Source organism: Lemur catta, chromosome 19, assembly GCF_020740605.2.
Source record: "Lemur catta isolate mLemCat1 chromosome 19, mLemCat1.pri, whole genome shotgun sequence".
NCBI classification, from domain to species: domain Eukaryota; kingdom Metazoa; phylum Chordata; class Mammalia; order Primates; family Lemuridae; genus Lemur; species Lemur catta.
In genome coordinates, this window is record NC_059146.1 from 4,214,140 (window position 1) to 4,356,965 (window position 142,826).

At 42.4% G+C, this 142,826-nt stretch overlaps 5 protein-coding genes across 18 annotated transcripts; 2 read left to right on the forward strand and 3 right to left on the reverse strand.

The window, feature by feature from the left end:
- The first annotated feature begins 3,893 nt into the window (after positions 1–3,893).
- On the forward strand, positions 3,894–67,458 carry DCUN1D4 (defective in cullin neddylation 1 domain containing 4). Of its 7 annotated transcripts, none has more exons than XM_045532994.1 (11): positions 4,396–4,438; positions 26,000–26,070; positions 26,257–26,296; positions 30,854–30,968; positions 34,004–34,095; positions 41,571–41,641; positions 45,776–45,867; positions 50,850–50,958; positions 61,761–61,865; positions 63,985–64,087; positions 64,188–67,458. In XM_045532994.1, the coding sequence occupies exons 4-11, from the start codon at positions 30,898–30,900 to the stop codon at positions 64,241–64,243; spliced, it is 699 nt and encodes a 232-aa protein (XP_045388950.1). In that variant the 5' UTR covers positions 4,396–4,438; positions 26,000–26,070; positions 26,257–26,296; positions 30,854–30,897; the 3' UTR covers positions 64,244–67,458. The 7 variants fall into 7 exon arrangements, with proteins under 7 accessions (XP_045388948.1, XP_045388950.1, XP_045388952.1 ...); XM_045532996.1 differs by lacking the exon at positions 4,396–4,438 and adding an exon at positions 4,476–4,488; XM_045532990.1 differs by lacking the exon at positions 4,396–4,438 and adding an exon at positions 5,809–6,163.
- Positions 10,868–11,164, reverse strand: LOC123624827 (HIG1 domain family member 1A, mitochondrial-like). Its single transcript, XM_045532999.1, has one exon. It carries the CDS (start codon positions 11,150–11,152, stop codon positions 10,868–10,870), a length of 285 nt encoding a protein of 94 aa, XP_045388955.1. The 5' UTR covers positions 11,153–11,164.
- Positions 67,459–82,495: 15,037 nt separating the features above from the next.
- On the reverse strand, positions 82,496–84,800 carry LRRC66 (leucine rich repeat containing 66). Its single transcript, XM_045532942.1, is given in 4 exon segments — positions 82,496–83,937; positions 83,985–84,205; positions 84,311–84,686; positions 84,689–84,800. Coding segments are annotated over 4 exon segments (2,151 nt in total).
- Positions 84,801–90,611: 5,811 nt separating this feature from the next.
- On the reverse strand, positions 90,612–100,600 carry SGCB (sarcoglycan beta). Of its 7 annotated transcripts, none has more exons than XM_045533004.1 (6): positions 100,553–100,600; positions 97,309–97,518; positions 95,067–95,252; positions 94,205–94,396; positions 93,749–93,880; positions 90,612–91,080 (listed from the first exon to the last, which is right to left on the reverse strand). In XM_045533004.1, exons 2-6 carry the CDS (start codon positions 97,486–97,488, stop codon positions 90,877–90,879), a joined length of 894 nt encoding a protein of 297 aa, XP_045388960.1. In that variant the 5' UTR covers positions 97,489–97,518; positions 100,553–100,600; the 3' UTR covers positions 90,612–90,876. The 7 variants fall into 7 exon arrangements, with proteins under 7 accessions (XP_045388960.1, XP_045388959.1, XP_045388961.1 ...); XM_045533003.1 differs by lacking the exon at positions 100,553–100,600 and adding an exon at positions 100,441–100,449; XM_045533005.1 differs by lacking the exon at positions 100,553–100,600 and adding an exon at positions 100,385–100,440.
- Positions 100,601–107,471: 6,871 nt separating this feature from the next.
- Positions 107,472–135,953, forward strand: SPATA18 (spermatogenesis associated 18). Of its 2 annotated transcripts, XM_045533008.1 has the most exons (13): positions 107,472–107,808; positions 115,170–115,275; positions 115,423–115,538; positions 116,334–116,446; positions 121,312–121,407; positions 122,965–123,162; positions 125,097–125,394; positions 126,780–126,938; positions 127,776–127,951; positions 128,907–129,030; positions 130,822–130,905; positions 133,264–133,309; positions 133,581–135,953. In XM_045533008.1, the coding sequence occupies exons 1-13, from the start codon at positions 107,722–107,724 to the stop codon at positions 133,586–133,588; spliced, it is 1,611 nt and encodes a 536-aa protein (XP_045388964.1). In that variant the 5' UTR covers positions 107,472–107,721; the 3' UTR covers positions 133,589–135,953. The 2 variants fall into 2 exon arrangements, with proteins under 2 accessions (XP_045388964.1, XP_045388965.1); XM_045533009.1 differs by lacking the exon at positions 121,312–121,407.
- Positions 135,954–142,826: the final 6,873 nt, after the last annotated feature.

The window sequence follows — 142,826 nt, forward strand, 5'->3', positions numbered from 1 at the left end:
TCTATATTATTGTATCCTTATTAATAATCTCTGAGGTATATAGAGGCATATGTTAACCTAATTAAAAAGAGAAGGAACTGAAGCCCAGCACAGGAATATTTTACATAGGGAGTTTCACTACTTAGGGGCACTTTTACTTATGTAGCCTCAGTTATCTTATCTGTAAACTGGGGATAATATTAGTGCCCCATCGGGCTGTTGTGAGGTTAGGTAGAACAGTTTACAAGTACAGCACTATTAGAGTAGTACCTGTCACACAGGCTGCACAAAGAAAAAAGCTGTCATCATTTGGGACAGCACATTTTCAGTAGGCTGAGTTTGGAGAAATAAACCATCCTGCCCTGTGTGGATACGTTTACGATTTTTTTGGTTTGTTTTTATTTCCATATCCTGGAAACCCACTTAGCCTGACTTTTTATAACTAGAGGAGTTCCACAAACTCTCTGACTGTAATCTCAGGCCAAATTAATTCCACTCTGCTGTGTGTTCTTTCTCATTCTCTTGAAATCTTACCAGGGACACATTTATCTGTCTGAGCAGGCCAAACTTTATTCCAACCCCCACGCATGCACGCAGGACAAGCATGCTATAATGGGATCTGCGGAACTGGAGCGAAAGTTTAAAATTTTATTGAGGAAAATAAATTTCTCAATAAATTCCTCTGCTGCTCTTTCTCTCACTAGACTTTTCTATATCCAATTCTAACCTAGGCTTAGGGCATTTCAAAATATATCTGATTAAAATCAATATTGCACAACTAATAAAACAGAAAAATTCCAATTAAATTAGATATTATGAACATGAAGTAACTTACTTTAATATTACCTTAAAGCAGTAACCAGGTGAAATGAAATGGCATAAAGACTGCATCCTCAACTATCCCTACCCATCACAGTCCCAAGACACTCAATTATTAATTTTTTTTCTCCAGAGATTTGAATATAAATGCACAGAAGTATAACATTATTATCTCAGCAAACATCCCCACAGGAATCATATTATTTTGGAATGCTACCATGAGAAAAAAAATTGAAATATTGTATTATATAATGAAAAAAATCCTTACTGAATTTCATGAAAAGGAAGGCAATATTCCAGCTACGAAGTATAGAGTTTGCATTATATCGGTATAACTTCCAAAAGGGAATGGAGAGTAGTTTACCCATCTTTGGAATTTGAAGCTGTAATACTGGACAGTGCGGTGCAGGGGAAAAGACCTGGAGTAGGAGTTGGGAAACCTGAGTTTGATTACTGCTTTGCTACTACCTAGCCGAGTGAGTTGGATTAGACAAACATTTACCTCCTTTGGACCTCAAGTCTCATATTCTTAAAGTGAGGAAGGTGGATCTGATAATTGCTAAGGTTCCGTCTCGATCTAAAATTTCAGGTACAGTCAACATTCAGTTCACTTTAAGTAACGGTTTCCCAGTTCCTACTACTGTATTTGAAAGCACTCTACTAGGTGCTAGAGAAATAAAAATAAATATAACGATCTTCCTCCTGACCTCAAAGGTTTATAATCATATGGATTATTAAAATGACCAGGTAGTATTTGCAGAACATTATGTAGTCATTTTACTATACCTGTTTATTATTCATAGAACATTTGGGGCAGTGAGGCTCATAGACTAAGAATGATTTTGCTTCTCAATCCTCATGCTCTCGCTAGTTCACTATAAAGATCTGGGTAAATTACTCTCTGTGTTTTACTTGAAAATAATCATACTGACCCAACTGAAAGCAATGTTGAGGAATAACAGAGGTTGTACATTCTATAAATTTTTATGAATACCATGTATGTGCCAGGGGAGTGCTGGGAGCTAGGGACGACACAGCTGGCAGGTCCTTCATACAGCTTAGTTATTAGATACATTATTACAAAGGTCGCTGCAAATAAATTAATATAGCAAATGGCTAGCTAAAACAAATTAATTGTGGGCTTATTTTAATCTAGCGGTGTCAAGAAGCAAGCCCTTTTCTGTGCAAAATAACAAGTGTCTCAGCCCTTGAAGTACCATGATAAACAGTAAAAAACAACAACAAAAAAACCCCATACGAATATTACACACAAAAGATCAGAAACTTGTATAAAATGACAAATAATTTATTTCCTAGATGAAGATTAAGCTAAAAACATAAATGGGATAAAGAAAGCAGGAGCAGGCTGCCTGCGCAGGGTAAGGGTGGACAGTCTCATAACTAGATCTGCCCAACAAGGAATCATCTATCTCAGCGTCCAGAGGTACCTACCCCTTACTGCAGGCCGGCTGAGGTACACCATGTTAAAGGTGACCCGTAGGAATGTTCTATGAGAGATTCTTGCCTTGCGAAGGAACCTAAAGTAGATAATAAACAATTTCAGGTACAATTCTGAAATTCTACAATTAGATAAAGTGGTTGAGAAATGTTTGAATGATAAAAATGTGACATAAATAAAATGATAAGGATGTAATTTATTAAAGAGAAATTAGGGATTGTAGTAGGACACAGGGACTGGTTTGTCTGAGCCACTTTCAAATATTTTTGTGTGTGTGTGTGTGTGTGTGTAACATTTATGTTCTGATCTGAAACTTCAATTTCCAGAACCCTGAAATTCAAAAGCCTTGGCTGTAGCAATCTAAAACCAAAGCGACGGGTCGTTTTGTTACCTGTGGTTTGTGGTGTCTTCCATTCTCTGAGGCCGCCCGCTGGGGCAGGGCCTTGGGGTACAGGGAAGTAGTGTCTGTGCAGTGTCGTTGGGGTTGCTGCTGTGGTTGTTGTTGTTGGTGGGTCATCCGTTAGTACCTCGAAATGTTATTCCGTTACCATAATGTGGTGAGTGTGATGACTTGGTTTCAAGCACTGGAAAAACAGGGCAGAACTCAGGAAAATGGTGCGAATTCTTGACTGAGAGGCAGAAGAATTCACCTAAACTAACTCCTCCCTCTGCCAAATAACAGCCAGTTTCGTTTTCTGGACGGCGTCCCCGCGTCAGTGGCTTAGGCTTTCTTAGATAATGCTCGCCGTCTTTCGCGGGATGGTGACCTGCCCCTGGACTTGTCGCCGTGCCAGACTGCCTCCGCAGCTCGGAGCGGGCCCTGGATTTCCGTGTGCTGTTTGGGGCACACAGACGTGTGACAGACAATGCCTGTGGCACTCAGGGCCCCTTTAGCAGCCCATGTGTGACGGAGGGGGGCGAAGCGTGCCGACTGTGCAAAAGAAGTGCATTTCTAAAGTGGGGAGATGATGGGCCGTGGTAGGAGAAACGGGAATTTGCTCCCCGCCAGAGGGTTTGCTAGGAACGAAGACGCGGCAATTCTGCATCCAGCTTCCTGCGGGAGGAAACAGCTGGCAAGAGAAGTCCCCGTCCAAGTTCGGCGCGGGCCGGGCTCCCGCAGAGCCGCTCCGAGGCGTGGGGCGAGCGCAGGGGGACCCGGATGCGCTGCGCCGGGCGCTGGGGATGGGCGGACTTCCCCACCCGGAGCAGCGGAATACAAGCCGCCCCAACTGCGCTTCCCTTCCTCGGTTCTTTGGGGAACACTTCGCGTGCTTTGTTTCAGACGCCGACCCATCTTTCTCGGTTGGTCTCCGGCTCCACCAATCCCGCCCGCCACGGGGCGGGGTTTCAGGGTCAAGGTGGACCAATTCCCCAGCTTCGCCCCTACACGCGCTCTCGGACCCCCGGGGATGACTGACAGCAGCCATATCCAACCGGCTATTCCAGAGCGTGGCCTCGGCCAGGGGCGTTACGGAGACGAGGCCCGAGGACCAATCGCATTGGACTCCAGGGGGCGGGGCCTCCTTGCCAGCTCCAGAAAGGCCCTAGCTGCACTCCTTTTGTCAAATGAGAGATGTGGGGGGGCGGGTTCTCTGCTGTGGCTCAGCCAATGGGGAAGGCGAGCTGGGCGGGCTGGGCGTGTCAGGCGGCGGGTCCTCAGCTCGGAGCCGAGGTGCGGTGAACCGGTGGGGGGACCGCGAGGCGAGCGCGGGAGCCTGGGCGGCGAGCGGGGTGTGAGCTGCCCGAAAATGCACTCGGATGCCGCCGCTGTCAGTGAGTAACGGAGAGCTAGCGGGCCGGGGCTGGGCGGCTGCCAACGATCGCCGCTCGGCTCCCGCAGTCCCCGCCCCACGCCTCCCGTCCCGAAACGCGCCGGGAGCCCCTGCCCGGGAGCCACCCCTTCCCCTCCCGGGGCCGGGGCGGGCGGTGACGCCGCGGGCGGCGCGGGGCGGGGGCGTGGGGGGGAAGGGGCCGGCCTGCGGGGGAGGGCGGAGGTGAGGGGGGTGGGGACTGGCTCCATTTCAGTGTTGGGGGAAGGGGGGGCGGGACGTGCGATGAGGGGCCGGGACTGGAGTGTCCGGGGTGAATGGAGGTGGAGGCGGCGGCGGGCGCCAGCGGGCAGGGCCGGGGGGTGGCACCGGCGGGGAAGAGCGGGAGCGAGCGAGTGAGCGGGGCGCAGGGGTGAGCATTTCCAGGGGGCTGAGCGGTGCGGGCGGCTCTGAGAAAGGCGGGTGAGTGTGAGGGGAGCGCGGGGGCGGGGACAATGGGAAGAAGGGCTGGGTGGCGGGGGTGGGGGGGAACAATGGGGTGGGGGAATGGGGGCAGCGGCCGAGCGGGGCAGGGGGGCAGGCAAGGGGATGAGGGCTGATATAACGGGAGAGCGAGGCGGTGGGAGGGATGGGGGTGTGATGAAATAGTTGGGGAGTCCGGCGGGCGGGAGGGGCGTTGGAATGGTGGGGGTAATAGTGGTGGGAGGGGAAGATGTTGGGTTACCGTGTTGGGACTGTGGGGTGATTGGAAGGAAGAGGAGAGAAGGTGGGGAGGGCTCGGGATGGCAGGCTGGAGGCAGGGGTAGGGAAGATGGGGTGGGGGTGGAGAGCTAGTTGGGGAGAAGGGGAGGCTGGGGTAGAGGCAGGACTGTCATGTCCAGATTCTGCCCGGCGCCGGGCTAGGGGGGTGCGGGACTGTGCGTTTGGGGGAGGTGCTTCCTCCCTCAGGCTAGGCACGGTCCCTGGAGGGGGAGCCCAGCGCTTGGGGGTGCGGGGCGAGGAGGGGGCGGGGCTGAGGTGGAGGACGGGGGAAGTGCCCCAAGGTTGGCGCTGGCCGCGGTTTCCCCCGAGCGGCGGGAAGCGAGGTCAGCGCGGGCGCGGGCGCGGGCTCGAGCTGCGGGACTGGGAGGCAGGGCGGGGGCGCGGGCTGCGGGTTTTCCGCGGCGGGTGCCGGAGGGGTCGGGCCCCGAAGCCCGGGTGGGGGTTTTGCGCAGGGGAGGTGTCGGGGTCCCTGGCAGCCCGTGGGTTTGGCAGTTTGTGACGCAGTTGTCTAATTTCTGGCTTTCAGGTGTGGGGGGTTGGTGCCTCGGGACCTGCTTCCCGGCAGGGAGGGCCGGGCCCGAAGCCCAGCGCGGCGCTTGAGGGGCGCGACTTCTCCCAGACGTGCGGGGAGGGCGGTTTAGGGGTTTCCTTTAGGGTCTGGCTCCAGGCGTCGGTGAGAAGGGGAAAGGCGGTCCCGCGGAATTCTGGGACTTGTAGTCCGAGCCGCGCCGGGCCGCGGTTGGGCTGGGTGCACGTGGGTAACTGTGGAAACGAGTCCCAGCATGCAGCGCGCCCTCGGCGCCTCCCTGCGCGGCTAACTCGTGCTTTATCCCCGGCGACCCGAGTGCGCGCTCGGGGGAGCTGAGTCCCCTCGGACGGGAGCGGTTCGCTGGCCCTTCTCCCTGTGTCGGCGGGAGAGGGAGAGACCAAGCCAAGCACAGTGCTTTTTTTTTTTTTTTTTCACACTTGGATTGTTGATCCCCAAGTTAATAATTTCCCCCTGCATTTGGTGGCCTTGTAGAAGAAATGCTCAGTCTTGAACCATCTCGCACACAGGGTGCGGGAAGACGTTCAAGAGGCAACGCAGTCTAACGCTGCTTTCAGGATGGTGCATTGGTGGTGGCGTCGGTGTATGTAAGCACTAGGTTAAAACAGCGAGTCGTACATAAACACAGCAGCGCAGTGGAGGCAGCTGTGACCCTCGTGAAGAGAATGTAAGCTGTGTGTTGGCATTTCTTGGGCTATCTGGAATGCCCAAGGAGAAGGGGAGTTTTTGAAAAAAGATGGTCTTGGAATGAATTCAGTGATGGAGGTGGCTTAATGGGATTGAGAGTGGAAATTGTTCCATTCATAAAGCCACCACGAAAATGTGAAGGTGAGCAAAGGGGAATATATGATGTCTTCCATTTCCAAAGAAGCTTGGAAAGCAAATGAGACTAGAGGAAAGTGAACTATATAGAAAGTGGAGAGCCTTAAGGGATTTTTTGTTTGCTTGCTTGCTTGTTTGTTTTAGCTGTAATTTAGCTGCAGGCTGTAATTCCTTCTCTCTTTAATATTGGAAACCTTCCTCTCGGTCTGACTGAGACTGATGACTCCCTAAACATCACACCCTTCCCCAGTTCCCCTTATTATTTACAGGGGATGACTCCGAAATTCGTCGTGTAGACGGCTGTAAGATTAACTCAGAGATGATATGAAACTACTGGTAACATAGTCACTAGAAGAATATTATAATGACCCTAATGATAAAAATTTTACCAAGAATTACTAAGATTTAGAAATGATTTGGTATGGTTACAAATATACTGAACTTATATACTTGATTGTTTGGTTCTTTGAATGATATGTGAAAATTTGGGCAATGTGGGATGTTTTTGTGGAAATGATTTATATCTGTCATGTTTTACTTAATGCTTTGGTGAAATATCCAGGAAATCCTTTGTAATATGTAAATATGTACCAAAAGTGCATTTAGTTCTGGAATTTGCTCTTGCAAAGGGTAGTTAAGGTGATGAGGTTGAAAAATACACAAGAGCTGTCGTTGTCTTCAAGATGGCGTTTTTAAAGAAAATGAGAGTCTAGTCATATCTTTCTCTTTTTCTTTTTTTCTATTATATCCCAAAGGACAGGTGCCTTTAAGACACACAACCCCCCTTCCCCCATCCTCTAAAGCCCTAGGCTCCTACACAGTATCAGCTTACATTTTGTGATGTTTTTTAGGTTCCTCTTTGATTTTCGGCCCTTGGGAAGGTCTTTTATTGTGAACTTAGCTATGCATTTAAACAGATGTTTCTTACAAGTACCCAGAATTTTTGACTGTTTTACATTGGGAAGGATTTTTTGGTAATCTTGCCTATAACATTGCCAGAAAAGAAGGCCTACCTCATTTTCTCTACCTTAGAGGACTTCTGTACATTTTACTCTCTTCTTCCTCGGTTACTACCTCCAAGAAGTGCCCCTACTTGGCACTTCATCATATTTTTTTCAAATTTTGTCATTATCCCCTTTTCTATTTTTATCTTAAGTTGCTCCCAGCAGCTCTTATTAGCTTATTGCCTTCTTTCTGGCTGTTATATATAGCCATCTTGGTTATCATCATCTGCTAATTATGGCTAATAATTAATAACTAATCCTGCTAACTCAGCAATATAAAAATCAACCTGTCAGGAACTGACCTCAAGATGATCTGTTATAAAATCAGTTAGGATGCCTGTGGCAAATAACAATACTCAGCTAGAAATGGCTTGAATTTTAGGACTTACTATTGTTGAGTAGCAAGAGGTCTAGAAATAGGTGGTTCTAAAGCTGGCGTAGTAGCTTAATAATGTTATTAAAGATCTAGGCTCTTTGTATATTTTTCTTCCTCTATTATTAGTATTTTGGCTTTTGATACTCAGGCTTATTCCCTCATGTTTACAATATGGTTGCTGCAGCACCAGACATCGTACAAGAAAGAGGGAGGGAAGGAGCATATTTCCTTACAACTCCCTCTTAACAGAGAGCAGCCTTTTCCAGAAGTTCACTTTGGAGACTTATGTTTCAGTGTCATTGGCTCAAACTGACCTCATGCTACTGCTAGTTGTGGGGGAGGCTGAGAAAGTGAAAAGTCCAGCATTTTTCAGCTTCTAAAGCAGGATATGGCCTCTGTGAGGGTGGAAGAAGGGTGGGGAGAGTGCTTTGGGTAGGCAGCATGCAGGTTATAGCCTTGAACCAGATACTTTCACCAACTGTTCTGGCTTTCTCTCAATTGTTTTTTTCTTTTCTTCCTTTCCTTCCCTTCTCTTCCCTTTCCCTTTCCTTTCCTTCTCTTCTCTCTTTTCTCTATCCTTCCCTTTCCCTTTCCCTTCCCTTGATGGGGTCTTGCTCTGTTGCCCCAGCTAGAGCGCAGTGATGTCATCATAGCTCACTGTAACCTCAAATCCCTGGGCTCAAGTGATCCTCCTGCCTCAGCTTCCCTAGTGGCTGGGACTACAGGTGTGCACCATTACATCTGACTAATTTTTCTATTTTTTGTAGAGATGGGGTCTCTCGCTGTGTTGCTCAGACTGGTCGTGAACTCCTTGGCTCAAGCCTCCTGCCTCAGCCTCCCAAAGTGTTAGGATTACAGACGTGAGCCACTGTGCCTGGCCTTGTTGATTTATTTTCTGGCTTATTCTGAAAGAATTGGGTAACTTACTAAATATAGATAAAATCCTGTCAAGAGAAAGAAAATAAATTACATATAGACTTACAGGTGCACAGAAATACTTGACATATTTCATATGTTGGAAATATTTGGCTCTGAGCTTCCTAATAGTCACAACAAAGAGGAAAACAAAACTGATAAATTTTATTCATTTGGTTAATCAAACTTTAGTAATTTTTATAACCCATACTGGAATCCTAGACATTTCTTATCCTCTCTTTACCAGGTCAGAGTTTGCATCTCTTCCCATGGCTGTCCTCTATTTCCACAACCTATTGTCATGTCTGATCCAGCATGTCTTACATTGTTGTAATAGCCAGCAATTCTTTTTTATTTTTATTATTTTTTTTAAAGACAGAGTCTCACTATGTTGCCCAGGCTGGACTAGAACTCCTGGGCTCCAGTGATCCTCCTGCCTCAGCCTCCCAAGTAGCTGGGACTACAGGCCACGCACCGCCGTGCCCAGCTTCAGCTGCCCTCAGTGCTGCTGTCATATAAATTAACTTTACTGTGTTCCCTTTCTAGCAGACTCTCTCCCTCCATTGAATCTCCCAAGTGCTGCTTACTTCTGTTGTTCAGTTTTATGTTAGGTAACAATAGCTGCTTATTTACTTATTTCTCCCCTCCCCAATTCAATTGTTACCCCCTTGAGATCTGGGACCATGATTTACCTAGTGTCTACTTTAGCACCTAGCATGGTGCCTTGCCTAGGTCCTCAAATGTGTATTGAATTGAATTTAAATGGTCAACTATTGAACAGTTAGGGAATTATCTAGAACATTTAATCCTTCTTGCTGCTATTCAGCATGCTTCTGAGTCCTCTTTCATTATCTTTAGATTTTTCTTCAGGGAATGCAAATTTTCACTTATTATTTCTTTCCCTTTTTCTTCCGTCAATGTCAGAAATAAGTATTTCTTTTTAAATACATGCAGATATCAGTTTTGAAGAATGTCTATGACACGGAGAAATTCTCAAGGAGAGAATAAAATGCTGGTGATGTGCTGAGGGAACAGAAGGGATGTTTGCGAACGTGCACGTGTCCATTTCTGGTCTCACGTCAGAGTCCTGAGTGCAGAAGGGTATGGGGTGGGGTTGGCAGGTCTGATGTTAAGGGGGCCGAGGGTGTTTCTCCTTTTTCCTCTTTTTGTTTTATAGCCATATTCTGGTCCTAAGGATTTATTTCTTAATTAACAATATAGTGAGATCGTTGAAAGGCTTTCTTCATTTAGAAAGTAAAATGTGTAAGTTGGAGGTAAAATTTACTGAGTAAAATTTTCTGTAGTGAATCTGACATTAATGCTGAACTTTTTATAGTTGGTCTCCTTGAATTGGTGTTAATAGCTTTTCTAGCTTGTTTTTTTTTTTTATTTTGAAATTTAGGTTAGGAAAAGTACCTTTTTTTTTTTCTACATGTTCACTTTAGTAACAATACATATACCATGTTATCACCATGGAATGTAAGTTCAGATTAGACAAGAGAATTTCACAAGTATAATAAAGCATTCTGTAGTATATCAAGGTTTGTGTATAATGTCTGGCCAAACCAGCTTGCTCATAAATCATTAATCATTCCCATTTTAGGCTGTTTGTTTAGTTTAACATTTCTAATTGTTACAGAGAAAATAAACATAATGCACACACTTTAAAAAGTTCTTCATTTGCCTGTGAATTAATGCTTAAGATACATATTTCTATTTCAAGGTGACATTTAAAAATTAATAATAGCAGCAAAAATATAATTTTGCAGTTACAAAAGAGTAAACTGGCATCCATAAGTAAATTATTCTCATGTTTAAAATTGTGGTTCTGAAAGAAGTACTACTACTCTGCAGCTCTGTTGTAAGCTTTCTAGGTTTGGTTTAAACACATACACATACACTTTTCAGTTGTGAGAGGCTTTACAAATTATATTCCATGTACTTTTTTTATAGAGTTCTAAAAGAGCCAACCAGTCCCCAGATTGAAGTACTCAACCAGTCCACAAGGCAGGCAGAAAAAAGTTAAATTAACTGGGGTAAACGGGACTCCTATGTAACATCCAAAGCATGTGATATTCTGCAGCAAACTGCGAGTATTTCAGGGGTGGCCTACTGTGTTTTCTAGAACTAATTTCATTTAACGGTTTAAGAAGGTGGACATTTTAACATCGTCAAGTACATTTAGGTGACAAGTTCCATTTTGTGTTAACTTGACTCCTGTGAATGACCTCGTTAGTGAACTGGTCACTAGTAATTTGGTTACCAGGCAAATCAAGCCTGCAAGAAAGGAAGCCAATATTCAAAATACTGTATTATTTTCTGAACCCATTCAAATAATTTATTTTTGACAGAGATAAAGTAACCTCAATAACTAAAGCAAGCTACTCCAACAAGTCTAAGACAGTATCTCTTCTTCTAAGGTTTAGATTTTGCCCAGAATTCCCTATACATGGAATAGCCCACACCAAGAGTCATTGCTCCCACAACAAAGCCTTGGGCTGCCACACACATGTGGATCAGGTGAAGGGATATTTTAGTATTGCCCATCCTCTTCAATTTGTATAATCCATGTATGCAACAATTGCTGCAAAGCTTGGCCGTTCCAGTGGGGACAAATGGTGCCTCTTTAGCTTTTCGGGTAAGTTTGGATCCCTGATCTTCATCATATGAAGAAAGAGAAACATCTGTGTCAGTTGGCATAGTGATTGCTTGAAGAATCTTGCAAGAGCGAGAAAACCCCTGGTCCAATCGGCTTTGATCCTAGCCTGCCCTCTGTATTTAACCTCTTGAAAATTCTTTTAAGCAGAACAAAATGTGTTTTAAGAAAAACATTGAAATACATTTTTTTTTAAGACAGAGTCTTGCTCTGTCACCCAGACTGGAGGACAATGGCTTGATCATAGCTCATTGCAGCCTCCAGCTCCTAGGCTCAAGTGATCCTCCTGCCTCAGCCTCTTGAGTGGCTGGGACTACAGGCATGTTCCATCACACTCAGCTAATTTCTTTTTCTTGTTTTTTGTAGAGACAGGGTCTTGCTATGTTACTCAGGCTAGTCTCGAATGCCTGACCTCAGAGATCCTCCTGTCTTGGTCTCCCAAAGTGCTGGGATTACAGGCGTGATCCACTGCACCCAACCCTTGAAGTACATTTTAAATAGAAGTATTTTAATAATCATTGCATGACAGTTTTGGATCTAAGGCTCTTTTTTTCTGTAGTGTTCAGTGTTATAGCACAGTGTCTGCTATTTCAGGTTTGAATTAGAAACCCTGTTAATGAGTTATGTTCAGTCCAGGAAGGTAGGCTTGTAGTTTTGGAAACTAATTAATATACTCCATAAAACAATGATATGAAAAAGACCCCGACTTTCCCTAAATAGCATTACCTGTGGGTATGATTTATTTTAGTTCTGTCTTTGAGGATTTTTTTCTTGTGAATGATTTTTGCTGGCCTGTATCACTAGGATTTGCAGTGACAGGGAGTGATCCATTTGTGTCTGTAGTGGGCATTGTCAGTCTTCTGGGGCCTCGGCTCTTGGTCTGATTGGGGACTTCCTACCTTAGCGGGCAGAGCTACTGGGACACACCCATTTTAGACTGTGGCTCTGAAGCTGGAGCCCATGAGGCCATTGTGGGAGGGGACGGATAGTGGTGGCAGCTGTGCTGTTTCTGGTCCAGTCCAGGCTGTGATGATGATGCAGTCTGCTCGGTGCCCTTAAGCATTGTTATGGCCGATGGGCCTGGTTCTCCTGGTTCTCTGGATTTCCTAGAGGTTCTGTGAACTAATAGCCCTTTTTTTTTTTTTTAAATCACTTTGAATTAGCTAGAGTTGGTTTCTGACACTCGCAAGAATTCTGACACTTCGGCATCCAGATATGTCACTGGTCAAGTGTGTGGTAGGGGCCCTTATGGAGAAGAGCAGTACACACCTTTTCACCTGGCTGCGAGTGAACTCTGTTCAGAGGTGACCCCGAGGCCTGAAGGGGACACAGGTGACATCAGCTGTGGGTCGTGGGAGCTGTGGTCAGGCAGGACTCTGAACCACACACCAGCCTGCCCAGTGGGTCTCAGGTGCTGCTCTGTACAGCTGCCTTTTCCTGCTTACCCCTTTGTCTCTGAAAAGTTGTGATGTGTAAGAGCTAATGTATAACTTGTGCATTCTTTGGGCTCTCACTTGGGAATATTAGCTATGGAAATATTTATGTGGTTTTTTTGTTTTGGTGGAATGTTTATTTTGTTTACCAAAAATTATATCTGATAGTCCTAATGGCTTTTTAGTCGACTTTATTGACATATAATTTACATATTATAAACTTGTATTCATTTTAAGTGTAGTTTGACGGTCGGGGATACTCACCACTATACTAACGAGGACTTCACATTTTAAGTGTAGTTTGTATGTACTGAATTAAGATACGGGACATTTTCATGACCCACAAAGTTCCATCATGACCCCAATAGTCAGTACTGCTCCCTCTACCCCACCAACACAATTTATGTCTTTTAATGTATATCATTTTAGGTCTCCTCCATGTTACTCGATGGTTTGTCATTTTGCTGTTCATGGGAATATTACAGTTTAAAAAGGCATGATAAATCTCTTTTTTACTGAACTATTTTTTACTGAACTATTAAATCTAAAGAAAAACTATCAGTGCTGTATAAATTATAAATCTGATAATTAATACTTTACCATATGGGCTTGTCTTGAGTTAGATGACTTGTTCTGTTGAAAGGTTTTCCAGGGCATGGCTTTTCTGGCTTTTCTGTGGCCCACAAACATGCAATGCTAGGATTTGTTCCACGGATGTGATGTTGTTTAGGTGTTATCTGGGTCAGGTTGGGAGGCAGGATAGCATAGTTGTTAGGTGTGGGCCCCAGAGTCAGAATGTCTGGATTCAAACCGTTGCTCTGCCATCTACTAGCTGTGTGACTGTAGGTGAGTTCCTTAACTACTATTTTTGCACTTCAGAGTCCTCATGCATAAAAACTACCTCCTGCAGGGTGGGGAGTTGTTGAGCCACCAAGCGTGTATTGAGCGCCTACTATGTACCAGGTGTGTTCTTCATCTTTCATGAAGCCTTCATCCTAGTGTGGGGGAGGGGGCAGATCACAGGTACATCACGTAGCATGTCAGATGGAGCGTGTCAGTTCTGTAGGGAAAGCTGAAGCAGGGAAGGGGTGGGCGTAGGCACCCTGTGTGTGGGGGGGTGGTCAGGGAAGGCCTCACTGCAAAGGCTCTAAGTGAGGACCGCCCACTGGGGCTGAGGGCCATTCCAGGCAGAAGGAGCACGCGCGCAGAGGCTCTGAGGGGCAGCAGGCCTGTACCTGAGGGACAGCAAAGAGGCCGTGTGCTTGGAGGAGAGCTGGGGTGGGCAGAGGGAAGAAAGTCACGGGCAAGATGAGAGGTGGTCCCTAGGATTAAAGGAGAGAAAACACACAGTGTTTTTGTTGCTAATGATTACTTGCACAACAGCCAGGAACCCTTGAGAGGAAAAGAGGTTTGTTATAAGAAAGGAGAGAACCCAGTGAGGCGTCCCCATACTCAGCCCTCCAGCAGACGTTTGAGGGGTTTCCTGTTGCCAGGCACTGCTGTCGCAGACAGAGCTGCAGCAGAGTCCCTGTCCTGAGGAGCTTGTATCCATGAGTTCAGTGGTGAAAACAGAGAAGTCATGGATGCTCAAGCATGGGCCAGTGCCTGCTAGGTTAGATGGATGCCTGGGGGTTTAGGCACATGTGGGAAGTCAGTAAGATTAGACTTCAGGGAAGGGTTAGCAGTCGTCACGTGAGTTTAGCTTTGAGGTTTGAAGATGTGAAGAACGGGACCTGTGTGCAAGTGCAGCTGGCACGTGGGGTCGGGGGAGTGTGCCTTCCAAGCAGAGGGGCGGCCTGGGTGGGACAGAGCACTGGTGGGAGGGGGTGTTCGGGCGGCTGGAGTGAAGGGCTGGCAGGACTGAGCAGAAGCACCAGGGAGAGTGTGCGAGTGGCAGGGAAACGAGAGAAGGAGGAAGTCGAGAAGGAGGAAGTCGGGTGGAGCACAGGGAGAAAGGAGGAACCCAGGGGAACGGGGAGGGACTGACGTCTACAGGGAAAATCTTGAGTCTGTTCCAACTGCTTTGCCTGCGTTAGCTCATTGAATCCTCCCAGCAACCCTCTGAAGTAGGTTAAGGACTGCTGTTACGCCAGTTTCACAGATGAGGAAGCTGAGGTGCAGAAGGTTTAACCTTCTCAAGGGCACGCAGCTTGTAAGTGGTGAATGGGGATTCTGACTCAAGCCTTCCAACTCCAGGATCTGGGTGTCCCTCCACTGCCAGTGAAATAATTCTCAACATTTTATTGGTGCTTTTCATTTAATCCTGATAGAAACTCTGCAGGTATAGTTGGAACTCCATTTTTTGTCACTGGCTTGTGAATGATGATGGCAGAGCCAGTTGACGTGATTATATCCATTTAGCTTTTGGTTCTTCTTGGAATAGTCCCAAGAGGATCAGGATCTAGGATTTCTGAATCCCTTCTTTCCCACTTCTCTTCATCTCCTGTCATTTCAGCCAGTTTGCTTGCAATGACAGTGGGCATTTAAAAACTGATTCCAACTGGGCAACTGGAGAATTCTGGCAAAGAAAAGTATTTCAGGCATTTTCTTAACTCACTAATGAACTGATTTTATGTATTTTAATAGACATGTTTAAAAATGCTTCAGAAACACACTTTTTGTATTTTTAATATAGGAGATTTCTAACAACATTGTAGGAAAGCTAGAAAACGTAAAACCTCTTAGTAAAGCTACTAACAGTTTTTATTAACATTTTTGAAATTATTTTTTCCTTTTTTTGTAGTTTAGGGTAAGTTTGAGTATTTTTCCCCTTTAGTATCTCTTTCTATGTATGCAAGTCCCCAAATTAGACCACAGATTACTTGTTCTTAATTATTAAACAGGAAACTGAGGGTGGTTGTACATCCAAGTCCAGTGGCTATTGAGTGAATACTCTCAAAGACTCGCCACCTTGTTATCTATTCTACCCTGTCTGTACTTTTTGCTGTTCTAGATTCAGTCTGTCTCAGTCTCTTCTGTGTTCTAATAATAATAGGGATAAAAATAATCGACCTTGATTGGTGCGTAGTATGGACCAGCCCCCCCCAGGTGCGTGACGTGCACCCTCTCGTTCAGTCCTCCCAGGAGCCTTGTGCAGAGGTCCTGTTACTGCAGCTGTCCAGATGAGACACGGAGGCACCATGAGGCTGGATAACATGTGCAGGGTCACTTGGCTAGGACTGAGTTGGAGCTGGGACTCCAACCTAGGGCTTTCTGTCACCCGAGCTGACTTTCTTTAACCTACATCTGGGCTATTGTAAATTAAGGAGACTAAAGGATGGTTTTTACTCTGAACTACCGAGTGGATCTGTGTTCTTCAGTGGGTAGCACAGACCATTCCTGCTCACCTTTAGTGGGTAGGGGGGACGAGGAGAATCAATCTAGGGTCCTTTTACCTTGTCACATTGGAAATGTAGCCAGACGCGTGTCCTCAAGCGACTGGCTCCTTCGGGATGGCACAGGCGGTGTGGTGGGTGATGGGTGCTAGGTGGCACGCTGCCTCTCTTGGGCGCATGGTGTCTTCTCCCAGCCAGCCCCTTTTGTGGGTCCTGTGAGAGTTAGAAGGAAAAAGCCGGCAGCGATATGCTTGGATGGCTTTAACTTTGGATCTTGTGTTCAATGAAAACGCTGAGTCACCTACAATGCTTCCCTGATCAATTTTCCCCTTTCCATGGCTCCCCCAAAAGGGCTTTTGTGTCTTGTAAATAGCAAATATTTGTTGATGAGGAGAATGAAGTTAACACTTTCCTCACCTGCTGCTTTTGTTTCCTCTTGTTCTCCCATGGCTTTTCAGCTGCATCTTGACCTTTTTCCCCAGGTGCTGGTGGGTAGGTGAATGGGTTAGATTCCTGTCTGGCAGTGCTGAGGTGGTTCCAGGAGTGGATTGGCTACAGGCGGGTCAGGGATTGAGTTGAGGGTGGGGGATAGAACGCTCCTCGCTGGTTGCACATTAGAATCACCTGGGCTGCTTGAGAAAATTGATGCCCCACTCTCATTTTTATTTAATTGGTCTGGATGGGGGCCCCAGCATTGGTGGTGTTCAGGCTCTCCAGGTGATTCTAATAGGCCGCCAGTGGCTTGGTGTAAGTAGCACAGTTAGTGAGCTGGGTTTGGTTTGGGCGGTGGGGGTGAGGGTTCGAGAGCTGCAGCGGGCCTTCCGCAGCCCCTGCGCTGGGTGGAAAGCACAGAGACCGTCCTGCCTGCCTGTGCCCTAGTAGCCAGCACTGGGTGGCTCCTCCTGCGCCAGGCCCTGCTCGAAGCACGGTGCAGCGTTAACTCGTTTAATCCTCACAGTGTCCTTATGAAGTAAGCGCTGTTTTTATCCATTCTTTAGAAAAGCTCCTGCTCTGGCAGCCAAAGGCGTGTAGTATGAAACTGACCCATAAACCTAGCTTTTGAGCTTTCCTAGTTTTGGGGTGTGGAAGACTCACTTCAAATCTTTGTATTTTAGTAATTTAGCCTCAAATGTGAATATATTTGTTTTTACAATTGAAACTAAGACCTGTGCCATCTCATATAGCTAATGACTACCACTGGTATGCAAAGTTGTAAATTGGTATTGTAAATCTTTTAAAAAACACTAGTTTTTATGGTTTCAACAATAAATAGGTTTTACTTTATGGTAGATTTTATATTCCAAGTCATTTTGAGGTAGAACACATTTTTAGTGTAGCCTTTTATTCTCCAAATTGCGTTATGTACTTTTTTTTTAAAATGTACTGTGGTCTTTGAGAGCATGTGTAGATCCGCACTGACTTGTGACCTTGCTTGCCTGCCTCTTCCCATTCTGGCTGCTGGAACCCACCGGGATGCTAAGCAAATCTAGTATCAGTGTTGTAAACGTGCTCGAATCCTGCCGTCCTAAAACCCGAACTCAACACTCCCTCAGACCCACATGCATTTCTGGTCCTCCCTTCACAGCCAGTTTATTGAACAAGTGGTCTTTGCTTGATGTCCGTTTTTTCATCTCCTGCTCTGTCGTCAGCCCACTTCTTTCTGGCCTCAGTTCTGTCATTGCAGTCTGCTCTGAGCTCCTGGGGTAACCTCCATGTTGCTAAACCTAGTGACTATTTTCAAAGCGTTAATTTCCCTATTTACTGGTACCTGGCTTGTGCTACTGTAGATACAGGTGGAGTATCCCATAACAAAAATCTGAAATCCAGAATGCTCCAAAATCTGAAACTTTTTGAGCTCCAACATGACTCTCAAAGGAAATGATCATTGGAGTATTTCTGTTTTTGGATTTTTGGGTTAGGGATGCCCAGTTTGGTAAATATAATGAAAATATTATAAAATCTGAAAAAATTCGAAATCTGAAACACTTCCGGTCCCAAGCATTTGGGATAAGGGATATTCAACCTGTATTGGGATAGAGTGGTGACTAAAGCAAAAGAAAGCCCCTGTCCTCATGGAGCTTGGGCTCTAGGAAGAGTGACAAAGATGGAAAGGAAATATATATAAAATACAATGTCAGGATCATGAAAGACCTCATGCAGTGTGAATCTATTGATACAGAATGTCCAGAATAGACAAAGCTATAGAGACAGAAAGTAGATTAGTAGTTGTCTAGGGCTGGAGGGGTTGAGGGGAGAAGTGGGGAATGACTGCTAATGGGGTGATTAAAATGTTTTGTAATTAGATTGTGGTGAAGGTCGCACAACTACATGAATATACTAAATAAAAACCATTGAATTGTACACATTAAGTGGGTGAAGTCTATAGTATGTGAATTATGTCTCAACAAAACTTAAAAAGTATATCAGGAAGTGGTAAGTGCTATGAAAAAATCTAAACCTGGTGGGGGATGGAGGTACTGCTTTGGGTAGAGAAGTCAGAAGAGACGTTTAAATAGGTCATACACAGCTGTGGGGCCTGTGAACATCAGGGGTCATGGAGGCAGAGGGCGTAGTAAATGCAAAGGCCCGAGGTGGGCATTCACTTGAGCACTCAAGGAAGCATGTGGCTGGAATGGAGTGAGCAAGGATAATGGAATGAGATGATTTAGGTCAGATCATGTTGGGCTTTGTAAGGACTTGAATTTTTTTTTTTTTTTTTTCATGCTGCAGTAACAAATCCAAAGTGGGAGTGATTGAAGTCGGAAGTTGTTACGTGCCCTTTCCAGGTTGTTATGGCGTCTCTGCTCTGCGTCATTCACATTCTCATAGTCAGTCTATCTGGGCTTCTGTTTCTTGAAGGAAGGAAACAAGGCAAACCTAAACGATGGATCTCAACCACAGTGCACCCTTGGCTTTAATAACATATATATTTTTTTCTTTTTTCATATCACTTAGCAAAATTGACTTTTCAGGTGGCTGGGCTATGTGACCCATAGCTTGGAGCATTCGCTGTTGAATCTCAGAATGCATAACCCCACACTGCAGGATCATGTTCTTGTTCTGTCCCAGAGGCATTTAAAATGAGCACTGGTTTTGATAACCTTTACCTTTGTCCGGTTTCATTTTGCTTTTTTGGCAATAAAATGGTCATTATTTTGCCCTCTCCCTAGCCTTTACAGGTTTATTTCATTTTCATTGACATCAAACAGTATTTATTAAGTGGATAGTGCTATATTTAAAACTTTTGTACCTGAGAACATTGCTCACTGATTGGTAGCTAGAGTTTAGCTAATACTGAAATACTTTTATTAATCTTTAGTGACCAGATGAATGAAGTGTATTTCAAATAGAAATAACATTGGTGTATCTTTTCTGCATCATTTTTTCTCTTAAAAAAGTTGGTAGATTATTTTAGATTTAGCCAGTTTTAGTATCTTTTTCTTTAATATGAAATTACTTTAAGTTTGTGTGCTTGATTATTATCAACTTTGGGCAGGAAATACTGCTGCTTTTTTCTCTTTATGGAATGTGAAGATAGATTGGCGTTTTTGCTCTGACTAGAAATAAGCTAGAGTGGAAGAAGTAGCCCTGGATTGGGCATTAGAAGATGTGTTATTTCCAGGTTGACTACAGCTGGCTGTCTAACCCTGCTTGATGAGAATCAGACAAAAGGGCATGAAGCATGGAGCTCCTCGCTCGCTCCTCTCCCACGGGCCATCCTGTTGGTTCTCCTCACAGTACAATTACATTTTATATAGAGGTTGGTTCTAAAGTCCCTGTGTAAAGTGAAAATGACCTGTGTTAAAAATACCGTTGGAAATACTTGCAGAAGATACCCCATTGGAGATTGTCTCAGATAAATCCAGCACAGCCAGTTCCTTCCTCCAGTGTTGGAACAAATTGCTGGCTCTTCAGTTGTGCACCAGTTGAAGCAGCTGGCTTGCATTTAGGGACCATGTTTTATGAAAAATACATCTCTTTAAATACTGTACTCATACAGTGTTGTGAGATGCACAAAATGTGATTGGCATATGGAAACTCAGACCAACTGACTGACTATTGTGTCCTGTCTTGTGCTCATTAAGTAGAAGGGGGGAGGGAAGTTACCAGGACAACCGAAATTTCTTTTCTTCTTGGTCCTTCTCTCTTTTTTTTTCTTGGCCAAATGAATAAAGTTGAATTTGTGGGAGTTAAACGTCTATTTTCTGCGACTCCACTGTACTTAGTTAGGATCTTTCCTCTCCACTCGTGCAGCCACTGTCTGACTTAAGGCCCTAATTATTTAGAGACCCTAAATGGCCACTCAGAATCCAGATTACCCATCATCCATGCTGCACGTTTGTCCTAGAGTGGTCTTTCTAGATGACTCTCCTGATCAGAACACTTCAGTGGCACCTGGACTCCCAGGAGGGCTTCTCAAACTTCCCCACCAGTGTTTTGCTGTGCAGAGGTGGGTGGATTAGGGACTCTTGGACTGGGGAGCGTAGCTTAGTGTGGTGAAATTTTTTTAAAGTCTTTTGCTGTAATCATGTTTGTTTTTGTGTAAAACTGTTGTAGGTGAATTACCATTGAGTAGAATTGATGCTGCTTGAGTGTGCCATGTTTATCTGTTACATTTGCATATCCCCTGGTGGCCCAGTTGGAAATATAAGTCCTTAGGAGATTAAATCCAAACTCTGAAGCAGGATTCACAGGTTCTTCATTTTCTGACCTTTGCTTTCCTTTTGTCTTCTCATTTGCCATGACACTTCTCACGTCTGAAGGTCACTTAAAACGCCCTGAACATACAGAATTTAAGTCTTGGTGCCTTTGTGCCTGCATTCATTCATTCATCGACTATTTATTGAGCACCTAATATGTGCCAGGTACTGTTCTAGATATTAGGGATACAGCAATGGACAAGACTAAGTCTGGGCCTTCATAGACCCTACATTCCAGTGGGAGAGCAAGATGACAAATACAAGGTGATAAAGAGTGAAGAAAGGGTCCTGTTTGTTTGTCTGGCAAGGTTCTGTAAAAAGGTGATTTTTAAGAAATTAACAAACATATATATTTGTGGGGTACAGTATGGTATTTCAATGCATGTCATGTATATATTGTTGAATGATCAAATCAGGCTAATTAACATCCATCAAAGGAGGTGATATTTAAATGGCAACCTGATGAAGTGTGAGAGCAAGCCATGTTGTTATTAGCTGGAGAGGGCTCAAGGTAAAGAGAACAGCACATGCAAAGGCCCTGAGGTAGGAGTGTTAGTAAAAACGGCAGGAAGCTCGCTGTGGCTGAGCACAATGAGCAAGGGGAAGATGGGAAGGAGATGAGATTGGAGAGACGGGTGGAAGCAGAGTGTGCAGGGCCTTAAGCCCGTAATAAGGAGTTTTCTTTTGCCTTGAACACCACCCTTTCCGTCTTTAACTGCTGGGTGAAGTTGGAATTAATTTGTTCCACATGCTAGTTAGTTGTGCTTCTATTTACTAAATCATTACTTCTCTGTTGGTTTAAAATGCCATTTTATCATGTTATGTTTGTGTATTTATACATAGCTACATGTTTATTAATTCTGTCATCGATTTATCTTGTTGCACACATACCATACTGTTACAATTACTGTGTCTTTATGTACCTGGCCTTGTCAAACTGTGGCTTATAAGCCAAATCTAGCCCCTTACTATAAAAAATTTAGTTTTTATAAATAAGGCTTTATTGGAAAGCAACCACACTTATTTATGCATTGTTTGTGGCTGCTTTTGCGCTACAATGGCAATGTAGTTGCAACAGAGATTGTATGGCCCAGAAAGCTAGAAATATTTATAGTCTGTCCCGTCACAGAGTTTACCATCCTCTGCTTTGTACTATGTATTGATATCTGATGGGGCAAGTTCTTCCTCATTCTTCTTTTTCAATAGTTTTTGGCAAGTCTAGCACATTTATTCTTCCAGATGAATTTTAGAACAGTCTGCCAAGCTTGCCTGACTTCCTTCCTCTTCCCTACCTTTCTTTTGGGGTAGAGAACTGGGGGACAGGCAAAATGAGAATTTGATTGCATTTATTTGTAGTTTAGTGAAGGGAGAAGTGATTGCTTTACAAGGGTGGTTCTTTGCATCCCAGAAATATAATATCTCTACATATATGTCTTTCAGTAAACTTTTATTTTTTCTTTTGTATCTTATGTAATGAAGTTTATTCTTATATGTATTATTGCGTTTTTTTGCTATTATAGTTGAAATCTTCTCCCAGTTATATTTTACAAGTGACTAAAAATTGATGGTATTAAGCAAAGCTTTTGCTTTTTAAGAATTTAAATTCTGTTTTTGACCCTGTTAGAGTAAACTATTAGGACAGTTAGCTTTTAAATTTGATTCTTTTGGTTGACAATCATTGTCTGAACTTGCCAATAATTGTTTCATTCCTAATATTTATGTGTTTGCTTATAATTTGGGGTTCTATGCCTAGGGTAGTTTGGGGAAATGGACTTTGGGGAGTTTGGGGAATGCCCCTTCAGTGGTGTTCACTTTTTTCTTTCATATTGCATAGGTCGTAGCAAATAGTAGTTAAAACAAACAAACAAAAAACCCAGACAAGTTTATGCTCAGTCAGCATTTGTTGATAGTTTTAGGAATATCCAGAAGAGAATTTAGGCAGGCCGTTTATTAAGCAGACTGTGCCTTTTTGCAGAGCTGATTGTTGCTTTTAATACAGAATATAGTTTCCGTGTCACACAGGAGAGTCACACTCAGTCACCACTTTACTGTGGAGAGCCATTTAATCAGGGAATACCGCCGACTTAACCTAGCATTTATCCTTTGGAGTTGAAAATGAGCAGGAGGAGATTTTTATGAATCAGTTAGTGCTTTCCGAAATACGTTCTTCGTAAAGCATTTGATCTTTACCCTTAACATCTATGCCTTAAGGATGTGAAATCTATTTTAGATTTCAAGGTCTGTTACTTGCCCTTAGCACTGAACAGAGGAACCATAAATCCAATATATGTTAACCTCTGTGAACTTATTTTTTAATGCAATTTTTGTCTCCCCCCCAACCCCGAATTCATGTCTTCTCCGTAGTTTCTTATATTGGTGAAATGAAAGAGAAATTATTCCTGCTACTGGTTTCATTTCTTTCTTTTTCCTTTTATTGGGTGAAGCGATGATGGTAGGGGTGTGGTGGTAGGGGTTGGATGTAGAAATGGATAATTTCTGACATGTGATTTGTGAAATGAACCTTTGTATTCTCATTGCATTTGGTAAAGTGAAACCTCATATATAGAAGCTGGTCTTGAACACACCTGTATTTTTTCTCAGTGTGCTGAGATTACCTGCAATCATTACGAACACCACTTCTTAGTGTATGAGCATAGCAATGCCATCATAGGCTGTACAGGTGTACCAGGCCACATGCGTCAATTGCAGAGGGAGCTCTGACTTTAGGGTCTTTGATGTGGAACTAGAGTTGGACCTAGGGAGAGTTAGAGACTGTTTTAAATGGCCGTGTGGCATGGAAAATGGTATAAGCAAATATAGTAGGAACTGATGTCATTTAATGAGCACTTATGTTCCAGGCATTGTAATGGGTGTCTGACACATCTGGGCATTGGATCCTATTTTCAGCCTTACCAAGAACATTATGAAGGAGAATTTCTTGTCCTTATTTTACAGATGAGGACATTGAGATTTAGGTTAAATAACTGGGATTTAGGTTAAATAACTGGCAGACCTGAAATTTGAACCAGCTGTTAGACTGCACAGCCAGGTTGTACAGCAGAGTGGTATTTTCGACAGAGACAGAGTGTGTGTGTGCGCACACGTGTGCACGCTCTGACTCCGGTGGGAGTAGGGAAAGCAGCGGGCAGGGTATGGGGGTGGGAGGAAGGGTTTGGTGAGAGAAGTTGGGAAGTAGGGTTTGGGCCCGGCCCGTTTCAGCTCGAGGGCAGCTTGTGTTTTTTATCTTTCTACTTCTGTATTCACATAAAGGAGGAGAAAGATTTAACAGTTTGAGTTCATTTAGATTCTCTTATGTGAATTTGACAGTTGATTTAACAGGGTGGTGAAATGACAAAAGTGTGGCATGGTAGAAGAGACCTTGCTGCGTGAGTGACTTTGGCAAGCCTCCTACTCTGCCATGCTGTGTGGCCTCCGTGAAAAGAGAATCTGGAGCCTACAGTTTTCTCAGTGTTTGTTTTGGTTTTTGGGGGGCCCAGGAGTTAAACTTATATTTCAAGGTGATAATGGAATGTAACATTTGTCTTCCTATTTCTAAGTTGAGAGAGTGAAAAAAGGGAGTTATGGCTTGGTGTAGTAGAAGGATGGAGGTGCGGGAGTTGGATGTTTAAGCTCCTCACAGCCTCGTGCTGGTCCTGAGAGGGCTGTTGCTTCTGGTGTTAGACACCCCATCCATGTTTATTACATATGAACATAAGTAAACAAGTACACAATACACATACGTACACTCACACCCTCCAAATGCTTTTCTAAACCTTTTCTGTGCAATTGAATTAATTAAGATGGAAAATCCAGGTTCTGCGGCACATTGTGCCATCATGTACCTTAAGCTTGGCTAGACTGTTCAGATGCCAACCAGTTAACATGTATCTATACCGGAGGCCCATTTAGAGCTTGGGGCCCTGCTCTGGCTATCTCTCAGCCAAAAACGCTGGTTCTTTGGACTGTTCTAGATGGCTGTTACTGTGGTGTGAGGCCATTGGGTGCCACCAGGCAGGTGGGAGCAATACGCAGCGCAGGTGTACCTGTATGGCCTGCTGCTCCCCATGGCTGCATGTGGATGTCAGGGGCTGTAGTCCTGCAACCCCTCTGCCCTGCAGGCCTGCTCAGAGCTGGATTTCCAACAAGCCTTAGAGGATGAAGTAAAGCTGTCTAACTGTGGGCAGGGTCAGCTTGCTTTCAGGATTCAGAGTAGCAGCCCAGAGGGTCCAGCCCCAGCAATACAGCTTATGTTGTAGCACCCGCTCTTTGGGTCTGGTCTTTGGATCTGATGCATGTCCCAAATAAAATATTCCGGTGAAGAGTGCTTTTTTCCTCCTCCTCCTTTTTGTAAATGAGAATGGCATAACTTGGAGAGTTAGAGTATCTTTTCAGGGTTCTCCTCATCCTAAGCTTTGCTTTATGACAGGAAAGAAAAGAAACTAATGTAATCCTGGTATGTTATGAAAATACTTCTGTTGATGTTTATTCAAATGTGAAATTATTCGTAAACTTTCAACTTGTATTTATATATCTTAATATATATGCAAGCATAAACTTTATAAAAACATTTAAAATTAGAGATTAAAAGTGTACCAGGTTAACTTACAGTTTTATATTGTGCAGGATGCTAAAATGGAGCAACCTCATTTGTCTTTTGTATGTGACTTAGTGTCTAATTCCGGAATGATTAGAGATGATGTGTGGATTCACCCGTTGATGTGTAGTGTTTCTTTAGGAGTATGATTTCTGCTTCTGTTTCTGGTTCTGTGGCAAACTTTAATACTGCATTGCTTGCATGTAACTCTATCAACTGTATCATTGGCTCTGGTCTCTCCGACTTGGAGGTTGCAAGATAGGATAGTTCTTTGATTTGTTTGTTTAATGGGAGAGGGAGGGGCTTAGATTTTGTTTTTAACTTTCTCTGTTGCATAAGTCACAACAAAATAAATATATTATCAGGTACTAAACCTTGAGGTGGTTTTCTGTCATTTTCTTGCCAGGAACTTGCTTATTGTACCAATAATTCTGGGGAAGGGGAGGGAAAAGTGGACATGTTACCTTGAGACCTGTCTCTACTTGTGTGATTTGTTTAATTTGCTAACATTATTGATATTTTTCTATTAAGTTCAAGTTCACTGCTGGCAGGATTTTACAACTATTGGATTATTTGTTTTACCTTGGAGTTCACATGAAAATTTCATGAACTGTTAACATTTGGATGGGAATTTAACTTTATTGTCCAGATTTATTTCTAGGGGATAGGTCAGTAATTGCATGTTGTTTTTTATTTAGTAAGTATCAAATTAATTGAGGTATTATTCAATTGTGTCTAAACATTTATCTTCACTTCTGAGCTTTTTTTTCAAGTCTTTTTGCAGCATTGGAAATAAATGACACTGAATTTTCTCCTTTTTCTTTCAAAGACTTTCAGCTGAACTCTCATCTCTCAACACTGGCAAATATTCATAAGATCTACCACACCCTTAATAAGCTAGTAAGTCAATCTTTTAAAGACAAAATTACCAACTATTTGAAGTAGTTATTTTGTGTAACTGTATTTGATAAAAATTTAGATTAAAAAATCAGATATTAAGATACCAGTTGCTTTTGAAAATACTGAATTTTAAAACTTGATGTATGGCATGTGTTTTCTTGGTAATAATGAACATATTTCTTGCAGAATCTAACAGAAGACGTTGGCCAAGACGATCACCAAACAGGTATCTGTAAATCTAACACAACTTAACTTTAAATAAACTTCTTGATACGAAACTGTGAAAGAAAAAAATCTAGTCACGAATGCTCTGTTTTGTTATATAATAATACACTCCATTAGCAAGTTGTGACTTGGTTGAGGTGGTTTTTCAGAGTGTAGTGAGGGCAGCGTGTTATAGCTCCTTCCCAGTAGGGAATCTTTTCTGGGACTCTGGTTTATGACAGAGCACTTTAACCCCTTTAAAGGGGCTATGGATTTTCTCTAATGGTTTCAAGATATCATTTTTTTCTCTAGTAAAATATTTAAATTTATACTAAAAAGGTGCTACAGTAATGCAGTTTGAAAGGTATTCCACAAATATTCAATGGAGCTGAAAAATGATTTGATAGGGGTGTGTGTGTGTGTGGTCTGGGTCCTGAGGATTTATAAATGGGAAAATTGAAACTTGATTATTGTAAATTATTCTCTAGCCCTGTGGTTTTCAAAATTTAGCTAGCTTCGTAATCACTTGGGGGTAGGGGTGGCTTTTTTAAAACACAGATTGCTAGGCTCCACCCCTAGAGTTTCTTATTCTGTCGATTTGGGGTGGAGCCCCAGAGTTTGCATTTCTAAAAAGCTCCATGTGATGCTGATGGAACTGCTCTGGAGACTACTTTGAGAACCATTGCTCTTAACTGCTAGTAATTGTAAAGTTTGGAAACTCAGATTTGATCTGTAGTTATTCAACTTCCAGCAAAAACTATTAAAATACACTTTAAATTTTTTGAAAATGACCATAGTAGTATGTGAATCCATGTTTGTGTTAGTCTTTTCAGGCTGCTATAACAAAATACCTTAGACTGGGTAATTTATAAATAACAGAAATTAAAAAAAAATTTCAATAGATTTAGGGGGTACAAGTAGTTTTTTATTACACGGATTATTTGTATCGTAGTAAAGTCAGGGCCTTTAGTGTACCTGGCACCTGAATGGTATATATCATACCCTATCAGTAATTTTGGATACTTTTTACTCCTCTCCCACCCTACCCCCTTCTGAGTCTCCAATGTCCATGACACCTGCAGTCCCCAACGCAGGTTCCCAGCCCACCTGTTAGGAACCAGGCTGCAGAGCAGGAGGTGAGCAGCGGGCAAAACTTCCTCTGGTTCGTCTGTATTTACTGCCGCTCCGCATAGCTTCCCTGCCATTCCCCCCCCTCCCCCGGGTCCGTGGAAAACCTGTCTTGCATGAAACTGGTCCCTGGTGCCACTGCATTGTACCACTCTGTGTGACTTGTATACCCATTGTTTAACTCCCACTTATAAGTGAGTACATGTGGTATTTTTCTGTTCTTGGAATACTTCACTTAGGATAAGGGCTTTCAGTGCCATCCAAGTTGCTGCAAATAACATTATTTCATGCTTTTTTATGGTTGAGTGGTAGTACTCTAGGATGGATATGTACGCGCGCGCGCGCGCGCGTGTGTGTATGTATAACACACCACATTTTCTTTATCCATTCATCAATTGATGAGCACTTAAGTTGATTCCATGTCTTTGCAGTTGTGAATTGTGCTATGATAAACATATGAGTACATGTGTCTTTTTGGTATGATGACTTCTATTCCTTTGGATTAATATCCAGTAGTGGGATAGCTGGATTGAATGGTAGTTCTACTTGATTGAATGGTAGGTCTACTTTTAGTTCTTTGAGGAATCTCCATACTGTTTTCCATAGAGGTTGTACTAATTTACATTCCCACCAACATTGTATAAGTATTCTCTTTTCACCACATCTACACCAACATCTATTGTGTTTTGACTTTTTGGGGGGTGTTGAGGAGAGGGGTCAGAGTCTTGCTCTGTCTCCTGGGCTAGAGTGCTGTGGCATCAGCCTAGCTCACAGCAACCTCAGACTCCTGGGCTCAAGCAGTCCTCCTGCCTCAGCCTCCCGAGTAGCTAGGACTATAGATGTATACCACCACGCCTGAGTAATTTTTTCTATTTTTAGTAGAGACGGGTTCTTGTTCTTGCTTAGGCTGGTCTTGAAATCCTGACCTCAAGCAATCCAACTCCTGCCTTGATCCTCCTGCCTTGACTTCCCAGAGTGCTAGGATTACTGGTGTGAGTCGCTTGGGTCGCTGCAATTCTTTGGACCTTTTAGTATGCTTTCACGTTTGTGATTGGGATGCTGTTTTTCAGGGAAGATGAATAGGGTGTGGGGTGGTAGGCAGCATTCTCTCTGGCTCTCTGTCTTCCAGTTGTCACTGCAATTGCAGGGAGAGAGACAGGGGTGCCTTGTGTCACTGAAGAACCCTCTATTCCCACCCTTGGAAGGACACAGTGTGGCTGGGCCTCCAGGAAAGGTGGCTGAGGGTCCTCGGTTTACACCTGCTCGGGCTCTGGTTCTGTGCTGAAGGAGCAAGCAGGGCCTTGAGGTTGCATGCCGTCCAGTACCAGGCTCTGGGTAGGAGCCTCGTTTAGGCTGTGCTCCTGATTTATAATAAAGAGGGTGCTTTTCACTGGTGTGTTCCCTGAAGCACATCACTCTAGGAACTTAGCAGCCGAAATATGGGCTGGGATTTAGATTCCAGCCCTTATCATTGCTGTTAGCAAGGTTGTGACTATTGGCTAGTGACAGCTCCCTGTCTTCAGAGCAGGTGATGAGCCGTCCACATTCACTGTGTCCACTTCCTCGCGTCACATCCCTCCCCAGCGCACTGTCTGGCCTCCACTTCTGCCAATCCATCGCCACCGTGCTCTACTGCTAAGGGTGGTGTGTGCCTCCACTCCTTACCTGAGTTGACCTCTGGGCTGTCGTTGAACACACTCTTCCTGAAGCACTCTCTCTGCCTTTGACCTCCAGGACATTACACTCTCCTGGGTTTTCTCCCTGCCCAGGTTTTTACGTTCTTAGCCACTTGACACTCCCCAGTGCTGTGTCCTTAGTTCTGTGCTTCTCACTTCCCGATGGTGGCTGAGAGCTGGGGCTCTGCTGCGGGGCTGCTTGGATTCACACTCAGCTCCACACACTGCTTTCCAGGTGTTGCTTCGCCTCTCTGTCTGCTTCGAATTCCTTGTTTGTAAAAATGAGGATGCCAGCAATGCCTACATGCCAGAGTTGTGTCGTGAGAGGTCGGGGAGCGTGGGGGCCGGCATGAGCTGGGTGTGCACACGTCCGTTGTGCTGCTCAGAACCTGTTTCTGTGAATCACCAACCTAAATGCAGCACCTAGCACCTAAGCACTTGTTGAATGGATGTTTTTTCCTCATAAAAATCTTAGGAGGTAGACGTCACAGTTCTTATTCTTCAGATGATGAAAGAGAGACCCCAAGTAGGTTAGTGATTGAACCACGTAGTTAGGTGAAGAGCTGGAACTTGCTCATTGACTCTGAGTGCAGATCCTTCCAGCCCCAGCGCCTTGTGCTCTCCTGTCCCACTGTCCCCCTGTCCCCTGTCCCCCTGAGGGCCCAGGCCCTTCAACCAGAGGCTGAGGCAGGGAGAAAAGACGGGCCCAGGATTCACCACTTCTTACTTTGAGACCTTGGAAGATCACTTGAATGCCTAAGCCTTAGTTCTTCCCATCTGTTAAGTACAGATAATTATCTTTGCCTTGTCTGTTGTTCAGGGTTATTGTGGGAACCAAATTACATAATATCTGATGGCACTTGTGCCAAGATGGCGTATTTTAATTGTCTTATAATTGTCTTGTAATTTATAATAGTTTAAGACAGTCAAGTGAGACTACCTGGGTTTAAATCTCAGTTTTACCACTTACCTAACCTCTCTCTGCCTCTGTTTTCTTATCTGCGTAAGGCAATTGAGATTATTTCTTCCTCGGCTTGCTGTGAGCTTACGTGAGTTAGTACGTGCAAGTGTTCAGAACAGGGCCTGGCTCACAGTAAGGTCTCAATAAATGCTTGATGATGTTGTTATTATAGTCTGTTGTTACTACATTTTAATGTCTTTTACCAAGTGAAAGTACGCTTCCTGACTGGAAATGGCAGAATCTTCTTCAAGTGGCAGAAACAAAAGAAAATTACTGTGGAAATTTTGTTCAAGGTCATATCAGACTTCTGCTCCAAAAATCCAAATCCTGCTTTTTTTTTTTTTTTTTTTTTAAACCACATATCCCTTGAAGCTTAAGAGTGTTGGGACTGATGTGCTTATATGATTTTAGAGTCAAGGTCACTGGCTGAGCTGCCCTTGCCTCACAAAGTACAGAAATGAGGTAGCAGTGCAATTCCTTTTGGAGGGCATGGACATGTAAGAGAAGCAGAAAGCTTAGATGATTTATATTAGTGTTTTTGGAGAGTAAATTGAAATTGTGATAACTTCTATTTTTGGTGGGATTTGGGTTGGTGGGAAGTATTATTTGTGTGTCATTGCTAGGTTTATTTCCTGACTACAACATTTTTTCAAAGAGGAACTAAAAACCATTTTCTGTTTTTATAGCATTTACAGATAACGGCTAAGCCTTTTACAATACAAGCCATGAAAATCTGTAATTTAGCAATAATATTCTTTGGAAGTGTTACAATGTGGTATACCTTAATTTTGTGCTGTTTGCGTTTGTTTTGTAGGAAGTCTGCGGTCTTGCACCTCTTCAGACTGCTTTAGTAAAGTGATGCCACCAAGGAAAAAGAGAAGACCTGCCTCTGGAGATGATTTATCTGCCAAGAAAAGTAGACATGATAGGTATGGCCCAGGGACAGTAGATGAAAATCAATGACACGTGTGTCGAAGATGCACGTTTCTGCCTGATCCAGTGTGGGTCTTCTAAGCGTGCAGATGCCAACTGGAATATTGTTTTGGTTCTGCCAGGTGATCTTTCAAAGTGTAGTTATTTAATGATACTTATTTTATGTCTGGGTTTATAGAACATAAAAATAAATTAGGTAATTTGAGTTCTTAAAAATCAAAGTTTTATCTTAATCCATTGATCCACCAAAACTGGGGTAGAGTTGATTTTTTTCTTCCCTTTAAAAGCCTTGCTGTCTGCGCCTGTTCCGCAGAATTGGTCTCTGTTCTTTAAGAAGGTCTCACTCGCTCACCTGAGCCGCAGGGCTGGAGAGAGCTGCCTGCCCTGCTCCACACCTGCCCAGAGTACCAGCTGAGCTGAGGTTATCCTCAGAGGAGTGAGAATTTGATAGAAACTGTGAAAAACAAGACTGTTGAAACCACTTCTCTTTCAGATGAGTGAACTGTTAATTTTGATAACTCCAAAAGCCTGTTAGATTTATTTTAGGCATCTTTGTTTCACCCTGATTTTAAGTGCTGTACTTTTACTTCCTTTTTTTTTTTTTTTTTTTTTTTTTTAGACAATAGTGAACAGATATCATAGTCTGATCTTTCCCGCCTTTTTCTGTCTTTCCCATTCTGGCTCTGTGGGTCATTTCACTAATGGCCCTGAATTTTCACGTCTATAAATCCGGGGGTTTAGATGAGATTTTCTGTTGCTTTCTTGCTGTAATTCTTCATATACTACAACTCAGTTGGAGGGATAGAGAGATGGACTCTAAAAATGTCAACATAATGTCACTGTTTATATCTCAAATGAATATTATCTGAAAGAAGGTAGTAGTGATTTAGAAGATAATCACCAGCAGTCTTTAGGCCAGTGATTTTTCAACTTTAAGAGGCCAAGTTGCTTGATACTTTCTGGGTGGTGTGAATGTTATTATCAGGAAGTTGTCAAATTGTAATAACCACATAGCATTTTGTGACTACATAGCACTTACTGTTTTTTCACCACAGTCTAATATAATTTACTATGAGAAAGCCAGACTAAGAACTGGCAGTCAAATTGTAGTTTGAGTTTCATTCTTGTTTTTATGTTTTTTCAACAACTTTATTTACATACTATAAGGTTCGTCCATTTTAAGCGTACAGTTCAGTGATTTTTATGAAGTTAACTGAGTTGTTCAAACTGTCTCTACAAACCAGTTTTAAAACATTCTCATCATCCCACTCAGATCCCTGATGCCCGATCGGTCATTCTCTGTTCCCACTCCCAGCCCCAGGCAACCACCAATCCACTCTGTCTCTACAGGTTGGCCTTTTATGGACATTTCATATAAATGGTCTTTGTGTCTTGCTTTTTTCACTTAGCCTGATGTTTTTGCGGCTCATCATGTAATAGCATATATGTCAGTATTTTGCACCTTTCATTTGTGAATGATAGTCCATTGTATGGTCTTGGTCCTTTTTTTTATGTAGAGTATTTTTAAATTCAAATATTTTAGTGTCACACATAGTTCTCCAGGCTATGGACCAATTACGGGCTTTGAGCTGAGATAGAAATGTCTAAGCCCAGGATTGGAGCATATCGGTTTGAACCCTTGGCCAGTATCCACCTTTGTTTTCAGGTGGTAAGGCTACCTTTTACGGAAGAAATACAAAACTGGTGGTTAGCAGTTTGAGTCATTTAGCACCCTACAACCATGTTCTTTTTTTGGTGTTCTAACCCAGAGTCTCTAATCAGAGGTATATACTGATAATCTGGTGAATGTCTAGGTCATGAATAAGTGTTTGGTAAAAAAGAGTTAAACAGCTGACCCTCGAACAACACAGGTTTGAACTGTGAAGTTCCACTTACATGCGGGCTTTTCTCCAACCAAAATGTGGATCGAAAATCTGGTCTTGGTGAGGTGCTGACTTTGTGTGCATGCGGCTCCTAAGGGCCAACTGGGGGACTTGAACGTGAGTGGATTTGAGTACAGGAGCGTTCTAGAACCAGTCCCCCGAGTATACTGAGGGATGACTGTATATGATTTATGTTAGATCTTATATACTGTATAAATAAAAACTGTATTTATTAACTGCTTATATACATAACTGGGTAATTTATATATAAATAAGGGATATAAAAATGTGTATACTCAGGTTTTGTATCCAAATCATTATTTTAAAGTTACTGTATCTCTGCTCCCCGTGTGGGGAGCATCTCCGTGCTCAGCCCCTGGTTATGATGAAATAAGGAGTTCTGTGGACCGTCACAGACTGGCAGGAGGAGGCCTCTGTGCTCCGACTTGCTTCTGCAGCTTATGCTGGGTGTGTCCACAAGGCTAGAGTTAGACGATAAAGCAGAAGCTGGGTTCTCTTTACTTCTCTCTCCTGAGGTTTTTAAGGTTACACTAATCAAGAAACCATCCAAGGGACTTTCTCTCATCAACCTTACACCTGAGTTGATTTTCTTCCTGGAAGCTTGGACATGATTTGATGCTTCTTTTTATTTGCTTAATGGTCTCTTGAGTTGTCTGATATTGACAGATTCTTCCTTAGATTGTGCTCTGTGACCAACCTAACTTGTAAGACACAAAAGTCAGGAGAACTTAATGGAGAGACACGAGTGATTTTTAGGATCATTAATTGGAGAGTACACCTGAGATGTTTCTTGCTGTATTACACTATCGTTTTGTAGTGAGTTCTGGCTAGTGAGGTAGAAGGGAGTATATCAAGTACCTGTTCTATTCAGTTTTTACTGATTATTTGTTAATCAGAGAAAAACTTGTATTAAGTGCTTGTCATTTAATTCTATATTATGGGTGACTGTGTTTAAACACTGTAGTTATAAAAGCTGAAGCCTTCAAATGTGGGAAATAAAATGTTTAAAATATACTTAAAATACTGATTGAATGGATGTCTCGTTTGGATAAAAGAGTAAAAATTATCTGCTGCTTAAAAGAACTCAGTATCTTTAAATAACTCAAAACTGCTTCTTCAATTTCTAGCATGTATAGAAAATATGATTCAACTAGAATAAAGACTGAAGAAGAAGGCTTTTCAAGTAAGAGGTGCTTAGAATGGTTCTATGAATATGCAGGTAGGTGATCATTTATGTCATCTAAAATTAATCCTTATAACATAAGTAATACCTTAGAGGAGATTAAAGAATTTAGAAAATGTGTGCTTTTCAAATTTGGGGTGTGTGTGTGTGTATGTCCCTGTTGGAGAGAGGGGGGAGGGAGGGACATAGTTGAAACAAATCACTAAATGTCCTATTTATAGCCAGCAGCTAAGCCAAGAATTCAGAACGCTAGAAGGGAACTGAAAAGATGAAATGCACTTGGGAGAAATACTTTGGATTGCTAAGAAACCTATTTAGAATGCTGATAATGGGTGATTATTTGGTTTAAGCACAGAAGTTAAAATAGCTTTGCTGCTTTGAACCCTTATGTAGTGCAGTGGATATTTCTTTATATTAAGTGTCTCTTGTTTGGAAAGATCATTTGGCAGAAAATGTTTGTTTTGTCATTTAAAATGTCTTAAATTTAGTCTCCATTTTGCAACTTACTATAATTGGTTGGATAATATAATACTGCAGTCTAGGACTTGTTATTGTGGCTGTGTATGGTGTAAAAAGAGAAAAAAATTTTCAGACAAGTTTGAGCTGAAGGCTCTTTCATGTTTCTTCTTCCCCCCCTTATTTCAGGCCCTTTCATAACCTATCAACTTGACTTTCCAACAACCTTCAAACCAACTTTCTTGTCATCAGTCTCTGCTCCAGACCAGGTTCCATGTGCCCCTGTTGTCTTACTTTAAAAAAAAAAAATAAACAGAACAGATCATGTGTGTTATTCCCTAATAATCTCTCCCCCTTCCTCTACTAAAAAAATCCCTGCTACCTACAGGATAAAAAACAACTAACTCACCGTCCTTTTGCCTGGAATGCTTCTCTCCACTTCTCCATCTGACATGCTCTGTACATCTTTAACTCCTTAATTAGCTCAGTAGCCTTCTTTATACTCCCATAGGATAGTGCTCATAACTTGTTTTGATCCCCTTTTATTGGTATCATAACGAGGCTTTCCCCGTATGGGCTGTTTGTGCCCTGCCCCCACCCTACCCTTTTCTGATAAGATCCTTGTCCCTTTTGGCCACAGAGATTGGTCCAGGCTGCTGGCAGGTACCTCAGGCCAGGCCAGTGGGACAGATCTTTCAGGGATTTTCAGACTGATGCAGTCCTTATTCCTATAGTTCTTCTTTAGGTTTCTGTGAGCTACTCCAATATCTTTCTAGTGAATTCTTCGTTGCTTTAATTAGTTTGAGCTGGATTTTGTTCACAGACTGTGGACACTAGTGCGAACACTTATATGGTATTAGAATTTATCTGTTTTCATGTTTATTGCCTTAGAACATGAATCTCTTGGAAACCTTTTGTATTCCTAGTAAAAGGGATTGGCCCTTTACCAGGTGTTTAGTAAATGGATACTGAATGAATGAAGTTTTCTCACATTTGTATCACTTTGATTATGAAGATCACTTGTTTTCCTATATTGATTCACATTTATTGTTGTGAAAATGTATTATAAAGAAGAAATTTTAAGCAAAGAAAAGGTACACTTAATCCCACCATCACAGCATAGCTATTCGGATTTTTTTGCGTGCCTTCCTTTATAAGCAAACATAAATTTTTCCATGGTATAAGCCACACTTCTGTTTTCTTTAAAAAGAAAGCAAGGCACAATTTTTCTTCTTCTTTGCTGTTCTCTGACTGCAGAAAGGTGACATTTTGGGAATAAAGATTAAGCCACATTATTTAGGTTCCTTGGAATCCCTGCTGAGTGGTTCCTTATAATTCCTCCCTTTAAGAAGTTTGTGAGCAGGTGGCTATCCTATTTTTATACCTCCCCTTTGGTTGTGTCCCCCCCCATCCCACCCCTGCTTGTCCTATATCTCATCAGTAGGAAAAATGGCTCGACATTCAGGAGTAACTGAAAGCTCTTGTTGGCACCTATTTTCACTTTGAATACCCCAACCACATGAAGCAAAACTCTAGGTCAGTGTTCCTCAAGAAAAATGAATTGTGAGAAGAACTGGGGTGACGGGTGACAGGTGGTGGTGGAGGACGAGTCTGTGGGAGAGGCTGTGGGGCCCCAGGCCCCCAGGCACTAGCATGAGAAGGGCTTTAACACCCAGGCTGTGTTCATTTTCCGTAGAGAGAGCCAGCTGGTTTGGGCTAAGGATAAACGCTGACTCCCTCACTTTAATCTGGTGTGGAGTGGAGGGGTGGCAGGGCCCTGGTGGTGCAGTGGTTTCACATGGATGGACCTTCAGTGCTTTCCAGAATTCTCATTTCCACTTTGTACCTTGCCCCCTCCGCTTTCCATGGCTCCTGCAGTCTGAGCCCAGCTCCTCCAAGTTCCTGCCTGGCTGTTAACCCCAACCCTCCTTTGTACATTCTAGGATGCAGCTTCTCACCTTTTAAATCCCTATCAGCTCAGTTGCTGACTCCCAGAAATGTAATACATAACACCGCCCTCATTAGGGGCTCCTCCTCCTGCACTCTGTAGTTACGGGCTTGCCTTTTGTTCCTTGGTGCTGTAGCTCTCTGTGACTGAAGAAAGGACTGGCTGGGGTGGGTGGGGTTGGGGGAAACAGTGTGTAGTCCTCTCCCTGAAACTGGAGTCTCATTTCTTTTCATTAGAATGAAAATAACCAGTCAACATAAATAATTTGTCTGATAACCTCCACTTTCTGAAATATGTCTAAGAATAAGGAATTAAGCCAAATACACACTGCCGACACTGATTTTACAGGGTTACACTAAAGCTCACATCCATAAGTTGTAATAGTTCTACAAGCCCTGGCTTGAGACCTTTAGTCTGTATTTCGAATTAAATTCTATGGCAGAATTGTTTTTTGGTGTACCAAAAACCGAGGCAGGCATGTACAGTTGCAAAAAGTGACAGTGTTCTGACAGCTAAGGAAGAGATGTTAAAAACTACTAAGGTGACCACGTGGGCCCCATTTGCCTCAGTGATGCAATGTGCTGTAATTATGGAAGCCAGTGTGAGGGCCTTGGGCTGTCATCATGAAAAGGTCAAATATGTTTAGTTTAGGGGTCCCTGCTTAAGGTGGCAGGGAAAGTGGGGCGACCACGTTTTTCTAAATCGTTAGTGTATCTGCCTTTCCAGATGTACTTGGAGTATTTCGTCACCTAGGCCATTTTATAGCTTATTATTTTAGATAAAATTTTTTTAAAACCACACCTCTCAAACCCCACTTCAAGCCCACTTTGTGTTAGCCGGCAGTGTGGGGTATTTGTTAGCTTATTTGATAGAGGTTATTACCTTAATTCTACAGGTGAATCCATAAATGCCACAGGTAAATCCACTGTATTTTAGTGTAAAATACAGCCAAAATCATCATGTACCATATGATTACAACTAGATTTAAATGTGTGCATGGGAAAGATAATGAGTTTAAAAGAAAACATTAGGTGGCAGGATTATGGGTAGCTTTTAAATAATGTTCATTGGCAAACTATATTTTAACATATTTTGAATAAAATATGTTGCTTTTGACAGAATCATGCCATTGCAAATCATACTCTAAAATTTTGCTCTTTTAAAACATGTAGACATATGTATATGTAAGTAATGTAATGACACTGCATAAAATTGGGAAAAAAGAAAAAACATGGCCAATTTACATAGCCACTGCACAGTGTACCTCAGCAGACCTTTGTTGAAGACTCACTACGTGCCAGGCTCTAGGGTACAGTCGGCAGAAGCACCGTGCTCAGGGTTCATTTTCCAGTGTGGCACACAGGCGAGTAAAGGGAGAGTCACCATCTTTGTAATGAATGTGGACAGAGGGGCCTGGCCGGGTTGGAGCGAGCCTGAAGGAGAGCTGGCGGGAGACGCCCGAGCCGTGTGCAAAGGAAAGGGATGCAGGCAGCTTGGAAGGCTCAGGAACAGGTCGCAGGGAAAGAGCTTTTTAAAATTCAAAGCAAAGAGAGAGGAATTTTAGAAGAATTATATACAATTTTTCCCCAGTGCTATGTGCAACCACCTCCCAACAGTCATCTCAATAGATGCCAAAAAAGCATCTGTTCCTAGAAACAGAACCTTTTAGCAAAATAGGATGAATATTTCCTTATCAGAATAATTATTCTGTAATTTCACAGCCTAAATATTTGACAGTAGTGGAATGATGGAAAGAACTGTGATATATAAACATGCACATGCTCGTACGTATAGTGGAGTAATGTAAAATGTATTAGCTGACAAGAATCAGGTAGATGTATAGGTGCTGTCACAGGAAGATTGCCAGACACAGTCTGTGGAGAGAACAAGGTGTAGAATTGCAGGTACAGCATCAACCCACGTTTGTAGATAAACAAATTTAAAAGCTGCATTTCGGTGTATATTTGCCCATACGTAAATACATAGCAAAAAGATCCAGGAGGATACATGCCTAACTGGTAAAGAAAGGGAGAAGGAAGCTTTCTTTTTTTTTGCTTTAGTTTACTCTATATCTTCTCCATTTGAATTATTAATATTTACCATGTGAATGGGTTTATATGTAGTGTGTGTAATAAATACATGAGTGCACACATGTGGATATATGCACTCTCAAACCCAAAGCTGGCGAAATATCAAATTATTAAATGCTAAATGTATTTCCATTTGAGTCAAAAATGAGATAAGAATGCCCACTCTCATTATTCTTACTTGCTGCTGTTTTGGAAGTAAAAGTAGCCACTGCTATTAGACAAAAGGAAGAAACGGGGCATGAATACTGGGAAGGAAGAGACAAAAAGGATCGTTCATTGAAGATGATGTGATTAAATTATTGCCTGGAAAGCAAAGAGAACTGCCTGGGCAAACTTAGAAATGCCAAATAAATGTGAATATATTCTCCGTAGAATGCGATAGATCGCTTATTTGGGGAAGAGGACATGAAGAAGCTCTTTCATAAATGGTTGTCTCTGGGCAGTAGGGAGGAGTTAGGGGGAAAACTTTGCTTTTTAAACATTTACATTTTTTACTTCCAAGTGAAACTTTATATCATGTTCATATATTAATGTACAGAAAAACCTGAAATTAGATAAACTTTTATCTGATTTTTCTCCCAGTAATCAAGATAAGAAAATTAGGAATATATAGAAAAATATAAAATGGGAAAAAAAGAAAATCTCAGAAAAAGGTAATAGATTTGAATATATGAAGCAAAACATTTTTAAACAAAATAGCACATTTGTGATTAAAAGGAAAATAATGGCATGGAAAAAAGTATTTGCTTTGGCCAGATTATGAGGAAGGGCCTGACTTTGGGCTTTAGAGGAGCCAAGGATTTGCAGGGGAGAAGTGACATAAGACTTTTACGGCAGGAGCTCCAGGCGATTTTAATGTTCCTCCTTTATCAGAGCAACCACCATTGTCGTCCAGTTATTGCTGTGTGTTGAAGTTACTGCTGTGCTTTGTCTCCCTTCATGGAGGGCAGGGACCATGCCTTACTCATCTTTGTACCCCAAGCAGCTACCACAGGGCATAGCTCCAGGACATGCCTAGTAAATGTTATCTGAATGAAACTGAGACAATGTTGAGATGGTGGATTGCTGGGCTTGGTGACGTGCTGAGGCTAGAGGCTATGGGGGGGACGGTGGGTAGGTGATTCCTGTATGCTGGTATTCATTCATTCATTTATTCATTCATTCAGTGAACTTTTATTGGGCAACTACTCTATGCCAGGTAGCATACTGAGCTTGTAAGAAGAGTAAAATAGCTCTTGAGCTTATGAAAACAGATGAGCTGGGATTTTCAACTCAGTGAGCTACATGTACGAGAACTGTTCCTAGCATTGCATGTGGTCACAGGGGACTGCCTGACCCGGCCTCTGCAGGTGGGGAGATTGGGAGGACCGCCTGTCTGGTCTCAGTCTTAAAGGCTGAACGAGTTCACAGGGAAATGGGGGAGAGAGGAGAGAGGGGATGAGAGGAAGATGGGCTGAGGTGCAGCAGAGTGGTATGCTGTTGGGTGTGTCAGGATGTGGTAGGTGTTTCTGGACCTTAATTTTTATTCATTCTGCAATATCTACTCATTTATTTCTGAGAAATTTGTTTTAGAGGTAGAAAGATATAGGACCAAAGAGGAAGGGAGGCGCTAGAGCATAGAGAACCTTATTTGGACTTTTTCTTTAGGCAGCTGGGAGCCATCGAAGGATGTTAAGCCAGCTGGGATTTGTGTTTGAGATGGACCCGTTAGGTGGCTGTGTGCAGGATGGGTCAGGGAGGGCTCTGGATTGGGAGATCCTCAGGAGACTGCTGTAGTAGTCGAGAGAATGAAGCCTGAACCAGGGCAGTGCAGGAGAGGTGCAATGAAGAAATACTGACTGGGTGTGAAATCAGGTGTGGAGGAAGTGAGGGGAATACAGGGTGATGCCCAGGTTCCTGCTTCTGGGGATGCTGCCAGTTGAGACAGCAGGCTCGGTGTGAGAGATGTTTGGCTCAGTTTTCGTGAGGTGGTGTTTGAAAATGAGAAACACAGGAGGAGTAGGTTTGGGGCAGAGGACGAGTTCAGTTATGGAAGTGAACAGGAGGTGGGGCTGCTGGATGGTGATGTGGCAGGTAGCCCAAAAGGAATGGGGAGAGTGTGGGCTGGAAAGAGACCTGGTAGGGCCTGAAACCTCCAGTATGGTGGAATTTCCTAGGGAGAGTGTGTAGAATGGATGAGAGGAGGCTTAAGGTTGCCACTTTGCACATCAAATTTAACAAGTTGGGAGAAGCAAAGAAACCCATAAAGAAGCTAAAAGAGGGAGAGGAAGGAGGAAAACCAGATTAGAGAGGGTGCTTTCAGAAGCTGTGGGAAGAAACAGTTTTGTAAAGAACTGCTTCAAATTTTCAGATATCACAGAGGTCAAATAAGATTAAATGTGTCTGTTGGATTTAACAGTTAGTGGGTTATTGGAGACCTTGGCAAACGGAGTTTCAGTGGAGAGCTAGGAGCAGGAAAAAAACAAATTGCAGTGGTTGCAGGATGAATGGGAGCTACAGTAGGGTTGGAACATGGGGACACTACTTTCCAGAAGAAACAGAGCTAACTCTAGAGTGGAAAAGGGGGCCTAACTGCCTTTATCAAGAACAGAACCACTGCTTGATGTTTTCCTGTGTAAAGTAAGCACATTAATTCCCAGTTAATTTTATGGAGAATATTATGTGGTTCTTTGCTATATTTCCAAAAATTATTATATGTATTAAAATTATTATCCAAATAAGAGTAGAGTGTTAAGCTACTTTTAAAGACCAGGAATTGAACTCAGGTAGCTTTATATATGTACCATATTCCAAAGATTAAAAGACATCATGTTAAATTGATTTAAATGATTATACAAAGTGGAATCCTTTAAAGATATAACTGAAATTCTAGAATGTTTTTCAGTTTATACTTGGATTTTTTTTCTTCCAAAAGGAGTTACGGCCTTTAAGTCTCATTTGATGACAGTATAATGTATTATAATGGTAGTAGTATATCTGACTGCATACTCAGATTTATATAAAATTGTATTTTGCAGGTACTGATGATGTTGTAGGTCCTGAAGGCATGGAGAAATTTTGTGAAGACATTGGTGTTGAACCCGAAAATGTAAGTCTAGCTTACAGAGTTGGGTAAATCAGTTAGTTATTTTTCTTACTCTAATCTTTGTCCCTTGGTAAATAAAGCAATAATAAAAAAAGTAATGGTATGTTAGTTTTTATGAGGCAGCATAAGAAGTAAGTTCCAATTCTAGTTTGATTTGTAAGCAGATTTTTTTCTTGTAAGTGATATGGTATAACTATAGCCATTTTTTTCTCTCGTTTAATTCCTCGTTTCTAAAAGGTACATAATTAAGTAATTAAGCTAGGTGTTTAAAAAGGACTGTGGGCACATAGACCCATAACAATAGATAAACTGGGGGACCATGCTTTGTGCTGTGTGTTTCTGTCCCTCTCCCTGGTTGTTTCAGCCCCATGGAGAGTCAGTCCAGGACTTTGAACAGTTGTTCATGAGGATTTTGAGTAGGTTGTAATTATCAAGAATTTTTCACAGATCTTTTACTTCCTGATTTTAGCTTAGAAAGTGATTGCTTTTTAGTGTAAAAGCCCTAAGTATTTCCTTTTAAAAATTAGAGTTATTTTATATGCTTAATTATTTTTGCCTAATTCACAGCATGTTATTGTTAAATATTTTTTTCTTGATCCCACATCATCTCCCTTACACTAAAAATGAAAAATTATGCTCAGACACATGCGCTGGCTCATTAACTATGCAGTTTAATATTACATTAGCCTCCAATTTAACAAATATGTCCTAAATATTAAATGAATTTATGATCTGGAAGAGATCTCAAGAGATCATCAGCTTCATTCAAACTGTTTCCAAGACATCTGGTGCCCATTCATATGTGTCATGCTTTGAAAGAAAATTAGGAATTGAGACTTCACATGTTTTCTTAAAACTTTTTTTACCCTTACCATTTCTGTGCCTGTGTTGTCCACCACCCCAGTTATTACCTGTTTTGCCAGTAATGCTTTAAATTTTCTAAAGAGCCTTTGGAATGTCTTTCACTCATTACATGGATTTTTGTCTTGTGGTTTTTTACTTTAATGTGTTCCAGTTCAGGTATTAATATTTTGATAATTGCTCAACTTGGTGCAAAGGTTTGGAGACATCTGGGACCATTGTATTTTGCCCCACCAAGTCCATGGACTGGGCCACAGACGTAGGAAAAGACCATTTTCACTGACTTTAAGAAGGATGTTTTCTGATGGGAGCCCAGCCAAGCTTGGCAGAGTGTTTTCTGAACAGCTTAATCAGAGGGGAAGTGAGTTGGGCTTGAGAGTGGCTCTAGAGGGTCTACCCAGAAGACGGTAATCAGCCTGTGATCAGATAAGCAGGCAGCAGGGCCCAGGCCCCAGTGGGAGTGAGAAGATCGGGAGACAAAGGTCAGGCTGCAGGTATGTGAGGGATTAGCCGAGCATTTACTCTCAGAGGCAGACAGGGCTGCGGGGAGGGGAGCGCTGATGTGGATTCTTCCTGAAAAAGAAAGGGAGGCACAGCTCCGCAAAGGCCTCTCCCCCAAGCACCCGAACTCAATGAAAGATAGCTATTATTGTCATTCTTTTTTGGGCAGTTATGAGACCTTTAGAACTCTATTTTTGTAGGAGTAGAAGTAGTCTCAAAATGGTGAATCATGTTGAAGACTAAAAGGCCAATTCAGAATATTATTCCAAGTATTTATTACTGAATGTACTTCATTCAGTTCCAAGGTGCCACCAGTAGAAGTTGTATTATTTTATATCATCACTAAGAAAGAAAAAATGTTGCTAAATGAATTCTGATGCGCCTTCAATTGTGGATGCATTCCAGTTTCAGAGATATTAGCATTTGAAAAACGAGCGGTGATGTTTTAAAGCCTTGTCTGCATTGATGAGTAAGCACCTTAAAAGTATTTAAAACCCTCCTCACCTTGCCTGATATTTTTAGCTTGTGGAATTTAAGCAGGCTTCTGAAATTCAAGTCTACTTTTATTTCCCAAGATACGTGCAAAATTCTTTAAGTACTTAGCTTCCTTATTAGTTAAGAAAGTCTGTTTTGTGTAAAATTTCCTATAGCAACTATCTGCTTCGGCTCTTTAACCATGTTTCAAGCTAAGTGTTTATGTGGAATTTTTAACCTTTCTAACAGAAGGTTGAGTAGAGATGTAGTTTAAGAACATACCTAGTTTGCATTAGAAGATGTGGGTTCATTCACCTAGGTAAATTGATACAGGAGTCAGAAATCCAAGAAACCTGAGGAATTAGGAGAAAATCCACTGATGTATGAATAATTTGAAGAACATGTAACCCCTTCTTTTTGGGAAATTCTTCTTAGTAGCCCATTGGTCTCTAAGTCACCATTTTTAACGTGTTTAACAATCATTTTAATCTTTTTAACAATCATTACTAATCAGTTCTAGTAATATACCTAGTAGTCTAAATTTTTTTTAAATCTAAAAAACCTAGTGACTTTAAAAAAAATTTGTGTGATGAAAGATCCTGGAAATTTAGAAGGTTTTCATGGAAGTTAATTTCTAAAGTGGAAAACGCATAAAGTTTTCACTAATGAAAACTTTTCATTAATCTTCTAGATATAAATTTGACAAAGCTAGAGATTTTTAGTCTGCAAACTAGCTTATTGGCAAACAGATAAAAGAGCAAATCTGAATCTCCTAAATGCTCTTGTTCTGGAGTTATTAATGTATATGTTGGCTCTCGAAAGCTAATTAAATCATTGGAGACTGATTAAAAATGATTTCTAAATGACTTCTTACCTAATATTTCATGTTTTATATTATCATGGTTCCTTTTACCACCACCACCACCATCTGACCCTGTTTGCCTCATGGATGGTGGTTTGATGGTTTGTAGATAGTTCTTCCAGGTAGCTGAAATGAAGCCCTAGGCTCTATGTAAAGAGATCAAATTAACTGCCAAATGTGGAGTATCCTTAGTCCTTGGCCAACTATATTACAGAAACAAGTAGTTCCACCCATTGCCTGTTTCCAGTAACAACAAATGGGGAGATATCAACAGTGTCTACCTGATCCCTCACTTGGGACTTGGGTGTCCCTTGTGTGTGAATATGACTGTCCAGAGCTAACCAGCCTTGCAGAGTGGCAGGATAGTCCTAAGAAGGCCCTGTCCCTCTTCTTTACCTTTTTAGGACTGACATACTTTCCTTTTTAGTTGTTCCTCGCCTTTACTTAGGTTTTTGAGGTAGATAAGAGGGAAGGCTTCTTGCCCCTATGATGGATGGCCTCAGCTCTGTCCCTATGCAGCATTTCAGATAGCTTGAAGGTGGAGGCACTTTGAAATGTAATTTTGTCTCTACACCATCAGGCATTTGTTAGAATTCATCATCAGTTCTTTGTGCCATCTTTTCTCTAAAATAGCTAAGTGAAAAAGTGATAAGCAGTGGTGTAGACCAGAGTCGTCACAGTCCCTGATAACTACAGAGTTTCAGAAAATTCACAAAAGCAGGAGTGGCACCAGGAGACTGCCCCCCACTGAGCAGTGACTGGGCCGGGCACAGTGCTGTTGAGCCACTTTAAAATCATTTTCCCCTCGTGTATCTAGTTGACTTCACAAACATTAATGTGTCCACCTTTTCATGTTCCAACACACCGTTCTGCTTCTTTCTGCTTCACTGAATCAGTCTTGGAGATTGTTCCGTATTTGCATAGATAGCTCTACTTACTCATCTTAATGGTGTCATAATATTCCTTTTTGTGGAATGTGTTCAGCAAAGAAATAATTAATGAGTCCATTATTGGTGGGCATTTGGTTGTTTTCAACCTTTTGCTGCTACAAATAGTACTGCAGTAAATATTGTTGAATACATACATCTTTGAGTATGTATTCATCTTGAGTGTGTATATGCAGGGTAACTTTCCATAGGTGGAACTGCTGGGTCAATAACTGGTTTTAGTTTTGATAGATACCGTACAGTTGCCCTCTGGAGTGGTTTAATGACTTTACACTTCTACTGTCATGCATCATGAGAGTACAAGTTTCTCCACACCCTTGTCAGGAGACTATATTATCAGACTTTTTCGATGTTTGCCAAACTAGAAATAATTTCTGAAGTTACTTTGCTCATATTTCAGTGACTAAACTACTGTGAACAGAAGCATTGGGCAAAATCTTAATGTATTTAATTGCTGAGATTTGATTTGTCTTTTTTTTTTTTTTTTAACAGGTAGTTATGCTTGTCCTAGCTTGGAAATTGGATGCACAAAACATGGGTTATTTTACTCTACAGGAATGGTTAAAAGGAATGACTTCTCTACAGTAAGTCCTGAGGCTGCACTAGTGGGGTCCCCGTTCCCCCGAGGTGGGTCCCTCCCCCCCGGGGCCACAGGAGGTGGTTCAGTGAGGGGAAGGGGATCAGGGGTCTGGCCACACTTGCCCAGTGGCCAAAGATATGAAGACCAAGACCCATTTTGAGGACTGTGATGGGTGAATTTTAGCATTTAAAGTTTTTATATTGTGCGTGCGTGTGTGTGTGTGTGTGTGTGTGTGTGTGTGTTAGCATTCTTCTAGGGCAGCTCTGTCCAATAGAACTAGACCAGCCTTTTCTCATACATGTGAGCTGCATGTGTAATTTAAGATTTTCTAATAGCCACATGAAAAAAGTAGAAACGCATAAAATGTTTTAATATATTTTATTTAACCCCAAATATCATTTCAACATGTAATCAATATTTTTTAAAAATGAGGTATTTTACATTTATGGTCCATCTTAGTTTACATTAGCCATGTTTCAAGTGCTCATCAGTCACGTGTGCCTAGTGGCTGCTGTCTTGGACAGTGCAAGTTTAGAACTTGAAAGGCAAAGGCTTAGCATCTGGTTTATAGACAGTGAGAAAAAGCTGAGTAAAGTATAATTTAAAAGTGAAAATACTGGACATCTTCTCTTTTATGTATTCTGACTTTGACTTTGGGCAAAATTGAAACTTCATTACACTAGTGATAAAAAAAATAAAGATTCTGTTTGTGTTACTTGGTTCACAATAGAAAACCAGGGGTTTTATGTATTGGCTTTGGGCTTGTGTACATACGCATGTGTGCGTGCGTGTGCGCACACGTGTTGTGTTTGCTATGAGTTTCATTCTAGAAAACAAACAGTTTCTGTCTCATGCCTTGGAAGATGCAGGTGAGATGCACAGCGTGCGGCTTGCACCTGGGCACTCAGCACTTGCTCAGTCTCCTTGATGCTGCCTGGAGGCGCTGTGTGCCCAGCCTCCCTGGGGCTGTCCGTCTGGAACCAGTGGTGTGTGGGAGTATTGAAGTTACGGCAGCAGCTGGGGGAACATCCGACTCCATGCTCCCTAGATCGTTCTCAGCCGGAGAAGACACAGCTCCTGTTTTGACTGTTTTATTTATTGCCTTATTCTAACATGTGGCTTTGAGGTCACCTCTGTTGAATTAGTCTAATGGTGGGAGTGTTTAAGCTTAAAAAGAAGTGAGTTAGAACTGTAGCTAACTTTGTGTAAAACTGATGATGGGCTGGAAAAATACCTTCGGGCTAAGTGAAGGAACGAAGGCTGTTTCCCGGGCAATAGGGTAAAGTTACCCCTGAGTTTATAACCTTTGGGGTTACTGTTCTGATATCTGTCACTTCTGAACCTGTTACAGCAGCAAACTGAAATAAATGATCTTACATTGTATGCATATTTTGTTTTGGGAAATGGTGCTCTTAGAAGGGTGACATTGTCACTCTATGACTTCCATGAGTTTTATTATACCTGGTACACAGAAAAGCATGGGGATACTTGGGTTGAAGATGTGGCTGTATTCTAAAAAGTCTCAGGCTAGTGGCTTTTACTTCCCATGCCTGTTCACAGGCTCTGTGAGAACCGAGTTCCTCTGAAGATGTTCTCGTTGAGTAGCCACTAGATGGCAACCTATGGTCTGGACAGGGTGACTCGGAGGCCTTCTGCCCTAATGGCGATTAGTCCAGAGGCTCTGCGGGGACAAGGTCCCCTGTAAAGGAGGTTAAACTCTTTTATTGACAATATTAGCTCTAACCCCAGGCAATCATTCTTAATGGGTACATGAAGTAGAAATACTACTTTGTGCATTTCACGTTTAAAACACAAGAACTGTTCATTTCTTGCACGTTAGCCATGATCTCTGAGCTTCTTTAAGACAAAGGAACATCTTTTTGCCAGGGTGGCTGGGCTGTTCCCAGGCATGCTACAGAACTTCACATTTCATCTTGCAGCTCTGCCCAAAGACTTGCAGCTTATTTATTTTAACTATATAGTAGTTATCTAAATGAGTGGTTCCTGCTCCTGAATCTATTAAAACAAACAACTTCTCTTCTTTCTCTCATTGAACAGGACTAAACTAAGCTGTCAGTCAAAATCTGTCCAATTTCCTGTTGCTTTGGTCCTTGACCTACTTTTCCAGGGAAGAGCAGGGATCTGGGCCTTACACTTTGGGGTTAGCTAGTTTCCCTTCTCTTTGACCCTCCCCTATTATAATGATTATTTATGTACACACCATTGAAAACTCAAACCCTCTAGTAGAGTAGCCAATGTCAGCCAAGCCCTGCCTCCCAGACACACTCCTGCTCCTGTCTCGTGGGTCCTTCTGTCTCCATCGCCCCTCGTGTGGGTTCTGGCGCTAGATTTCTAACTAGGAGCTCAGTATCTCTTCTTTTCCTTCCCCAAATCCTGCTCCACAGAGATCCAGAGTGAGCATCTCAAGGTGCAAGCCTGAGCATGGTCTCTCTCATGGTGGGAGGTGGCTTCCATTGTTTCTAGGATTGAATTTTGAAAACCCTCACTGTGGACCACAAAAGCCCTTTATGTGCTGACCCTACCTCTCAGCCTCATCTTGTGCCTCTTTCCCTCTTACTCTGTCCCCTCCACGTACAATGGTTTTCCTTTAGTCCTTTGTACTTGTCATACTCCCTTCTGCCACTGGGCCTTTGCACATGCTGTTCCTGATATCTGGAGAGCCCTTCCCATCTCTCCAAAAGCATCTAATTCCTGCTTATCTTTCAGCTTTCGGCTTATGTGTCAGTCCCTTGAAGAAGTCTTTTCTGACTTCTAAAACAGTTTTAATGTTTTTTATTTTCCAACGTAAGAAAAAAAGAAAAGGCATTCTAAATTGTTCTGTTCCATAGAAATTAAACATTTACTCTAATTTTTGGCTCTTAGATAGTTTATCATCTTGATGGGTCACAGGGACTTACTTGTAGTTAGCTACAGAAAAGGAGCTTTCACAAATTTATTGCTAAGAATAGATTAGTGTGTTTCATTATGAACCATGGTTTATATAATTTGTAAAGTATTTATGTTGATAATACTTGGTATATATATTATCTATACTTAATAGTAGATAAAAGCTCTATAGAGAAATACAAAGATACATATTTAGCGTTGAAAAGCTTTAATATTGCTAGTGAAAATGGTGACTCTTGATTTTCGTGTTTAAGAGGTAGATATTGCAAGCAGAAAGTTAATTTGTAAAAAATAACCAATTAAATGTATTTCCTTATGAAAAGTAAACACCATGTCACTTACTGGTAAAAATAGGTTATCATCACCAAGGCTCATGGAGAAACGGCTGATTTCAAGTCTGGAGTAGGGAAAGAACAAGGTGAGCTGGAACATCTTGTGCCAGAAAGTAAGGAAGTGCTCAGAAACTAGTGGGACATGACAGAAGGACACTAGAGCCAGCTTTACGGGGGCACTGCCCAAAGATAGTAACAGAGTGTAATGTACAGAATTAAATGTAAAAAATCCTAAGTCTGGAAAACAAGAAAAGTGGCACATGGAGCTCTTCTTTATAGAAGAATGATAGCCAACAAATGTAGAAGGAATGATAGGATTAGAAAATCACCGTCTTGCATCTTCAGATGTGATAATTGATTCAGGCAGATATCACCAATGGATACTAAAGCCATTGTGTGTTGAAAACGGGGGAGTACATCCCCCTTGTGGGACCTGTGAGGATCCTGCCGACATGGCCACAGAAATTACACTCAGGCATGTGCGATTGAAGGATTTATTATGCTCAGGTCCTTGAGTGGGAGGCCTATGGCGCCATGCAGGGGGCCGTGTGGGAGACGCTCCCAGGGAGCTGGCTCCACCAAGCAGGTAGGGAGCTGGGAGAGAGGACCCGGGGCAGGTGCCTTCACTGGGGGTCGAGGGACGTACATGAGCATAAGGCGTTAGGGGTTTCATTGGTGTGTTTATGCTTTTTTTTGTTTGTTTTTTTGTTTTTTATAACTCTTGGTCCCCAACCTTTTTGGCAAACATTGGTGTGTTTGAATGTCACTTGGTCATAGTCAGTGGAGGGCAAGAAGGGGGCCTTGTGGCAGGGGCTAGCCTTGTCACACTGTCCACCTGGTCTCCTGGGCAGGGTTTTCACAGCTTGCTTGTGAGAATGTTGGGACATCAGGGAGATAGGAAGTTTTAAAAAGTGTACACGTTGAGTGACAGGATGTTGAGGAACAGGACATTCACGGTCTCAAGATAGCATCGCACAGATTACTTATTAATACTCTTTCAAAAGAGAGGAAAGTGCTTTTAAACAGAGAATCTGGTGGGCACCACCTTAACCATAGGAATCAACTTAGTGTCACAAACAAGGGGACAGACTGACGTGGGGAGCCTCCTACCAGGGCACACTGGGAAGGGCACTGTAGCGTTCTTGTCTGAAGTGTTTGACCTAAATATAATCATGGGGAAATTATCTGACAAAATGACATTCTACAAAACAACTGGTCAAGTCTCTTAAAAAACGACATTGTCAAGAAAGAAAAAGGCCAGGCAGTCTTCTAGAGACTAAGGAGCTATGACAGCTCAGAGCAGTGTGTGATCTTTGATCGGATCCTGGGTTGAAAATTGCAGCTATAAAGGAAATTTGGGGGATAATTGGGAAATTTGTGTGTGAATCGTATATTGGCTAAGAAGGTTAACCTTGATTCGGTATTGAGAGTGGTGATGGTATTGAAGTGTTTAGGGCTGAAGTGTCAATATGTTTGCAGCTTTCAAAGAATGGGGGCAACGTGCATGTGTGTGTGGGATAGTGTGCAAATGCGGAAGAAGGTTCATTGCTGAATCCAGGGGATACGTGGTTGGGTACTTAGTATTCTTTCAACTTTTCTGTACATTTAAGATTTTTTTTAAGTGTAGAAAAAATAGGTATCAACTTAAGGGTTTTTATTCTTTCCTCTGGTATTATGTTATATTACTGTCCCAATTTTAAAAAAAAAAAAACTCAGGTCATAATTTGCCTTTATTCTGTTTTTCTAGATGTGATACAACAGAAAAACTCAGAAATACTTTGGATTACTTAAGATCATTATTAAATGATTCTACAAACTTTAAACTTATTTACAGATATGCGTTTGACTTTGCACGGGTGAGTTTTCTGGAGTCTATCCAGATGTTTCCCTCTCCTCCCTCCCCTTTTTTTATTGCCTTTTGAGGTTTGTTTTTACATACTACAGCAAAGAACTTGAATAATTTACTCCCAGGATGCTAGTTAGTATTTCTTTCTACATGTGTGCTTTTTAAAACTAAGTTTGGTTCCGGGCAAAAAGCTCTAGTGGCACACCTTTCCTGGCTCCTGCGATTGGCTTGGAGTCTTTTATGCCTAGGCATGTTAAAGACACTGTCTTAAATGTCTCTTAGATAACCTTGGAAAAGTTTTTCCCTCTCACAGAACAACAAACCTTCGTCTGTTGAGTTTATTCTAGAATAAGCTAATCTTATCTAATTCAGCTTCAGCTTCACTTGGGGTGCTATTATTGTATTTGGGAATCATGTGACTTTCAAACCTAAGCTAACTGTAATGAACATTAGTGAAACATAATTTTCTAATCATCATTTAGAAAAGCGGTTATCCTGTTTGTCACATAGTGAGTTAAGTCCAGGTCTGTGAGAGTGATTCCATTACAGTGAAATGGCAGTCTTACTTTTCAGCCTGGTCACCTTAGGTAGTGAATTCTGAAGTACTGGTTGGCATTATATTAATTCAGAAACATTCCACAGCCCATACAATTATAGTTTATTGTAGAGTGATGTTTTCTAATAGGTCTGTGTGTTTAGTCGGTTCAGGTGACTAGGCTTTCTTGATTGATTGCATTTTTTAAAATAATTTTTTTCAAAGCAGAAAACTTGATGACAAATGATTCTTTTTTCCTTACTACCATACTGATTTTTTTCACTTTTTATTCTCTTTGGTGTTCTGCCAGTTTAGCACCAAAGGTTTATTCAGTGGTGAATTTTGATGCATCTGCAATAGCATTTAGTTCTCCAAGGTGCCCTCATTCCTGCATTTTTCCATTATGCAATTTTCTAATAAAATCAAAACATGCATAGAAACTTATGGATATTAGAAATGATAATGTAAAATTCAGATCAGTGTTTAACTAAGTGGCACTCTTTGTAATTGTGTATGCAAGTTATTTGCCAGATGTTTGTGGAATAGATGCACAGTTGCTAGGACTAAATAGTTTGTCACATGAGAGTCCCCACTTCAAGCCAGCTGTTTCTTATAATCTAGGTAGTTCATTTAGAGGCATCATACCTTCTCCACCAAAATCAACTCTGTTTTCTAACTTCCTTGTTGAGGGGTCAAGGTTCTCCCAGATATCTGCTGTACTTTAGATCCAGGTTCCATTTTACTTCTCCCTGGCTTCCGTCCTGTTCTGTGTCAGTCACCATGGCCCCTCTCACGAGGGCTCCTTCGGTTGCCTTTCTCGATGCCTCTGCCACAGCCTTACCCGTTGAGGTCCTTGTGACTCTTCCAGTAGCCTCGTCTCCACATTCTTTCACTTTTCATCCAGAACTCACATCAGCAGGGCGGCACTCTTCTTCTTCCAGCCCTGTCACTCGGCCTCCTTCCTGCTCTCCAACCCTCAGCACCTTCCCTGTGCCTGTGTCAACGTAGCGCTTCCCAGTGCACACAGGACAGTTCTCACAGCAGCCCTGGGGTCAGCCAGGGGGGTTCAGTCTGCTTCACAGAGGAAGAGGGGGGCTTCAGAGAAGTGGAAATTTGACCGTGGTCACACTGTTCATAGACAGTAGATCTGGGACTCAAACTGGGGTTTCCTTACTCCAGGTCTCGTCTGTGGGTTACGCCAGGCCCTCACAGTCAAGTCCCAAGCTTCCCCACACGAGGCCCGTGCTGTGGTGAAACTTCGTGAGCTGTTGCTCACTGAGCCTGCTTCCTGGCCTGTGGACCTTTCTGCCTTTGGTCGTGCCGGGCGCTGCCTGGAGCCCCTGTCTGTGCTCCCACAGCTCTGGCCCACAGGGAGACTTCCTGCACGCAGCGCCTCGGTCATCCTGCACTTGCAGGCCTTGATGTTTGCTCTGCTTGGCTTTGGAACTTGCGCACAGGCCTTAATTTTTCCTGGAAGATTGAAGGACTCTGTGTTTTCTTTCTTTGTACACCTAGTAACAGCCAGCACAGTTCTTTGCTTTTAAGGAATCTCAATAAATACTGGTGGATTAGCCCTTGTATGTAATGATGAATAGCAACCACCCATATTTAATCATTATTTAATTACCAGATAGATTCAGTTCAGCTAAAATATGCTGTAAGATGAATTTGTCAATTAATCCTTTTTTGCTTTCCTGTGTTTACCTGTATCTCACATTTTGAGATGTTGTATTTTCATTTGCATTCAGTTAAAAGTATTTTCCAGTTTCCTTTGTGATTTTTTTTTTTTACCAATCGATTTCTCAGAAGCTTGTTGTTTATTTTCCAAGCATTTAGGATTTTCCAGAAAACCTTCCTATTATTAATATCCAGTTTAGTACTGTTACGGTCAGAGAATGTAACCTGTATAATTTTAATCTATTTGATGTATAGTCTAGATTATGATCTATTATGAATGTTTGATGTGTACTTGAGAAGAATGGATGCTCTGCTGTTGTTCAGTGGAGTGTTCTGTGTCAGGTCAAGTTGGTTGATAGTGTTGTGCAGGTCTTGTGTATCCTTATTGACTGCTGTCCTCTTGTTCTATCAATTACTGAGAGAAGAATTAACTAATTATTTCTCCTCTCACTCCTGTCATTTTTTTGCTTCATGTTTTTTGAAGCTCTGATACTAGGTTTAGACATACTAAGTATTGTTATCTCCTCTTGATGAATTGACCCTTTGCCATTATGAAATGCCTCTCTTTATTTCGGGTAATATTGTGTGAAGTCCACTTTGTCAGATACAAATATAGCCACTCCAACTTTCTTTTGATTAAAGACTACATTATAGGTTTCTTCCCGTCCTTGTACTTTTAACCTATTTGTTTCTTTATATTTAAAGTGAATTTCTTATAGATAGCATACAGTTGGGTCTAACAATATCTGTCTTAATTGGAATGCCAAAGATACTCATATTTAATGTAATTATTGGTATGGTTAAGTTCATATCTTCTGTCTTCCTATTTTTTCCTTTATTATTCCATCTGGTTTTTTGTTCCTTTTTTTCCTCTTTTCATGCCTTCTTTTGTGGATTTTTTTTTTTTTACATGATTCCATTTTATTTCCACTATTGTCTTACTAGATGTATCTTCATTTATTTTTTCTAGTGGTTGCTCTAGTCTAGACTTCACGTCTTTAAATTTCACAATCCATCTTCAAATAATGTTCACTTCATGTATAATGCAAGACTCTTTACAACAGTGTGCTTCCATTTTGCCCTCCCATGTTTTATGCTGTTGTCAAACGTTTTATTTACTTAGGCTATAAATCTCACAATATGTTATCATTTTTGCTTTAAATAGGCAAAAATGTCTGTTATATAATAGTTACTCAAATATATACCATTTCTGTTCTCATTATTTCTTTTATATAGATCCACATTTCTACCTGGTATCATTTTCCTTCTGTCTAAAAAACTTTAACATTTCTCATAGTGTACAGAGCTGTTGGTGTTGAATTCTCTAAGCTTTTCTTTTGCCTTCAACTTAGTATGATACTTCTGGATGAGAAATTCTAGGTTGACACTCTGTTCTTTCAGTACCTCAGTGATGTCTCTCCATTGTCTTACGTTATGATAGCTTTAAGTCTGGTGTCATTCTTATCTTTACTTCTTTGAACATAATGTCTGTTTTGTTTTGTTTTCTGACAGCTTTTATTCTCTTTTCACTGCCTTTTAGCAAGTTGATTATGATGTCCCTTGGCATAATTTTCCTTATGTTTATTCTGGTTGGGGTTTTTTGATCTGTGGGTTTATAGTTTATATTAAATTAGGAAATCTTTTAGCTGTTATTTTTTCAAATATTTTTTCTGTTCTCCCTTTGCTCTCTTTATGGGATTATGGTTATACCTATGTTAGATTGCTTGGTACTTTCCCACAAGCCACTGAATACCATGTTCATTTTTTTCACTTTCTGTCCTGTTTCATGTTGAATAATTTTTATTACTATGTCTTCCAACAGTGATCTTTACTTTTGCAGTGTCTAGACTGTTGTTAATCCCAACCAGCATATTTTTCATTTCAGATACTTTATTTTCTATAAGTCCCATTTGGGTCTTTTTATATCTTCCATTTCTCTCCTCATCATGACAATGTTTTCTTCTACCTCACTGAACATATAGAACATGTCAATAGTAGTCTTTTGGTTCCACCATCTCTGTCATTTTGGGATCTGTTTGTATTGATTTTTCTCTTGGGAATGGATCAGTTTCCCACCTTCTTTGCATTCCTAGTAGTTTTTTTTATTGGAGCTGGATATTTTGAATTTTATGTTGCTGGTTACTGGGTTTTGTTGTATTCCTTTAAATAGTGTTGAATTTTTTTTTCTGGTCCATAGTTTGATCCTTTGGAAGGGCTGGTCCAGAGCTGCCTTTATTCTAGGCTGTCCACTAGTAGGGCGGTATCCTTTTTGAGCTTCTACCCAATGCCCTGTGTGTTATAAGATCTTTCTATGCTGGCTGGTAGGAATACAAACTGTTCCCAGCCATATGCACACCCTAGGAATTTCTGTTTGCTTATTTGCAGTGGCTCCTCTCAGCTCAGATAGTTTCATCTCATAATAAATTTTATTATATAAACAAATATTGTTTTATGGCTTCTTTTAAATAAAACAGCCATTTCTCCTTGGTTCCTTTTTTTTTTTTTTTTTTTTTAAGAAGGACCTAATGAGAACAAGAAGATGAAGAGAATGAGCTAAAAGACTGACTATAGGAATCTTTCACTGATTCTGAGAAACGTTAGTGAACACCAGTCCATTCGGTCTTCCTGTTCTCGGTGGTAGAGGCTGGCTCTCGCTCTCCGGGAAGGGGTGTGGGGTGGAGGGAGGCCCCGACGAGCAGCCGCACCCAGGCCAGGGCAGGGACTGAGGCTTTGCAGTGCAGCCGTTCTCCACGGCACTGGGGCGTTTTCCTAGCATTGCAGTCCTGCCTTGGTGCAGAAAGGGACAGGCTTCGAGTGAGAAGTTTAAGAGGAGCCTTGGTGGGGTGATCGAGGTGAACCAGGTGGAATCGGGATGGAAGTGAGGTTAGGAGAAGCTACTTGAGTGGGGGAGAAAAGGAGGCCTCCCGGTGAGGTGGAACAAGGGACGAGTGAGAGTGACAGGAGAAAATGGGAGGTTTCTCTACAGGGGGTGGAGGGGACTTGCTTTTTCACCCTTTGAAATAAAACCTTAAAGAAATCGAATGGAGGGTCTTGTGGAGGCAAAAGACACAGTGGGAATCCCTTTCACTGTGATGTAATCTCATGACAGATTAGTTTGGTACAAGATCAAAACCAGTTAGTACCTCCAGCTGCTGCTCACTTGCCCAGCAGTAGGTACCAACTGCTTTTTTTTTATTTCAGCATATTATGGGGGTACAAATGTTTAGGTTACATATATCACCTTTGCCCCATCCAAGTCAGAGTTTGAAGCGTGTCCATCCCCCAGATGGTGTGCACTGCACCCATTAGGTGTGAATATACCCATCCCCTCCGCCCCCTCCCACCTGCCCGACACTCGATGAATGTTACTACTGTATGTGCACGTAAGTGTTGATCAGTTAATACCAATTTGATGGTGATTGCTTTTATTTACTGTTTCTGAGAATGTGTTTCAGGGAGCCGGTCACACAAATGAAAGCTAACACATCTCAGTGAGACAGCAGCTAAACTAGAAACGATTATGGATGTTACTCATAGAATTTGCTAAGGAAAATTTGCTAGGGCTTGTGTTGAACAACCTGTTATCAGAGAATTCCTCATAAGATTTAACCTAAATGTACTGTGGTCATTTGGATTCACTTCCTCTTTTAGTTTGAGTCAGTTTTCCACTTGTTAGTCAATGCATTTGTCCAGTTTCCTCTCCACACAGTTTCTCCAGCGTGTGCACGCAGTGAGCACACACATGCTCTCACTCCCCTGTTTACTCTTCCCTCATATTTCACATATGTTATTGTGAATTAGACAGAAAACAGCACAGAGGCCTGAGTGAGGGCAAGAATGTGGACAATCTTACATAGTCATCTAAGCCCAGGTCCACTGGTCCACTACCCTGAAAATCTTGTCAGTTTTTTTTTTTGTAAACAGAATCTCACTCTGTTGCCCGGGCTAGAGTGCAGTGGTGTCATCACAGCTCACTGCAACCTCAAACTCCTGGGTTTAAGTGATCCTCCTCCGCCTCGGCCTCTCAGGGTGTTAGGATTACACGCGTGAGCCACTGCGCCCAGCCTATAAATCTTGTTAGTTTTATCTTTAAGATTCCTCTTTGGTTTTTGCTGAGCCACACAGATTTGCTCAGCAGTTATTTTAAAGCTAATTGGCTTTTATGTATGTGTCTCGTAATAGCGGCAGTCTGGTGTGCGGTGAAGAGCTCAGGCCTGGAGTCCACTTCCTAGTTCAAGTCCAAGCTCTACCATTTATTGACTGTTACTTAACTCCCTGTGCCTCAGTTTCCTTACTGTAGATTGGGATTACAATAGCACTTATCTCAATAGTGTTGTTGTACTAAATTCATGTAAGTATAAGGCACTTAGAATAATTAGTAGCTTGGAGTAAGTTCTCAGTAAAAGTTAACCATAGAATTAGAAATGTTTACTGAATTCTTCTTCACTGGCATTACTTAGCTGTCTGCAAACATCAAGTTTCAAATAATGACTTATTTTCTGAGAGTAGTGCTTATAGTAATAGAATCTGATTTGTACCAAACAAAGTAATAAGGAAAGACTGTGCCTGTTGGCAGATTTTTTTTCTTTGGTTTTAGAGGAAGCGTCAAGAATTGAACTTAACTAATTGCCTTGCAAATATTGTTATCCGTCAAGTAATGTTGGCTCAGTTCTAACATTTAGCGTAATTAAACTCCCATTCAAACAACTGATTTGCTATATTTTCAGTTTTATAAACTGAGCCACAGTATTTAAGACTTGAATTCTTTAGTGCCATCTGTTTTTACCTTTTGTTGACTTAGGTAGCTGTGTGAAGGACAGCTTGTTTTTACATCTTTCGATTTCACATACCAATTTCTGACTTGGTCTTCACCATTTATGTTTGGAATCATGATTGTTTATATATTGTTTCTTGACTCCAACTAGTCTCTCTTGAAACTCTTGTAGATTTTTTTTTCCTGCTGAAGAATTTTTTTCTTTATAATTTTAATAATTCAAGGTTCTTCTTTTCACATAAAAGTCGCAAACTATTAAAATTTGATGAAAATTGGAAATCGATCATCTGAAACAGGAGCCTCTGACATAGCACATCTGGATACCTAGATGTTTAACACATTAACTGCCATGTGAGTTGTGTTTAACTCACGCTAGTTTTGAGCCTGGGGCCTCGTGAAGCTTATATAACTCACACTTCTCTTTACCTTCAGCCAAGTGAACTATTTTGCAAGTTGCATATAACTCACACATAAAAAACAATAAAAAATAACAAATTTTTCATTAAATTAGACAGGATCGTTTTGTTTTTGAAGTTTTTATTTTCTTAATAAAACACTGTGGCCCTAAGGAAAAAAATTTTTTTCTAGTGTGGCAGTCAATGTATTAAAGATTTATTTTTGTAATATCAGTTTTACATTCACATATTTACAATTAAGTCTTTATTTTGTTTCAGTTATAGTGTAAGTCATTTGTGCCACCTAAGGGAAAAAATGCTTAATTGTCACATCTTACAGGAGGACCTATACTGAAACAGTATTATATAAGCAAAGTCACTATTTCTTTTTTCTATTAGATGTCCAAGTCAGACCTTAATAAAATTTTATTACTTCTTAGAATATTCAGAGTAGGATTGTTTGGTTTTGCTGCTGTACTATTAGAGAGCTGATACCATTCTATAACTGCTGTTTTTAATCTATACTTGGGAAGGCAACAAGGTAGAGTCTAGTTCTATATTGTGGGAGGGTGGGTACATCTTTGGTGTATAGAACCTGTTTACTTCCTGTTTTTATTTGAAAAATGACACAAAAAATTTTTTATTTATCTTAGAAAATTAAAGTTTATGAAATACATATGTACATATTTTGGGTCAAGAGGTGGGTAGGGAGAAAAGTTTTCATTTTCTTCTCCTTTAACTTTGATGGGCCTTCTGGGGACGCTGAGTGGCTCTTGGCAGGCTGTCTCAAGGTGCTTTCTGCTTAGATTCTGACCTTGGGATGCAGAAATCTAGTGGTCTGCCTCTTGTTCCTTGGTGCCACATGAGCAGAGGGTCACAGGATTGGTGTTGACAGCGTACTATTTTAATTTCTTGTAAAGAGCTTTTGGATGTCTTTACTCCTTGAATTTGTTAAGGTGATTATTTTTTTAAATGTCCATAATGTCGATGCCTTATAGCATCCTGGGATATTCATTTCACTTTTAATTGGAACCCCTTTGCCAAGAATGCCATTTGGATCATTGTCATCAGAGAACCCCCTGGGAGTGCCTCCATTTTGATATGTAGTAGGTGTTTGCCGTGGGATCTCTGGACTGTGTTGTTCCCATGATTCTGAGTGTTTCTAGTTAGGGTCATATTTGCACTTAGCTGCAAGTCCACCCCGAGGCAATGTTGGTTATCAGCGAGATGCCACTGTTCAGACTGTGAGTGCATCCATAATATCTTTCTCTTGTTTGCTAGGCAGAAGATGGTGTTAGTGATTGCGAGCTGCTGGCTGGCACCCTTGCAGAGCAGGCGTAAGTGAGTGCTGTTCAGCTTCCCGGTCCTGTGAGTCTGATGCCTTTCCTCCATGTTTTGGCATCACTGCCAAACATATGCATTGAAATCCTTCATGATCACCAGTTTGTCAGATGATTATATTGTTGCAAAGAGTCTGTCCAGGTCCTTTGTATCTTTTTTTCTTTTTTGTCACCTTAGTGTATGTCCATTGTGATGGGGATATAGGCACTGATGGTGGTGGAAGAAGGCACATACACGTCACAGCAAGACTAGAGATTTTGGGTTTAGTGAATGATTACAAACTCTGCAAAAGGAAAACTTTTCTAGAGCGCCAGTGGCGTCAGCCCAGTGCTGCATGAGCTGTTGTGCGGCAAATGGACTTTGGCCCGGTCCTGTGGTGCCACGTGTGTTTCTCAACAGTTTACTCGTTTTTCTTGTGGATTGCTTCATAGTACGGTGTGCTATTGCCATCTGCCACACCTGTGTCACAGGGGAAGAGGAAGTTTTCGATTTGCTTTCACAGTGCATCGCAGAAGTGTAAGCCCTTAAAACGCAACAAACCAGTAGGTTTGGCTGATAAAAGGCAGGGACTCTCTAGAGCACCTTTTCTACCATCCTCTTCTCCACTGGGAGTGAGGACTGCAGCCCTAGGCAGGACAACATGCGTGGCCAAGGCACAGGCAGAGAACGTTGTGGAAAGGAGACCCTACCTGTTTGCGTAGAGCTGTGCAATTGGGATACCCCTGCCATCGGCAGACTTAAGTTGTGTGACTTCTGAAAGAGAAGGGTGACACAGAGCCATCTGACCTGTTCTATTCATGACTAGCACTTATACTTCACGACTGGGACCAAAAGATCTGTTGTACATCTTCTTTAAGCAGCATCTTTCTGTATCTTCATCTACCTTGTTTGCTATTGTTGAGTGAGGCCCTTATATCATCCTTGAATTTGAACATTTAGATTGCACTCCACTGGGAGAGCAGGCACTTTTTTCCCTTTGTAGAGTAGTACTTTTGCACATTTCCACTGTAGTTAAGTTACCACGTGGAGGCTAGTTTTGGATATGTAAGGCTGTGGTCCCCAACCCCTGGGCCGTGGACTGGTGCCAGTCCGTGGTCTGTTAGGAACCCGGCTGCAGCTGCTGGCGTCGCTGCCGAGCTCCGCCGCCCCTGCCCCCACCGCCCAGGTGGTGGAAAAGTTGTCTTCCATGAAACCAGTCCCTGCTGCCAAAAGATTGGGGACCACTGCTGTAAGATACACTTATAGTCCCTGGCCCTCTGTTCCTTTCCGTAGAAACTGCCCACTTGTAGTTCTGGAATGGAAGCAGATAAAGATGGGAATGAGAAAGTAGGATCTTAGTTGCAAATGTAAGTGGAATGAGCTTAATCTGTCCATATTTGGGTTTATGTGCTGTTTATTGGTTTCCTTTTGAAATGTTATCTTTCAGTTGGTTACTAGTTAGGGGCATTCTGCTAGGAGATTCACATCTCAGAAACCCAAGGTAAGAAGGACTACTGTGTAGATAGAACTGCTTTCCTCCAAAGTGGGTGGATGAATATATCCTCTGATTTGGAGAGAATCTCCAGAGCCCCAACATTTATTATGAGCTGAACTTCATTCCAGCATGTTTAGGTATAAGAAAAAAATTTATTAATGACATCAAATTGTTGGAAAAATCATTTTTATTAAGGAACCTGATTCCTAAGCATGAGAGTCAAACCCTTTAAACTTTAGTTAAGTTATGGGCTTTAGGGTCAACAATTATGATTTTGATAATTATCAAAAATGTCAAGCAAGTAATTGAGTTATAGATTTATATTTATCCCATGAAATGATTATAGATACTACATAACTGATTTTGCATTAGGGTGATCATTCGAGTGACATGAATCTTTCTCACAATGAGTTTATATATTACCGAAATGACCAAGCCTTCCGTTTTATCTGACGTCCTCCCTTCCCCACCCCCCCAGTCTCGACTCAGGGTTTTTATGGTGTGTGATAAATGAGCTGTTTACTAATTTGTTGTTGAAGTAAAATACCAAATTTGGATTGCTGGAATTTATTATTTGGGGGCATCTGGCTCATCTTTGTTTTTGTTTGTTAAACAGGAGAAGGACCAGCGCAGCCTAGACATAAACACTGCCAAGTGCATGTTGGGACTGTTATTAGGAAAAATCTGGCCCCTTTTTCCAGTTTTTCACCAATTCTTAGAGGTACCAAATTGTTGTTTTATGAAATGTGTGTTTGCTTGCTTAGAACTACCAAATATACTTTATTTAACCATTTTATGTACTTTTTTGTTTGTTGTACTTTTCTGCCTGTAGGAATTTTGGTGACATAATTGCTATCAGTCAGCAGCTACCTGTCTTCTTGGAGTGCATCTGTGTATACGTTTAATGTTGTGTTGCATCATTCCACATTCCAAATGCATCAGAACAGCCACAGCTCTGTCCTTTCCTCTCCTTTCTTCCCATTTTAAAAGCTTCACTCTTGTTTAGATTTCCTGCTCTTTATAACAATAGAAAAATAAGATTTACTTTCTTTTGACTTTAGATGAATTTCTACTTTTATTAAGCAAAGGTTAAAAAACAGCCATCTGCCTTCTTACTAAAACGTGTTTGTAATCTACTTAGTTACAATCTACTTTGCTTATCTACTCTTATCTCTAAGTAACATGAGTACCTTAGATCAATCTAAGTATTAGGCAAACTGACGATATCCCTTTCAGTTTAAATGGTTTTCAGGTCTATATCAGAAACAATCCAACTTCACTCCATCATTGTTGGTTGTTTGCTTTAAGTATTGATGATCAGGAATTTTGAGCTGGTTATTAGGAGCTGGTTTTGTTGAAATGTCATCCTGCAGGGCCTGGTATATCTGGGATGTAAGTTTGACTTGCTTGGGTTGTCATGTATGGCATCCTCCTTGCCCTCCCGCCCCAAACCCCTTTAAAGAAAATGTCCTTTGCTTGCAAGGACAAGGATGTTGGGTCTTTGAGGAAATCCTGGACCTCACCCTGACTCCAGCTTCACTCTTGAAATAATCTTTCTCACAGCTTACTTTCTGTAATAGTCCAGAAAAACTTACATGATTCTTTGAGGACTGCTTTTAAAAATTCTTTTAACATTACTAACAGGGACTCCTCGAGAAAGTTATAAAAACTAGTTTCAATATAAGAAGTGTTTGTTTACCTGATAATCTGTATCTACATTTGATCTGTTCTGATTGCCCTGGTAACCCCATGGGGTAAGTTAGCACTATTTGGAAAATAAATGGAAGTAGTTCCCTGTTCTCTGAGAATGTAGCAGGACTTGCACTTGAATGTAAAGAGTTCTTACACTTGAAAGACCTGGCCATGAGGAAATTCGACATTGCACGATTCTAGGCGCATCAGCTGTTTCAAGACTGGCCTTTTGCTTTTCGTTGCTTAGAAAGTCAGACTTGTAGTTTTGTTCCCTCTCTTATATTAGTTTGCAGTTTTCTTTCAAAAGGAGATAGTAATCCTTCCATTTCAACTTTCCTTGTGTTTGCATCCTCAAAACCATTGGCTCAACTCTCTTTGCTTTTTATGCACTTGTATTGTTTTACTATGTTCCCAATTTTAGTGGTGAGGATTTAAAAGTTGTTGGTTCTGGATTTTATCTTTATATCTTTATACAAGGATACCATATTTTCAGATATATATACGATATATTTCTTATCTAAGAGGAATAGATAAACTACTTCACAGCTATTCTAGTTTCTTTTATGATCAGATTCAAGTTGTGAATTATGAGAACGGCAATTTTCTTCAGTGATAAGAGCACCTAGGTTTGAGACCACTTGCAGCACTTAGCGGTTCTTGTGGCGTGACCTGCTCCTGCATGTGCTCTATGATGACAGCTTGGCCGTGGCAGTGCTGATTATGTCAGGATCATTAAAGGGAGCTCCTCTTTAGTTAGCACTTACTTTGTGCCAAGCACTGCATGAAGTGCTTTACATAAATTATGTAAATTATCTCTTTTGATCCTTACGTCTCCCCATTTTATATAAAAGGTATTATCCGCGTTTTATGTAAAAGGACTTTGGCAGTCTAGAAGCTTCACTTCTGGGGATATAAAATCATGTTTCTTTGATGCGCTTGCCATTTTGTGTTGAGTTGTAATGAAAATTGTCATCTTAAATTCTACTCTTGCTCTCCCTCACCATCCTCCTAGACTGGTGCTTAACACAGCTCAAATGGAAAGAGTTAACCTTACGTGAACTGTATTTAGTTGATTCATACAGCAGTTGAAGCCGTTGCATTTGTTCATTTTAAGTGTCAGTAATTCATATTACTTTTCCCTCCATCAGCAATCAAAATACAAAGTTATTAATAAAGACCAGTGGTGCAATGTCCTAGAGTTTAGCAGAACAATTAATCTTGACCTCAGCAACTACGACGAAGACGGAGCGTGTAAGTACTGGCACCACTCTTGCCCCATCGTGCGCGTTTGTCCGTGTCCCCGTCTGGAAAAGCCTCCGAGCCACGCTGTTTTCTCTCTCCCTCTCTCCAGGGCCGGTTTTGTTGGACGAGTTTGTGGAGTGGTATAAAGACAAACAGATGTCCTAGGACTGTGTGCACAGCAGCGAGAGAGTCACTGTTACCACAGTTATGTCACCCATTAGCCATAAATTGCTGTTTGTACCCAAGCGCATGCTGCTTTTCTTGCACTGTCTCCCTTTTGCAGGGACGCGTGGTGTTTGCTGTTGAATGGGCCAGCTCTGCTTGCTGTGTAGCACTGTTCTCTTGGAAGGCTGCTTTGCAGTTCGTATTTACACTACAGATTGGTGAATTTGCCAACGTCCTCACTGTGATTACGTGTATATTGCTGTTTAAATTTTGTATATGTGTATAAAAAGAAAAAGCTTCACCTAGAGATTATTTCTTCAAAAACGTATTGTAAAAATAATTTTGTGGCATATTTCTAGTCCCTTTTTTCAAAGGAACCAATTATCCTCTATTTGGTCTCAACTGTAGCATTTCAGCAAATAAGACAAAACAACTGTTACCTGAGTAAACATTGCCAGAATTAACCTTACTGTCTGAGAGGCCAACTTTTGAAAGGAGGTGGGAGTCTTAACTTTTCAGAGGCAAATGCCAAATATAATTTGGTTTACTCAACAATATTAGCATTTTAAAATGACGAAAATTATAATTATCTGAACATATAGACATATAACATGCCACAAATCATTTCTACCATGCAAGGTATAGTTTTTTGTTTTTTACTATTAAAACTACAGTAGCTTGAATATAGGTACAAATGAACAAATTCAAATTGCACCTTCTTTTAAAAATGGGGTTTAAATGCCTGTAAACATTCTTTACTGGTTTCTCTTTTTCTTTTTTCCCTTTTGCATTCTTCTAGCCAGTGTTGGGTCCGCTGGTACTCTCATGCCACTCTACATAGAATCGTTTTGCCGCCTCGTGGACACCTTGTGGTTTGCTGGCAGTTGATAAATGCAGAGCACTTTTAGTTGCGGCTTGAATTTTTAGTTCAGCTTTTCTGGTGTCTGATTTCTAGTTTTCTGAAAAAAGAACCATACTACAAGTGAGAGGTGTTTCGTTTTGTTCTGTTTTGTTTTCCTTGTTCGTTTCTGTCACGCTGGGCTTTTTCTGGCAGCATGTCCATTGCAGGCAGTGGACGCGTAACCACCAGCACCGAGGTGACCCAGTTCTTGCTAGGACCTGTCTTGGAGGGGCCACTTGTCATTACCCGAGTCGTTTGTACAGAAGGGGGATAGCCATTGTTTATGTGGATGAGGAAACGAGTAAGCAGGATGGTGTTTTTAGGTTTATATTTTATGTCTTTTTTCTTTTTTGGCCTTACCCTTCTTGAGGAGATGTAGACATAACTTGTTTTCACCCCAACTACCTGGTGCTATTGAATGATACTAATTCAGTCCCTAAAGTTCTGTGAAAACACAACCGTCTAATGATTTGACCAAGTAAACAGCTAATGGTGCATTTGAATGAGTGGGTGCTGTAGTTGTCAGCAAGACCCTTGACTGAGCATGTGATGACTGGAAGAAGTTTGGATTTTTTGGAAATCTGGCCAAGAAATCTTTTAGATGACATGTGAACCTTAAATGGCATTAAATGAGTAAAGCACACAGGCAATGCTACTCTTGACCACTGTTACGGTTTCTTTGCAGACAGTGTTCAGATTTTCATATTATTTTTCCCTAACTGAACCACCAAAGACAGAAATGTTGTATGTATATACAGTGTGTGTGCATGTACAAAATCATGATATGGCAGAATGCAACTACTTTTCTTTCCTACCAAATAGAAAGATTTGGTTTGCTGTGAAATAAACCGGAAGTTTTAAAAACTCTGTAGTGATTAAGCATACTTAACCATTCCTTGTTTGTAGACTGACTTTTAACCTTACCAAGTGATGCCAGTTTGCATAAATTAATATCTGAAAAGACTAGAAGGCGTTGATGGCAAGCAGCAGCTAGCGTTGCAGTGGTGCCGGCCGCAGGCAGCTTTGGATCTGCGGAGAATGATTCGTTTTTAAAAGTACCCCCATAAAGTTAAAAAATCACACCTTAAGGGCAATGGTTTTAAATTTGATCAACTATAGTTTTGTTTAAAGTAAATATAAATCATAGATAAAATTATTTTAAATGTTATGTTAGAATCTAGAAAATTTTTTCAACACTAAGCACAGTTAATCCTCATATGAAAGAATAGTTACAAGGGGGAGATGTTACATTTCATCCATAGTGAACATTCTGATGACAGGAGAAAAACTCAAGTAAAAGCTATTTCATGGTGTGTGATATGAAAGTAAGTATTCCAAAGGGATAATCTTGCATATTTAGAAAATTCCAAATAATCCTTCAACTGCCTTGAAAAATGAACCTCTCTCTGTGACTACTGATGGCAGATTGCTTGCCCTTGGTTTTCTTGATTTTATGGAGTTGTTTTTAAGGGGAGAAAAAAGGGTTGGATTGAATAATAAGATATATTTTCTTAAGAATTTCCCTCAGTTACACAAAACCATCTTCGACACCTTATCTACTGGCTAATGTTAAGTAAATTAGGATGCCTTCTTCTGGTTTTTCTTCAGTACCGAAGTCTACACCTTTTCTCTCCATTGTGTTTTGAACTCCGCATTGCAATACTCTGTCATAATGGAATACAACTTTTAGATATTTACTGCTGCGGTAGGTCAGAAGTTTCATTATTTGGTTTGCCACAAATGTCCACTGTAATATTACGTGCACCTTTTCTGAAGCATGAACTCTGAATTACGTTTTTATAAATCTGACTAGACAAACCTCTAGATTCTGATTTAACAACAGATTTCTTTTGCCTCTCAGTCTCTATTTGAACAGTGCTTTTGAAGTTTATACAGAAAGCTTTAAAAGTTAGTTTGTGCCCTTGGTTTTTGTTCTTACAACTGCTAAAATACCTCTGTAAGCCTTACCCTTTATTCTTTCAAATGTTGTATAATAAATGTATAGAATTCATTGACCAACTAAAATGTTGGGTGTCTGTAAATGAGACCAAAATGTGGGTTGCTTTTTTTCATAAAATAATTTCTATCGGGGGTTACTGTTAAGTGAACAACAGCTAACCTATAACTGTGAATGCTTCGTGTCGTCAGTATTTGCATTACATTCATGGAAGTGTGCAAGTCCTGTGACTCCCAGCTTAACTAAAGTAATGTCATGCCACCTACCTTGAGTACAGCAAACTGGTTTTAGGTTTTAATGGAATTGATGTAAAATGATAATCCCATAAATAAAAAGTATTTGTGTTTGGTTTCAGAACTGATTTGTAAAGTCTTTCTTCTCTTGTCTGGCTTTCTCTTCAGAAACATTTAAAGTACTTTTTGTTTGTTTGTTTGTTTGTTTTGTTTTTTCTCCAACTTTTTCTACTGAAAATTTTCAAGGCTACAGGAAAAAAAATGCAAGAATAATATAATGAACACCCTTACACCTATCACTTAGATTTCCCAGTTGCTAATATTCTGCCACATCTGCCCCACTCTGTGTGTGTGTGTACTTCTTGCTCTCTAGATACACTTTTTTGCTGAATGATTTGAGAGGAAATTACATTATGACACTTCACACCTGGTATCTGAGAATATGGACATTCTCCTATAACCACAAGGAGCACACTCAAGTTTAACAGTGATACAACACTCGTATATTATCTAATATACAGCTCAGGTTAAAATCTCCCCATTTGTACCAGTAATAGTCTTGAGAGCTATTTTTAATCCAGGGATACGCATTTCATTTAGTTGTCATACTTTAGTCTCTTTCTCGAACACTTCCAGCTACAATATTATAAATGTTTTGATTAAAGATAGTGCAAACACTCCTCAGCCAAATAGTGATTTTTAAAATTTTACTACTATGTGTTGTGTATTCTAAACATTGAGCTAATAATTGAGTGCTTACCGTGCACCAAGAACCAGGCAGAAATGACCATTTTTACCACCCCCAGGGCTACCACCTGTAGTCTGTAAGTAGGTATCAGCCTGGCTGCAGCTCTCTAAAGCTGTCTTGTGCTAGAGTGTGAGCCTCCTGAGAGCAGGACCTCTGGCGCTTCATGCATGGCCAGAAAACACGTGTGGGAGGAAGCAAGTAACAGAGTTCCCTCTCTGGGCAAAGAAGTGTCAGGACCTAAGAAGCGTCATATGAAGATTAGAAAATCCAGGAAGAGCTGGTGCTGACTTTATGATTTTTAGAAGCTTGAAAGCAAGAGAGGAAGTAGAAAACAAGATTCCTAAGAAACAGAGTCCAGAAACCAGGTGCACACTATTTAAATTGGTGAGGTAGATGGTTCTTTTAACTGTGATTTGGGCCAAAAACTGAGGATCAAACCAAGAAAATCTCTATTCTCCCAGACACCCAGAAAGAGAGGGGACAGTAGGTGGAGGGAGGTAAAGGACAAAGCTTATTCTCAAATTGACAAAAAGGAGTGGGACATGGCAAACTTTAGCGGGCAGTAGAAAATCAAGACACACGTTACCCAGTGATGGAAGAGTGCATTCTGCTGGACAATACTGGCAGCACATGTGCAGTAACAGGACATGAAGTGAAAGTTCTCCAGCAGTGGAATTGGAACAAGGTTGACCAGGGAGGGAAGAAATCACTGATGCCTGCTCAAGACGAACCCAGTTGGTGTGCATTGCAGTCATACCTAGGAAGGAGGAAAGTTACAGGAAGGTCTCTCTAAAGGACATCTTTAAGCCCTTTGAAATAATGGAATGGAGAAAAAAATGAAAACTATTATCCACAGGAAAAAATGGAAGGTGATCAGGTCCACCCCAGGGCTGCAGAAGTGAGGAGGAAAATTGCCTCTTTCTGGACAGCAGTTTTTTTGGTTTGTTTGAATCTACATGAAGGCAGGACATGGTTTTTCCATGGCTGCTGTTGCATGTGTTGTATCAGACAGAAATGGCTCATATCTCCAGATCCTTGTGTGTAGCGTCACTTCTATTCAGAAGATTAGAGAAAAGCGTTCACAATTCCTTTAGAAAAGAATTGCCTTTGGAACTTTGTTACAGCTAGAAAGGGGGAGAAAAAAAACAATCATGTGAGGAAATAACACATCAAGCTTTCTGGCCCTCACTGCCTTTCCAAGCTTGTGAGGCAGAAGATAATCCAAAATATGGCATGTTCACCACTTTTGGCACATTCAGCAGAAAAATGTTTAGTTTTTCCCCTGCCTGAATTTGTTTCTTGCATGTATCTCCAATTGCCTTAACAAAAAATAAAATCATCCCCTGTATAGAAGTACTCGCTTAGAAATCATGGTGAGTGAGTAGGCTATGCTGAGAATAATGGGAACTAAAGAACAAAAATTGACTATGGTAATTAAGTGGAAATTTTTTTAAAACATCATTTAAAATGTAAAATCTCTTCTCCAGAGGAAATGTATTCGGTCCTTTGAAAGAAGTTCCTTTGCAATCACTCTCTGCAGAATACGGATCGTGAAGAATTCTGGTTATGAGAAAGTAAGCTGCAGAGGGTTTTTTGTTTGTTTTTTTCCTCTGATACTTTCCAGTAGAGACATCTTAGAATTGCCTAAATTTGAATATCTGAAATGACAAACCAGTGTTCTCTAGAAATCTTAGGATAAATGTGATGATAAAGAGAGCCGCAGCTGTACTCCTTACCAGTGAACTAAGAGTCTCTGAAGTTTTAGGTCAACTCTTGATAGTGTATTGAAAGCCCCTGCGTCATCTTTGTCTCTACTCGCTATTTGTCTTTGCTTCGTTACCTGTGGTGGCGCCTACATATTCCATTGTGAGAGCAGGGCTTGGGCAAGGCTTGTAATCCTATCACAGATGCTCCCAAAATTGTTGAATAAAGTAAGAGATGCCTTTTAGGCGGCCTGTTTTGCATGTCTCAGAGTGCTCATACATCCTTCAAGTCCTGTTTCTTCTACCTCCAGGTTGATTTTCAGATTCTCAGTGTATCATTGTCTGTATCAACAAACTTTAACCGTGCTTTAGGCGGAATCTCTGTGTCAAACTGATAACAAGGTTAAAGTTTATAAGAGTGCACCGAGGGGACTGGAGTATTAGAAAATCAACAGACTGAAGACTTAGGAAGGACCTCTGAATACGTGGTCTTAATGCCCATGGAGGTGAATGACATCAGCTGCTTATAAATGTTAGACCAGTAAGACACGGGCTGGGTTAGAGCCGAGAGTTCCTTTCAGAGAGTAGGGTATTACGGGGATAGATCAGGAATTGGTGTAGGGCCATCCTCGGGTGCCATATGCAAACTCATGGATCTTGCTTGGCAAGTTGGTGCTCCAGAGCCTGGGTGTCAGCAAGCTGGGATGGGTTTCAGGGATGTAGTCAAGAAGGCCATCGTTTAGCTCCTTTCAGAAGAGAAGGCAGCCAGCCAGCGTGTGTCACACTGATCTCTTAAACACCTTTCAACACTCATGTGAAGTAGGTGGAGGAAACTGAAGTGCAGAGAGTTAAGTAACTGGTCTAAAGCCACAAAGCTAGAAAGTTGGGAAGCTGAGATTAAAACTCAGATCTGTCTACACCCCAGCAATTTGCTGGGGAGGCCACAAGATGTAAACAGAAGTCTGCTAGGAGCTAGGAAGGTTGAGGTACGTGAGCTTTGTGTGCTGCTTGGCTCCTCCAAGGTCTCCTGGTGCCCCTTGGCAGGAAATCCCCTGTCCCCACCCCCAGGACCTGGCAGCCACCGATTTGTTTTCCTTTCTTTTTTCCTTTCCTTTCCTTTTTCCTCTCTCCTTTCCTCTCCTCTCCTTTCCTCTTTCCTTTCCCAGGATGTCACATAGATGAAATCCTACAGTATGTGGGCCTTTGTTTTTGGCTTCTTTCACTTACAGTGCTTCTGAGATTTAGCCGTGCACATTGGTTCATTCCTTCTTATCACTGGGCAGGGTTCCATTGTGTGGTGGGCCACAGAATGTTGATGGACATTTGGGTTGTTTCCAGTTTGGGGCCATTGTGAATAAAGCTGCTATAAACGTTCACATCTAGATCTTTTTGTGGACATACGTTTTTATTTCTCTTGGGTATTTTGGGATTGAGTGGAATTGCTGGGCCATAACGTGTATGTTTAACTTTGCGAGAAATTGCCAAACTGCTTTTCAAAGCCACTGTGCTGCTGGCATCCTGCCAGCAAGGTGTGAGCCTTCTAGGGGCCCCCCACATCCTCGTCAACATTTAGTATCGTCCGTGTTTTAAATTTCAGTTTTAAAAACTTTAGCCATTCTAATGCATACGTCCTGGATGCTTTCCTACTTACAAAATATCAAATACCGTATATATCAAGTATATGGTTAATTAACCCAAGGCTGGTAAATTCATTTATGGTTTGAGCAAACTCAATTTTCTGTGATAAACATATTCTGCAGATTAAGTAAATAAGTGCAGTATCCTTTAACATGCTTTGCAAGGTCTGTGGTGACACGTTTCCTGGCTTATGGTTACGTTACGTACAGTCTGTTTCTTCAGAGGGTAGTAGTTGAGTATTTTGGGATGTTTCTTGCTCCTTGGTAATGCTGTGGAGAACTATAGTTTGATAACTAGAGATTGCCCATATAGATTTCAGTTTGAGTATTTCATAGTCACTTGTCTGGTCACCTTTGTTCACTGTGCACCTGTGGTCACCAGAGTGTAATTACTCTCTAACCATCTCTTCCTTGAGAAACAGCTTGAGATATACCTATATATCTATATAGATAGATAAAATGCAAATTATATCAATGCAATTATTTCCTCTCCAGTGTTGGATAACTTCCTTTTTATTTTGAACCAAAGGTAGATCTGTTTTGAGAGGCTTATAGTCATATTCCAGTTTACAAAATTCTTTTTACATACAGTCCTTCATCTGAGTCACACACCCACTCCACGAGGTAGGTTTTATTTTCGTTTAACAAATGAAAATAGATCACAGAATTTCAGTGACTTACTCAGATTCACACTTAGTAATCGAAAGGGGCATGACTAGAACCTGCGTGTTCTAACTCTAAATCCCATCCCAGCCTGCCTCGTGCTTGAGCTGCTCTGCGCTGCATTTAGTGCGGAAAGGCACGGGCCACGTCACATGCTGAAGGGCAAGTGAGGACGGCTGAGCGTAGCCCTGACATCATGCAAGTTGCCCTTGGCTCCACCAGGCCCGCCCTGCCCTGTAAGAGCCAGGCAATCCCCACTGCTGCTCTGGGGAGACGGGAAAGAAAGGGAACATGGCTCACAGGAGCAGGGCGAAGGCACAAAGCAGCCCCAGTGCAGTCTGGCCAAGCCGTCTGGGAGCCAGCACGCAAATCCCAACAGCCGAGCACCAGCAGGCAGGAAAGCAGAAGGCGGGTCCTGGGGGTGCTTAGCGTTTGCCAAGCACACGATCACTGAATACTGTGTGCCAGGCACGGTGTTAGGGGCTAGGAGTTGGGGTCCCCCCTCTTGAGCTCAGACTCTTGGAGATCTGTGAACCATTGTGCCCTGTTCAGTCAAGCTTAGGCATTCAGAGAGTGCTGCAGGGGCAAGATGATGGATTGTATTAGGATTCTCCAGAGTTACAGAACCATAGGGATGCGTGTGTGTGTGTGCGTACGTGTGTGTGTATTTGTTTATGTCTGTTTTACATATATACGAGGGGTGGATTTATTAAGGAATTAGCTCATGCAGTCATGGAGGCTGAGCAGTTGTAAACTCTGTAGTCGGCAAACTGGAGACCCAGGAGAGTTGATACGTAGTTCCAGTCTGAGGCTGAGAGCCTGAGAACCAGGAGAGCCAACAGGTACAGTTCCAGTCCAACAGCCAGCAGACTCAAGACCCGAAAACAGCTGATGTCTCAGTCTGAGTGTGATGGCTGAAAAAGACACGTTCCGGCTCAAGCAGCCAGGTAAGAGGAGTCCCCTCTTCCCTTTTTTGTCCTATTCAAGTCTTCAGTTGAGTGGATGTAGGGAGTGCAGTCTACTTCACAGCCGCTCTCGACCTGTCAGAGCTGAGGCTGCAGGGCAGGCAACTGGCTTGACATCTCAGCAAAGACAGGCACCCCCGGGGAGGGCTGTGCCTTGAGCACGTGCTTGTCCAGGGCAGAGGCTGCTAGATGCCATGTGAGTTGGTAAAAAGAATTCACCTAAAATATTTAATGAACTGCCAAAGGCAGAGTGTGAGCTCGCATAATAATATAGAAACCTGGGAAGCCACAGACTTTGCACCCATTTGCAGGAACTCACTAGGTTCACAGGGAAGACCGGGGCAGGGAGAGGATGGTTTGCATCATGGCCAGGGAGCACTGAGTGCAGGAGTCTCGTCTGTCACAGCCAGCCTGCCCTTTGGCCACCGCCTCTCCCAGCAGGGTCCAGAACCAGTCTCGGAGGACTCCGTGCAGAGAGTTTCTTCCGTGGAACAGGGAAGATCCCTTTTCTGTCCACGATGCCTGGCCCACAGGCTCGCTGTTGGTGAGAGAAGGATGTGAAGTAACGGAACGGAGAGGTTGGAACCTGCCCCCTCTGGCCTTGGGGGAGGTGATAAGAGGAGGCAAGAGGGGAGGAGTGACACGTCCTTTCCCAGTACAGAGGTAGCCACTGGGGTAGAGGAGACCAGGAACCACGGACGGCATCGTTAGGGTTCTGGGAGCACAACCACCTTGGATGCTCCCCACCCACCAGCCGGGGGCCTCACAGCCAGGAGACCCCACGGTTTGGAGACCCAGCGCGGCCGGGACAGGGAGGACTGGCAGCTAGCTGTCCAGGCTGCCCTCTGCTCCACTGTGCTGTGGCTCAGCCCTAGATGATCCCAGTGACCCAGAAGCGGGTGGACGGGACCTCATTTACAGGCCTCCCCAGATTCCTTTGGGCACGTGCTCCTGGGCCCACCATGGGGCTGCTGCCTGCCTCGGGGACCCTTTCCATCTCTGCCTTTCTTTTCTCCCTGTAGGCAGCTTGGGGGCCATAGCTGTGGCTACGTGGCCAGCTCAGCCAGGAGGGTCCTGGCCTGAGTGTACAGCTGGCCCCAGGCGATGCCATTGACCTTGGCCCCGACTGCCTGCTCCGTGGCCCCGTGGGAGCTATTGCAGCTGAAGCCAGAGCCCACGGTGTTCAAGTTCAGGTGCAGCACACCTCAACAGGGATCTGGCTTGCCTCAGTGCTGCCCGGAGGGGCAGGGAACACAGCCAAGAGTTCTGCCGTCTCCTTGTCCGTGCATCCCCCGCCCTGCTGTGGTCACCTTCTCCTGTCACGCTGGCTTCCCCGGGTTGTCCCTCCTGGCTTCCAGGCTTCACTGCGGACCGTTTTTCTAGGGCTCAGGCAGACGTGGAGCTTAGTCAGGGGTTTGCCTGGGGACCTCGTCAGAGAGGATTATAGTGATGGGGCCCCGGTGGCCTCAGGGCAGGGCTCTAGGGACAGGAGTGGGGGAAAGTGACAGACCTCAGGGTCACAGTGCTGCGGGAGCCAGGGTCGGGCGGGAGGTTACCTGGACGAAGCCAGGGTAGGTGACAGCCGATTTCAACCAGAGAATGACAATAAAGTGAGTGGCCACTGGGCAGTGCAGAGACACCTCCTGCAAAGCCAAATCTGAGGACCTCCACCTCTCAAAGCCTCAGAGGCAGAGTGTGGCCCTCACATACTCAGATGCCACCAGAGCCAAAGAACGAACAGTAGACAAAGTCAGAGAGGTGAGTCACTCCGGTGAGACTGCGTACACCAGTCCTGATAGAAAGTTCAGTTGACTTTCGACAGATTACAATTTTAAATAGAAAGGAGGCAATTTCCATTGGAAGAGACGTAAATCCTCATTTTTCATTGGCAAGTCTTAAGTTCTTCCTGCCATGGGGTGGGCGGGGCCCGGGAAGAACATCCGTTAGAGATGAAAGGAAGAAATGGCATTTGCTCTGCAAGTCTGTGCCTTGTGAGCAGTTTTACAGCCCTGCTGTGACTCACTGGGGTGGCAGGAGGGACCCTGCCGTGGGCCGAGATTACAGACTCGAGGGCACTGGGAGAGGCCCAGGACGGGCAGACAGCAGGCTTGAGCATGGCTGGCAACTAACTTTGCGACTGGAAGGGAATTCTTTCCTTCTCTTTAAATGTGGCCCTTCGGCCAGATCCGTGACTCCAAGGCAGGTGTTGCAAACGGCAGATACACAGGGGGGCCGGGCACACGAGGTAAATAGGTGAAGGGACTGGATGGGAGCCTGGTCCCTTTGCCCCGTATCAACAGGGCAGCCGCTGCCCAGCTCCTGCAGGAGAGAAAGTCTGCTGTCCGGATATCAGAGCACATTGACGGCGGGCTTCCTACTGTTCGGAAAACAGATGATCTCATCTGAAGCTCACAGTAACCCTGCATGGGTGGTGCTGTTTTTCAGATGGGGAAAATAACTCGCGTTACCCCCAGTCCTAGGCACAGCGGGGTTAAGTAAGTTGACGGAGGTGACTCTAGTAGAAAGTGGCAGCGCTGGGATCTGCCCCAGGCCGGATGGCTGCAGCACAGGCTTAACACCAGCATCACAGTGCTGATTTTTCACGGCTAGTCAGAAATTGAGATTAAAAATTTAAATCTTGCAATTAACAAATTCCAAATTAAAAAAGAAATGCTCTGCGAGCTAAAGAAAAACAAAGCGTGGGCCAGATAGGGCCTCTGGGCTGCCAGCTTGTGTTTGGCATTCCAAGAGAGTGAGTTACGAGGTATCCTTGTGGTTTTTCCCCCTCTTGTTCATACCAGAGTTTAAACTTGCGGATTTTCCTCCAGTGGAGTCAGGTTGGGCACCTAGACGCTTTTTCAGATAATGCTTCCATTGCTCAAAATATTTTCAGAATTCCTCTTTTGGAATTGCCTTCAGAAAGATTTACAAATCAGTTATATTATTTTGTAGCCCTATCTCGACTTTTTTGGGGGAAAACTAGCATTTCCCTGCATGATTCCAATCATCTTCACCAGATGTGGCTCTGAGTCACTTTTAGTTATTTTCAGAAATCAGACCCATTCCGAATGCATGGCTATCTACTGCCCGGGGAATCTTTCAAAAGAATGAGTTCCAAAATCATTAAAATCCATTTGTAGCCTTTAAGATAACATTTAAAGGGGCACACCAATTCATCACTTCATGTGCTTATTGGTTCAAAAACCAGCCACTAATAAGGCTTCCTCTCATTAATTTCACCTAGGTTGGATGTTCTGAGCAGAGCTATGATATTGTCTCTTGTAAATTCTGCCATATGAAATCTATCTATCTATCTATCTATCTATCTATCTATCTATCTATCTATTTAAATTATTTAAATGGAAAAAAGTCTAATGAAGAATGTAAAATATGGCCCGTTGAACAGACGTCTGATCTCAGCTCACGGGCCGCCTTACTGGGAGTGGGTGGGTGAGGCTGGGTCTACCCCACAGCCTCTGGTATGTACTCAGTGTCCATCCTAGATTAGAGCTGGTGGAATTGGCAGTTTGTTTTCTGTCTTTATTGCATCAATGATAGAATCAATTCATTTTCTCTCTTTTTGTTTTTTAAACACATTCTCTTCTGGCCCCAGGCAGACATTAGTGCATTTACTACTGCTCTTTCTTGCTCAATAGCTTTCTGGACTTGGATTTCATGACCTGAAATTTCCTTTTAACTGCAAGGACTGATGTAACAATGTCAACTTTTAATTTTACCATGTAAGGATGTTTAAAAAAAATACTGTCTGTAATGGCCACTGTTTGATAAAAGAAAGGAGATTTTAACTTTAAAAAAAGTAAGAAAAGACACAATCCCAGAAGAAAGGACAATGGAATAATGTTATCTTTTCAAAAAACACTCTACATAATCCCATCCGTTAGGATGGCTACCATTTGAAAACTAGAAAATAACGAGTGTTGGTGAGGATGTGGTGAAACCAGCACTCTTGTGCACCGTTCGCGAGAATGCAGAATGGTACAGCTGCCCTGCAGTATGGTGGTTCCTCAAAAAATTAAAATAGAATTATCACATGATCCAGCCATTCTGCTTCTAGGTATATTCCCAAAAGACTCGAAAGCAGGGACTTGAACAGCTATTTGTACACGCGCGTTCATAGCGGCGTTGTTCACGGTAGCTGACAGGTGGAAGCAGCCCAAGCGTACACGGACCGATGAACAGACAAGCAGAACATGGTCTGTCCACACAATGGAATATTACTCAGCCTTAAAAAGGAAAGGAGCTCTGACATATGCTACAACATGGACAAACTTGGAGAACATTAGACTAAGTGAAATAAGCAGTCACAAAGTGACAAATACTGCGTGATTCCATTTGTATGTGGTACCTAGAATGGTCAAGTTCACAGAGACAAGAAGTAGCACGGTGGTTGGCAGGGGCCGGGGAGGGAAGAACGGGGAGCTGTTTGCAGGATGAAAGATGGTGGAGATCCACTGCACAGCAGTGTCAATATGCTTAACACGACTGAACTGCACACTTAAAAATGGTTAGGATGGAAGTTTTTATGTTACGTGTATTTCACAATTAAAAATAAAAAAATAAAATGAAGCCATCATTTTCCTTTTTAAAAGAAAATATATAACGCTGAGTGTATTTCTTGCCTCTCTCACCTCAGCAGGTTGGTAAAACCTTCCTCAGAAAGGGCGTTGATCCTCTTGTCTGTTTGGGAACCACTGGGCCAGGAGGGTTGGTGCCAGGTTCTAGGCTAGAAACAGGAGAAGTGAAGCATCCCCGCTTCCACCAGCAAGGGAGTTTACCTGCGTCAGGCCGCTCTGTGGGGGCAGTCTTGGTGTGTCCCCCAGGTGGTAGAAGCCTGCCCGTCCCTGTCTTCCTCAACTTATGCAACGATTTGGAAGTCCAGGCACTGACCAGTTGAACGGATGCATGCCAAGTTCCGGAGCCGACCCCCTGCTGCTGCTGTCCCCTACCTTTGACGGGGGACCTTCAGGGGGTGAGGACAAGCTGTTGAATGCTAGCTGCACAGAAGTGTTCCAGTCTCTCCTACAACCAGTAGGATCACACTGGTGAATACCAGCTCAATACCAGTCTGTCCTTTAGGTTCCTAATAAAATTCTTCCTGAAAATTTCTAAACCCTGCTGCACTGAACTTAAGGGACCAGGAGATTTGTCTGTACCTGGAGCAAGTTAGCTCGGAGAAGCAAAGTGGCCCAGTCAGGGTTAGGGCTTTGGAGAGGGAAGGAGGGACACAGAGCATTCAGCCTAGCTGGAAAATCAGGGCAGAGCCAGGTGCGCTGCGGTGAGGACGTGGGCAGAGAGGGAAAGTTGGAAGAAGTAAGTGGGAAAACACCTCTCCCTTCCCTCTTTCCAAGGGCGCGTGCGCAACCCTCGCATAAATACTTAACCTTGCACACTTTATAAGTAAGGGCAGTTAAGAGTTTCCTCTTCCTCCCACCACTCTGCCGGAGCGCACACCAAATCACAAACCCCAGGAATCCTTACCGTCTCCTTTCAAAAATACAATTACAGATGCATTTCTTTTCACCAAAGCATATAAAAGTTGGTTCAAAGCGGTCGTCTTCCTTCCAGTAGTGAAAATTGTCAGAAAGCCAGTACTTGGTAGCTCCCTCTTGCTTGAAATTTTAAGAAAATGTTTTAAGTGAAAAAAAAAAAGTTAGATTGAAACTCGGGAATAGTAAACATACTTCTAATTTTTTCAGTCTTTTGGAACATGGGGATGCTTCCAAAGAAATCGCCTAAAGTCATGAGTAGAGGAGATGGAATGCATTGTTCTTCTGTCGTTTCTGAAATCAACTAGCCTGGGACCTCACGCCCATCAGTAATATGTGTGTCCTTCCAATATAGTGTGTTAAAAAGCGCTGTTTCTATTTGGCTTATCTGGAGTCAAAATTTATTTGTTCAATCAACAAATGTTGGCGGAACACCTGTTGGTGTACCAGGCACTGTCCCCCGCCCAGGTGTGCTGTAGTGATCCAGACAAAGAAGATTTTTGCCTTTATTGGGAAGACAGACAACACACAAGCAAATGCTTCCATAAACAATGATTTGATGGGAAGTCTCTGGGAGGATAGAACTTCTTGAAAAGGGCAGCCTCCTTGTGCCCGCGGAGTTCTACAGTTTCATGGTTGCCGCTTCGGGACTTGCTGAGATTTGGGGATTCTCATTTGTTCTTGTAAAATAAGCAATGAGGCAGAGGTTCCAAGCTAGCTGTGTTTCAGTGGAGAATGACAAAAGGTGATCTATGCCTTCACTTCTGGGTCAGGGTTCACAATTTTTTAAAGAAAACATTTCGTTTCTTAAAAATGGTAATCTTATTCACATACAAGTGAGTGTGCATTTGCATTCCTTCCGGTGTGTTGAATTTTGCTTACGTATTGCAGTTTATAACATTACGTACTCAAAGATAAAATTTCCACATGCTTTCATCTGTAGAGTTAGACTGTTCTAAGTGGTTAGGCCTTCATAACTAAATGTAAATAGAATCTGGTTCATGAATGTGCAAATTGATTTTTCCTCTACTGACCCACGTAGAGCCGTAGCCCATTACATTTGGGTAGTTTTGAATGCAATTTAACATTTATTATTTAGATATGTAGTCTAAACAACACATTGGCGTTTCTTCTGCATAAATCCATAAATTATTTTAAAATATGGACAGAGGTGTAGCATGCACACTCCCCACCTCTCTAGGCTCTCAGTCCTACTCCCTCTCCTCTGCCCCATTTTTCCAAAACATGCAGTTGGTCTCCTGGACATCACGTTTGTGCTTCTGGTGTAGGAAGTTTCTCTTGGTGAGCCCTTCCCACTAGATTCTCTGCCCTCTCCCTCACACCCCACGCTCGTCCTGCGGCTTGCACAGCATTTTGCACATTAGAGACGTTCGGTTGAATTGAGTGGTAAATACAAGAGCATTCCCATGGACGAGTGCATACAATTTAGCAAGCCAAAGTAGTGCTTGTGGTATTTTTCAATGTGCTTATGGTATTTTAAATGGAATTAACTGAAAGTAATTCCTTCCAGGTTGCTGAGTCAGCCAAAGTAAAAGCGGCTGCATTTTGAAGCCTTCAAGTCCAGGGTAGGTGGAGAGGTATGCGTGTGAGCGGCCTGGCTGCTGCGGGTGGAATGGGCACCATGGAAGTTTCTCCTTTGAAACTCTCCAAGCTTGTACATAATCTGCTCTCCCTACGAGTAACTCTTTGCTTCTGTACAAGGAAACACTTTTGCAGTATTTTGTTTTGTCCTGTTTTATTTTGTTTTTCCTTGGCAACTACCCGCAGGACTTGACGTTCTGGGTCCCCACCCCACCCCCCATTTGGGTGTGAGTGAATTTCCATTTTGACTGTTTTGGAAATCATTGCCTAGGTTTTGACAGAAGCACTTTTGTAGGCACGGGTGGTATGTGCTTAATGCTTCATGCAGAACATACCGTCTGATCCCTTCTCTGCCGCAGCAAATATAGCTCAGAAATATTTGCTTTCTCCCCCACTTGCTGGAGCTGCAGAACCTCTCTGTACATTGCATGAAAGATTTTTCAGTTCATTTTATTTGAATATTGAAATAGAATTGCTGGAGAAAATACAGCTCACCCAATGGAAGCTGAATTTCAGATAAACAATGAAAAATACTTTAATATAAAGAGGTCCCAAATATTGCATGGGACATACTTACATACTTAAGAAAGTATTTGTTGCTTATCTGAAATGCAAACTCAACTGGGCATCCTGTATTTTTACTGGCTAAATCTGGCAGCCCTAATGAACCTCACAGTTTCAGCCAGCAGTGCTGGGTGGTATTCTCCTTCCGTGGTGGGAGACTTTTGACAGAGCGTGCTGGGTTGAGGCTGTCTTTAGCAGGAACAGTTTCAGAGCAAGTACACTCCAGCTGCTTTTTTTTAAAAAAGGAACCTGAGGGACATTTTTGTTGTTATTGCTCTTGTGAATGCAGGGGAGCCCTCCTGCCTGGCACAAGGCGCACCCAGGTGAACCTGAGGGAAAGGCCCGTGTGGGAAAGGCGTGGTGTGGAATGGAAGTATGGGCACCCGAGGGAGTGCTGGAGGGAGGAGGGCATGGGAGCCCTGGTGTTTGAGGCTGGCTCTGCAGAGCCCATCTCAGACTGCGGGCGGAGGAAGACGCAGCTCGTACTGGGGGAAAAAGCACGAGGCTCAACCCAGCCGCAAAGTCCCCTCCACTGTCATGGTGCGGGGAGCAGTTAGGATGTCAGAGATGGCATTTGCTGCCACGGGCAGCTGCTTCTCTTGGAAAAGAGTGTGTCTGCAAGACGCCGTGACATTCTGGAAAGGATGTTTTCTAGCTCTGCTGCGTGGCGGGGCTTCCCTAACCAGTGAGCAGGGCCGCAGAAGGCAGACAGCCGGAGTGAAAGACGTAAGGATAAAGATTGTCCTCACTGATGGGAAGAAACAGAATTCTGCTTGGGAACAAGAACTAGCGGGGTGGCCTTAGCCACATAAATTTACTAATCTGTGCTTTCATTTCCTCATCTGCAGAATAGGTGAGTCTGAATGGTGGGCTTTTCCAGGTCTGATTTCATTATTTAACTGGAAACTGCTCCAAATTGGAATAATACTTCCCTGCTGTCAGTTCCGTTACCTACATTAGCGATAAGAACGGACAGAATGACAAATCTGAAAAAAAGAATAGGTGGGGGTAAGGATTTGTTATTCTCTGCATAATTCTCAACGTTATTTCTCATCTTCCAGCACCAGAAGCTCATTTCTCAGTTGCTGAGGGGCGTGTGGACGGCATTCAGGGAATGTGAGAAGCAGTAATGAATTGATGCTGAGGCAACAGAAAAATGTATCTATAGCAATTTTGCTATCTTTTACAGAAAACATCAACTCTTTTCTTGAAAGTTGGTTTTTAATTTACATTTCATTCTAGAAAACCATCCTTCTCTTTTAACATAACTTATTAAAAGTATTTAGTTGCTCTAAATTCTTTCAATTTTGCAGTTTCATGATCAACTTCCAAAAAGTTGTGCTAGTGTTAGTGCTGAATTCATCAAAATCTGTTAAGCATTTCCATGGAAGTGCTTCAATATGTACTAAAAGTGTCACTTGAATTCCTTTGATTATCAGGTTGGACGTTCTTGTCTTTGTCATGGTTTAGCTGTTCTTCACAGAGGGAGCCAACCCCATCAGATTGTTCTGGGTCTGCATTTGGGAATGAAAGGTAGAACCATCTTTCTCTAAGCGCAACAGGTTCTCCTCTGAATAGTCACCCCAGTCTCTGTCACTGAAGTGCTCTTGTGCTCTTAGGGAACTTGTTTCATTTGGAAGCTCTTGTAATAATGGTGCATGGTTCTTGGAACCGTCTTCAAAATATCCCCCTCCTCCTCGTTCACTCTGAAGAGCAGGTTCATCACCATAGGATTGGAACAATTGTGTTTGCCTTATAACCATTCTGGAATCTCAGTCCTCAAGTGGACATACAAACCCATCATCTGCATCAGTTTCCATCCCGTTGGAATTCGTGTCATCTCCTTCAGGATCTTGTTGTGAAGGTCTTACGTTTTCCCCTGTAGTGACCTCGAAAGGAATCTCTCTTTGGGCTGTGTCTACTCCTTGCACGAAAGGTCTTTTTGTACAGACGTCTGAGTCTCTTTCATAGCGGGTGTCCTTACCAGGATCTGAGCGAACGTCTGCAGAGTGCGGTGGCATCTGTGGCACGATGTTCACATTTGAAAATTCTAAGTCTTTAAGAGAGTAAAGCCATTTTGTTTCCTGGGATTGAGGCACTATGTCATAGTCATAAACATACATGCCCGGAATCGCATCCCCTATAGGACTGATCTCCAGTGATCTGGGCAAGGGTGATGGATCTTCAAATTTATTGATGTCAGAGGCATTTTCCAGATGAGTCTTGCACAAACCAGAGTCTGGACCAGAAACAGGAGGTTTTTCAAACTGATCTTCCTGATTCTCACATCTCCCTAGAATATTTTGGGAGGTGATATTGTCCCCAAGACTCGCTAGTGACATCACGTTGTCCCTGCTTGCCCCTGAGCTCTGGTCCTGCAGGGGCTCCCTGGCCTCACAGCTGTCCTCGCCGAGCGCCTGGCCTTCAGTCCCGTCCCTCGCACCCTCTGAACTCGCTGAACTCAGAGTGAACAAGGAGCCTTCGTCGTCGCTCTCCAGCTCGGGCCGAGTGTCGGAAGGAGCAGGTTTGTGCACTGGCTCCTGGTTAGCAGGAGTGACATCCAGGCCGCTGCCCCAGGTTGGAGGAAGGGCCAGTGGGTCGCTGTGCCCCGGGTCGCTGCGGGTGACCGCTCTGCAGGAGGCTGGAAGCTCTTCCTCCAGCCCTTGCTGCGCTGCGCCCCGCAAATCATGGGGAGCGCTCCCCGGTGTCTCCTTGGAAAACCCCATCGGCCAGCTGGCACTTCCCCGAGGTGACTGCTCGGTGTCCCCTCTCTCCTTGCTCTCTCCTGGCCTCTGTGCTTTTAGATGTGTTCGCATTCCCCAGCCAGCAGCTGCCACTGTCCTTGAGAGTGAGGGGTCGCAGTCGGCGTCCCTGGGGCCGGAGCCCAAGACATCTGGAGACGTGCCAGCCACCGGCGAGACACCCCCTGGAGGCTCCCCGAGAGGCTGTTCTCGGGCCACAGCGTCGTAGTCCAATTCCCCACGAAAATCATTCCTGTAGATGTGGCCCTGCGCCGCCGAAGCTGGTTCACGGTCCCCGGTGTGGGGACGTGGGCGGGGCAGCGAGCGGGCCGCGCCGTTCCCGTTCCCGGGAGGCGCGTTGTCACCCGCGCTTCCTGCCCGGGTGTCGCCCCCGCTGTGTCCCCAGCTGCCCGTCTCCGCGCCGCCCCCGCCCGGAGCCCCACCAGGAACGGCGGCCGCGTGCGGGCCTGGCGCTGCCGCCCGGAGCCGGCCCGGGTTCTCGTGGGGGCGCGGGGCGAGCCGGGGCGCCTGCGGCAGCGACCCTGGGCCCACAGTCCGTCCAGACAGGGCCGCGAGGAAGCCCCCAGGCAGAAAGCCGCGGGGAACGTGGCGACCACCGACAGGCAGATGGCCAGGGCGAGGCTCCCGGCAGCGTCCTCCTCCCGGTCCGCGGCGCGCACGTCCCGTCGGAGCCGCCCCGGGCGACAGGGATTCTTAGAAGCTCCTGTGAGTCCTGTCAGCCTCTATCTAGCCACGCCTTGACGTGCGCATCGCATAATGGTGAGTGGTTTTAAATTTCTATCTATCTAGTTATTAATTCATCCGTTCTTTCTCTTCTGATGCCACCTGCGAGCCTGCGGCTCCGGGCACATTGACACGTGGCTGTCAGGGCCGGTCTGCTGCTCGCAGGCCCGGGATTCTGGATGTTTCCTAGGCTTCCTGCCCGTCCGCTGCCCGGGCAGATCCAACGAGATGGAGTGGATGGCATTGTCGCTGAGGTTTAGTACTTCCAAAGTGCGCAAATACGCCTGCGGGCTTAAGGTTATTTTCGATATGAGATGGTTACTGAGGTCCAGATGTTTTATTTTCCATTCTTCCTTCGTGTGAGACTGTAAGAGAACTCTAAAGAAACTGAGACTTGCATCCACTGTGGCTGCTATCTGTGACATGTCCACAGGTATGTCATGCTTTCCGGTAAAAGAACAATTTGTCAGAAGATACTCCATTGGCACTCACAATTGAATAAAATACTGCTTTTTCTTGATGGATTTGTCATCGTTCCAGTAAAATAAAGACCTATAACGATGGCAATAACTCTAAAACAGAGGATTTTCATAATGCCTGGCAAAAGGAAAATGAATCGACTTATTCAAAATAACACATAATAACTAAAGGAAATAAGAAGCAGAAAATTTAATTTTCAATTTAAGATTTAGGAAAGTTATCTTGCCTTGATTGCCAATTTAAGTGAATGTTTGATTTCTTAGAAATCGGGGCATTAAAATGTAGCTACCAAAATGGTATAGCTATAGTATAAAATTAAAATTACGACACATTTTAAAGAAAGGACTCCCCTGATTTTTCAGAAAATATAAATTCACTTAGGCCTCACCTCTGCATTGGCTTGTCCAGTATCGTTGACACTGTAGTCTGCTTTGGAGTGAAACCTTACCAAGGCTGAAGACTTCTCTGCTTCTTTGCTCGTCGTTAGTACTGAACAAAGTCTATTATGCTTATCTATGACATTGTACTCAGCCATGTGGTTTATTACGTGAATGACATCGTTTACACTGAACTGTGAACCTCCCATAACTATGAGTAGAAAGTTCAACTCACAAAAGAGACTCTTGATTTTTTTTTTTTACGGCTAGAACTATAAGCTTTCTGGCTTCTTCGACTTTTCAAGTCATTTTGAAATCATGTAGATATATACAATGTACAATGTGTTATGAAAAGGATGTTCTGCCTCAGAACCATGAAGATGTACTAAGATATAGAAATATCAAGTCTCTTTTTCTCCAAAAATTCTTGGGAAGCAGCTGAAAGTTTTAAAAGTATATACAAATTACAGTGGCTGAATGTATTACAAAGATAAATTTAAAAGAAAAGTAAATGGGTAATGTTTGTGATTTGTTTTAATTACACTAAATTTCTTTTAAAAACCAGCATTGTACAAATAATCACATTATTCAATATATGTTTACCGCAAATTGTCCCTTCCTTTCTGTTCTAGTGACACCCATTGTAGTTTTCATCACTGCAGTCTGAAATGCTTGAATGGCCTAATTGCTCTTCCTGCCTCTGCCTCTTGACTTTCCTTCTTTTTGATTGATCCTAGGTGATTCCAAAGGATTATTTTCCCGTAATCCAATTTTCCTCATATCATTCCTTCATTCAAAATCTTCAATGGCTCCTTATTGCCTCTAGCTCAAATCTCTCAGGTTGGCCCACAAAGCCTTGTCTTATCTAGATAAAATTATGACCTAGTATGATGAGTGCATGTGGAGCAACTGCAAGATGAGGTTTGTGCAAAGAACCATATATGTATATCTCATGCTGAAATTAGCTTTTAGTTCATTCTTTATTCTGAGCTCAATGCCTTTTCCTCTTCTAAACCCAAATCCTACATATCCTTCTAGATTTACCTCAAATCCTATGGCCAGAGGCCCTTTTTCCTGCTTTAGCCTCTATTTTTGTTTTTATGTTTACAGAAATCTTTCAGTAAATATTTACCGAATGAATAAATGCATGTTACTACCATTCACTTTGATAGACTGTCAGGGCTGTCCTGCATTGCTATTGCTTTACTCTCTGTCTGTGTTGAACTCCCAGAAAGGTAACATGTTTCGTATTTTTAATAGTCTGCAGTGTGTCACTGGGCTATGCTGTTTGTGTGAATGAACACAGGAAGTGAATGAAATTCACAAATTAATTTTTAAACCTTTGTTTCATACAAGGTCAATTCTCCCGTATTTTGAAGGGCATCTAAATTCAGGTACACATGGCCATGAACTGCAAAGGTGCCCTAAGGCTTGGGGGAGTGATTTATTTTTATAGCATGCCTCTTATGCAGAAGTTGAATTAATTTGCCCAGTCAGAAAGATATTTCTGCATTCAAAGCTGCAATCATTATATCTACAATTGTACACCAAGCTAAGGTAACAACATCAGCAACAAAAAATACAGTCACCATTCACTGGCACATTACTTTGCAGTATTGAAGAGAGAGAGGTGGTTGAAAAATACTTTTTCATAAAGATTTTTATTGCCTTGGTTCTTTTTAAGTTGAAGAGATTTATACACTAATAGATTTGAGTTCAGAACAGCTAGAGAAGGATCATCTTATATCTTAAAGTGAAAGGTATTAATTTGTTAAAAAAAAGAATTATTTATACTACATACACATTTATATGTATTAGGTAAGGAACCACTGAGAATTCCAGAAAAAGTTGCTGAGGAAACCGGAAACGATTACAAAAACATAAACCTTTAAATGGACATAGTCAGGCTGAAGTATGAGGAAGCAGTTAGAAATGCCAGGGGTGTGTGCGTGCATGTGAAAGAGATAGGGAGAAAGCAGCAGGAAAAAACCAGGAATAGAAAGGAAATGAAGAGTTCACTCATACATAAAAGAGAAGGTGGCAAAACTGAAGGAAATTTTTGGTGGTAAGATGTGGAGAGTAACATTGCTTCTAAGACATACCTTAAGATCCTAGGTAATTTTCAAACGGGTCTATATCGGGATCAAGCCAGGTGAGGATTTAAGACCTCAGCCTTTTGAGGCTCCACCCATCCTGCCATCAAAGGTGCTCAGCGGCAAGCCTTAGTCACCCTTTCGTCTCCAGGCTCTGGCCTCCTGCCATGGGAGTGTGCTCGTTCCCTGGGACCCTGGGGCAGAGCCAGACTGGAGAGAGGCCTTCTGCAATGCACAGAGGGTAGGACCTTCCAGACGGGGAATGCACACCTCTCTAACTTTGAGTTCTAGGATTCCAGGGAGATTACATAAATAACTGATATTGTTGCACTTTCAAGCCATAATTAAATCCATTGTGTTTGCATGATTAAGTAGAACCCTGTTAAGATATAACCATTAAAAAAAGAACAGCAAACAATTTACAGAATTTTTATTGTAAACAAAAGTAGTTATTACACATAGAATTAACTGAAACTCAAGTCAGCTGTCTGAAACAGATTTACGGGTTTATTTTTGTTTTTTTTTGTTTTTGTTTTTTTTTTTGAGACAGAGTCTCACTTTGTTGCCCGGGCTAGAGTGAGTGCCGTGGCATCAGCCTAGCTCACAGCAACCTCAGACTCCTGGGCTTAAGCGATCCTACTGCCTCAGCCTCCCTAGTAGCTGGGACTACAGGCATGAGCCACCATGCCCGGCTAATTTTTTTGTATATATATTTTTTTAGTTGGCCAGATAATTTCTTTCTATTTTTAGTAGAGACGGGGTCTCACTCTTGCTCAGGCTGGTCTCGAACTCCTGACCTCGAGCGATCCACCCGCCTCGGCCTCCCAGAGCTAGGATTACAGGCGTGAGCCACCGCGCCCGGCCACGGGTTTATTTTTGTATGGCATGATCTGTAATCTTTGCCCCCTCAACACTTTGTAAAAGATTAATAAATTTATCAGCATTTCAATGCTCTCTTCTTTGTCAAGTTTAGCACCGTAACATTCTCACCTCCTTAAAAAAACATTCATTCAAAACTAGGTAGAACTTCTACCTTGCAGCATCAAAACTATCACATGAAATTTATTTTGTTTTTTCACAATGCTAAAAGAATACAAATAAGTATATTTTAAAATATTTCAGACTATGCATAGGCAGTCCTTGTTTTGTGTTGTTTTACATGTTTCCTATAGCTGCCCATCAGACAGTCTCTAAAAAACCTTGCGTTTATTTCATGTGTCCCCCTTGTCATTGCAACCCGCCGCTAGAATCTTGTGGTTATTGCAACAAGCATGCATCTGCACCCCCTCGCGGGGTCCCATCTTTGTCAGTCACCTGCCCTATCAGTGCTCAGTGCGGAGATGAACACAGCGGGAGGAGGCAAAGGTAGCACTTCAGGTTCTAGAAAAGCGCCCTCTGGTGGCGACAAGGAGTAGTTGAAGCTTTACTGGGACTCAAAACAGGTCACAGGTAAAATGGGTGGCTTGTTCTTGTTCTGCTTCCCAGCGAATCTTCCAGATCGACATTGCAGTAAAAAAGCAAGGACTACCTGTAAAGTATCCTAAAATGCTACATCTGTTAACAGTCAGTTTTATAAAAACAGGAAAATATCCTCTCATGTCAAAAGCACTTAATGGCGATGTATCAAAAACACAAGTACCTCTCAAAGAGGAGTAAAAGTAGATTATTTCCATGAATTAAATTCCATAAATAATACTTTGTAATATAGTGTTCTGTCTCTTTTGTACCAATATTTATTTAAAGAAACTCTGAAAAAATCTAAATAGAGTAGACAAGTAATGAATGTACAGTTTAACAATATACTGAGCATCGGAATGAAAATTCCAGCAATTTTTTTCTGAATATCATTCAGATATTAAGTGATATTGAATATATCCAAATGGGCTCAAATATCACTACAACGATTAATAACAACACTCTGAAGTTATAAATCTCGCTCTCTTTTCATTTAAAAACTGCATTCAGCGTTAGGTCGTCAGTCAATCTTTATTTCAGCGTACTTTAATGACTGTGTGATCTCTAAGGTATTTGGTTTTTCTCTCAGAGAGAGCTGTGACTATACTGAATACAAATTGTTTTTTCTATTGATTGTCTTGTCTACACAGTTCAGAGTGACCCTGACAGAATGATGTCACACTGGAATACAGGGTGGGGCCCGGGATACGGCTCTATTGCCTGTTTTACAGCCAATTACTTAGGGGTTCCTGTCCCTTTCAAATCAAATATAAAATACAGGAAAAATCAACTGGCTTGAGGCTGTAAATAATTACAGTGAGATAGCAATATTAGGAGCAAAGATAAATTCTTACATTACTTAAAAATCCCTCACATCACCTGTGTCAGCACTCTCTAGTCCAGGGCTTCCCGACCTATTTTCCAGGCGTGGCACACGTTAAAAAGGGTAATATTTGTGGCACCTGCTGCAGTAAACCCACCAGGCCGTCCCCGGCCTGCAGCCTGTCTGGGCCTGTGGCCTCCCCACTTTCCACTGCGTTGCCCCAGGGCTGAGGGGGTAAGTATCTTGGCACCCCCGTTTACCATGTGGGTGCCCCAGTGTGCCAAGGGCCATCATCTGGGAAACCGGGGTGACTCACAAGTAGCCCAATTTGTGAGCTCTCTGTAGTATAAAATTTTGGAATTGGCTTAAGATAGTTTAAACTCTGACAGTGATTTTTTTTGTCTGACATGAGATTTACTTTTAACTAGAGTAAGCATACTTGTTTTGTTTAATTCTTATCTTCTTAGGTAAGTTTAAATTAATCTTTATGCATCTTTCTAGAGTTTTAAATAATTGAAAAGTCAATGCAGATAATGAAAAGAACATGGCATGTGGAATCAGGTGTCATGAATTCATTCTAGGTTTCAATCGCACCTGAATTCCAAGCCCAACTCTGCTACTTACTATGTGATGCTGGACAAGTTTCTTAACTTTTCTGATGTCAGTTTCTTTATGGGTAAAACTGGAATAAGAACATCTACTTACAGAGTTGTGCTGAGAATTAGAGACATTAAACATGCCACACCTAGGACAATGCCTAGCATGTATCAGATGCTCAATGAATGACAGCTATCATTATTACTTAAAAGTTAAAGCTGAGATTGTATTTTAGTTTCTACCACATTGTGAACACTTAATATTTATCATTATTTCAAGTAAACATTCTATTACAGGGTATTTTCTTCCTAGTGCAAAACTAGGAAACCATAGTTTTGATCTCACATACGTAAAGTTGTTTAATAACTTCACTTGCTTGTGAAAATATGGCTCAAAGTTAATGCACTAGAAATCGGTGTGTTTCCTTTTAGGAGCCGAGAGGCAGAGCATGAAGCCCTGGTGGTGTACCTTGTGACATCTTACGTGGGTCTATCCCCATTAGAGTCACCAAAAGCTTCCTTATGGTGAGTCTGAACAGTGCGTCAGCCCTTTATCCTTTAGAAAAGGGACAGTGGAAGTTTAAAAACACTTATTTTGATTTTATTCACTTCTCACAATTGTTTTAGAGAACAGTCATTTGTAGATCAGTGCTACTTAATAAATGTGTTAGACTTTAGGCTCTCGGAACATTTTAAATATGGAGACTACATAACAGATACAGTCGTGCTCTGCAGTTCAAATAATTACAATGAGTTATCGCGAACTCTGTAAAAATAATGATTTACATGCACACTCGTACAAAAAGGTGAAGATACAAACATGTTGATGACCTCTGGGGTTCTTCTAATGCGTGTTCCCACAGGGGTTGTCGGATGTCTGGCAGCCCATGTTCTGGCCGGTTACTTGCACTTTGAAGAGCGTGCCGTCGGCACACACGCAGAGCTTGTAGCGCACCCAGTCCCCGGGGCCCGGCTGGTCTCCGCCGGAGGAACTGGGTAGGCGGGTGGTGCTGACCATCACAGTCCCATTGAGGATGATACTGTTTTCCTGTTAGGAGAATAACAATATGCTTTACTTCCCTCCATGAATGAGTATACAACAAAGTCAATTAAAAAAACTCAGTGGAATATTAATAATAAAAGAAGGCAGTAAGAAAGAGTAAAGTCATGAGCAAAATAACAGCAAAAACAAACAACAGAATTAATATCAACAGTCACCTAGTGATCCTTAGCTTACTTAATCCATAATGTATGTCAGTAAACTTGTAACAATTTATTTCTCAATTGGTAGTTAAAATTAAGTCAAAATTCCTAAGTACATAATAAAGCTGATCTTCATAAACTCACAGATCATTTTAAGTCCTAAGAGAATTATAACAAAGTTGCTGATTGATAAGTTTATGATGATGAGAAGGAAAAGACTTTTTCTCCTAGAGGGAATTAATTTTAATTTCCAGTGTTTTTGTGGCACCATAAATGCAGATTCAAACCATATAATTTTGAAGACCAGGCACTCGAAGGAAACTAGACGTTCTTTACTTCAAACCCGATGTTTCAGAAACATTCTTGTAGGTCCTTAAAATCGTTTCTTTTTAGGGACTCCTAACCCTCTCTTTCCCTTCCCTCCCCCCTTCTCTCCCTTTCTTCCTTTCATTCACTCAACAAATAAGAATTAGGTGCTTCCTATGTGCCAGGCACGATTCTAGGGGCTGAGGACACAGCAGTAAATAAAATAGGCAAAGTCCAAGTTCCCCCTGAGTTGACATTTCAATGGAGTAGAGGCAGACAGCAAACAATTGAATAAGTGAAACACAGGACATCGGATGGGATCAGTGCCAGGAGGAAAAATAAAGCAGGGTGAGCAGAGAGCCCAGGCAGGGATTCTGCTGCGCCAGTGAGAGGGATGAGGTGAGGGAGTGGGCTGGGGAGGTGGCTGGGGAGGGCACTCCAAGCAGAGGAAATGGTGCACGCAAAGGCCCCAAGGTAAAGATGTCCCTGGTGTTCTAGGGACAGTTAGGAGGCCGGTGTGGACAAAGCACAGAGGATGAGAAGGTAAGTAGGCAGTTGGATATGTGAATCTTAGTTTAAGGGAAAGGTTAAAACGGGAATTCCAAATTTTGGACTTATCAGCTTATCAAGGGCATTTAAAGCAAAGAAAGAAAGTTGGTTATGAAGTAATGGAAATGACCAATGGATTGTGTAGTGCTCGTAGATGGGATAAAAATACAGTAATTCTTAAGGGGCTAGTTTTCAAAGTTTGTTCCAATGCTGCCATCTTGTGCTCATTTAATTTTACTTTCTTTAAATTGTTTCCAAGTAGCTTTTTTCAAAAAAAGCACTTTAATTGATAAAATTCTTTATAATGATTAGCTGATACACTTTAAAAGCAACCACTAATATTAATTATAAAGCTAATTATCTTTTTAAAACTGGCTTCTTTTGCTTAACTCTGTATCAGTGGAATAACTGATATGTATATATGTATATTTCAAAATATTTCAATATTGTCATATTAACAACAAGGTGGAATGGGACAAGAATTTGCAAGTAGAAAAATTAAAGGGTTTAGGTAACTTGCTAGTGGTCTGTATACAAATCTCACATCTCTTGCATCTTTGACTTTCTAGTAGAGAGAACAACAGTCTTTCTGTGGCCATTCTTCAATACAGTTCTCTTAGAAGAATGGTTTCCTACCACAATACATGTAAAAACTACTCAGTATTGTGATTGAGTTTCTGGCAAGAATCATATTCTGTGTTCATCTTTATTTAGAGATGGGATTACGTGCTTTGGGGGGTGGGGAAAGCTGTTTATGAAAGTGAAGCAACTAATTTTTTAAAGTTTATTTTTTTAAGAACTGTGAAATTGACTTTTCTAAAAAAGGAAAGAATTATATATAAGTCCTTAGGTTTAAGTTTATGTTTGTCATGTAATGCTTGGTAAGACCAATTTAATTAGCTTTAAACAGGATATTGTAGGTGCCCAAAGGCATTTGGAATAAATATGCTTGGACCAGAATTGTGAGCCAATAAAAAGTTTTTAGACTTGTGGCTCCCTTACTGAATATATAATACCCGTTAAAGTTCAGATATAATCTGTGAAGCACAAAGAAAACTTCACTTTCAAAGCCACAATAAAGGCAAAAGTCATTTTCCTTTATAATTAATAACAAATTAAAAGTATATTCTTAATAAAAATATCTAAATAAAATACATTTTATATATTTGCTAATTGCTTTTTTCACATCAATAGATATGAAACTCAGGAAGGAATATAAAAATCTTTAATTAAAAACAACAACTTCAGGGCATGGATCTTTACTTTGATTTTCCAGAACTCTCTTTTAGAGGCTTTTTTTTTTTTTAAGCCTTCTAAAATAATACAAGTGATCATTATACCAAAAAAAAAAATTTTAGAAAATACATGCTAACAGAAGTAAAACTAAAATGAAATCATCTGTTATCTGCTATCCCTAGCTAAATATTGTTGATATTATAACATATCCTTCCAGATTTTTATATACATATGTTCTGAAAAATAAAAATGACATATTTCACAAATTATCTTGTAACTTTCTTTCACAATCCATTTTGAACTTCTGTCCATGTCAAAAAATATACAACTAGATCAGTTTTAATGATTGCATGCTACTCCACACATGAATTTATGTATCTAAGAATCTAGGAATCCTCTTAAACTCTTCAAGAAATACTCACAGCCTTTAACTCCATATTACTGCCCACGTGAAACTCAATGGTTTTGCCCATGATGAACACTCCTTCATTTCCACGCACAATAGCGCGCCCATCGACTTTTATATTTAAATCACTGGTAGCATTGCTGGTAATCTGAAAATTAAAAAAAAAATACTGAAAAGACATTCTAAATTAATGTGAAAATTATTATCAAAGAGAGAGAAATAGGAGTTTCCATCATGAGCTATGGAAGGCATGGTGTTTTCATTCATGTTTTATAGAAGTAGAAATTGAGATAAACAGAGATGACTTGACAATGATCACACAAGCTAGTTAATGACAGATCTAGAACTAATTCCTTCCAGCATTCTGGAATATATCCTTTCATACCACTATGAAATAGCAAAACTCTCCCCCCACTTGGTAGCTTTAGACAGTAATTCTCTCCATTAGTAAAACAAAGAAAATAAATCATACCCTTTCAGTAGATGCTTTTTGAACATTCAAACTTTTCACTCCACTTGGCAAATGAAACTCATGAGTTTCATAGTCTGTGCTGAACAAGACATTTTGAGTTCTGGGGTCAAAAAACTGCATACCAATGTCACTTGTAATAGAGGTTTTGTTCTTTTCTACACTGAGTTTTGTTGTCCCTTGCTGAAAAACAATCTTCAGAAAAACACTTTATTGTGAATATGTTTTCAAAGAATACTGCAACCAAAATTCATTAAGAACATTATAAAGAACATTATAAAACACTATTTTAAAAAACTACAATAATAAGCTAACTTGAAATACTTTATTTGCTTTTAATTATTTATTTGCTTATGCTGCTCTGCACAAATAAATGGGTATAAGGGAACACAGTTCAAGGCCTGAGATGGGCAGTGGTGGTGGTAAGAATATCTCTGTGAGGTTTTATTCAGTCCAAAACCCATGCTATGGCAGCCTGTTGGCATGGGCTGCCACTGACTAGACTGGCATATTCTCTTCCAGATTCCCCCCAAATACAGGGTAGGTGTTTTTTTAATTGCTTCCTTGTATGGACGAGAAAAGAATAACCTATATATTCTTATATTAATTACATCTGTCATAGAAAATGCTACCATTGAACAAAATCTAGAATATTAAGAAAGTATCTAACTTTAATAGGTTATAAAACTCACAGTATTATTAAACATTTAATATTTGTGAATGTATTTTAAAAACATTCATAAATATATTAATTTTCTCTAAAGGGAAATATCTATTTCCAATAATCGACTCTAGTTTTTGCATAGAATTTTTCTCTAATGCTCCTTTCCATTCACACGGTATTTCAGCTAATGTGGTCACTTACAGGCTGGTTGTTGCCAGTGATTACCAAATTTTCATTTCGCCTTCCTCCTACTGTGCTCTTATAAAGAGGGTGTATAACTCCCATGTCAGATACTTGCTTAAATCGGAGCAGACCACTGTCATGAAACTCCATGCTGTCACAGCCATTTGGTCCAATGCGAATCACAGCCCAGATAACAAGTGTTATCTGAAAAAGAACACAAACCCACTGTTAATAAGCTGCATACATTTAACATAATGGGAAAACAAATGGAAAATATCATTGCCAAAACATTAAAGACCTCCTAAAATGTTTAATCAGTGAGATGAACGTATCAGATGGTTTTCCACCTATAAACAAAACCAGTTTTATTTTTGTCAAGGTATGACATGCAAATAGCTAAAAGTCAAAATGTGCTAAAAGGTCTATAATAAAAAAAGGACAGTCTCTTATTTTTTCTATGCTTTCCATATCTCATTCCCAGGGACAACCACTTTCAACAATTTTAGGTATTTTGTTTAGAATTTATCACCGTATTTCCAAATAATATACATATACTATCATTTCTTCATTCACCAATTTTAGGTTTTATCTGCTAATTTCCTATTTTAGCAAGTAAGAATTTTTAGCTCATTTATACCTCTTTTCTCTCCCAACTCCAATCTCAAGTTTTGGTTAAATTCATGTTCAGTATCTTCAGTATTAGGACCATGTAAATATTGTTCACTGCTAAACCAAATACTGTACCACGATGGCAGTTCCTTTCCTGTACTTTGTCTCTCTCTGAGTTTAATATATATATATACTTTTTTTAGTTTGCTTAGTTTCTTTGAAAATCTAACTAAATCTCAGATCCTCCAACACTTCTGTAAAATCTCTCAGTAAAATGTTCTATGAGTCCTAACCTCAAGCAGAAAGAACCGTCTCTGGTCCAGTGTGTCAAGAGACACCAGTTTTGTGTGGGGTTAGGAGAGGTGGGTGTCTAACTGCTGGCAGGAAGGGATATCACTGCTCCTTATATAGATTTTTCAAACAAGTTCTCTGTTTTTGGTTCCTGCCTCACTCCTGCTTTTCAAGATATTCCTGAAGTTTTTCAGGATTTGGCAACCCACTCCCCAACACACACACACAAGCAGTTTCTCCTTGTGATAAATTATTTGCCATTCTTCCTCCTACTTTTTGTCTTCATGTATTATGGTTTAGGATTTCAGTTGCTTCCCATTTTCTTCCACGATATTTCCGTTTCTTGACATTGTCACTTTGGGATGAGCTTTTTAGACAAGAGGATAAAAATGTCCCTATTCTTTCATCTTGACCAGATGTCTCCAATAAAATAAATTATAAGATAAAACGTATTCAGAATTTGTGTTCCAAGGAAAGCTATTTATAGTACCTACTATGAAATGTGTAATACCAGCTCATTCTAAGTGAAGAATTAGACACAAATCCTTTGCATGCACATAAAATACAAAAGGACTGGCTTGAGGGCATTAGAAGTTGAAAATAAAAAAAGAATCACTTTAAAACTGCTGCAGATCATGTTCATGATCAGTGTTAGGTGTATCAATTATCACTTTCTCTGAAAATACCCATCCACACACATGCCAGACTATTTCAAATTTAACCCTCAGATAGTTACAACCTCAAATTAAAAGGCCTTCTTCTTTAAGAAAGCAAATATTAACATCTTTGGAAAAGGCAACTTCTCAGGTCCTCAGCACCTGAGTGTGAACCAGCTTGCATTCCTTGAAAACTGGGACTCAGGACTAACACCCAAGATACAGCCCTTTACTGCCATCAAAGGGTTTACAATTTTAAAATTTAGCTGAAGAGGCAACACTAAAAATGTAGGGAAAATTAAATGAAAACAAAAGATTTTATTTTTTAGGAGAGGGGAAAGCAATAAAATCATCTTGGCAAAGTTCTCTTCTATTGAGTTGATTCTACCCTTATTGAGAGCCTCATCATGCTCTACCGACTGAGCTAGTGGGAGACTCCCAACTCTACCCTTCTTAAAAGTTAAGTCCATTAAAGGGAAGAATCCATGAACAATTGTTTCCAAATGAAATTAATATATGCAAATATTAGCATACTAGGTTTTTAATATATATTCATTAAAACTCAGTACGAGAGAAAACGTGCAGAAAAGGAGAAAATAAGAGAGTCCCAAAAGAAATTACGGAAACAAAGTCCATGATTTCACTGGAAAACAAATGAAAAATGCCTCATGGTAATTAAAAAGTATTCTGTACCGTATACTCACAATTAAATTAATGACAGCTAGGATAAATAAGAGGATAATCACACAGATGGCTAAATTGCCCTTTCTTCCTCTCAATCCCGTTTTATGGAGACGATCTTCATCAATTGGAATGTATCCGGCTTTAAAGTTACTATTGTGCTCTTTGTTAACATTCCTTCTCTCGACAGCCTTCTCACGCATGGACTTCTTTACAGGACCATTGGAACTTTGCTAAAGACAAAACACAGCATAATGGAACAAGCATACCCTCCTCTTTTTGATGCATTTATTTATTAAGTGCAAATTCGTACCTAAAGAAAGCTGAATTGGTTACTGATATATTTTCCACTAATAGCCTGCAAGTCACACTGAATTGCAGGCTTCCAGTAAGGACATGACTGTGCTTAGAGAGTTAATATAGATAGAACCTTTAGTGTAACTAACTGATAACATATTTTCCCTCTCTGCTTTCAATAGTCCTACTGTCGATAAAGTGTGCAGCTCACTTCTGGGCAGTGTTGTCATAGATATCCTATAGTAGGTAAGCTTGTTTTTATTAATAATTTACCAATTTGTTTACTCTCCATATCTGTGGGTTCTGCATCCAGGGATTCAACCACTGCAGATCGAAAATATTTGAAAAAAAATTGGACGACTACCTCTATACTCATCATGTACAGACTTCTTTCCCTTGTCATTATTCCCTAAACAATACAGTACAACTGTTTACATAGCATTTACATTGTATTAGGTATTAGAAGTAATCTAGAGATGATTTAAAGTACGGAAGGATGTGCACAGGTTGTATACAGATACTACACCATTTTATAGAAGGGACTTGAACATCCGTGGATTTTCATATTTGTGAGGGGCGGGTCCTGAAACCAATCTCCTACGGATACTGAGGGACAACTGTGTGTGTGTGTGTGTGTGTGTGTGTGTGTGTGTGTGTGTGTGTATTCATTTACATGAAGAGAGCTTGGAACCACATGGAGACTTTAAGTACAAGTCATCTCTGGGGGGACTAATTTTGGCAGCTTTACGTGGACGGTGAGGAGGACAGGTACAGGAATGAAAGAAAAAAATGAGTGAGAGATGTGGTTCGGGGCCAGTAAACGACATAAGTACCATGGCAAGAACGATGGACTTTATCCTGACAGCAACGGGGAACTACTGAAGATTTAAAATAGGTTTGTGATACAATCAGATTTGCATTGTGTCAAAATCACACCAAAAAGAGATGAACTGGAACTGACAGCCTAGAGATGAAGTTATCAAGAGCAGGTTTCTCTGAGTGCAATTCAGGGCCTGATTGAGTTTGCGCGTTGGAGATGAAGACTGGGGAGAAATGTTATGAGGTGGAACTGTCAGAGACTTGATGACTGGTTGGATGTGAGTGTGACCCAGAGGGGTCTAAGATGACTCCCAAGCAGGACCAGTATATACTTTGTGGGGTCAAAGGGAAAAAGATGTGGGGCACCCTGTTCAGATATCAAGCTCAGGACAACAAAGCACTAAACCAAGTGTGGTTTCTTCTGAGCTCCCTTAAGCCAGCCCTGCTCCTAAGTTTCTGGCTAGGCTAACCAAGTGAATGGATGGGTGTAATCCTCTTAACAGTGACTATGACGCAGTCCAATTTTCCATTTATGGAAAATTCCGTTAAATTCAGGGCTGGAGACATAAAAGCATAAATTTGAAGTGGAGATTGAGGAATGGATCAGATTGCCCAGATTTTGTGCAAAGCAAAAACAGAACCTCAAGAGTATCAATAGGTATGATATAGACGGAAAAAGAATCATCTAAAACAGAAGCTGATAAACTAGGAGGGGACTCAGGAAGGCCAAGGAATGATATTAACCTCAACAACTCCAAGCTTTGTCGCCTTTCAGTTTCACTCATTCTTTTACATTTTATTTTACTGTTACAAATCTGCACCTTGCCTATTGTCTTGAGCTGATTTTTCTGCATTTATCTGGCTGTTTGACTTTAAGCCCCTCGAAGGCAGATTTTACACCTTTTATTTTTTCATGCCCTCCAGTGACATAGATCTAATAGGTGTCCAACAGTTGATTATCTAAGAAAATCTTTCCAAAAGTCAAACAGAACGTTTACAACTTTACTAATTTTTTTCAACAATGTTGAAGAATGAGATTTTTTTCAAGAGAAACTATCATATCATAGGTTTTTAAAAGAAAACAACAGTTAAGGAGAAAAAGTGGCTGTGAAAATTATTTTTATTATAATACATCACCCTAACAATTATATATATACATGTGTGTAAACATATTTACACGCATATGTGCACGTATATATATGCATGTATATATAGCTTGATTTGGGGGAGAAAAGGTCTTTTAAACCATTCTAAGTTCCAAGTTTACAATGCAGGTTAGGAAATCACCAGTTTTATACTGGTGGCTAAATCTCCAAAAACCAAAGTGGGAGGGGGAAACCTGGGATGTCTGCGTACTGGGGACGGCAGAAACAAGGAGTGGCCGCAAGCTGACTCCAGGCAACAGCTGACCATTTCTTGGCTGGGGTCAGGGGAGCCTCCTGGCTGGGGCTGAGGTTATTTTTATCTGCATCTTCGCTGGCAGCTGAGCAGGGCACGTCCCTGGCACGTCCCAGCGCAGGCTCCGGGCTGGCACGGCCGCCTCCTAGCCCCTCTGGACGGAGACCCTGCTCCCCGGGCTGGGGGACGGCCAGGCCAGGCAGAGGGCCGCTGCTGGCTCCCGCTCTCAGGCCGGGGAGCTCCGGCCCGGGGTCCCGCCCGGCCTTCGCCGGCATCCTCGGCTGCGGACGGCTCCTCCCGCCCCGCCCCGCCCCGCGGAGCCTGGCCTCCCCCGCTCCTCCAGCCCCGGGCTGTGGCGGGGCTCACAGACCTGCTCGGCCGTCGCCGCCGCCGCTGCCGCCATCGTCCCGCGCCCGCCGCCGCCACCGCCGCCGCGCCGCCCGCCTCTGCCCGACCCTACCCGACCCTACCCGCCCCGACCCGCGCGCTGCGCCTGCGCCCTGGCGGGCAGGAGACCGCCGCGCTTACCCTTCCCCCGCCGCGCTGCGCCTGCGCCCTGGCGGGGCAGGAGACCGCCGCGCTTACCCTTCCCCCGCAGCACTGCGCCTGCGCCCTGGCGGGCAGGGGACCGCCGCGCTTACCCTTCCCCCGCCGCGCTGCGCCTGCGCCCTGGCGGGCAGGGGACCGCCGCGCTTACCCTTCCCCCGCCGCACAGCGCCTGCGCCCTGGCGGGCAGGGGACCACCGCGCTCACCTTTCTCCCGCGCGCGCCTGCAGCGCAGGGAGGTTCCGAGCCCCGGGTGGGCCGGCTCGGGCTCCTCCGCCGGCTCTGCACCCAGGCTCGTGGCCTCGGGGCGCGTTGTACCGCCAGGCGCTGGAAAGGGCCTGATGGGTGTTCGTCCCCCAAAAGGGCGCCCTTGGAAACAGTTCGCCTCTGCCTTCGCCTCCGCTCCCGGTCGCGAGGGCTGGTGCCTCGCAGAGCCGCCTCGGGTAGGGCCGGACGGGGCGATACCGAGGGTCCACGTGCAGGAGGACCGGGGAGGCGACGACGTGGACAGAGTTAACAAGTTGCCAAGTAGACGACTGAAATCTTGAAAACTGAGAGTCCTCGAGGAGGACATTGAATCTCTTCAGGGCTGCTTTTTGCCCGGAGGACCCATGAAGTCTGACGTTTTTCCCTTTGGTATTAGGGGGTGGATTTTGCCTTTACTATTGGGGATAATGTTGACGAGGCATATCCTTGGGAACGTGATTTGACATTGACCGCGCACCGGGAAGCCACCCAAATGTGCAAGTAACTTGAGTACACACTTGTCGATATAATCCAATAATCCTTTTAGCTGAAAAAAACAATGCAGTGAATTTAGTAGCAGCCAAGGTGCAAGAACTGTTGCTCTGGCAGCTGGATCACTTCCAGGCAGCACCGTTGGGCCCTAGGGCCACCGACCTCGGCAGGAAGCACCAAAGAGACACGCTGGTGAGGCTTCCTTTTTCTAGGAACTAGGTCAGTTTTGCTTTTTGATGAGCTGAGCGGTTATTTCGCTGTTCTGCCTACTTTCTTTCCATCAGAGGATTTCTATGAAGTATAAATTAGATAACCTGTCACACAAGGAAATCTCTTGTAATCTTTTCCCTTCTCTTCCCTGACTTTAGCTAATGTCAGTACCTAGCTGATCATCATCTCTCTCTGTATTTCCTTTTTTCCCAAATGCTGGAACCACTGGACTCACATCTTTAGGGTCATTCCTCCCTCAGTCTCTAGGACAAACCTGCATCTTAGGCAGGAAGACTATAAGTTATAGCCCAATGCCGTGGGAGTCAGCACTAAGTTTCTGCTAATTGTCTGTCTCTGGTTGGGTTTATCAAATCAGGTAACTGGGCTTTTGAGTGATCCTGAGTTCCTGTGTCCAGATCTGGTAATGTAGCCCTTCTTTCCTACACTTTGCCTCTTTTTCCTCTGCTGGGGAAGTCCTCTTTTTCTCTGGCAAGTACACTCTTACTCATCCCCCAAGAATATCCAAATGTTCCATCTTCTCTAAAGGCTCCAGAGATTCCCACAGGTCTGTCCCTAACCGCTGCTCCTAACCTTTTGTAGCACTTCAGATTGTGTTGTATTTCATCTCATCTACCTGCTGACTTAATCTAAAAGATGGTGTGTTCTATCTAGTAGGTAGATGTCTCACTCATACTTTTATCTTCAATATCCAGCCCAATAATGAAACTTAATAAATGTCTTAGAAATCTGCCTGATAGCCCAGTTTCTAAGAGCAGAAGCCCTGCCTTGATTTTGCCAACCTCTCTCCCACTTAGATGGTGAGATATCTGATCACTGATTTTCCTGGAACCAAATACACCTTTGGCTATCTGAAAATCAGCCAACAGCTACCAGAAGCTAAGAGAGAGGCATGGAATAGATTTTCTCTTAGAACCTTCAGAAGGAACCAGTCCTGCTTCCTGAATTCTAGCCTCCAGAACTGTAGGAGAGTCTCATGCTGTCCCAGGTCTCTCTGCTGAGGTGCTTAAGGGTCTCCTGCAAGGTGGCCGTATTCACTGTACCACTGCAATAGCTTAATATGTCCTGAGCTCCCTCCTCCAATGGCTATTTTCACAGAACTATGATTTTGCCATTGCATTTTGTTCACAGAGCTGAAAAGACTGAGGGCAAAGATGCCTTCTTTTTTGAACAAACTATGATGGAAACCTGCGTTGAGATAGGAAGAATATTTTATGGCCCTCCAAAATCACACTATGTCTACCTTGGTTTTTTTCCCTTCTAATCTGTATTTGTTGCAAATGTTCTATAGTTTATTTAGGTGCTAAGGTGATAAGTTGTGATATATTAATATTTTCTTCTTGTTTTTGTACTTTAATCAACAGTGGGCATGAAATAATTGTCCCAAAAAATCCTGAGCTGGTACTCAGAGTTCATTGGTATGACACAGGAAACAGCATCTGTGCTTCTGCCCAGTGGGGGAGGCTGCCTTCAGCTCGGATCCCAACCAATTTGTTTTTTTCTCCAATGGGTGTTTTTAAAAAATCTTTTCCTTTCACTCAATAGGGCAGAGAACAAAATGAAGCTCCTGAATGGAGAACACAGAGCACTCAGGTTAGAGAACACTAAGTGTCCAAAGAAGTGTTTTGTTATCTGCAAGAACAAAGTACCTGTGAGTACAAAAGGCCTTGGCAACACCACTGATAAACACCGTAAAGGTAACTTTATGCAAGCAGGACAGCGGAGGCTAAAAGATTTTCTTCAAATTGTAATACAGGCCCCGATTCAAAGAAACAAGATCCTAACAGAGACAGCAGTAAGACAAGAATAGCACGGCACACCCAGGAGAGGATGAGGGGGGCTTGGAAAAGTATTCGAGCCAGAACACAGACTGTTCTTACAGCCGCACTAGAGAAGGGTTTGCAACTATCCATAGTGAGAAAGACTGGAAATGAAGATGAAGATCCCACTGTATATCTTTGTAGCTTATTGGATGTATTTATATTTGGTTTAGCACGACCTTCATACACATAGCTCTCACTTCACTGAGTGGATTCAGTTAATCTTTTGTTGGCTTCTTAAAATCCCAAATTAAAAATTTCTCCAGCTGATGGACATAGGTAAAATTCAGAGTAGACAAAATTGAGGATTTTCAAAAAGCTATTCCATCTAGATGTTTGGCACATTAGACTTCTTCAGAACAAATGGCTCCTGGCTGGGTGGTAGAATTATGACACCATAAAAACAACCAACTGGCTGTTAATTTTTGACCTTCCACCTCAATGGGATTATGACATCAGATATAAAGCAGCCAGTCATGTCCTTTCCTTTCCTTTTCTCTTTTCCTTCCTCCCCACTCCTTCTTTCTTTACTTCTTTCTCACATCCAGTTGTGCTGAGGATATAAAACTAAATAAACCTCTCTCCTTTCCCTCAAGAAAGAAGCCTCACAAGCTTATATAGGAAGCAAATAAATATAATACAGTGTGATAATTTTAACAATATGAACATGTCCAGAAGTTAAAGAGAGAAAACATAAAGGATAGAGTGATACGCTCTGAGGTCTTGTGGTGGGGGTGGGAGTGGGGGGCGGTGTTAAGAAAAGTTTGTCAGTTGGAGCTGGGTTCAAATTTATCAAAAGTACGACTGTAGAGAAATTCCTTGTTTATTTACTGGGAGTTAGAAATAGCAGTTATTCCAGCAAACGTACAGAATAAATTGCAAAAACAGTGCTCAACTTTTGGTGATTGGCTAATGCTGTCAGAATCAAGGTTTGACCCAAACTGAACTGTGAGCCAGAAATTGGAACAAAGGGTGAGATTTGCTCAATTCTGAACCTAACCAGTACGGTAGATAAAACAGCATGAAAGAGTGTCGACTGCAGGAGATCTAGTGTTCATCTAGTCCATGCTCTTCATTTTATAGATGAAAAAAATGTGGCTCAGAGTGATTAAAGACTTACATAAAGTCAGGAGAATTTACTATTTGGCAGAATATGAGATAAAGCAACAGTGTCCATGTACCATGTTTATTGTTTTTTGAACTTCTCCAAAAATTGCCTAGTTGATAATGTCCTAAACTAATCCAACTGGGGCAAAATTTGAGCACCAAAATATTCCCCAAGTAGAATCTGTAATTATCTGACATTTTCTTTCACATGCAAAAAAAAAAAAAAGCAGGCTTATCAGCTTTTAAAATAGAATATCAACTATGTTGACTACATGCTTGTAATGTAAAGCCCAGGGACTCCTTAATCAGCAAAGTAAACTATTTGCACTGCAGGCTCTTACTCTCTTAAACTGCTATTCGGTACCCATCGGAAGCTCTGCAGAGGGGACCATCATTCAGGTCCCCACTTACGAAGATATCCACTTATTCCTATAGGTATGGAAGTTCTAAGCTTGTATAAAGTAACATTGCCTGGGAACTAAAACAATAGGGTGTGAATTACTTGGCCTGTTCTTTGATGACATATTCTGGTCTTACTCCTGTGGCATTGATCAAAGGTGGCTTCAAGAAACAATCATATCAACATTGTTTCTATATTTTCTGAAAAAAAGAAAAAGTTATTAAAGACCTTTCATCTAGGTTGTTCTATACTTTTTGAAAAAGGATAAACATATTTTAGAATTGGTACCAGGAAAATGTGTTTCCTTAAAAAATCTGGTATTTGTACTTTAGAAATCAAATAATCATAATCATAAAACTCATTTTCCTTTCCTCTTTGGCTTCCACTAAGCCCAGAAATAAATGTAAAATGAGGCTCAATCTTAGTTCATAGGCATAAATTTGGGCATATTTGCTTTTTCCCTTACAAATATTTATAATCTAACAATGGTATTTTCTTCAAGTCTTTTATTGTAAGCCATCTCAGATACTCTTTTGGAAGTAGTAGGGGATAAATAATAAATACATGAAACATTTGCTTTGTTTGGAGTCATTGAGTGGAAGATCTATGCTTATTTGTTATCAATAAACACCAGTTCCTGCTATGCGCAACACATCCTCCTCAATTCTAGGGAAACCAAGCTGTACATGAAATGACTGCAGGCCTACAGGTCTTGACTCTAGTTGTGGGGCTAGAGCATATGTAGAGATAAATAATATCAGGTGGCATATTCTAAGATGATTTCAAAGATCCATTCTATCCTAAGACTATAAGTCTAATTATTAAATTAGTAATATTGACCTTTAGCGAAAGCATATTATGTTTTGAGTCAGCTGCTTAAATATTGATATTTTGGCTAACATTTTTTTGAGGGTGGCAAAGTTTTTGGGTAACTGTTTTTGGTAACTTTTTTCTGTATAAATTTTTATGAAACGATTCATGCTCATGGCAGAAATTTGGAAAATCAGAAAAGTATAAAGGAGCAATTAAAATCACCCATAATCATACCTTGAGTTCATATTGTATAATTTAACACTATATGTAATTTATTGTTCAGCTTTTCCCCCTTAACATTATATAATGAAAATTCCTAGACACTATATATTCTTCAATAACAAGATTTTTATTGTAAAACATTTCATTGAATGATTTGCTCAATCATTACCCTATTGTTGGAAATTTAGATTGTTTCCAACCTAGTTTTTTTTATTAAATACTGTGACCTATATTCCTAATAATAATGATCATAGCATTTATAGAGCACTTGCCAAGCATTGTGCTACTTTACATCAATTATCTTAGTCTCATAGTAATCCTATGAAGAATTATTATCCTTCTTTTACATATGACGAAGCCAAGGATTAGAGGCTAATTAAGGTGCCCACAGAAAGGAAAAAGGATTTAACCTCTAGTTTGTCTGATAAAAGCAAATGTTCCAATTTATTTTTTATATGAATAAGTAAATAGGACTCTTCAAAGATTCCAATTGTCTATTGAAATATGCAATTATTAGCTCTAAATTAAGAAAACAGATTTTTCTCAATTCCCTTCCTTGTTCAATATATATATATTTTTAAAAGGAAAATGTCTAATGAATATTTACTTATTTTGGTTTTCTGCCCCTTAACATTAGTAATTATTATTCTACTCTAATAAAATAACATGTTGCACCCTTGTAGTCCTTATTTTGTGGTCTACAGAAAATAGGAGGAACACGGGGTCCAGAAATGAGCCTTTCATTTTCATTGGCAGACAGTAAAACCACTATAACTAAGAGAAATAAAAACAAGAGGTGGTGAGAATTCTTAATTTTACAATACTTGGATACATGCAGTGTTCGTGGATTTTCAAGTACCTAAAGAAATGCAACTGAGTTAAACTAGCTAGCTAGCTGAGGCCCTGCTCCACCTCCACTATTTCAATCAACAGATGAGAAGGATTCGCCGTCAGGACACCCTTTGGGAGTGTGTAAAACAAGGGCTTGCCTCTAAAGTGCTTAATGATGGTTCACATGGCTCTTAAGTAGTTCACACTAGCGCTGTAAATGACAGAATGTACACTTCTGAAATAGTGCCAAACCAGGTCTGAACTTTCCCAAAGTCCCAGTTAGAGAATTCAGAATTAAATGAAGCTTTATAGTGCTCAATGACTCTAAAAAATATATATACATACTGCTAAATCTTACCCAAACCTGTGGTTAGTAACTTTAATTTGTGAACATCCGGGAGCTAAAATCTATTGACTTGGGCACCCACCCAGTGGGTCAAGGAACAAGGCAAGAGCCAGAAGCGGGAAGACTTGAAACGTACATCAAGCTGCCCCCAGGTGAACCCCGCTACGGACGGAGAACTAAAGGAGTGAGAGGTGAGAGCATAAAGGAAGGGGCCAAAGAGGTGACTTCCTGAGAGCTTAGCCCAGAACGTCTATGGGGCGTCAACTTTTGCTTTTCTACACATGGGTGGTCACCCAGGGCCCCGGGTGCCCCCAGCCCGCACTGCGACCGCTCTCAGCCCACCGAGGGGTCGCGCCGCCGTCATCTGCGGTCTTGGCGCTCTCCAGCCCCGGCCCAGCCCCGCGTGTCCGTGGCCTTGGCGCCGTCGCCTTCGGCCACCAGCAGCGGCGGCGGCGACAGCCACATGGCGCGCGGACGCCGGCCCCGAGCGCCGCCTGGCGGGCGAGGCGGGGGCGAGGCGGGGCGGGGCGGGGCGGCGCCGGGTTGCCAGGGCGCGGGCCGCGCGCGTCAGGGTTTGTTTAACAATCGCCCTGGTATTTATGGCCGGGGCTGGGGGCGGCGGCGGGGGAGCCGGGAGACCGCGCCGGGCAGCGGATGAGGCGCGGCGGCTGCGGCCCCGAGCGCCTCCCCCCGGCTTCACGATCCCTGCCCGGCCCGACCCGAGGGGGAGGATGGCAACACCAGCCGCGCTCTGAGCCCCTCGGGAGGAGAACACCCTCCCCGCCACCGCACCCGGCGGCCCTGCGGGGGCCGCCGCCTCGCCCCCTGTCCGGCTCTGTCCCCCGGAGCGCGGCCGCGCGGAAAAGCGGGCATGGCGGAGACCCTGAGGAGGCTGGTCTCGAACCAGACTTTGCGGACGCTGCAGGACAAGCTGGACTGCTGGCTGAAGGAGTACGACGTGAGTCTGGGGGGACCCGGCGTGGCCCTCGGCGACGCTTTCCTGGGGCTGGGGTCGGTGGCCGCTTTGCGCAGCCCCCGCGGCTGTGACTCCTGACGGGGACCTCGGCCGGGGCGCGGGATCGCGGGGACGGAGGGCTCGTGCGTGTCGGCGCTTTCCCCGGCGCGGCCTGGACGGAGAGGCCTCCCGGAGCGGTAACCAGGGACGCCGGCGGCCCTAGCGACGGGCAAGCCCGGCGGTCCCGCGCGAGGTCGGTCCCGCCTGCCGCTCCCTCCCGCCCCCCTCGCCAGCGCGGTCCACGGCCTCCCTCCGGCTAGTTTTGACGACGCCCCTGCTCCTGCCTTTCCGCCAGTCTCCCGCCCTGAGGATACCCGGGCATTCTGTCCGAATGGGTGCGTGTGAGCCTCCGCCCGCGAGTTACTGCCCGGAAGTCAGTGAAACCGACACCTGTCAGCGTTGCTAGTTTCACCTGTGCGCTGGCCCGCGTGACAGTGACGGCGCAGGGCCAACACCGAGGCGATTTCAGGAGGGTTGTTGCCCAGGCTTTTGTAAGAAGCCAATATTCCGTCATCGAACCCTCAAACACTCTGCAAATCTCATTAATCCCTGCCCCGCCCCCAAGGAGAACTCCAGTTTCGAATTTGCTTCGCGTGCGGTCAGCCCGCCTTAAGTAGGAGGCTCCGCTCGTTACGCAGCGAGTAGAACGGGGCGAAAGACAGAGCAGCTGTGGACGGGAATAATTAGCTCCCCGAGGTTCTAGGTCTGGCGCTGCATTGAGCCAGCTGAATGACGGGGGCAATTTATTTAACCTCATCTGTTAAATAAGAGAGATCAGACTAGATGATATGTAAAGTTCCTTTTTGGATTTCAATTTTTTGAGTTTTAGTTGTCCAGCTAATTTCTTCCTATTTTTAGTAGAGACGGGGTCTCGCTCTTGCTCAGGCTGGTCTCGAACTCCTGACCTCGAGCGATCCTCCCGCCTCGGCCTCTCAGAGTGCTAGGATTACAGGCGTGAGCCACCGCGCCCGGCCTGTTGGCTTGTTTTTAATCTTACAACATCTAGTAGTCTTCTGGGTCCTAGGAAAAATTATGTCTTGCTTGATCATTTATCTGAAAAAATTCCAAGAAGGGATATTTTTCAATTCCCCCGGAGAAATGCTAAAACCAACAGCAAACAATGCCAACTCACTTTCTTTCAGTCATTAAAGTGATGTTGAATTAGTGCAAGCCTCAAGTGTTGAGGAGGACTTTGCCTTGAAATTTGGCTTCCACTGAAAGTTCAGGGACAGCTTGGTGTGAACACGACTTTCACAAAGTCCTCCTCTTTGGTTATGAAGAATATTGATGAGAGAGCCATAAAGAATCCCTTCTTATTCCACCAAAAACCAAGACCTGAGCCAGTTATCAAAAGCTTAATCATTCATTCAACAAATGGTTACTGAGCTTCAGTAGGTTAGGCCTATTTATAATTTTTGCAGTGTCCATTTACTCATTAATTTATTCATTCAACAAATATTTTTTTCAGAATTTATGATGTGCCTGTCTGTGCTAGGTGCTGGGAGTAGGAATGTGAGCTTCCAACTGGAGAAGAGGAGGAAGGATAGGGGAACCAGCATGGGCAAAAAGCAGGGAGGCGTGAAAAAGCTGGCATATTTGGGGTTGGGGGGAGGAGCTGTGAATAGTTCAATGCAGGGAGTGGAAGTGAGATGCCCTGAGCTGGTGGGTGGTTGGTGCCAGATGGTAAAGAACCTTGGGTGGTGTGGTAAGGAGTTTGAACTTTCTCCTGAGCAATGGGGAGAAACTGAAAGCATTATGCAGGGAGGAGACATGTTTGGATTATGTTTTAAAAAGGTTGCTCTAGTTGTTCCATGATGGGGAAATTAGAAACTCTAGGGAGAATGAATGGGGCTGGGTGATACTTTAGGCAAGAAATTACATGAATTAACTTCTCATAAACCAGCCTGGCACATTTGGTAAACAAGGTCGAAGACTCTCAGAATGGTCTTCAAGGTTCATGTAAGAGTATGCGGTCTCAAATGCCCCTAATTTATTATGCAATGTTGATATGGTTTTATTGATCAATTAACTCTACAAAAGGCTCAAATGACCTTATATGCAGAGCTGAATTCTGATTACCCAATTAATCCCTAGAGATGTTAACATCAGAAGAGAAATCAACTTTAAAACGTTAGCTGTATCTGGAGGAGGTCAATTCTGGGCTGAATCTCTCCTCCTATGAGATGCTTTTGTTTTTCCTCGGAGTCCTGTGGACTAGCAAGTTAATCTGGGTCAGATGCTGTGGGATTTGTTATTTTTTAAACATACTCTGTATAATTATAGTAGCAAGTGGTTAAAACTTACTATACCCTTGATAAGCTCATCTCCAAGATAGGATAAGATTACATTTCTTAAAGTAAAATAATGACAGCAAGACGTTGCATCCTGGAAACTCTTGACGATTTAATATGTGAGTGGGTATGGTGGGGAGGGCTGGAAATGCAAAGAGGCTTCCTCAGGCGTTGTTCTTCTGTTGTGTTCTAGAAATCTGCACTATCAAGTGAAAACAGCATATTAAATATCCACACATAGAAAAGAGATCTTAAAGAGGGGTCTCGTCTATTTGTTTTAGAATAATCCTTGTGGTTGAAATAGAGGCTACCTCTATGCCAGATATGCCTGGTTCCTAGCCCAGAAGGCTGTCGTGGTTGCCATGAGGAGTTCAAACAGACTCCCTGCCACTGTTACCCTCCTCCTTAGTCAACATACTTCTACTTTCTTGAGTATTCAATCTAATTAGTAACTTGATGGAGAACATTTTTCTTCCCTTTAGGACCTTACCAGACCAAGCTGCAGTAATGAATAAAACCCCACGTTTCAGTGTCTCAACAGAAAGAGATTTTTTTTTTCATTCATGCAAGGTCTGATGACAGCTCTGCTCCGTCACTGACTCAGTCGCAGTTGCCCTGCATCTCGTGGAGCTGCCATCCTGGAAGGTCCCGGGAAGAGGGAGTGAAAAGCTTGCACGACCCTTAAATCACACACACTATTCCCACTCTTGGTCCCCTGGCCAGAATGAGTTATGTCGCTCCGATCTAATTGTAAGGGAGCCTGAGATATGGGGGAAGCATGTGGAGTCTGTAACGATGCTACCCTTTCTGCTACATTTACTGATCATGAATTTATGTCTCCAAAAGAAATTGATGAGTGATTACGGCAGACTATTTTATTTTTAATAGAGAGGCTGTCAACTTTTTTTAAAATTTGACTTCTCTTATTTTCATCTTGGACAAGCTTGTTAATATAAACATTATCATTGTTCAATATTTAAGGAGAATAAATAACGAAGGAAATCAGAGGAATACCAACAGTGGGTCTAGATACTGTAAAATCTAGTGGAGAATCCTACTAGAAGTTTTGCTAAATTGTTGGAGGTATACATAAGCCTTTTTCTTGTATCTAAAATTCAGTATTTTGGTTTGAAAACTTTGTGGTTGAGATAGTGATGTAGAAAAGTCAGCCACGATACAAGATAGAGGGCCATTTTAGGAACAGGGTACTTGAAGGGCTGCCCACCTATGGGACTGCTACCTCCCTAGAGGACAACTGTAGCCCGTTAAAAACAGCATGTGAAGAGCCCTGGAAAGCTTTCAAAGTACTGTACTCCCCACGCCGTATTGCCTTAAGCTTTCCAAACACCGGTGAAATCAGCAGTATTGTGATGAATCCTTTTGTATAATTAATTTTTATCTAACATACAGGAAGCATATTTTGTGTGGGTGAGACTGAAGTTTTTTAAAGTGGAAATTGCTGTCTTTTGTGCTGAAATTGATGAGTTTAAATAGCTTTCCAAACTGAAGATGGAAAGTTGATTAAAAATGCATATTGACAAACGTTACGAATTGAGCAGTAAGTATATTGATCATGTTTTCCCTCTCCTTTTCATGCTTCGGAAGTGATTGAAGGTGAGGAATAGAAATTGGGTCTGAGAACCATTGGTGGAGAGCCTGAGAGGACCAGGCTCTCGTGGGGGAAAGAGCTGTTGGTAAGCTGAGGTTGCTCGGGAGTAAAGGAAATGAAAGGGACCAAAGGATCAGTGTCCCTTCACATAGGGGCCACACATGCCCGAAGATTGGGGCAGAGGAGAAAGGAGGCAGGATGAGTCAGATAGAGGGTAGTCCTATCACAGAGGACCTTGGAAATTAGGCAACATTTAGGCTTGATGGGTCGGGAGCTTTTGTTTGGGCAAGAGAGGGGTGGCATTGAGGGGCCGGGAACGAAGCCCCTGTCCTGCTGTTCTGCCCGACGCTATGGAACTTCTTGAAAAGGTAATCTGGCCTCATTACCTTTGCTTCTTCAACTCCCATTTGTGCCTCCAACCCAGTGCAATCTGGAAATATCTCAAGCACCCCCACCCCCCTTCGTCCTGCTGTAACTGCTCTCATAATGGTCGCTAGATGCCGCCCGAGGGTCGGTCAAATCCAGCCCCTTTTTTCCAGCCCTTATCTGTCTTCTTGATTTCTCTGCAGCAATTGAATCTTGTCAAATTTTATGGCTTCAGCTACATCCCAGATGCTGGTGGCTCCCAAATCTATCTCTAGCTCGGGCCCTGCCCCAGAGCTCCCGACCTGGGTGACCTCCTCCTCAGGTAGTGCTGGAATCAGCGAGCGGGACCTTGGCTGATACATGCGTGATTTGAGTCTGGGAAAGACTTTTGGGGGACGCTTGGTATGTCTGCAGCCCTCAGCACCTTGCAGCCAGACGGTTAGACCTGCCTACCTCCCCGCCGGGCTCACTGTCTAACCTAAACTCTATCTGGCCTGTGCCTGCCAGAGTGATTTTCCTAAAATGCAAAGCAAATCTGAGCATGTCATACCCTCCCTCCCCCGCTTGCCTTGGCAGATCTTTTGATGATGGGATGAAGCCCAGAACCCTTAACGTGGCAAGTCAGGTCTTTCAGATCTGGCCTCCAGACCCACACTCACTTTCCCTGATGCGCCTGCCGCTTCCTGCCCTCGGTACCGGCTGTTGTCCTCTCGAAGTGTCCTTGTCTCCCCATCTGCCCGCTCCAGGGCTTCTTTTGCTGCTCCTAGAGTTCCCCGTCCACACAGAGCACTTAATATAAATGCTAAGCTAATTACACATTCCCTGTGTGCTTCTCCTTCTCCATCCCACTTCCTCAGCTGCCAAGTTCATTGGCAGCAGGTGACTTTTTTTTCTTTTCTTTTTTTTTTTTGAAGTGTAGCTTTGTTTCCTGAGCTGCCAGGCCAGGGCCTTAGATATAGCAGGAACTCAGTGATTTATGAATGAATGAACACGGAGAGTCTGTGCTTTGGAGACAGTATAGTTAGTTCCTATCTTTGCTCTATTTATCTTGTGTGCATATGTGTTTAGTAGAATAACGTGACCCTATTGCAAATTGAGTATCTCGTGCAACGCTTTGTGTTAGAAGGTGCAGCATGTTGTGACATGGCTTGGAAACGGGAACTGTTTGACATGGCGTATTGTCTTCTGTTGTTTAAGTTGTGGACACAAACTCGTTAGACCAACACTCTTTGGGCAGCCACTATGCCCCGGCGCCCAGCAAGGCAGAGGAGCAGATGGTCACAATACCACAATAATACTCCCATTTATGCTAGCTCTGCACTTACCTTAGCTCACGGGATCAACCCCTTCCCAAAGACGAGCAAATGGAGCCTCATATTTAAATCTCTTTTCTAAGGGAACACAGCTGACAGATGGACAGCTGGATTTGAGCAAAGGTCTGTCTTATCCCTAAGTCCCTGGCTTCTTTCAACACTGCGTGTCATCTCGTAGGTACTATTGGTTGAGCACCTTCTGCGTCTGAGGTGCTGGACATGCATTATTTAGATTTAATTCTCCTAGCATTCAGCAAGGCATTGTTATTCCATTGTATGGAGGGGAAATGGGCTCAGAGAGGTTAAGTAACTTGTTCACGACCACACAGAATTGTGGCAAGCAGCAGAGCTGACATACTCAGGTCTGCTGGACTCCCAAGCTCATTCTCTGTCCACTTAACACGTGGCATGATCTAGCCAGGGGGCAAGAGGCTTGTAGGCACGGTCTCTGCTCAAGCAGTTTACTGCCTGTCTGAACCATTTCCCTTGTTGACCCAGATATGCATTTTACTGGGACACTTTTGCCTAGAGGTCATCTGAACTTTTCCTTTTTATCCTAGTTTCTGTCCTCCTTGTACCTTGCTTCCTGAGCTGAGACTCGTGGTGCCCATAAGGCACTGATGGTGTGTTATGACTTGAAGTGACAGATGAATCTATGCAGTTTTATACCCACGTGATTTGTTTGTTTCTTGTTGCTGCAGTCCTCCTGTTAGCGTTGGAATCGATTAGAGCATGGCTAATGGCAAAGTGGTAGAATCTCACCAAGGAATGGTGAAAGCAGAATCGCTAAAAGGCCCACTTCTTGGCTTGCTCATGCTCTGTTCTCTTCGCTTAGAATGTTCCACAACCACTGGAACCACCTCTCTCCCCAAGTCTGCCTTTAATGAATTGCTTCTCGGCCTAGATTTCACTTCCTCCCAGAAGCCTTTCCTGACTTTCCGAGAGCAGACTGTGTGCTCCCCTGTGTACTGAGACGCGTTACTGCACCGTGGGATCACGGGCTGTCCACCTCTCTGCCCCACGAGTCGGCAAGTGCCACCTCCTTGTCTTGTTCTCCATCATGCCCTCAATCCAGCAATACCTCCTTGCTGCTGAGAGGTAGGGTTCTCTGTGCACATGTAATATATAGATTGAATTTATGTAGAGGACGGGAACCAATAAAGCAGATAAACTGGGCAGCGATTTGTATTGTTACAAAAGGTCTATTCACTTTATAAAAGGACTGTTTGTGGGGGTTCTACTGAGTAGGATTATTGCTATAAAAAAACAACCCCCAAATCTCAATCTCAACACAAACTGACTTTCTCAGTCACGTAACAGTTCACTGCAAGGGTTTGGTCAGCAGCCTTACAAATCTCGTGGCTCCACCACCCCGACGTCCCCTGCTGGCTCCTCTGCATGCAGCTGGCAGATGGGGAAAGAGAAGGAGAATAATCGCTCAAGAAATTTTCTTCTGGGCAAGGCCTGGACAGGACACACATCCCTTTGCATCCCAGTAACCGGAGCTCAGTTACACGGCCACGCGACCTGCTAGGGAAACCGGGGAACGTGGTCTAGGTGTGTGTCTGGGAGCAAAGGGAGATAGGTCTTGGTGACCACACTGCAGTCCCTGCCACCAGGAGCACACCAGCGCAGGCAGCCCTCGGGTCACGTGAGGCCTTGTCTACCTGCAGTGGGCCCCAGAGCGAAGGAATTGCCCTGACATCTATTGTGTTGCCTTCACAGACAAACACGTGTGATGAAAATCTAAACTATTGCCTTGAACTCATTGAACAAGTTGCCAAAGTGCAGGGACAGCTCTTTGGGATCCTCACTACAGCGGCCCAACAAGGTGAGAACGGCCTTGCTTCCCCCTTCTTTTCCCTCTCTGCTTTCTGCTTTCTTGTGTTCTCTGAGTTGGCTGCTTTCTGCTTTCTTGTGTTCTCTGAGTTGGCGCAGTTGGGTTTCTTTCGCTGACCTGACGTGTATCTTCTTTTAGGAGGACATAATGACGGTGTGGAAACGATCAAATCGCGCCTTTTGCCCTGGCTGGAGGCTTCCTTTACTGCCGCTTCCATGGGAAAACCTGTTGACAGCAGGGTCCCCTCTCTGCAGGTAAGGATGACGAGGGGTAACCCTTGACTTTCTGAAACAGTGAAATAGAGCTAATCGGAAACTTCCAAGATAAGAAGGAAACTTAATTCCCGTAGACGGGCAAAGAGTGTCCATAATTTGTGATTGATATTGTTGTTTTCCATGGGACAGTGTCAGTTTTAGAGACAGTGGCTGAGGGATCCCTGCTTGGAGATCACTGGGCAGAAAACCAGTCCTTCTCCTATGGCCCTTGGTAGATGGCTAAATTTTATGTCTTATTTGTTGAATGGGGACAATGATTTTGCTGACTTAATAGTGTCGTTGTGAGAATTAAATGTGACAAGTACACGAAACAACTTGCAGAGGCTGGCACATGATAAGTACTCTGTAGACAGCAGGTGTCATTAAACAATTTTTCTCCCTGAGGATTTTTGGATGCTTCTCAGATTTTCACCCCCTGTGGGTGCTATTCTGGGTATAGAGATGTAGGATGATGTTTCAAACACTTCTTATTTTTTTAAATTGAAGTATAATTTAAGTTGATGAGTTTTGGCAGATATATATACATACCCATGTAAACTCACACCCCAGTTGAAATACAAAACATTTCAGTCATTCCAGAGCATTCCTTGTGCCACCCCCAGGGCACCCACTTTTTAATTTTTATTGTTCTAGATCAATATTGCCTGTGCTAGAACTTCATGCACTTAGAGCCACGTCTTATGCACCAGACTTCTTTTGCACAGCATAATGTTTTTGTAACATCCCTATCATTTCATGTGTTCAGATTGTTTTTTGATTCGTGTATCTTCTCAGGACACATTTGACAAGGAGAGATATAAAGATTCTGGCCCTCGGGATCGTGACATACAACAATTAGACTCCGACTTGAGCTCGACCCGTAATCAACTCAACAAGGTTCAAGACGAGTAAGAGGAATGCAAGTTATCCTTTCGAAAAAGAATTGTTCTCAGTTTAACTGCATTTCAAATTTGAAAGGAGAATAATGGCTCATGTAAAATGGGGGCATTTGCAAATAAGTAATGTAATGTGTGTGTGTGTGAGAGAGAGAGAGAGAGAGAGAGTGAGTTGGAGGCTGTGTCCTTGAATTTGAATATTTCTATTATATTAGGACCCCTTGGCTCCATACGCCATCATCAGCCCATATCATAAACGAGTAAAGATTGTTAGATGAGAACCTATCATTTGGGAAGCAAATTTTAAAAAAGATACAGAGGGAGTGAACAGGGGATGAAAGATCAGGTGAAGAGGAAGATTAAGAGAAACAGCGAAGGTGAGATGAAGCAGGCTGCATCTACCTGACCGGTCTCATTTTGGGGAGTATATCCGCCTGGCTAGGAGAGTCTGAGTCTTTAAGAAATGAACAGTTCAAGATTTTGGACTAACTATTAGGTATAAAATGTATTGTTTATAAAAATTAAGCAATGCCAGGCAACAGCAGGTATCAGATGGCTGCTGCGGGCAGGGCCAGTGTAGCAAACTTAGGGAATCACTGCAAACAAAATTGCAGACTTTGGGTTCGTGCTTGAGGAAGGCATGAAAATGCGTTTGACGTACCTGAAAAAAGTCCCTCACTCAGGTGTTCTTCCTGCCACAGCATTGCACCACTGCTGACGTGAATGGGAGAGACAGCAAGGAAGTATTGTTTTTAACTAGTTGAGGCTTGCGGTGGGATAATGTGTGGTGAGAGTTCCTTCTTTCTCCCCAAAAGGAAAACATCCCTATTGATTTTGTTTTGCCTGATTATAAAAGTTATCCAAATTTTCTTCTCAAAATGCATGCAACAAATAAAAATATAAAGATGAAAATCACCTGTTACTCGTCTCCGCTAACATTCTGGTATATTTCCCTCCAGACATTTTTCTTTGTGTGCCTGCACACACACACCTCCACACACCCATTCATTTTCCCACTGACTATGGAATCATAGTCAGTGCAGTTGTATAACTGCAGCAGTCAAAATATACAAACGTCATATGCAAAAAGGATAAAGTTTACAATTTATTTCAACTAATGTCAGCTGATTTTGGAGGGGGGAGGAGAATCCTTAACTTTGCCCCATTAAGGTAACATGGGCTTTTGTGGTTTATTGTAGTCCCTTTTGTGTAAATATTCCATTAATTCCAAGTGCAAACTTGCATTAAGAGCAGTTTTTGTCCTCTCGTAGGGTCTCTTTTCCCCTCGTCCTTCTTTTGATTGGCATCTAGGGGAGGGATGCTCGCGTGCCCTCCTGGTGCTGAAGGCAGGGATTTTGGTCTTGTACTGCTCTCTGGGTTCTTGCCGGCCTTGGTTCCACCTGGGCACTAGCGTCTTGTGCTGATGGGTCCTGAGTTGTGCCTTGCCTGGTTAGGTCTCCTGGGACATTAGCTGGCAACTGCTGCAGGTGACCAGGGCCCCTTCATTTGCCTCTAGTTGTAAGGCAGGACTCAACGACTTTGCTGGTTCTTGACAACTGTCAGCACCAATAGAGGCCAGGACTTCCCACTTCTTTTTCTTGTTACAACGACTCTGTTGTTACCCAGAAGAGGCACCAGGGACCAAGAAACTTAACGCATATGCTTTTTTTTAAAGAAACCTTTTTATTCAAAAATACTTTCAAACACAGAAAATTTGCAAGTATAGTACTAAGAACACCCACATTTCCTTTTATATACATTTCCCCCTATTTGCTTTCTCATTTATGTTTGTCCTCTATGTCTGTGCACACTCTCCACCCACCCCCAACTATCTGAAAGCTGCCTGCATGAAGGGGATGGTTGCTTTTCCCTGGATTTCCTAGTTTTGTTTTGTGTTAACCCACCTGTGGTTCTTATTCTATTTTTTTATTTAAGGTATCACAAATGATGGAGTTTGTTCCCCATGCTCTATAGTAGCCATCTCTCTCTTCCCTCTTACTCTGCCCGCATCTCTCAAGGCCAGGGTGCTGCCTGCTGGGGAACGAATGGCCCACCCGAGGAGGTTCCCTGTGTCTAACCTTGTGCTGACAGGTTTGGTTCTGGCTCGGTTCCAGAGGTGCAAATCCCAACAATACTGATGGGCACGGGTCTGCCTAGGTTTGACGAAACTCCAGACGGTGGAAGACCGTGGGACTTTATGCCTGGACTCTGGATATGAATCTCGCTTTTCCTCATCTCCTATATCCAATCTATTAGAATGTCTAGTTGAAACTACCTCCTAATCTCTCCTGTTTGTCCCTTTCTTTCTATTCCGCCACCACTGCCCTGTGCTATCTCTTGCCTGAACCAGCTGCCTTCCTTCCAACTGGCTTTCTGTTTCCTGCTTCCATTCATGCTCAACTACGTTTTCCACTTAGCAAATATATATATATTTTTATGGTATCATGTCACCCTTCTTTTTAAAAGCTGTTAGTCTCCTCCTTTTATACCTAAAAAAAAATTCTAAATTTCTTACCAGGCTCACAGCAGCCTGCCTGATCCGGCCCACACCCCATGCCAGTCTCCCCGACCGGGTCTACTGCCTACTGCCTCACCTTGAGGCCTTTGCCTGAAGGAACTTTCTAGTCTTCCACTAGCACTTTGCATGGACAGCTCTTTATTATCCTTTAGATTTCGGCTTAAATGTGACTTTCTCAGAGTCCGACTGTGCAGCACATTGAAAAGTCTTTCTTCTCCCCGTCTTCAATTCTCTTTCACAGCGACCTGCTTTTTTTGTAAGAGCACTTCCCATAACTGGGAACTGTAAAAAATGGACTTGCTTGCATGTTTATGATCTGTGTCCTCTGCTAGACTGGAAGATTCACAGGGTTCCTGTCTTGTATCGCTATTTTGACCCTGTTGTGTCTCCAGCACTGAGCATCATGCCTGGCACATAGTAAGTTCTCAATAATCTGCTCAGTGAATGAATAAACGTGTAACAAAACGTTTAACTAGAATGCTAACCTGATTGAAAAAATTCTGGCACATGGATGTCCTTCTCTTTCTTCTCTCTGCGTGTCATCCAGGCATGTGAAATTAGCATGTATGTGTTGGGAGAGAAAAAAAAATCTTCTTTATTCTTGTTTATACTTTCCTTCCTTTCTTGGTCCATTTTCTTTTCATTTTCTACAGTTTTCTCTTCATAAAACATGTTTATTTTTCCATATTTACTTTTTAAAACCTGTAATGTATTTATATTTGAATTAAATCACTCTAATTTCCTTTCAGCCTCTGATAGCTATATTTATGAAGTTAATGCTACTTTGGCTTTCTTTTAGGCTTTAGACATTTTGTTCATTCATTCATTCATTTTTCATTTAAATAAAAAGATTTGTGTGACAGGCACTGTTGTAGGTGCTGGAGGTAGAGATGAATACAATAAAGTCCTTGCCCCCAGTAGTTACAGCATGAATGTGATGAGGTAGACATGCATGGAGCTCGGGAGAAGGGGAGACACACTTTGCTTGAGATAGTTGGGTGGTATGTGGAGTGGCACTGATAAGTGGGCATTTGTTGGAGAAGAAGGAGGGGGTGGGATGGGATTTTGGGTAAGTAAGTGATTGGTTGGGATCTGCAGGATTGATAGGGATCCTGATAGCCCATTATTTCTCAGTCTGCTTCACCATCCAGGTGAAAATCCCAGTGTTTTACCTTTCGCTGTTCTTCCATCTAGAGGGAAGGAGGAAGGCTGGTGTGAGTGTAGAGTACAGTTGCATTCTCTTAGCCCCAGGACTGCTGTGATGATCCAGGGAGGCGGGGTCAGGGACCAGGGAAGTCAAACTGTTGTCAATCCACAAGTCTCACTGTTCTGGGGCAACTTGATTGCGAACCATTGGTCTTCATCCAATGTCATCCATCCCATTCCCATTTTTTTTTTTTTTTGAGACAGAGTCTCACTCTTTCGCCCCTGCTAGAGTGCAGTGGTATCATAGCTCATTGCAACCTCATACTCCTGGGCTTAAGTGATCCTCCTGCCTCAGCCTCCCAAGTGGCTGGGACAAGAGGCTTGGGCCACCACAGCTGGCTAGTTTTTTCTATTTTTGTAGAGACGGTGTCTCGCTCTTGCTCAGGCTGATCTTGAACTCCTGAGTTCAAGCAATTCTCCTGCCTCAGCCTCCTGGAGTGTTAGGATTACAGGCCTGAGCCACTGCACATGGCCTCATCCCACTCCCAGTTATTTTTAAATTTAGATAGACCTAAAGAAAGACTATGATTGACTATGATTTATCTACAATGAAGAGAGTCCTTGAACGTACCAGTGACTGAACTATGGTGAAAACTCAGGGAAATTGTGTTCAGTAAGTGGTGGAAGTCAGAGGCAGGAAGGCGTGAAGTACCTGGAAGTCAAGTGTGATTGGGGAGGACTTTCTTTATAAGTGGGCACATAACTTTTTTTTAAAGTCCAATGCAACATAATGAGAATAGATATTGGTCTATTGTATGTAGAAAAATGGAGATTTTATACAGAGTGGCAACCTGAGGATTTGGTGTAATCAGAGCAGATGAATTAGGAGGGTGAGATGGAGGAATTGAGCAAGTTTCTTTGTCCTTCACATTCTAATATTAATAGTTATTACATAGTCTTTTAGGGGCAGTAGCTCTGTAATTTCTTTGTGTTTGACATTGAGCAAAGGATGTCAGCATGTTTTTGCATACAAGCCCACCATAATATTTGTAACATTATATTATCTGATTGAATGCAGATGTCTTACAACTTCATCTTGTTTATGTTGAATTTATATTATGTGCCAAAAGTTCCCCAAAGAACCTATGCCTTGATTTAGAAAGTCTGCCAATTTTGAAAAAAATCTGTCTTTAGTTACTGATTTCTCTTACAGTCTGGCTGAAACTGAAAAGACTCTTGAAGAAACCAAGACCAGATCGGCCATATCCCTTTTGGCTGCAGAGGAGGAAATAAATCAGCTAAAAAAGCAGTAAGAAAAAAATGACAGGATTATTGCAGCCTGCTGATTAATCATTGAATTTAGCTTTTTTGGTGTTCCATTACAACTGAAAAAATCTGTTCACAATCAAAGAGAAAAGGCAGCAATATTTTTATTAATGTTTTACATTTTTTTACCATAAAAATACTACCTATGTACTATAGAAAATTTCCAAATCATAACATAGTGTAAAAGAATATAAAAACCCTCTCATAATTCCAGGGCCAGTTGCTGTTAACATTTGATATTCTTTCTGATTAATATATTAAAAATAGAGTTGAGACTACAGAATAAAGTATATAAGTATACAATTTTGGATCCTACCTTTTCGCTTGATGTTGTTTTTCTCTATCACTAAGAAAAAAAATACTGCAGAACTTAGTTTTAAGTAAGTTCATCGTGTTCCATCAGCTGGGTATTTCCCTAATATTTACTTGGATACTAATATTCAACATTGGAAATAATACTGGAATAATTTTTATGGAAAATCTTAGTTTAAATTTCAGATTATTCCTTAAAGGTGAATAGGTAAAGGGGAAAAAGAAACACTGATCCTTTAAGGTTATAGTTTCCTTGGTCTTAATTTTGATCCCCTCCCCTTAAAAATGAGCTATTGGGAGGGATATTTTACACACACACATACACACACACACACACTCCTTTCGATTGTCTTCACACATGTTCCAATTGTTCTGATTTTGTCAGGAACGCCCATAAATCTTAGCTGGGAATGCGCTTCTATTTTCCAGTCCTGTCTTCCCCCTCATCATCATTTTAACCTCTTATTTCCTCTTAGGTATACCTTCTCAAAGTCATTGATCGTATTACTCATTGATTTCCCATAGCACCAATTCTGTTTACTGTGTCTAGTGCAGATTTTCATTCTATTACATTTTTAGCTGCTCTATGTCCTTCTCAATCTTACCTTACTTTTCATCCTACAACCCTTGTCCTTTTCATCACAGCACGTTCTCTCTTATTGCTTTTGCTTCTGTTCTATGGTGGCCATGCCTCTTTGTATCTTGGTGAGGAGGCCAGTTTTATTTCTAAAGGGTTTTTGTTTGTTTCCGGGCTACATTATCTTCACAGATCCACACTTCCAGCTAGTCTTGTGGATGTTATCCCACTTCCACGCTAGTTGCCCCCCATCTTCTTTCTGTTCAGAGAATTGAAGAGCTAGTGAGGGTAGGAGATTAATTACATCTTCGACCAGCTTTTGGACTGGGTTTTGGAGGTGAAATGTTTTCAGAGTTTTGTGCAGCTAAGATCAGTCCGATGTGGAACAGTCTGACTACAGGTCCACGCTAGTGTTGCTAGAGATCTCCATGAGCAGTATTCTTTCTTTAGGCACCTTTTCCCACGCAAGCTGCCCCGACCCTGGCAATGCTGCTCTTGCTCATTTGTGTTGGCGGGTGTGCGTTTCGATCAGTTTTCCCACGCAATAATGGCAAAGTAGAGAAGCGCCTGTTGTGAAACGTGCCAGTTGTCGCTCATTGCCTTTCCGTCCCCTCCTTCCCTCCCCGCTGCTTCCCTCCCGCCCCCGTGCAGGCTGAAATCTCTGCAAGCGCAGGAGGACGCCCGCCACCGCAGCTCGGACTGGAGGGGCTCGGAGAGCCGGCGCGCGTCCTCCAAGCGCAGCTCAGACCCGCGCATCGCCGACACCAAGTCCGACTACGAGAAACACCTGCGGAACCTCAAGGACGAGATAGCCGTTCTGTCTGCCGAGAAATCTGCGCTCCAAGGAAGGTCTGACAAACTCTCACGGATCATTTGTTCATTTGAGCTCTTTTTGCTGAGTTAGTGGTAAAAGCCTGGCTTGTGGGATGGGGCGGGAAGTAAAATGACACCCTGAACCAAACCCCCCCTAATATGGGACACTCTGAATTGTAAAGGGGTTGTTTTCTTTAACTGCACCCTTCCAGAGAAACACCTCCTGGGGTTACCAGTGCTTGGGCACTAATTGATTTGGGGCTCAGAGATCCATGGAAAGTGCTTTGGCTTTGGAAGCAGATTTATGTGGGTCCACGGCGCAAGAAGTGGTGCCGGTGTTGAGAGAATGTTCCCGTAACGGGAGGGTCCCTTTCTCTGAGGCCTGGGAGTCCTCTCTCCAGGGATGACTGTCCATGTTACCGCAGGGAATTCCCTGTCGATATCTCACTTTGTTTGACAGCTCGTGTCGGTTCAGTGTTCCTGTGAGATCCCTTTCTACTGATGGACAGATACTGAGACGGGTCATTAACACAGTGCTAAGTGAGAGCAAAGTAGGATGTTTCTTTTTGGAGTCTCTGCCTTTCCCTTACTGTTTTTAACAACCCTTCCCCCAGTGTGCCCTGATCCAGGCCATCAAAGCCACCACCCCTGCCCCCCTCCCCATTTTGCTAAATGTCACCTTAGTCCTTCATTTTTGGGAATTACTCTGCCAGGGTTGTGTCGGTGCTGACTTGTACTGGCTCCCAAGAACGGATTCTGTGCCTTTCTGCCACAGGGGAGTATTTATACCATGGGAATTGGCAGACACTCTAAATGAGCCTCCACTCCCTGCTGCCCCGGAGAGTATGCTTGTCACCACACCATTGCACTCGGCTCTGCATTACCTTTTGCCCGACAGTTTCTTCTCTAAAACTTCCCTTTTCGGGGGCCATTTTCTTGGGCTAGCTAGTCTGATAATTTACTTCATACTTAGTAACAGTTATACTTTCCACTTAGTACTTTGCAACTTACCAAGTCGTACTGCCACATGTATTAGCTCACCTGACCTTCCAACCTCTACCCCACCCTGAACTAGGGCAAAAATGATATATGTAAAAACAGGCTCTGGAGAGGAGAAATGATCAGAAAGGCCCCACTGATATGACAGGGTGAGGCTGGGACAAGAGCATCGAACTCATTGTCAACGGGTATTCGTTCCATGTTGTACCGCAAGGCCGTGTGATGTGCTTGTGTGAATCATGTGTAAGGACCCCTAGGTCAGGGTAACATTCTATTTAAACGTTTCGTTACACATTTACTCATTCTCTGGGCAGATTATTGGGAACTTACTATGTGCCAGGCATGATGCTCAGTGCTGGAGACACAACAGGGTCAAAATAGCCATACAAGACAGGAACCCTTGGATTTTGCAGGCTAACAGGGGAGACAGATCATATGTAGGTGAATGAGTCGATTTTTTAAAGTTCCCAGTTGTGGTTGTGCTGTTATGAGAAAAGTTGGTCACTGAAAGAGAATTAAAGACGGGGAGAAGAAAGACCTTTCGATGTGTGGCAGTCACAGTCGGACTCAGAAAGTCACATTTAAGCCGAGACCTGAAGGATAGAAGAGCCTCGAACTCCGGCTCTGGCTAGCTGGACTCCTCCAGGACGGGCCGTGCACTTTCTGAGCTCCCGGTTCCTCATCTCTAAAATGACAGCGATCAGACTTGGTCGTTGAAAGGCCAAGGTGAGGTGCTGAGTGAGTGAACGTGCATTTTAAATTCTCACCCCCTGTGCAAATCTGGAGTACTTGAGGTGTCTGGGGACACAGTCCTTTCTCGCAAGGCCTGGTGAGGTCCCGGGAGGCAGCTGCTCGCCCGCCTAGGGGTCCAAGGCTCCTTTGCGGTTTATTGGGGAGAAGAACCCGAGTCCAGGGACAGCAGAGAGAAGCGAGTCCTGGCGTGTCCGTGGCTGATTCCTGCTCCCCGACAGGTCCACCAGGAGCCGGTCTCCCAGCCCCGACGCCTACAGCCGCAGCCAGAGCCGCAGTGGCAGCCACAGCCGCGGTCGCAGCCGCAGCCGCAGCCGGTCTGGCAGCCCCTCCACCGGCATAAAGATCAGGACCCCGTCCCCGAACCGCTCCAAGCTGTCCAGCGTGGCGCGCAAGGCCGCCCTCCTGTCCCGGTTCAGCGACGCCTATTCCCAGGCCCGCCTGGATGCGCAGTGTTTGCTGCGACGCTGCATCGACAAGGCCGAGACCGTGCAGCGCATCGTCTACATCGCCACCGTGGTAGGTGACACGCCTGCCCCGGGCTTCGGGCCTCCTTGGGGGCCGCGGGGAGGCGGAAGTTCCGTAAAGTGAATGGAACATCTTGTAAAGACTGGTAGATCCTGAGGTCACCGAAGGGGAGGAGATTCCATAGTCTCCCCATCTTCCTTCCTTCCTTCCTTCCTAAACATTTGGGGGTGAATCGTTTTTCACAATCAATAACTGTTCATATCTATTTATTAATATTTGTATTGACCAGATATTTGTTGAAGAAGTATCCATAAATGCAGGACTATCTCCAATGGGTATAATTATACATAGTTGATTTGCACGGTACCTTTTGTCTAATGCTACCAGTGAAGGTAGCATTGCTAGTGGCTATTATTTGATTTCCTTCAGTTCTTAGAAAAATCATAAGGCTGTGATTGTGTTTATTTGACTTCTGTTTATTTACCTACGAGTAGCTACTAAAATTGCTTGCATATTAGTTACTTGAGAATGACAGATTTTAGAAGTGCACATAAGTAATCCTCACTTTCCAAAACAAATATGTTTGTTCTGTGGATGGGTACCGTGTTGAGATACTAAGAGTCCATAATGAGAATCATTAAATATTAAAAAGCAACACATGGTATGAAGGCACAATTATCATAAATATTGAACTTCATCCTGTATTTGTTCATCTGTGTCAGGGGTCTGCAAACTCTGGCCTATGGGCCATATCTGGAGCTGGCCTGTATTTCTAAGAAAAATATGGCCTGAGAGCTAAGAATGTAAAAATGGTTTTACATTTTTAAAGAGTTAAAAAAAAAGTGACAGACACTGCATGTAGCCTGAAAAGCCTAAAATATTTACTATCAGGCTTTTTATAGAAACAAATTTTCCAACCCCAGGTTTATATAATTGAGAATCTCTCACTGAGTTGGTTAAAGCTCTGTTAAGTGTAGAGACCAAGTCTTGCATAACTGCGTTTCCCCAATGCTTACCATATAGTAGGCATTTAATAAATATTTGTTGAATTAACATAAGCCAGGAAACATGCCCAACTCTTGCTATGTGTTTATGTACAACACAAACACTAGACTGATAATTTTCTCTTATTTCTTGACCAGTTATTACTATGGGCTCGTAGCAGAGGATTTGTTTCCTTGAATCTCCGCACTGTCCTGCTTCCTGCCCTCAGAATTACCAAAACAACGGTCATCTGTCTTGAAATTAGTGAACATGGATTGTCATATGTGTATTTATGTACTTTCCAAAATTTAGAGATTATTTTGATCAACTGCATTTAGTTATCAGAAGACCAATGATATGATGTTGAATCTTGGACTGTTTCTAACTTCTTGCTTTGAAATTCTTTACCCAACTCTTCCCACCAAATAAACATGCTGCGTTTCCATGTGCAGGAGGCATTCCATGTAGCTAAAATGGCATTCAGACATTTCAAGATCCATGTGAGGAAATCGTTGACACCATCTTACGGGGGGTCGAATGACTTTGAGAATGCTGTCTCGGATTATATCGTTTGTCACCTTGATATGTATGATGTCCAGAGCAGTGTCAATGTAAGTGCTGGGTCTCCTATTAGGACTGGTTTGTTGCTGCTACTGTTTACATTGTGTATTGATAACCCAGAAATCCATCCAGTATTTAGTGCTGATTCTATATAATGGAAGAGAAGAAAGGAACAGCATTTAGTTCTACTTACTAGCACCCATGATTATTGCTGTTTCTTCCTTAATTATATTATGGGGAAAAAGTGGTCTTAGCTTCTTTAGATGGGCTGTTAAGATTGGGAGACAGAACAAGGGCTTTGGGAAAGGTAAGTGTGGATTTGCTTCCTGACTCTGCCACTTACTGGCTGTGTGATCTTCCATGTTTACTTAACCTCTCTGTGCTTTAGTTTTCCAATCTTTATGTGGGAGCAACAATGACCATTACCCCACAGAGTTATTAAGCAGATGAAATGAAAGAAAGCAGGTGATCTTCTTAGAACAAGATTTGGCACATAGTAAATATTCAATAAAAGCAAACTATTATAATTGTTATTATTATAGATTATGAACAAATGAGAGTTCTGTGTTGGCACATCATACACTTCCTCAGAATAGAAAAATAAGGAAATGATAAATAAAAACCATGGAAGGTTTTTTTTTTTCTTTAGCTTTTTAGAGAGACTCTCTTGGCCTTTAGTATGTCATTTGCACTCTGTCTTCCTTCCTCTTTCCTTATTAATGAGGGAGAACATCTTTCACCTTTTAGCACATGCACATGTTTTTCTGGTTTAACTTGTTTTCACTCACATGTTCTTTTCCCACCTCGCATCAGCCATAATGTCCTTAGGATGTCAGAGCTTCTTGTCACAGGTGGGTAACAAGGTGATGCCATCTTTTGTTTTTCAGGATGTGATCCGAGCCATGAATATCAACCCCAAGATTTCGTTCCCTCCTGAAGTTGACTTTTGCCTCCTCAGTGACTTCATCCGGGAGATATGCTGCATTGCTTTTGCAATGCAGGCCTTAGAGCCGCCCCTAGATATTGCATTTGGGGCAGATGGAGAAGTTTTTAATGATTACAAGTAAGAGACGTAGGAGCAGAAGCCAGGGGAGGGCTCATGAAGAAATTGTCTTCTCTGTTCCCTGAGAACAATCTAGGGACAAGAACTGAGGGTGGGAAGTGCACACACACTGCCTGGATTCCAGGCCCTGCCACATAGTTCCCTGCACTGCAGGGCAGGACCCTCTCCTGGCGTCATTTTACATTGAACATACTGGTCTTGGGGAGAACTAATGAGTTACCTGGAGCCTGTCTAGAGCATTGGAAAGGAAAGGTGCTATAGAAATACAAATGTGTATTACTTTTCATTGGTTTTCATTGCATTATTTAGGCCACACATCAAGGTATGATGTGTGGATCACCTGCATCAGAATTACTCAAGGTACTTGTTAAAAATGCACATTCCTGGACCGCATTTCATGATATTTTATCTAGTAGGTGCAGGGTGGGGCTCAGGAATCTGCAATTTAACAAGCACCCAGGTGTTCCTTATGCACACCAGTGTGAGAGAACGAATGCTCTTGACTCTTTTGTCTAGGACCATTACATTGCTACCAAGTTTTAGATGGCAAATGTTTCCTTCATAAATTAGAAGAAATTAAATGAAAACATTTTATTGGGATTTCATAATATCTTAGGATATAGCTGTGGATTATCTGGGAAGAGGCCAAGCTACTGGTTAAGAACACAGGTTCTGGCCTCAAGCTGCCTATGTTCAAATTCTGGCTCCACCATCTATTAGCTGTATAATCTTGGACCAGTCCGGCATGACTGGGTCTTAGTGAGTCCATGCCGGGTCCTGGTGGCTACTGGGTCCTATTCTGAGAGCCCACGACCATCTCTTTAAAAACAGAATCAGGATCCACCTTTACCTAGAATCTGAGCATAATACAAAATGAACACGTACACTGTTGTTTCCCCCAGTTATGCTACGTGACTGCTTAACTTCTCTTTCTTGCTTTGTGTGTTTAAAATAGGTACCGCCGCAGCTACGACTCGGATTTCACCGCTCCCTTGGTCTTATATCACGTGTGGCCTGCTCTCATGGAGAATGACTGTGTCATTATGAAGGGAGAAGCTGTCACCAGGAGAGGGGCTTTTGTACGGTGGCCTTGCATAGTGACAATTCATCCCAAGTGTTTGATTCACAAGTTCGAGAACATTTATAAACCCAGAGATTCTATAAAAGAAGTTCATAACGAGTGGTTTGATAAGATTTCATACCAAGGAGAGGAAAGAGATGGTCTGGGAAGAAACAGATTCTTTTCCCTGTTTCTTCCATGATTCTTCATAATTTCTGGGCAGTAATTTCTTTGTTGCTTTATTTATGAGATGGAACTAGTCATATTTGCCTCCCCCAGCTTAGAAACATGACGATATTTGAAGGGCAAAATCCTTTGTACTTATCTCGTTGGAGGCTTCCTATGAATTAACTTTCAGGAATCGGTTTGCCAAATTTTCACTGACCATTCTCCATCTTGGGAAACTATGAATGTGCTGTTTTTCTCTCCTCGGTATGATGTGTAGGGAGGGGAGGGATGGAGACAGAGGACAGAAGAGGTGGGGAGAGAGGAACCAATCTGTTTGCGGAGGTTGCTTCCTATAGCCATTGGTTATAGAATGTTTTGAACATGTTACATAATTGAGCAGCCTTCAGAATGGAGTCTTAGGTACAGCATGTGAGTGTGTAAGTGTGTGTGTGTTGTAGTGGGGACTGGGGGATGAACTAGGGGCCATGGGGGCTTGGATATTCTGCAGAGTTCACGTGATGTAGCTTTTCCCCCTGCCTTTCCTAGAAAGGGTTAATTATGAAGTGAAGTCCCTTAGTTCAGAGCAAAGCCCCCAGCTGGCTGGTTTCTGTTCTTGTCCTTTTTGAACTGAAGCACGGGGTAAGTGCTTCATGGCTGCTTTGCACACATAGAGTGGGCAACTACTCCCACATAGAAGGGGAGTAGTTTATTTTAAAGAACTTAACAAAGGGTTTTTTTTTTTAGCTTAACAATCCCATTACAGAGAATACTGTCTTAATAAAATAGTTTGTGTTATGAAAGTTTAGCCCATTGAAATTGGGTTTTGTTGATGCTCTACGACTAACTAACGATCTCATTAGACATTCTTCTTGCCCTCCGGCAATCACCCTCTGCTAAGAAACTCTTATCTGGAGTTTGGAAGGGAGGGAGAGGACATAGCCACTATTCTTATGTCCTGCGTCAAATAGCAATGGCTGTTTAACTTCCTTCTTCTCTCCCACCAAGCATGCCACCAACATTTGCCCAGACTTAAAGTCTAAAACAAAATGATAATACCCTAGAAGGAAGAACTTGGAAAAAGATTGAGTGAAGGGAGATATGGAAGAAGGATTTTTTACTAGTAAAATCTCATTTTAGTGTGTATAGTTTTCTTATTACTTATTCATTTAGTTAGAGAGTAGATGGGCAACAGTGGTGTTTCATTCATTCATTCATTCATTTCATTCAACAATTTTTTTTTTATTCAATAGTTATTTATGACCCAAGCACCGTAACTAGGTGCTGGGGATTTAGCAATGAAGAAAAAAGACACAGACACAAATCCCTGCCCATGTGGAGATTATATTCTCCTACACTTACAAACTGAAATGTAATTTATAACAGTTTACTTGTAAAAAAAATTCTACTAGCACCAAGAGTTGGAATATCCCAAATTGCATTGTAATGGGATTCTGTTTGAGAAGTACCAAATATTGGGCAGCTATAGGGAATGAAAGGAGTGTAGCTCATGCTGCTGATCTGAACAATAGTGGACAAGTGTGATCGTATCAGTAAAATTGCTAGTTATATGGGATATGCATGTTGTTTAAGCCATGTCAGCTTTCACAAACTCTTGACTATTTCTCTCTCTCTCTTTTTTAAGTGGAATTCGATTCGATCTGTAAGTCGATGTCGAAGCAGGAGTTTAAGTCCCATTTGCTCCCGTAGCCGTATTGGTTTAAGCACGGTACCTATCTAATTATTTTTACACAAAACTCATCTATGGTTGACACTTTCTTTGCTTCCACAGTCACCTATAAGAGAGGTGATTATAAATCTATAGGTAGAAAGAGAACCTGTCTTAATAATGCTAACCCCAAACTGATTTTTGTACCATTGTGGGCTTGGGAATTTATCATTCTAGAAAGAAGTGGAAGTAATTTTTTTCTTCTTGATTAGTTCAAGGAATAATAGACTTTACTTATTTCATAGTTTTTTATCTGTGGGTGAAATGGGCTATTCAAGATCAGATAGTTTCTAAACAGAGAATGGGATACCTTAGTCAACTGATCTGGGCACAGGTCCTTGGTTCCTCTAGAAAGTATTGTGTGAGTTTGGAGAAATTGCTCAAATGGTCTGGATAAAGGGCATTGCAGGTATTAATTTGTCCCCAACTTCAAAGTAGGAAAAATGAGATTCGTTTCTTTATGTATTAGGTCTTGGAAGGATTTCTAATACTTCTCTCAAAGGAAAAAAAAAAAAACAACAGCAAAAACATCTCTGAAAACTACGGGGATAACATCTCTAAAACCATTATGATTCACCACTGTTCATTATTCAACACGTGATGTTTAGTCAATACCTTTTGAATACAGGGCTATCCCAGTAAAAATTCTTTAAATATTTGTTCAACCTTGTTTTAGAGGAGAGTGGAGATGGAGTACCATGTCTGGCAGTGCTCTGCTTCTCCAAAATTGTCTCTAGCCTGCAGCTGTAGCCCTAATGTTGCAACACCTCCTTGGCAAAAGCAAAAACAAACAGACAAAACCCCAGCAGTTCCTGAGACCCAGCTTCCTTACTGATTTTAGTGAGCATCTATTATGGCTTCAGCACTCTCCTTATCCAACATTCCTTCTGTATCTGATGGTGCTAGATTTGAGAGGGACACAAAAATGACTAAAAGATGGTCTCTTCCCTAAATGGTCCCAGCATAGGAAGCTCAATATGATTTAAACAAATTAACTGAATGTGATACAGTCTATAAATCGCTAAGTCCATACTGTGACACTACGATGCAGCCCATAAAGAAGCACAGAGGGCTGGAACCATCAAAGGAGATGGAGGTTCCTTCTGGATTTGCTAATGAGGAAGGGGTTCAGGAGGGGGTTGGCATTTGACTTGGCCTTTCAGAATGGGTGGAATTTCAGTGGCCTGGGGAACTGAGAGGAGGATTCAGGTGAAGAAATGGCCTAAGAAATGTTGGGGAAATGGAAAAGTCATGCAGCTGACACAATCCTTTTGCTTGTGGTGATTTTAATATGGTTTAATTATCCTTATTTACAAATAAGTATTACAGTAGGCAAAAGCAAAAGGATAGTGCATTCAGTGGATTGATAAATAAAAAGGAAATCTTGAGAGCACTGTACTGGGAAAAATCACAATTCTCCGCATTCTATGAGGAGATGGCATATCAGAATAAAGAGTAAGATTAGATACTTATTGTGCTATAGCCAGGGCAGATTTGAACTCTGGGCTCTCACGGGAAGGCTCGTCCGGGGGCAATGTCCTCTGCGATGAGCCCCTAGACATGTTTGAAACACCTTCTTTCTCTTTCTCATTTTTTTTGCTCAGGAAGAACAAATTAATTTAAACGTTAGATGAGAATAAAATACAGTCTCAAAGGTGAAACAGCTGCCAACTTTCTGTCTCTTTCTATCATCCTTTCACTACGATAAAACTGGGTATACCTACACAATAAAAAATTGAATATTATTGGTTAGTTTTTTTTTTTTTGGCTTATTTGAGGTATTGAATCACCCAGAACAGATTCCGTCTTCATTAGCATCTGTTTATCTAATGTGTCTGAAAACTCAGAGCAAGAATGACGCTTGCAGCGTTGAGTCTGAGCGAGAACGGCCCCGAGGTTACAGTGCGGTGCCTTTTGCTTAGTGGAAGTAAAGGTGAAATTTGAAAAATGATTCTTTTCTGGCTGCTTGGTGACCTTTCTTAATAACGCAGAGTTTTGGACATGTGAGATAATGTATATAAAGGATCTGCCAGAGATTATATCATCGTTTTGGCTTTAATTAGTTAATTATAATAATTACTTTTATTTTCTGAAAAGCATTGAATTCAATATGGCTACTTTCAGGCCATTTTACCCAGCTTTTAATGAATAGTATAATTTAAACCAAATTGAGTGTCCATTTACTTAAGGAAGTATAAAAAGAATCACAATGGTTAACTGTAAGGGGAAAGAAAAATCATAGTTCTAAAGTGCCCTGGAGCCAATTATTTAGCTGCTTTTAGGACAAAAACGTCAAAAGGATTCATCTTTTGAGCTCCATCTACTATGTCATTCACTTTACACTTTTATATTTTCCAGGTATCTCGAAGTCGGAGCCCTTCTCCAATAAGATGTACATTGCCAAGTAAGTGGGATAGTTAAAGTGGATCAAGTTTTCTGCTTTTTAATCCTCTTTCCAATACTCAGGGAGGGAGCATCTCTTCCCTCCAGCTCACACCTGTCGTTCCTGGGCCCCCTCCGCCCAAGCAGGTCCTAAGGGCCGCGTAGGACGCGACTCCAACCGAGAAGTCTAATCGCTGCAAACCTAGATCCGCCACCCCTCTTCCATTTAGGTGCTTCCAGAAGATAATCTGAGAAGGTGGCCATAGTAATCACCTGTTTATTTTTCTCCCTAGGGTTTTAAAGCCACCAGACCTGTTCCTTTGCCGCAGTTCATCGTAGCAGCCGACCTCCCGGCGCCTCCACCTGCCCGCTGTCTGCCTCCGACCTCACTTAAGATAATGTGAAAAGGCAATTCTGTGTACCACTCCGCACAGAGACTTAAATGTTTTGGCTTAGCGTGTTTGTAACTTCAGATATATTGCATTTTATTTTATTTTATTTTATAGACACAAATTCCATTAATTTCATAAAAACGATTGCATAGGCGTTTAGGATCATATTCATTCAAAGCAAAGCCCATTACAAAGGCTCAGGATTTCCATCCTGAAACACTAGGCTCTTTTTAACAGCAACTGTTTGAACTAAAGTGGAAAGAAAGTCTTGACCACACTGAGTCCAAAAGAAAAGACGAGTCATTTTAATTTACAGAGTGATCATAAATATTATAATTGTGGGTATCAGCTTTCACTTGAAGCCAATACTGGGTGTTTTAATATCCTCTTACAGTTTGGGGAACTCATATGAGTAGCAGTGACTTAAGGCTAAATGTAGAAGATGACAATTTACGAGAATATAATTAGTTGGCTGGCTTCTCTGTTCTTGTTTGGAGAGTGCCCAGTTTGAGTTAGTAGAGCACTGAATGAATGTGGAAGCTACTTAGTTGAGAGAATTTTCTTGCTCTGTAAATGTGGAGCAGCGATTTGATTAGAAGCCAGCTTTAGATAAATGTTAGTCACCTCCTGTTTATCTCCTAGGAATGCTTTGTACTGTTTTAATGCTTGTGTCAAATGTAAAAGTTCCCTGGGACATGCATTTTACCTATTCTGCCTAGCTGTTTGCGAATTCAGACCTCCTATGAACTCCATCTGACTAAAAATACCTGAACTCAAGGCCTAAAGCTAGGGGCACCGTTTATTGATTTGATTTAGGGGCACCAATTATTGATTTTAAATTGAGCATAAATCCCTTGATCCCTTGACTTCTTCACTCTCAAGTACTCTTCTTGAAAGTTCACGTTCAAAATAAGAACGGAATGTTGCTTTCTCGAGATAAGTAATGTTCTTTCTGCTTTTTTCTTCTTTCACTTTCAAGCCAGCCTTAAATGCAAGCCTCACATATGTCTGCTTTCTCCATATGCCTTTTAGAGAGACACTTTGAATTGGCCACAGGTCAGTTTGCACAAGTTCAGTGCCAGAACCAGCACCCAGTACTCTGCAGGCCAAAACAAACAAACAGCAGCAACTTCTCTAAAGCGTCTTCCGCCTGGGCTGGAGGGTGGATGGGTTGGGGGGGACTTCCGCAGTCCCTGCCCCTTGAGTCTACTGGTCACCCCCTCATTCTGAGCCGTGAGTTTAATTTTTCTCCCTCTTTGCGTATTTATGTAGTCATCACTTTGAGGCAATGGAGTGTTCTAGAAGGAGCACCAGATGCTTAGGTAGCTGCTAGTCCTACCTTGGTCATTAACTTGCTTTGTGGCCTTGAGCAAGTTATTTTACCTCTCTGAGCCTCAGTTTCATTGTAGAGCGAAGAGGTTGGATGAAATTAGTGGTTCTCTCAACCCTACCAGACCCAATGTCCCTTTTACAATAAGTATTTTATCCAGATATCCTGAAATGAAAATCAAAGTTAATATAACCTATATGCACGTGTAGTTTTAAACAATGAACATAGTACTCTAACTGAATATAAAGCAGAAAAAAGGAAAATAATTTTTCATAAAATGTATTTCACTAAAAAAGCTTGGGTATAACCACCCTAGAGGATTAAGTTGTTAGATGCCTGAACCTGTATGTAGAGTCATCAGCTACAAATGCAGATCAGTGTGTGCACTGGCAACTGAAAATCACAGTGTGGTATCAGACACGGCTGTCTGAAATGGCGAACAACCCTTGGTAATGTCTCAAACAGAAAAACCTGCAGTCTTAGTTAACACAGCAATTGCATTCCTGGAAAATTCAATATATATTAAAACCATGCCACAGTTACTTTGTGTTATACGTTAAAACATTTTTTCCTAAAATTTCACTAAGTAATGAGAGTGCCTACATATTAGAATTGTTTTTCAGGAACTGAGCACATACCCTGATTTGGAAAAAGGTCACACATAGCTCGGTTTATTTGCTGTGCTCTCTGTCTGGCCGCTTGCTGTTGTTCAAGTTTCTGATTTGAGCTGTAACTACACAGGGAAAGCTGAATCGTCTAGAATAATTTTTGAAAAGAATTTACAAAATCAAAGGAGGCTGACTGATCTGTACTCATTCATCTGGGCATGTACCTTAACCTTAGGGACTTCGAAAAATGAAAAGCTCTTATTTTGTAACCTGCGTAAATGTTAGTTTCTTATATTATTGGTTTAACATCTAATAATAAAATCAAGAAAAAGTGTTTTTGCAACTGTTGGTTCTTTGCAAGGAAGTGCCTTCCTCCCATAGTCCCAAGTTCGATGATACTTCTCCATCTCTAATCTGTGAGGCCTGAACCAGAGCCACAAATTCATTCGGTAAATACGGGCTGCACCCTGCTCTGAGGCTGACCCTGGCCTTGTTGCAATTCCACGCTGCAGGCGAAATTGCTGGCTTCATTTTATTTTATTCACAGCTCATTGTCGTATTCAAGATGCTGTCTCCAAGTAGAGCTTCACCATTTTCATGGAGCTTTCACTGACATTATTTCGCTTCCTCCACGCAACAAGGCTAGGTGTGTTCTCAGCTTCATAGGTAAGGAAGCTGTTCATCCAACACACTATGTAGTCTTGTTCCAGGGCCTTTTATTTTAGAGTAAGATTCCATCCTGCTTTCTTTTCTTCCTCCATGGCATATAGTTTCAGACCTTTGTTTATTGGTTTATTTATTCTTGTATCCACTCACACACTCATTGAAGACCTCCTGTATGCTACTATAGTCCACACTGCTAGGAATACAGTAGTGGACAAGGTTCTGGTTTTTATAGAGTTTAATGCCATGTCCAGTTGCATTCCTTGGTGATTTTCCCGTCATAAAGAGCAGATATGATGGGAGAGAGAAAAAAGTGGAGTTAGAGTACAGCAAATGCAAAAGAGAAAATGTTACATAGCAATCGAAGGTTTTAAATACATGAATTTATGGGGCAAATATCTACATAAAAAGCTCTGAAAGGCAATAGTAGAATAGTATGGTGAAGTACATAAGAGAATATAACTCAATTATGCCATTTACGGGTGAATTAATCTTTTAACAAATATCTGTTAAGCCTATAATCCTAGGATCATTAATAATAAAATTATTTATTTTCCTCCTGATATTTATGTCAGTGTTGTTTTCCTGCATTTATGTTTTTCTTGAAATCCGTTACCCTGTTATACCTTTTAATTTTCTGTTTTTCTTCTGTTCTCTTCTAATTTCTGTGTCTTCCAGGATTTCAGTTTTCCTAGTTAATCTCCCTAATGCAGATTCATTTATACTTTTTAAATACAGGCACGTATGAGCCAGGCACAGGAAGACAAATATCACACGTTCTCAGCCATATGGAAGTAGAACAGAATGATGGTTACCAGAGGCTGGGAAGGGTGTGTATGTGTGTGAGGTGGGGGTGGGGGATGCAGACAGGTTGGTTAATGGGTACAAACACACCGGTTTCAGAAATAAGTTCTAACGTTTGAGAGTCAAGCAGGGTGACTATAGTTAACAACAATGTATGTTAGATTTGCAAATAGCTAGAAGAGAGGATTTGAAATGTTCCCAACACAAAGAGATGATAAATGTGGGAGGTGATGGATAACCTAAACACCCTGACTTGATCATTACACATTCTGTGCATGTAACAGCGTATCACATGTACCCCATAACTATGTACAAATATTATGTATCAAAAAAATTTTGAAATACAGGTACCTAACTTTTAATGTAATTATGAATCAATGAAAGAGACAAAGCCATGATATTTAAAATTAGAACACATTGAGTAGCATTCCATATAAGGATTCATTTATATCCTTATTCATGTAATGCATTAATTTTATGAACATTTCAAATAATTATTTTCTGAATATTTGTGTTATTAAAAAGTGACAATCTATTTTTTAAATTTCAGAATATTATGGGGGTACACACATTTTGGTTACACAATTTGCTTTTGTACGGTTTGAGTCAAAGTTAGAAGTGTGCCCTTCACCCAGATAGTGTGCGTCGGACCCATTAGGTGTGATTTTACCCAAATCCTCCTCCCCACTCCACCTGCTTGATTTCTGTTGAGTTTTACTGCCATATGTGCACGTAAGCGTTGATCGATTAGTTCCAATTCAGTAGTGGGTGCATGTGGTGTTTGTTTTTCCATCCTTGCGATATTTCACTTAGGAGAATGGTCTCCAGTTCCATCGAGGTTGTGACAAAAGATACCAGATGACCACTTTTTTATGGCTAATTTTTCTATAAATTATACTTTCAATAAGTCTGAGCTATGGTTATACTTAGGTCTTCAGTAACTTCATGAAAATGTCTACTAGTAATTCCCAAATTTATTTGATGATGAAAATGACCCATGCTTATTGGAGACAGATTGCTGGATCCTACCTCAAGCTCAGTGAATCAGAATCTCCAGGGGCATCTGTATTTTCAGCATCAGCAGGTAGGTTTGAAAAGCGCTTGTCTGGACCACACTCTAACGACCCACAAGCAGAATATAGCAGAAATAACTTATTGCATGTATAACGTTCCCTCGAACTTTCTAGATGGAAAATGATGTATTCATTAAAAGCCTCCGAGAATGTTAAATTATTTGCTACAATCCAGAAATAGGTAAATTACTGAAAATTTAGTGTATGTATTTTTTATCTGCATACATACATATAAATATATGGCTAATTATGGGCTATACAATCAAGTTTTCAATAAAAGAGAAAGTTTGAGAATGAGTAGCAATTTATTTATTTTTCCCTAGAGTTTAAACATTTTTCTCTTGTTTTTCATAGTTGGACAGCTTCTTGGTTAAGCTGTCAGAATGTTTTTCTGATTAAACTTATAAGTCATTCCCTTCCATCTTAATACATCTGTGTGCACTGTGTATAATTGTGATTTGGAGTCACAGACTTAGAATAATGAGTCCCCATCGGTCATAGTTTGATTAGTAATGGTTGTCTGCCAAGGGAGCTAGAAGTCACCTGGATGATTCAGACTTGGGAAAATCTTTATGATTATCTATACGAGTCTCTAGAGCAAAATCTAACCTAGAGTGGAATTGACATTTAAATATTAAACCTCACAGGTGGCCTACCTCAACTGGAATTTTCCCAAACATTGCATAGAGAAATTTGGATTCGTCTATTTACTTGGCAAAGTACCAACTGTCCCAAAGAGAAGACTGGAAATGAAGTTGTCCCAGTTTCGTGAAAACTGAAGCATTTTTTCTTCTTTTCTTTTAGAGCCCTGTATAATCTCTCGTCACTACAGTGTCTTAGTGTTGATACGTGGGCTCTAAAAAGCTCTGGAAATGAGCTGAGTGTAACCCCAATTTCAGTTGAAATACATGGCTAACCCTTCTAAGATGCTTTGGTGGAAATGACAGATTTTCTTCTTAATGTTTTCCTTGCCTGAATTCAGATTTTCTTCATTGCATAGCCAAAGGTGCTCATGTAAGACAAAATGATATTGATTGTTGGAAAACAAAGTTGTATACTTTCTTTGGATGGCCTCTCCCTCCCTAACTAACTTGATCCAGGATTGGAGGAAATTCTAGGGACCTACATCAATTCCAATCTTTGATGCTGTTGGTGTCTCTAACTCTGTTAGGCCTGGAGTTTCCTTGGGCAATGCACCGAGTTAGCCACCAGATGGCAGTGTTGCTTAGGAAATGAAAGGCTACCAGCAATCGGTAATAAGATTCAGTTGGGAAATAAATTGCAATTCCTCAGGTAAAACACATAACTTAATTACTGGTTTTACTGCTCTCCATGAATTTGGAGAATTACTTAAATTGGTGGAGGATGGCCAGGTATAAAATACAAAGAATGTGATAGAAAATGTGAGGTGTTATCTAACTATGTCATTATACCTAATAAAGGATTTATGCATTTGATCCCGTTAAGGCTCAGGAAGCATTTCTGCTAGAACAAAAAAAATTTTTGTTACTTTTTTAAATCCCTAAATCCCCGTATACAACCTAATACCAATCATCTTGTAAACTTGGAGTTCTCATTGAGATACAATGCAGTTTGTTAATAAATGTTTTGGACATAGCTTTTTGCTCTTAATCATGGAAGAGGAGAAAATGATAGTTTCTTTCCTGATCCTCTATGATGTCCAAGATTTTCTGAATGATTAGTATTTCGCATGGCCTGAATGCAGTTTCAGAACCCCTTGGGGTTATTTCAAGCAAGTATTTTCGTTTTCACCTGGAAGATGGAATAATATCATTTACCAAGCAACTCTCAAAGAGACTGCAGGGACTCAGCAGAGTGATACTCCCACAGTGTTTGAAAGAGGCACGATTCTGTATGAGAGCAAGAAAAATTCACAGTGTTAATAACAACTTTCTAAAAAATTATTTCTGCAGAAATAGAAATATTTCGACTCGAAGTGGTGGGTTTTACTGAGAGTAGAGAGCGTGCTATCTCTTTCAGCTTTCTGGCCACACTATGAGAGCGGCAGATTGCTGATGCTCTGGCAAAACGCAGGGCTTGAGGTAATGAGGTAGTTTGGAAGGTACAGCTGTGACGAAGACGCTGCTTTTTCCCTGGGCTGGTGGCCTACACCTCAAACTCCCGGACTCAAGGGACCCTCTCGAGTAGCTGGGAGGACAGGCACGTGCCACAAGGCCCGGCTAGTTTTTCTATTTTTCTTTAGAGACGGGGTCTCACTCTTGCTCGGGCTGGTCTTGAACTCCTGAGCTCAAGCGATCCTCCCGCCTCGGCCTCCCAAAGTGATTACAGGTGTATGTAAAGTATTCCAGCTGGAAAAGCCTGTCTCCGAGGGGGAGTGTCCAGAGAGAGAAGGGTGCTCACACTGTGGAGGAAAAACCTCACTTATGCCTTCTGCAAGATCTTCCCTTTACAGTGGTGTCTGAGTTGAGTTGACGCCAGCTCTGAAATAACCCTCAGGCCAGGAACTTGAGAAGACAGGCTCTGCAGGCTCTGATTTCTGCAGAGGGATGTGGGGCTGCAGGGAGACTTGGTCAGGAATGACAGGGCGCACAAGGAAGACCAGAAGCGACCCCTGCGGCGGACCCCTGTGGAGGCATCATCCTGCAGATATCTGGTGTCAATCTGATCGTCTCCCCTCTCCTTTAGGGATTTTTGCCCTAACTGGGAAGCCCCCTCGCTGCAACCAGACTTTCCTACGAGCAGGTGGGAGTTCACTTTGTGCCCTGGGAGGAAGGAGAGGGTGATTTAGGTGGATGAAAAAGAAGGTTCTAGAGGAGTCAGGGTGAGGGGTGCATCTGAAGGGAAGCAGAGAGAGAGAGATTGACAGGAGTAAAAATAGTAAAAATAGGTGACTAAGAACAGTGGCAAGTAACCGGGCAGGCTTGGAGGTCTGAGCATGTGCTTGCACCCCCTCTTGTCTCCTCCTCCCACCTGCCCCCCAGAACGCCGAGCCCTGCGCGGCTCTGTCGCATGGTGAGGACCAGCCCCTCGCCCTGTCCTCTGGGTACGTGACCAGGCTTGTTTGGTCCGTGGAGCTGGTGCCCAGGCCTTGGATCAGGACACGGGGGTGGGAATACCTGCTGTGCCCACGGCTTCCTCTGTGACCTTGTGCAAGTCACTTAACTTCCCAGAGACGCACTTTCTAGATGGGTCGAATGGGGTGCCTGTGAGAACTGAATTTGAAACAATACAGAACAGCACTAAATAAGCGAGCTGAGAACCCAGATCTCCGTAGAACACCCGAGAAGCAACTGAGAAAGTGACAAGCTGTTGCTTGCGGAGGATACTGAACCCCTCACCTCTCTGTGTTCCCACCCTCCCCAAGCCTGAGCCCTTTGTCCCCGAGGGCCGCAGCCCCTTTGCCTGATTTCCCTGTGTCCCCAGCCTCCAGTTCCCCATGCATGGGCCATTTCTAAGAATCCTGGAAATTCACCTGGGAGAAACTGCCAGCGAAGGCAGAACACTATGTTAGCCAAGAAAATCCAAACAGAGTTACAGGTTACCAGGGCAGACCTGGTCCTCCCCCTCCAGCTGTGGTGAACACACGTCTCAGCTCTTTTAGTAGGAATCAACATTTTTGAAAAGTAATGGTTGAAAATTGTGCATATAACAAAGAACTAAATAACATTGTTTCAACAGGAAAGGAAGCAGATATTTTTTAAAAATCAGAAGTACCTTACTGTAATGTTGTCATCCTATTTTGAAATATTTTGCACGATTATAGGAAAAAAGAAAAAGCATAGGAAGTAAGGAAACTTTACCTCGAAAGCTTTTTCCCCTAGAACATAAAGAACTCATGAGCATTTGGGACAAAGATCCATGCGCCAATTTCTCCTGTAATGAGACGTCCCTGCAAAAGCTCTCCCCAGTTCTAAATCTGTAGAACTAACCAGTGTAAAACTTCTGGTCTGGTCGGGCCTGGAGCTCTGATGACATAAAGAGAGACTCCATTTCCCCTTTTTGTACGGCTAGTTCTTGCTGCAAACGGACGTGTTTCTTGGAGAAGTGTTTTGTCTAGTCCTAACGGAATTCAAAAGCTGAAGGCATTATCCTTTCCACTCTGCAGACGCAAAAGCTTAATGAAATGCGAATGGTCACAGCCTCGCCCCCTCCTTTCCTATTAAAATATACGACAGCACAGAGCCCCACACTAGTTGTGTTAGGGAGACTTTGGAGCCAATGTGCTTCAGTGATGTGTTATTTTAATACTGAGTTCACTAAATCCCCTGCCTGGCTGGACTCACTTTTAATAATTAAAAACTCAATTAACTCAAATACATAAACACAGGCGGGGTGTGAGCTCAGGTTTCATTGGGAGCCCAACTCGAAGGCAGGGCAGATGGTTTATGGGCTCGTACTTTTTTCAGCATGGACCTGCAGGGGCCTGCTCCCCAGCCTCCGTCTCTCCACCGGCCATGTGCTTCCTTCACTGCGACTTTTATCAAGGCCAGACTCAGCCTGATGTGAAATAAGATCTGAAGGCCCTGAGAAGTCATCCTAATGAAACTCGAGCAGCTGGAGCCCACAGACAGGGAGAAGCTGATTTAGAAGCGTTTGCATTCTAGATTTCCAGTCCATCTTAAAGGGAACACAGCTCGAATCGTGGGATGCGGAAAAAGTTTCACGAGATCTGGGGGCTTCCTGTGAA

Excerpts from the sequence above, each read along its gene's own strand:
- DCUN1D4 (XM_045532990.1), top strand. The coding sequence starts at position 6,109 with ATGGGATTGAGAGTGGAAATTGTTCCATTCATAAAGCCACCACGAAAA. Across the intron at positions 26,297-30,853 it reads CCAAGACGATCACCAAACAG|GAAGTCTGCGGTCTTGCACC; the intron begins GTATCTGTAAAT and ends TTTGTTTTGTAG. Across the intron at positions 61,866-63,984 it reads TTTTTCACCAATTCTTAGAG|CAATCAAAATACAAAGTTAT; the intron begins GTACCAAATTGT and ends TCCCTCCATCAG.
- LOC123624827 (XM_045532999.1), bottom strand. The coding sequence starts at position 11,152 with ATGCCAACTGACACAGATGTTTCTCTTTCTTCATATGATGAAGATCAG.
- SGCB (XM_045533000.1), bottom strand. The coding sequence starts at position 99,814 with ATGGTCAGCTGTTGCCTGGAGTCAGCTTGCGGCCACTCCTTGTTTCTG. Across the intron at positions 97,519-99,757 it reads CCTTGTTTCTGCCGTCCCCA|CAAAGTTCCAATGGTCCTGT; the intron begins GTACGCAGACAT and ends TTTTGTCTTTAG. Across the intron at positions 95,253-97,308 it reads TAGCTGTCATTAATTTAATT|ATAACACTTGTTATCTGGGC; the intron begins GTGAGTATACGG and ends GTTCTTTTTCAG.
- SPATA18 (XM_045533008.1), top strand. The coding sequence starts at position 107,722 with ATGGCGGAGACCCTGAGGAGGCTGGTCTCGAACCAGACTTTGCGGACG. Across the intron at positions 127,952-128,906 it reads GAAGTTTTTAATGATTACAA|GTACCGCCGCAGCTACGACT; the intron begins GTAAGAGACGTA and ends TGTTTAAAATAG. Across the intron at positions 130,906-133,263 it reads GCCGTATTGGTTTAAGCACG|GTATCTCGAAGTCGGAGCCC; the intron begins GTACCTATCTAA and ends TATATTTTCCAG.